The 144,179-nt window shown below is 40.4% G+C and overlaps 3 protein-coding genes across 8 annotated transcripts in view; 2 read left to right on the forward strand and 1 right to left on the reverse strand.

The window, feature by feature from the left end:
* The first annotated feature begins 959 nt into the window (after nucleotides 1-959).
* DCBLD1 (discoidin, CUB and LCCL domain containing 1) lies at nucleotides 960-99,226 on the forward strand. 2 transcript variants are annotated; one of them, XM_038526639.1, is made up of 16 exons: nucleotides 960-1,071; nucleotides 23,221-23,433; nucleotides 39,221-39,355; nucleotides 40,669-40,720; nucleotides 44,750-44,822; nucleotides 51,640-51,773; nucleotides 56,036-56,076; nucleotides 57,065-57,271; nucleotides 57,746-57,870; nucleotides 58,145-58,292; nucleotides 58,392-58,499; nucleotides 60,464-60,548; nucleotides 60,784-60,833; nucleotides 61,713-61,832; nucleotides 91,035-91,100; nucleotides 98,859-99,226. In XM_038526639.1, exons 1-16 carry the CDS (start codon nucleotides 993-995, stop codon nucleotides 98,909-98,911), a joined length of 1,689 nt encoding a protein of 562 aa, XP_038382567.1. In that variant the 5' UTR covers nucleotides 960-992; the 3' UTR covers nucleotides 98,912-99,226. The 2 variants fall into 2 exon arrangements, with proteins under 2 accessions (XP_038382567.1, XP_038382568.1); XM_038526640.1 differs by lacking the exons at nucleotides 91,035-91,100; nucleotides 98,859-99,226 and having other exon boundaries at nucleotides 60,788-60,833; nucleotides 61,713-61,796.
* GOPC (golgi associated PDZ and coiled-coil motif containing) lies at nucleotides 78,174-118,432 on the reverse strand. 3 transcript variants are annotated; one of them, XR_005353818.1, is made up of 10 exons: nucleotides 118,130-118,432; nucleotides 99,024-99,188; nucleotides 97,520-97,543; nucleotides 94,495-94,670; nucleotides 93,158-93,323; nucleotides 90,693-90,788; nucleotides 89,260-89,424; nucleotides 86,593-86,773; nucleotides 82,282-82,527; nucleotides 78,174-78,542 (listed from the first exon to the last, which is right to left on the reverse strand). XR_005353818.1 is itself a non-coding variant. In XM_038526641.1 (9 exons), the coding sequence occupies exons 1-9, from the start codon at nucleotides 118,415-118,417 to the stop codon at nucleotides 82,397-82,399; spliced, it is 1,392 nt and encodes a 463-aa protein (XP_038382569.1). In that variant the 5' UTR covers nucleotides 118,418-118,432; the 3' UTR covers nucleotides 79,502-82,396. The 3 variants fall into 3 exon arrangements, 2 of the variants coding, with proteins under 2 accessions (XP_038382569.1, XP_038382570.1); XM_038526641.1 differs by lacking the exon at nucleotides 78,174-78,542 and having other exon boundaries at nucleotides 79,502-82,527; XM_038526642.1 differs by lacking the exons at nucleotides 78,174-78,542; nucleotides 97,520-97,543 and having other exon boundaries at nucleotides 79,502-82,527.
* A 9,094-nt stretch (nucleotides 118,433-127,526) lies between these two features.
* NEPN (nephrocan) overlaps nucleotides 127,527-144,179 on the forward strand; it is a 21,397-nt gene continuing 4,744 nt past the window's right edge. Inside the window, exons 1-4 of one of the 3 annotated variants that reach the window (XM_038526644.1) lie at nucleotides 127,527-127,703; nucleotides 127,785-127,927; nucleotides 128,623-128,770; nucleotides 137,809-138,710. In XM_038526644.1, coding sequence (XP_038382572.1) covers nucleotides 128,696-128,770; nucleotides 137,809-138,710 — 977 coding nt within the window. In that variant the 5' untranslated portion in view covers nucleotides 127,527-127,703; nucleotides 127,785-127,927; nucleotides 128,623-128,695. Of the gene's footprint in view, nucleotides 127,704-127,784; nucleotides 127,928-128,566; nucleotides 128,771-137,354; nucleotides 137,465-137,808; nucleotides 138,711-144,179 lie in introns of those variants that run through there. The other 2 variants (XM_038526643.1, XM_038526645.1) reach the window with 2 other exon arrangements.

Here is a 144,179-nt window from a genome sequence, read left to right on the forward strand (position 1 = left end):
CCCGTGGCTGCTCGCCGGGCGCAGGATCAGGTTAAACGAGCGCTCTCCGTGGCCTTCCAGGCCCCTCCGCGTGCGCCCCGGTTCCGCGCGCCCCTTCCACCCCTCGCCCTGCGACCCCCTGTGCCGCGCCCTCCCCCCCCCCCCCCCCGCCTTCCCCTCCCCGCGCTCCTCCGCACCCCGCGGCTGCCCTCCCCGCCCCCGCCTTCCGCTCGCCCCTCTCCCGGGCTCCGCGTCGAAGCCACTTTTTCGGGGAGGCCCTTCCGGGCGGATTCCCCCCCCCCCGGGTCTCCCACGCGCCGCTGGTTCTCCTCGGGGCTCCGACCGCAGCCTGCAGTGGAGACGCGCTCGCCGGGTTCCTTATGACGCCTGCAAAGGTCCCAAGGGCTTGGCCCTGCGCCTGGCTCCCACGGGGCTGCATCACTTTTGAATGAATGAACGAATGAATGAATGGGGGACTGGAGTTGGAGTCTAAGGGCGTCCGTCAGCAACCCAACAAGCAGTTTTTCGAATCCCTCGGGGCTGCATACAATCCCCGCCCCGCCGGCCCCCAGGGGGCTGCAAAGCCCTGGAGGGGAGCAGCCCTCGAGCCCCCCCGCCGCGGGGAGGGAGGGGGCACCGGGCGCAGCGGGCTGCGCGGGGCTGCGCGGGGCTCCCGGGGTCCCCAGGCTCCCGCGCACCGGGGCGGCGCGGCGGAAGGAAAGGAGACGCGGGCCCCGGGGCGCCCGGAGCCTGGAGCGACCGCGGGCGGCGTCTGGGGCGCCTCCGGCCTCGAGCCGCGCCGCCGGGGACCTCGCCTTCCTCCTGCGGGGGCCGGCGCGCGGGGCGGGCGGGGCGGGCCGGGGGGGCGGGGCCGGGCTCCCGGCGCCCCAATGGGACGCGGTGCGGGGCGGAGGCTGCGCCCGGGGCGGGCGGGGGAGGCGGCCGGGCCGCGGCTCGAGGGCGCCGCGCGCCGAGGGGAGGCCGAGCGCGCCGAGCTGGCGCCCCGCGGGGCCATGGGGCCCGGCGCCCGCCGCCTCCTGGCCGTGCTGCTCGTGGTCTGCGCCCCGGCCCGGCTGCGGGCGGGCGAGCCGGGTGAGTGGGGCGCGGGGCGGGCGGGCGGGCGGCGGGGCCTGCAGGGAACGGAGCCCCCAAGCCGGGGCGCGCCCCCCCCAGCGCGCGGCACAGCCGCTGGACACCTCGGCGCCGGCCTGCGCTCCCGGTGCCCCAGACTCCCTGACCCGGGCGCGGAGGGCACAGCCCGGGCGCGGGGACGCCGCTCCGCGGGGCGGCTGGGCCTCCGAGGCCCCCGCTCCCCCGCGCGGCTGCAGGATGGGGGGCCCTGCCGCAGCTCACCGCGAGCTGCCTGCACCCCAGGCCGGAGTGGGCGCTGGCGCCAGAGGCGGCCTTCCCGGGGCCCTGCGCCCTGGCCTCGGTGGGACCTCGTAGTCCCCCCACCGACCTCACCTCTGCGTAGCCGCCCGATTAAGGTAGTAGACCCTTTTACCAGCCCTGGATACACCCTTGTTAATTAGAGGTGCGTGGTTTTTTATTTTATTTTATTTTATGGATTTATTCATGAGGGACCCACAGAGAGGCAGAGACCTGGGCAGAGGGAGAAGCCTGATGCGGGACCGATCCCGGGACCCCGGGTCACAACCTGAGCCACGCAGGTGCCCCTGTTAATTAGTTCTTTACTCCTAGGGCCGCTTCCTGCGACTTTTCACTTTTTTTTTTTTTTTTTTTTTTTTGCCCTTCCGTACTTCTGCCCCTGTTCAACTGAGGCCGTTTAATTGGCACTAACTCTCCAGAATATTTTGACAGCTCCCCCCCCCCCCCTCCCCGGCCCGTAATGAAACAGGAATCACAGGGAAACCAAATGCTGGCATTTTCTTCACTGAGCCACGCATCCATTCCCAGTCTGAAAGTTGGGTACTCAGGATGTTAGTACTGGTTCCTAAGTTTGCTTACTTTCTTTCTTTCTTTCTTTCTTTCTTTCTTTCTTTCTTTCTTTCTTTCTTTCTTTCTTCTTTCTTTCTTCTTTCTTTCTTTTCTTTCTTTCTTTCTTTCTTTCTTTCTTTCTTTCTTTCTTTCTTTCTTTCTTTCTTTCTTTCTTTCTTTCTTTCTTTCTTTCTTCTTTCTTTCTTTCTTTCTTTCTTTCTTTCTTTTCTTTCTTTCTTTTCTTTCTTTCTTTTCTTTCTTTCTTTCTTTTCTTTTCTTTTCTTTTCTTTTCTTTTCTTTTCTTTTCTTTTTTTTTCTTTAAGCCGAAGTTTGGACAAAATATATCAGCGCTAGCAGAATGCTATGCATGTCGTAAAATTTTAATGAATAATGTATGCTTTTATTAAATATGTAGGCTTTTGATCATGGGTGTTGTAAGCATTTAAAAAAAAATGTTTCTTGTGTCAGTGTTAGAAGATGCGGCTTCAATGCTGCACGTCTATGAATGGGTCCGGCAGTGTGTCCCTGTCCCAATCTGGCCACAACTGTTAATCCATTTTTCCAAATGAAGTTTCCGATGTTGTACAACCGTCTAGGCTGTTGATTGGGTGCTTTTTCCAGCAGTTCTCTGGCAACAAGTGTGATTGCTTCTATCCTTAAGGAGCTTGGAATGGGAGACTTGACTGGTGGAAGTCAAGCAGTTGACTGATGGAAGAAGATGCCATTTGAGTTTCCACAATGCTTCCTATGTGGTTAGGATGTTAAAAGAACCAAGAAAGACACAAGTATTTACATAAAAAAGCAAAACTTAGATTTGGGACATTTACTGAAAAAGAAAAACATTTTTTTTTTCTAGGAACTCTGATACCTCCGGAGTGAAGTCATAGTGATTTTTTGAATATTTCTCACATCTGTGATTTTCTCAATTAGCCCTTCGTCACTTATTTTGCAAGTTTCCGTACATTTAAACAGACACACCCATTTTAGGCCTTGAGGTAGGCTACTGGCCATATAGTCAGATAGTGGTCATAGGTGATATTAGCGATTTTGATGTCTAGAAGAGGGCAGTTCTGGGATGCCAGTCTGGTTTTAGTGAGAAGATGACGCCATTTTTTACATTTTACCTTCATTATTCTTGGAGTCAGGTTCTTGGGTCCCAACCTGCCTAGTCACCTCTGTCTCCGGAAGCTTTGCAAAGCCCCAGCCCCATGTTATGAATCAGAAGTGCAAATGGGTGGGGCCTGGGAATATGCACCTTAAGAAAAATTCCCCCAGGTAATTCTGATTCTAATCAGCTTTGAGATGGTGGCAACATTTTATAATGTTAGGATTATGATAAAGTGCTGCCATCTGTGTCCTAGACAATTTAATATTACACTTTTAGTCATTGGGTTATATTTCAGGACACAAGTGCAGTAATTTAATCTAAATTTTAATAAGCCTAGTCAGTGAAATTATTCCAGTTTTTTATGTCAGAGTCTGGTGAAGCTATACCGGTTCCTTGGTAGGGGTTCTGTTTGCCTGTCTGGTGCTTTTGCTCAATTCATTTTCTAAAAAATGACCACCTCTTCTAATGTTTATAGCCTGCCTGGCACCAGACATCAGGACTTGATGAGCAGAATTTGGTCAGATTTCTGCTCCTCTGGACCAACTTAACTAAATTTAGATATTTACATAGATTGTTTCACATGGTTTTTAATCCTATGTAACATCACATACAAATTGATCTTTAGTATTAATTAGTATGAATCCATTGGCTTGGATTTGGTCTTCTTACCTTGATTATAAATTTTGAGGACAAAATATCCTAATTCATGTGATGAATTCGTGCTGAAAATCTCTCTCATGTTCTCCTCCTCGAAAATATTCAGAGATGTATATTAAGAATTTCCTCCTTGTGATTTAAGTGTTAGTGAAGAATAAAAATAAGCAGTTGGTCCCTAAGGAAACTTCAGAGTGTAGAACTGGATACTTTAAAGTTGCCTTAAAAATTCTGCCCAACTCTAATCTGTTACTATCAGAAGATCTGTTCTTAAGTCATCACTCCTGCGTATTTGGTTAGACATGGAACAGCTGATGTCTGATGCTTTGGATGAGTGGCTTCTTAAAAAGTAAGCCCAAGTTTATTCTGGTATCTTCTGTATTAGTGTGTGCACTCTAGTTTTTCCATCATCTCCGTGGTCTGGGATGGAGTCCTGCCTTGGGGTTCCTGCTCAGTGGGGAGTCTGCGTCTCCTCCTCCCTCTGCCTCCTCCCCTCTGCTTGTGCTCTACCTCTGTCTCTGTCTCTCTGTCTCTCTGTCTCTCTCTGTCTAATGAATAAATACAATCTGTTTTTGAAAAAAGGATGTAAGGCCCATGAGGAGCTTTGTGCTTTGAACAGTGTCCAGGACGTGATGGGTGCTCAATAGGGGATATGTGCTGGGTGACGATGGGGGAGAAGGCAGTGGAGACACAGTTCCTGCTTTTAAAGACAGAGCTGAGGATCAAAACCATAACAAGACTAATAAAATAATATGTCTAGCATGACTGTTTTATAGACACAAAGTCTGAAAATATGGATTTAAAACAGAGCAATTCATTCTGGTATAATTGAAGTTTATGCAAAAATACTGTCAGACTTTCAGATTGTAGTTTTCCTTAGACTATGGTGTAATTTTGCCTTTTTGCGACTAAAGAGTCATGTTGATGTCATTTTCCAGATGTTCTCTGTTTTGTATATATAAAAAAAATAATTGTTTGCTTTGGGGGGTGGGGGAGTGGGAGAGACTTAATTAATGGGAAAAAACCCCACATGGTGATTTCCAGCCCAAAGTAGAAATAAGTTCTAACTGTGAGCCATAGTGTGCTAAATTCAGATCAAATGCCAAACCTTCAAAAAAAAAAAAAAATGCCAAACCTTCCTCTTGGTGGCACGGAAGAAGAGAGAGTTTTTTGTTTTTGTTCTTGTTTTTGTGTTTTGTGGGGGAAAGGGAGGAAAATGAGGGAGAGTAGAGATGAAATGGAGCCTTTTATAGCCTCCGCCAGCACCTGGTACAGTGCCTGGTAGGGAAAGGGCTTCAGATAACTATTTCCTGTGGCCTCACATGAATGACGGGGGTGAGGCCTGAGACAATGAGGTGAAGGGTAATATCCACTAAATAGTTTTAAGCAGAATTGCATACACGACTATCATGTGACGTAGGAAGCATTCTGTATGCATTCAAGAAAATAGCTAAATTCAACTCTGAAAAGTTTGGGAATGTCTGAGACTCCTTTACAGGCAACACCAGGAAAGCTGCTTTGAGTTAGGTGCTGGCAGTCTGGAGAATATTGGAGCAAGTGGCATACTGATTTGGATCAGAGGAGTCCCCCCAAGATCTCCAGATGCTTAGACGTTGAGGGTGTCAGGGACCTGTTTTATCCTCAAAATCACTGGGGACAGTGTTTAGACATTTGTGACATTAGTATTTTTTGTGTGTGTGACATTAGTATTAAGCCATATTTGTCATCTATGCCTTGACTGTTTACTGCCATTTTGATTTGACCTATAGTTTCTATGAACTATCTCTCTGGGAGCTTTTATGCTGTATGAAATTATACCCAATACTTGCAGAAAGGTCTTGTGTCATATATGTGGTAATTTTAGCTTAGGTGGATTTTTTTTTTTTTTTTTTGGTAGGAAAAGCTGCAAAGAATAATGCTGAAACAAGGTAATAGCTAAGTGATTTTGTTTTACCCCGATTCTCCCTAATTTTCATAAAGCTACACTGGAGCTTTTTAAAAAAACCACACACCCACAACACTAAATTTCTCTTAGGATAGGGCTTTCTTTCCTGACTGTTTCCACAAACATATTTCCTAATGCTTACAAGACAGAACAGTTGTGGAACAAAGCAGGATACTGATAAACAATGTTGCACTGACATATCATAATCCTGCAAGGAAGATGTTACACAGAGAACCATAAGGACAAGCTTTTGGTGCACACACACACACACACACACACACACACATAAATACAAATATGTATTCCCGCAACTAATGTACATATACACAAACGCTCTTATATACCTTCTACTATTTGTTTTTACTAAATATTAGTTAGATAAAATTACATATATAAAATATGTGTAAGGTATAAAGAACAACAATAAAACGCAAATACCTGGATACTCACTCAACTACCTAGTGTCTACATGCTTTTATAGTCTGCTTTTTTTTTTCAACTTTTTATTAAATGCTTTCACCATACTAATTAGGAAAAAATTTTGTTTTTATTTATTTTTAGGATTAGCCTTCAGGCAAACTGAAAACTCACTTTCAAGTCGTTTATTGCCACTGAGGAATATCTAAAGGGAAAATGGAATTTTTGTCTTGGCCAACCAGCTATGGGTCTTGTCAAGATTTTTGTCTTTTGTGTGATTCAAATAACCTTCCTTGCTTTTGGCGTCAGAATTAAGTTGCTTGTCCTTACCTTATTTGAAAAAATTATTACTTTAAATGTACTAAGTATCAGAAAGTTAAGATGTATTTCTTGGCCCTTCTTGGTTGAGAGTCTTAATTCATACTTACAGAGGTCAACCTTGTCAATGATTAGACCACTGGAAGTTTATCTTTATTGATTAACCACATTTGTTTTATCACCATTTCCAACTCAAATTACAACCACTATTGTAGCCTTTTTCCATGTCCAACATACTTATATTTTAGAAGGGTACATACTTTCAGAAGGGTAAAGAACAGTCTCTCTTTCATCACAAAATTAAAATCCTTGGATATTAGTACTAATCTGGCTCTATTTCACGATTAAATGTGTTGTGTGTTTAGTGGATGTGCCTAAAAGTTGTGTATAAATGATTTTTCTTTTCTTTTTTCTTTTTCTTTCCCTTTTTTATTTTTATTTATTTAGTTAGTTTTTAGTGAGGGAGAGAAGAGGGGAGCACAGAGGGAAAGGGAGAGAGAGAGAATCTCAAGCAGGCCTCCTGCCCAGCACAGAGCCTGACCCCGGGGATCAATCTCACAATTGTGAGATCATGACTTAAGCCGAAATCAAGAGTTGGACACTCAAGAGTTGGACTAAGCCACCCAGGCTCCCCTAAATGACTTTTTTTATAGAGCACTCTATTCTTGAAAAAAAGGAAAAAAAAAAACAACCCTAAAACCTTATTTCACTATTGTTTCTGACAAGGAACAAGGCAAATGGATATTAAAAGGTAGTCCAAAAATGAATAAATAAATAAAAGGTAGTCCAGTAAATTTGAGTTACTATAACATAAACCTTCCTGCAGGGAATATAGGTAAATATCTCTGTGGGTCTCACTTAATTTTTAAATGGCAGAGTGGGTTTAATTCAGCCTTTTTTATGGCTTTTTACAAAAGCAAGTTTACCTCATATTAAAATGTGGTTGATGAAAGTCCAAAGGAGGAAACTTTTGAGACTTACTAGTCTGTAAGACCACTGAAACGTGTCTTTTTATTGAATTGCTTCCATTTTGAGGAGTCTAGAACAGAAGCTACTTATGTTGAGAATTACACGAACCATGATTTGCCTTTTTTTTCCCCTCAAAAAGCCCCTGCTTTGACAACAGACTAAAATTGAAGATAGTTTGCAGATAGACAAATGGCCTTGTACCAGCTGTTGCTGCTAGCTCCAAAGGGTCTAGAAATCTTTGAGACCCTCTTGCCTTGTGGGTAGGAATTTTTTTTTTCTGTTTTTCATCTTCTTTTTTCTTTTCTCCTTTTCATCCTTATTGCTAGAGTTGTTGTGCCATATTACTAAGATCTTAACAGAAACACTGTTTTCCCCCTGAGGTATTTGAAATATATTACAGGCTTAGTAGTATTTCTCCCCCAAATATTTGTGTCTCTAACTGTTCTCTTACATTACTACAATGCCATGAGCACACCTAAAAATATTAATAGCGCCGTCTTAATATCATCTAATACTCAAGTCGTATTCATGTTTTCCCAGTTGACCTAAACATGTCTTTTTACTGCTTTGTACAAAGAAAGATCCAAACAGGGTCCGCACTTTACAGTTTGTTATTCTATCTCCTAAGTCACTTGTGTTGTAGCATGAACCTTTGCTCACATGTATTTTATTTTCCTGGGAGGAAATCACAGTCAGTTATAATGTGACACAGCTCACTCTTAGATTCAACCAACTGGCTTCTCGGTGCGCATCCTTTACTTGGTACACCATCCACTGTATTTCTCTATAAACTTGAAATTGGACCTAAAGACTTGATTAGATTCAAGCTCTGTGTTTTTTTGGAAAAGTACTGCAAAGGTGTCATATGCTGCTAATTGTGTCTCAGGATGCTTGTGTTACTGTTTTTATTATTGGCCCACTTTTCACCAGGCTGAAAATGCTCAGTAACTTCAGGAAGGGACAGCTCGATCCCTCTGTTATGAAGTTGCCTTTTCCCCTTATGACCTGCAAATAAGCTATGGGATAGTAGTCTCTTACCCATAAAACTACTCTTCCTTATCAACGTTTCACTCAGTGGTTTAAGCATTCATTGACCATTGGTTGTCCACTTCTGATTTTTTTATGGAAATAAAAATGGAAAACCCTACCTTCATATGTATTTTGATTTAGCAAGTGGGTTTTTTTGCATCTAATTTAATCCCAACAGTTCTGAGAGCTATAAAGAGATCTGCAATTCAGAAAGATTGAATTATTTACCCCAGGCACATTCACTTTGGTTGTCCAAAATGGGATACAGGCGCACGTCCTACAATCATAGATGCCTTGGGATGGTTTCCTGCCCTTCATCTTAGAGGGAGATCTAAGTGTCCAGGGGAGGTCAAGTTAAGGAAAAGAAGCCTTGGAGAAACACAATTTCAGGAGGCTATTTGTGCAATAAATCTTTAAATTAATAGTCTTTGGTTTCTCTTCGAGGTGATCACGTTTGCCACAGAAATATTAAGACTTTTTCAAATCCTAATTAGTAGCTAACCATGTGCTTTTATCTTATTGTGATGAATTCAATGGTGCAGGATATGCAATGTGCAAAGGCAGTGTAATTTTCGGGACTGTGCAATGTGATAGTTTTATAAGGTTTATTTTTTTCTCTATCAATTCTTACATTTCATCCATCAGTAGATGCATAATAAGATGCCCTCTCTTTCCTCACTGAGATTTGCTATTTTCTGGTCACTAAACATTGATTATGTTTTCCTTATATGTGATGCATACATGTATGTTCCCAGAAACTTTCTCATCCTATTTCTCTGTGTATTTTCCACCATATGCTCAAATAATTCTTAAATTGACATTTTTTTCCAAGCGTCAGACATGTTACCCTGGCTTAAATGTAGATCTTGAAATTTATTATTGCCTGTCCCAGACTTATAAATGAAATGTAGAGTGAAAAAAACATGGCAAAGGATTGAGAATACTGACTTGTTCTAGTTTTGGAAGTAGATATTAAAACCATATAAAACCAGTATCTCAAATATTTTTCTTTTTAAAAGAATTTAAAAATTTTTATTTAAAGTCCATTTAGTTAACATATGGTGTATGTTAACTGGGGTAGAGTTTAGTGATTTATCAGTTGTACATAACATCCAAGGCTCATTCCATCATGTGCCCCCCGTTGATGCCCATCGCCCAGTTACCCCATCCCCTCATCCCCTCCCCTCCATTGACCCTCAGTCTGTTTCCTAGAGCTCAGTATCTCTTATAGTTTGCCTCCCTCCCTCCCTCTCTCATCTTACTTTATTTTTTCTTCCTTCCCCTATGTTCATCTATTTTGTTTCTTAAATTCTACATATGAGTGAAATCATATGGTATTTGTCTTTCTCTGACTTATTTTGTTCAGCATAATACCCTCTAGTTCCATAGTTATAAATGGCAAGATTTCATTCCTTTCAATGGCTGAGTAATATTCCAGTGTGTGTGTGTGTGTGTGTGTGTGTGTGTGTGTGTGTGTTTCTCTATCCATTCATCTATTGATGGACATCTGAGGTCTTTGGATATTTTGGCTATTATGGACATTGGTGCTATAAACATTGGGGTGCATGTCCCCCTTCAAATCACTATGTTTGTATCCTTTGGATAAATACCTAGAGTGCAACTGCTGGGTTGTAGAGTAGCTCTATTTTTAACTTTTTGAGGAACCTCAGTATTGTTTTCCAGAGTGGCTGCACCAGTTTGCATTCCCACCAACAGTGTAGGAGGAGGGTTCCCCTTAGTCATTCTGACTAGCGTAAGGTGGTATCTCATTGTGGTTTTGATTTGGATTTTGCTGATGCCAAGCGGCACTGAGCATTTTTTTCATGTGTCTGTTGGCCATTTGTATGTCTTTGGAGAAATGTCTGTTCATCTGCCCATTTCTCAGCTGGGTTTTTTTGTTTTTTGAGTGTTGAGTTGGTTAAGTTCTTTATAGATTTTGGATACTAGCCCTTTATCTGATAAGACATTTGCAGGTATCTTCTCCCATTCTCATTGTCTTTTAGTTTTGTTCACTCTTTCCTTTGCTGTGCAAAGCTTTTATCTCGATGAAGTCCCAATAGTTCATTTTTGCTTTTGTTTCTCTTGCCAAGAATTTTTCATTTTTAAAAAGATTCACTGCAAGATCTCTATTAATCGGGATTAATTAATAGGGGCTGTTTATTTTTTAAAAAAATTTTATTTATTTATTCTTGAGAGAGAGAGAGAGAGAGAGAGAGGCAGAGACACAGGCAGAGGGAGGAGCAGGCTCCACTCAGGGAGCCCGATGTGGGACTCGATCCCAGGTCTCCAGAATCACACCCTGGGCTGAAGGCACATGCTAAACCGCTGAGCCACCCGGGCTGCCCAATAGAGGCTGTTTAAATCTCTTGCTACTCAGAGTATATCTTACAGGGATCAGCAGAATAGTTATTACCAAGAACTTTTTTGGACACGCAGAATTTGCAGGCCCTGCGTATTACTGAGATCCCCAGATGACTGATGTGCCGACAGAAGGTTGATCCATTGAAACCTTCATTTATGGAGCATCTTTTAGGAGCCACATCGGCATTAAGCATAGTGAGTAACCTTTGTTGCAGGTGAAATGGTCACCTCTCAATAGTGTGGTAAAAAGTCCTTGCTTAGATAATTAAGAACAGAGGGTGATGGAATTTCTCATAAGTTTTACAAGACTCCCTGGATGAAACATGGCAATTTTTCTCATGTTAACTTTGAGACAAAAAAGTAGGACTGTAAAAAATTAAATATAATGTGGGTTTTAATACTAGTTGTGCTGCTCAGCACTAGTGTGAGCTTGAGCTATCTGCCTCAGTTTACTCACCTTCTCATTTAGCAGCCGCAGCCTTAAAGCCCAGTGGTTGAGGTCCATGGTCTCTGGAGTTCAGGTGAGGTTCATATGCCAAGTCAGCCACCTGGGCTGAGTTACCAAGCTTCTTGGAGCCTCATCTCTTGACACAGAGAACAGGGGTAATAACAGGAGGATGTGCGATGAAGAAAGGGTGCGGTGGGCTCCAACCGTGCTGTATTGGGAATGGCCTATCTTGTAAGCTATGGTGTATTCTTGGATGTTTGACATACTACTCTTTGTATATGTCCATATGGACGTATGTGTATATGTGCAATATTTCAGAACTTTAAAAGGGAACTAATCTTATCTTATGATCATCATAAGAAGATTAAATAACATAAAGTCCCTTAGAATACTGTCACCTTTTACAATAAATGCTTAGTAAGTGCTAAGTGTTGGTATTTTCACGGTTTTATTATTATTTTTTACTATCCCAAAACATTTTGATTCTCACTGATTTTTGAAAAATCTATCCAGGAAAGTGAAAACATATGTGGGGGGAGAAGGGGAGAGAAACTGCAAGAGGGAGAAACGTTTATACTTTTAACTTCTAAAACTCAGGTCAATTTTAACTGTACTTGGTAATATTGGTTTTTTTTTCACTCCGGAAGGAAAAGTCAATGTCCAGTTACACTTTGAGTATTGGCGATGTGCATATTTAACATAGAATCAAGGTTAGAAAGTATAGCACGTGGTAGAGACAGGAAAGATTTCTCGCGTTTATCTTCACCTCCAGCAATTGCAGCTTGGACATTACATCAACATCCTGACATTATTAGTAAAGGTCAGTGACTGCTTTTCTCTGACTTCCTTATCCTGAGCATCTATTCGACAGAGATAAAATAGTTGTCTTAGACTTGTTTTGCTGCACAAACAAGTTTTTTTCCCCCTTTTATCTGTGAAATTAAGAAACTTCTGTGAAACACTGCACCCAATTTGTTACCAATTCCCCCAAAGCACTTGTAACTTAACAGTGGGAGGAAGGTTTCCTTTTGAAGATCAGATTCACATAGTACAATTTTTTCAGTATTGTTCTTAGAACTCTCAAGGCCAGTAGCCACTTCTCTGCATCCAATAGCCACCTTAATCCCAGAAACCCCATTATGGGATCTCTGTGTGTGTCCTACTTTTGAGAGCCTAGCTGGGGAGCTGGCCCTCCCTGTGTGCCCCACAGAACACTACACCCAGAGATGCCCACTGGGAATATGACCACCTGTGTCTCCTGTGAGAGCCTCACTGTGCACTGCAAGGGCTTTGAGATGTCCTGGGGTGAAGAAAAAGATGAGATTCTGTAAGCTTGTTTATCTTGCAAATCCTTTTTTGGAGATGAGGGCTTGAATTTTCAGTCTCCCAAACACTCACAAGTGCACAGTGCCCACTTTGGGGAATGCTTACCCAGCAGTTAGTGGGTCCTAGGTACAGACTGGGGGCTGGGGGCATTCTAGTTAGAGTTTCTGGCTACTTCCAGCTCTTAACACTGCCTCGTATGTCCTTACCATGCCCGGTTGTGGTTGGGCTTTTTAAAGATGAGGAAAAAGGATACACAGAAAATGGGTAATTTCTTATGATCATAGAGCCAGCGAGTGAGGGAATTTGGACAGAGGCAGCTAACCCAAAGCAATATTCTGGAGACTTTAATATGTATAGTAGTTTTATTTTTTTATTTTATTTATTTTTTTGTATAGTAGTTTTAAATAAAAATATGGCAGTTAAAATATTTTGAATTCTTATTCTATGTTAGTCTCTATGCTCAATACTTTACTAGCATTATCTCAATGCTCATGATAACCCTAGAAATCAGACATTGCCATTGTCTCTATATTACAGATGATGAATTGTAGCTGGGAGAGGTAAAGGAACTCTCCTGAGGCCACACAGCCAGTCCTGGGCAGGAACCCCATGTCACCACTGTGCTGTCACTTCCCGAGTATATGGAAATAATTTATAAAATTAGAAAAGCACTAGGTATGCAAACCCTCTTCCCTCACCCCTATGCCCCTGTCAGTGATCTTTAATTTTCCCTTAGGAGTCACAGGAATGGAGAGTGACCAAGAACCATGGAGTTCTCACTGTTTTTTACTTACAGCACATTAAAGGGTAGCATTAAATTAGGCTTCAAGATTTTTTTTTCCCATTAGGCATAAATGATGCTTCTTGTGTGAACATTATAATTTTTGATGTCTTGGTGCCCTGATGGAAACATTCTCACATTCGGCAAGGAGTCTTGGATGGGACCTCTTGAAATGACTTGTTTCATTTCCACGCATTCAAATGGATTTATTTTAAGTGATTCTTTCAGCTGATAGGAAACACTGTGTTGAGAATTTACATGGAGAGACTTTTGACCATAATAAGTACCTTGTGTTTCCTTTTATTTTACTGCCAAATATCTTTCATCTGCTGAGGCAAAAGTATCCTCTTCATTAGATTGTTAGTCATATCGTTAGCATCTATTTTTATATGTGGTGACAATCAGATTTAAAGAGCTTCTACCACAGTTTTGCAGAACTTGGTCATGTGCTTCATGCTTCGAGTCTATAGTTGTAACTTCTTTCAGCATAATATCCATTTTCTTTTCTAGAAAACTAAAGATTTTGAATAATTGAAGTTTTATCATCATAACTTCTGTCTTACTAGTTTTGTTCTCATGGAACCATGTAGTCCCTGCTGTCCTGGTTCTTTCATTCTTTGTCAGGCAACAGCGTGAAGAAGTTAAGCTCAGGTGGAGAAGAGCAAAGTTTATGGGAGAGTTATGATGGACAGTGAAATTAGTAATACCTTGGGAAATCTGCTCACACTGCCATCAGACAAAGAACTCTAATAATTGCAAGCTCCTCTTTGTGGTTGAGAAGATTGTAGTCATCAAGAGCTCACTTGATCCTAGACATGGGAAGAAATTTTCTCACACCCACATGTGGATGATGATATATGCATTGAGACCTGTTGTAACTTGAATATTAGAAGAGCAGGGATCCAACTGTAATGAAATCATGTTTCTGGAAATGGTTTCACTCTTGTGGTATTTCAGAGCACTCTTTCTCAGGTTACAGGTTGTGACCCATCAGTAAGCAATAAAATCAATTCGGTTGACACAACCAGCATGCTTTCAATTAAAAAAGTGAAACAGAATAGGAAGTATCTCCGTGTGTTACATATGATAGAAAGAATCGTAACATTAAACTTTTCTCTGTTTCTGCATATGTGTATGCATGTGTGCTTAGATTGTAATGCAAAATCTATGTTCTATTGTTTATTTTTTACTTTTTTAAAAGATTTTATTTATTTATTCATGAGAAACAGAGAGGTAGAGTCATAGGCAGAGGGAAAAGCAGGCTCCATGCAGGGAGCTCGACGCGGGACTCGATCCTGGGTCTCCAGGTTCATGCCCTGGGCCGAAAGCAGGGCTAAACCGCTGAGCTATCCAGGCTGCCCCCAAATTTATCTTCTAACCATGGGTCATGGTTTTTAAAAAGGTTTGAAGTCTGTTGTCTTAGTGTATGGATTAGTTAATAATCTTAAAGGAATTTTTGCCCTATTTATTTCATGTCATCCAAACAATTTTCCACAAGTGCAATTCAGTTGAAAGTGTTCTTATGAAGCCTAAATCATACTTTGTAGTATTCCAGAACTTAGTTCATACCAGGTATATCTCAATTTCACTTTTCGGTTAGTGGAACATGATTTCTTATCAAAGGGAAATAGTCTTTTAAGGAAGTTATTGTTTTCCTTTCTTAGTGGGTGGAATTAGAGTAGACTAAATAAACAGTTGATGTGTGGAGACAAGCATCTAGGACTTGTTTTAAGCTTGTTTAGGAAATACCTTGTATATCCATACTTCTGGAACAGCTGACATTAAAAGCACAGAAATGCTTTCAAGGCATTTGGAGAAGAGATATTGAGCCCATACCTCTGTTTTGAACCTGCCACTTTACTCTCAGGAATTACCTGTTAACGTACTCCTCTCCTCTTGCCTGTGAGCTTCTTTAAGTGGGAACTACCTGATACTAAGTTCCCACCTGTTTAATGAGTGAGCTTATTTGTTGTTGTTTTAAGATTTTATCTATTTATTCATGAGAGACACAGAGAGGCAGAGACACAGGCAGAGGGAGAGGCAGGCTCCCTGAGGGGAGCCTGATGTGGGACTCAATCCCAAGACCCCGGGATCACTCCCTGAGCTGAAGGCAGATGCTCAACTACTGAGCCCCCAGGCGCCCCCATTGGGTGAGTTTTTAATGACAGTTAGGGAGTATTGATTTAAAACGACTTCTTCCAGTCTATATACCTTAAGGCTAAGACTTAAGGCTCAAGTAGCCTATGTTACAGATAATATTAGGTAAATTTGGTATTTTTAATTATTTTATTTTTCTGATTTATACGTAATGTTTTCATATTGTAAGAGTTTAGAAAACAAATGTGTAAATACAATGAAAATCACTTGCAATCCTCCATCATAGCACTTCACACGTTTCCTTTATATCTATATGGGCACACCATTTTCTGTGTTTAAATTAAGTAAAACTCTAAAACATGACTTTAACTTTTCCTTGGTATCACATTGCTTAGAGATATCATAGTTTAACCAACCTTTTCTTTTTTTTTTTTTTTTAAATTTTTATTTATTTTATGATAGTCACAGAGAGAGAGAGAGAGGCAGAGACACAGGCAGAGGGAGAAGCAGGCTCCATGCACCGGTAGCCCGACGTGGGATTCGATCCCGGGTCTCCAGGATCGCGCCCTGGGCCAAAGGCAGGCGCTAAACCGCTGCGCCACCCAGGGATCCCTTGACCAACCTTTTCTAATTTAGATTGTTGCCAAATGTTCAGAGTTAAAATACTTAAATTTTGTGTAGAGATCACTCGGGGAGCGATAAAATACTGAGTACTTACAGCTTTTTCCAAAATCCAAACTTCATCCAGTTTTGTTTTTGTAAGATGTTTTGAGAAGGGGTTTGGTCAGTCTCACAAACCAGCTCTGACTCTAAGCAAACCCCAGGCTTCAAGCCCATCATGGAGTGACCACCCTTCACATATTCTGAAAAGGAAAGGAGCTTTCAGCCTAAGGAGAGAGGAAATGATGAATGGTTCAGTGCATGTGCTTTGGCACTTTGGCAATTAAATTATAGTTCAAAGGAAGAAAAAGATAAACATTGCACAGTAGTCACTTTTGAAGAGTAGACAAGTTCCCTGTGGCCAAGCTTCCTCCTTCCCCCTTATTTCCACGCCCCGTCCCCTGACGTTAGAGAGGTGGCAAGTGAATCTAGCTGTCTTGCCCCACACCGTTGCATCACTGTGGCTCACTGCCCATCAGGCCTCCCAACATCATGTGGAGCTTAATCCTCCAAACCAAGGTTGTATTTTTTTCCTTAAAGACTGACCTTCATTTCTTTTTGTTATAGTTTTTGTAAAAAGCTGTACACCCTAATTGTCCAGCTACAGCAACCATCAACCTCTCCCCATCTCTTTTTTCTTATCCTCCATCCTCCCTTTTTTTTATTCTCATATTTTAAGGCAAATCTCAGACCTCATGTCATCATGTCATTTCAACCCAGATATGTCCGGAGGCCTCCATAAAAAAAAGATATTTCTTACATAACCTCAATACCATGATCACACCTAATAAAATGAATAACACCTTCCTGATATACCTGATAAACCATTTAAAGAAGATAATACTCCCCTTATCTTCTTTAAATGGATTTGTAAGGTTGGTTTTTCAAATCAGGATTCAAACAAGATTCATTTGGTTGTCATTTGTTTCCTTTAATCTGAAATACATACTTCCTCTTAGGCTTCTTCATATGCTTCATTGTTGAAGAAACTTGGTCGGTTGCACCTAGAATGTCCCAGCCTAGGTTGGGCTACTGGTGTCCTTGCGGTGTCAAAAAACTTGTGCATTTCCTACAGCCTGGAAGTTAGGCCTAAAGACTTGATGAGAGTTGGCATAGATTATTGATTCATGGTTTGCTTTTTGTCCAGCGTGTTCACAGGTATTGGTGCACAGAGCACATTTTATCCTACCTGGAGACACATAGTATCTGATTACCTTACTTGTGGTCATGCCAGGATCCATTAGTGAGTTTAGAGGGAAATGCCCCAGGCCATTTCAGAGTTCTTCTTCAACCTTCTACCAGTCATTTTCCATCTGCTTATGACCATTGTAGGAGTCAGTTACCTCCCATTAGGGACCTGTTTGTTTGATTAGGAGAATATGCCATGAAATTATCCACAGGAAGGTAGGTCTGAGAGGGCAGCAGTACAGATGTTTTTTTAAGATCAAACACAAGTACTTGTTACAACATCAAATATAGAAGAGAGGCAAAAAATTTGTTTAAATCCTAGAACCATTGCTAAGTTGCCACCATCAGTGAGGTAGTTTTTTTTTTTTTTTTTAATCAGTGAGGTAGTTTTAAGGAAAGTCGATATACATTGTGTTTTCTCATCTGTAAACTGGAGCATGTGTAAGAGGCCCCCTCAGACATAGCACCCCATGCTCCCCTAGGCACATATGAAAAATATGGGTAATGAATTTGGTACAGAGAGATTTTTAGAAATCAAAGTAGCCTCCTTTATTGATTGCCATCCCCTATATATTTTTTCAGTGCAAATTTGTATAATATTTTATTGAAGGATAGTTTCATCAGTTTATACAGAATAACAGAATCCAAGTAGTACAGAAAAGAATAAAACAGAAGATGAAAGCCTCCTCATTTTCACCCCGTCAGCCAAACTTAACCAGATCGACAGATGTTTGTAAACTTTTTCTGAGATAACTATGGATTGTGTACAATTGCAAGAAACCATCTAGAGAAATGTAGTGTACCCTTTACCTGGTTATCTTGCCAATCACAACCAGGAAATTGGCATCGATACGCAAGAAATGGAACAGGAACTGATAGCTTTTTAAATAACTTTTGTCATCATTCTTGTCAGTGATTCCTCACCAGAGTTAGGTGAGGAGAGTAAGCTACCTGAGTGTTAGGATGAGATCATTGCCTCCCTACTGTCTGTCGATCATTAGCACACATCTGCTTTTTTTTGTTTTTTCCACACATCTTTATACATTCCAGATACATGGTGAGTATTTTCTCCTAGTTCTCCATTCTCCCCTGTGGCATAATTGTGGTCCTTTTCCCCCCAGCTTTACTGAGCTACAATTGACATAGGATGTTGTATTAGGTTAAGTCTACAATGTGTAGATCTGATATGCTTACGTATTGCAAAATTATCACCTCTGTAATGTTAGTTAACCTCTCCATCGTCTCACATGATCACCATTTCTTTTCTGTGGTGAGAACATTTAAGATCTACTCTCTTAGCAACTTTCAAGTATCTCTGACAGTATTATTATTATATCCAATTTTTTGAGTTCATCAAGACTGTGGGAGGACAAGAGGGTAGAAATTCCCGACATAGTTAATACCACAGAATAAGTGTATTATATTAGTGCTTGCCACAGAAAAGTCCATGAATAGTCTCCTTCCATAGGCAGGGGTGAAATTACAACCTTCTGATGACAGATGGCATTTTAATAAATCAGGATTCCGCAGTTCCTTTCAGATTTTTTTTTTTTTTTTTGGCAGAACAAAGACTCCTAGAGTATCATTCTGATAGTTAATGCAAAAGAGAAGTTTCTCTAAGGAGGCACAGATCCCCCAGGCAAAGTGATGATGGGAGTGTTGAAGACAAATCTACTCACCGCCTGCCTGAAATTAGTTTCCTCTTGGGCTTTAGAGTAAAAGTGATTGGAAAAAAGTATAATTACAGGGTTGAATAAACGGGACGCCCTGGGATTTTCCTTTGTCATGATCTGTCACTTAAATATAGTCGAGAAAAAATAAATAAATATAGTCGAGAATATGATGATCATATAAAAGTTGATTCACATATAATTACACCTCATTCCATATTTCACTGTGCTTTCCAGGAAGTTCACTTTCTCTTTTCTTATGAAAGCAGAGAATTTCACAGTAACAAGAAAAGAGGTGTTTAAATGTTTGACCAGGTGATATCTTGGTGGCTTAAGGAGGATTGTGTGCATATTTGTGTGCATGATCGTTTGTACACGAGGTACCCTACTGGTGCCCCGTCAGCATGCTTGGGGTCATTGCCTCCCCAGGTGGGGACATGTCCCAGGAGTGAACGGTGAGCATCTGATGGGGAGCCTGAGCATTTTTCTCCTCTAAAGGGGCACCTACTGTGTCACTAGCCGATGAGAATGCCTGCTGGCATCCTTGCTATATCTTCCAGTTTTCAAGAGAAACTGTAAATTGGATTTTTAAATTAAACCCTTTACAAGCAGCAAATAATTCAAATTTTAAATCAAAGCCCTGCGCACTATGTGCTTCTGTACCACATGCTTCACTCCAGTATAATTTTCAATAATTTTGTACTCACTGCCCAAGAGGTCACCAAATATAGCTGTCACCACAACCTTAACTAGACTTATGACCTTTGCCCCCAAACCTGCTCTCTCTTTGGGCTTTTCATCCCGTCTATGTTAGCCTTAGTGCTCCAGTCATTTCTGGACTCAGAATTTCAGTGGGTTTTTTTTCTTATCCTGTCTCCCCCATTAAACCAAAATCCAAGTCTGTTGATTTTTTTTTTTTTTTAGATTTTATTTAAGTACAAGTTAGCTAATATATAGTGTATTATTAGTTTCAAGGGTAGAATTTAGTGACTCATCAGTGGCATATAACACCCAGTGCTCATTACATCAGGTGCCCTCCTTAATGCCCATCCCCCAGGAACCCTATCCCCTTGCTGCCTCCCCTCTAGCAACCCTCACTTTGTTTCCTAGAGGTAAGAGTCTGTTATTATTTGTCCCTTTCTGTTTTTATCTTATTGTATTTCTCCTTCCCTTCCACTGTGTTCATCTGTTTTGTTTCTTAAATTCCACAGATGAGTGAAATTATATGGTACTTGACTTTGTCTGACTGACTTGTTTCACTCAGCATAATACCTTCTGGTTCCATTCATGCTGTTGCAAAATGGCAAGGTTTCAATTTTATGATAACTGAGTCATAGTGCTGTGTGTGTGTGTGTGTGTGTGTGTGTGTGTGTGTGTAGCACATCTTCTTTATCCATTCTTCAGTTGGTGGACATCTGGGCTCCTTCAATATTTTGGCTATTGTAGACATTGCTGCTATAAACAGTGGGGTGCAGGTGCCTTCAAAAAACTATTTGTATTCTTTGGTTAAATACCTAAGTAGTGCAATTGCTGGGTCATGGGGTAGTTCTGTGCTTTGTTTTGTTTTTTAAGATCTATTTATTTCTTTATCCAAGAGAGTGGGGGGAGGGGAGTGCAAGTAGGGGGAGGAGCAGAGGAAGAGAGAGAATCCTAAGCAGGCTCCACACCCAGGGTGGAGCTCAACTCAGGGCTCAATCTCAGGACCCCCAAGATCATGACCTGAGCCAAAATGAAGAGTCAGATGCTTAACTGACTGAGCCACCCAGGTACCCCAGGGTAGTTCTATTTTTAACTTTTTGAGGACCTTCCATACTGTTTTCCAGAGTGGCTGCACCAGTTTGCGTTCCCACCAACAGCGTAAGAGGGCTCCCCTTTCTCTACATCCCCACCAACGGCTGTCGTTTCCTGAGCTGTTGGTTTCTTTTATTGTTGTGAATTTCTCTGTTTTCCTTTCCTTTCCCTTTCCAGCTGCCCCATTCCTCACCCTTGTACTGCTCTTATCTGGATTCTCCCTACATTCTAGGTCCTGTAGCATTGCCCAACTGGGTTGATCATCTTTTTAAAAAATACTTCTTTCATCATCTCCCTTCTCAAAAACTTCTATGGGTCACTATGGTCTAACATATAAATTCCAAAGCTGCTTCTCCCTAGACGTGCAGGTGTCACAGTAGTTTTATCTTAGTGTCCATCTACATTTTTGCTGTATTCTGTAACCCATCACTTGGTAAAGTTAACTCTATCCCCTATCCGTCCACCTGGCCGTAGCTGCTGGGAATCTTGTGGCAGTTTCTGGATTATAGGTGGATTCCTCTCCTTAGACTTGTCTGCTGAGATGGGGTAGCTTCTGGAGTTCTGTGCCCACCCCATCCATCCCTCACAATTTTATTTTATGTATTATTATTTTTTCTTATTTTACCTAGCTTCCATTATCATTTGGGCTGTAAGCCTCAGGGTCAGAAAAGAGTGGGATAAAGGAAAGCCCCAGGCCAATCCTCCTCTAACTCAGGAAGAGGCTGGAGGAGGAAGAAGGCTGCCCTGGGCTTCAGATTCTCGTATGCCCAAGTTGGGGCTTCTCTGGGGGAGACTTTGGGATGCAGAGGCCTTGTTTTATTATTCAGAGAATTCCTTCTTCAACCAATTTCTGCTTTCTCTCCCTCTAGTTGGGGGCAGAAATACTCGCTTTAATGTGAAGCAATACTAGCCACAGGAATTTGGCAACTTGAATGCCAACTTCATTGCCCTGTGTGCTCAATTACCTTGCGGCCCACCCAGCTGTGCATGACATTAAGATATTTGAGTGAGTGACTTAGTCACTTTAATCTATTGGAGCAACGTGTTGGTCAAAAAAATCTTAAGAAAATTTCTTATTTTAGTGAAGTGGTGATAATTCACTGAAATACAGTTTTTCCTGCCTTTCTCAGCACTTTAAGCTCCTATATGGCACACAGCACCCGGTATTATAGTTAGCTGAACATGGGACTGTCTCCTGTTTCGCTCTGAGCTCTGTGAAGACACCATTGCTGCTTTTTTGTGTCTCCAGCAGTACTAGGTCTGGTATGTGCCAAGCACTCGAGGCACTGGATCCTCGACATTCTCTTAATGACACATTCTGGGTCTCTCAGGAACCTTCAGATCCACGACTATCATTCACTGCGATGTGAATGTCGAACAGCTGGAAGCCTGCAGCTGGATGACAGGTTCTCATTCTCCTCTCATTCTCTTGTTTAACAATACAGTGACCCTCTGAAATAAGTACGATTATTTTCTCCACCGTGCAAGATTATTGCACGCCATTGGCTTGCTAAAACCACAAATGGCAAAGCTGTGAATGCCAAGGGCCCACTGTGCATCTCCATGGGTAGAAAAAAGAGATGATTAGAAAAAGTAGTATGATTAAGCAATGTGTTTGCTAAGGGCTTTCCATTTTAATATATGAAACATTTTGATCAAAAATATTCAGATTAAACTGGGAATCAAGGGCCACCTGTGGGTGGCTCAGTCCGCTAAGCGTCTGCCCTCGGCTCAGGTTATGATCTCAGGGTCATGGGTTTGAGCCTCACGTGGGGCTCTCTGTCCAGTTTTTATTATTATTATTAAATAATTTGTTTATTGTACTGAATTTATAAAGAAAACAGACAATGTACCCAGTAGAAAGAATAAAAATGCATTTGGGGTTGTAACTGACAGCAATAGAAATCCTTTAGTGAGATCATGGCGATTTGACAGTATTATGATTAAGTTCAATAAAGGTAAATGGGGTACTTGGAAGATCAAATTCTATATCTGCCTCTTTCTACGGCTTCTAATTCATCTCACTCCTTAAATGATAGGGGGAAAGCCCTTATTTGGTGGGAAAACATTCCCAGAAAGAAGTTATTGGTTCTCTCTTATTAAAATTTCTTCTCACATCAGTTGTTAAAATGGGGCCTTCTGTGGGGAATCTGCTTCTCCCTCTTCCTCTGCTGCTTGCCCTGCTTGTGCTGTCTCTCTCTCTCTCTGTCAAATAAATAAATAAATCTTTAAAAAAATAATAAATATACTGGGGAACAAGATAAAATTACCTGAAATTCAAAAAATTAACCTTCTTTTATTCTTTTTTTCTTTCTTTCTTTCTTTCTTTCTTTCTTTCTTTCTTTCTTTCTTTCTTTCTTTCTTTCTTCTTCTTCTTCTTCTTCTTCTTTCTTCTTTCTTCTTTCTTCTTTTTTCTTTCGTTTTTCCCTCTGCAAAGAAGGAATAAAATACGTGACTTGGAGATTACACTAGACTCTCTCAATCCTCAGTAAGAATTAATTTCATTCCTTTAATTCTCTCTCTCTCTTTTTTTTCAACCAGGTGATGGCTGTGGGCACATAGTGACCTATCAGGACAGTGGCACCATGACGTCTAAGAATTATCCAGGGACTTACCCCAATCACACGGTTTGTGAAAAGACTCTCCGAGTGCCAAAAGGAAAGACACTGATTCTGAGGTTAGGGGATTTGGATATTGAATCCCAGACCTGTGCTTCTGACTACCTTCTCTTCACCAGCAATTCCGATCAGTATGGTAAGAAAGGAGATCTAGGTATCTGTGAGCATGAAATAATTTGAAACTTGGGAGGGAGGGCAGGTTGTGTGTTGATTAGTATGATAGCCTGGGAAGATTAGAAGAGAAGCTTGCTTTTTGTAAACTCTTAGGGTAGCTCTCATGGATACACTTGCTTCATAAGCTGCAACAAAGACATCTAAGGAGATTTAGTGTTAGCCTTGTGTGTGTCCTAGGAGCTTTGTTTGGGTTTGTATCTTGCTGGGCAGAGAATTGGAGATGTATGGCATTTGGCTACAACATCTACAAGTCATTCACTCATGTGACAAATATTTATTGAACAGTGATTGTGTATTCAGGAACTCTGTGGGATGCAACAGTGAAAAAAACAGAGTTATTCCATCTTGGAGCTTGCATCTATAGGGAGGGGAGATGGAAAATCAAATGAATCTATAATATGAGAGGTAGTGAGAAAGAAAAATAAGAAAAATAAGGCATCCTAAGGCTGTACAGAGCCTGGTTTTGAATGGGTTTGTAACTACTTCAAATGGGCTGGTCAGGAAAACTTCCCCAGTACGGGCACATTTGAGGAGAGATCCGAATGACTTGAGGGAATGGACTGTGTATACAGTGTCTGAGGTCAGAGTTTTCTGGGTTAAGGGAGCAGCAAATGCAGAGGACAGTTTCCAAAATAATCTTTTGAAATCAAGCTTTTGTGTGCTTTGGGGTGTACAGTTAGTACACTGGAGTCTGAAGTCACTGTGACAGTGACCCTGCGTTCCCAAGTCCAAGAAGACAGCTTGAGTTTAGACAATTCAAAAATAAAGAAAATCTTATATACAGGTTAGAGGTTTTCTGAAATTCTCTCTGTGTACAATTCCAGATATGATACAGGTTTTGTCTGTCTACTAGCTCTACAGGCAATTTCTCAAACACACACAACTTTCAATGCTGTCTTTACCTTTCCATGCAGATGTGTCTCCTCTCCCCTGGTGCCTCCTCCCAGCGTGGAGGCCCAGACTAGCCAGCAGACCATTCAGGGGTCTGTGCTTATCTAGCCCCTGGGAAGAAAAAAGAAATCTAAGATTTTTGTACCCTGGGAATATTATGTCTATTTTAATGATAGCTGAATTGCTTTGACAGCATATAGTTGATTTCAGATCGTCGTTTGCAGCTCTTGAACTCCAGTTTGATTCAGATGGAAAGAATGAGGGGCACCTGGGTGGCTCAGTTGGTGAAGCATCTGACTTCAGCTCAGGTCATGATCTCGGGGTCTGGGGATCAGCCCCTAGTGGGGCTCTGGGCTCAGCAGGGAGTGTGCTTCTCCCTCTGCCTCTGGCCCTCCCCACTCATGCGTGCTCGCGCTCTCTGTCTCTCAAATAAATAAATAAAATCTTTACTTAAAACAAACAAAAAATGGGAAAGATGGGAATTCAAGGGATGCTTAAGGCCCCTGAGGACGCTTACTGGTGACCACATGTGTGTTAATTTGTGGAAGCACTCTTCAGGGAATCCCTCACCAGCCAGGAAATGTCAGTCACATTCAGAGGAGAGGATTGAGTGTCAGGGCCTGCCTGTAGGACGGGAGGCAAAACACTGCGAGGCCAGAAATGGCTTTCCCACACTGGTGTCTCCTGGGGAACGTCTACTTTCCTGGAAGATGAGCAGTTAATTCCACCTGCCAACAGAGCAGCAGAGTAGTCCTCTCTCTTGCTTTCAGGCTGTCTCAAATCAGAGGCGAGGTGAGAAGAACTAAAAAGGGGAGGAAGTCATCCCAGAGCAGGATTGGAGAATGGGTGTGACTTTCCCACACCGTGAGTTTTCTTTATCATCTCCGATGTATATTCACGCATATACAGAAAAGAGGGAAAGCGTGGGATTAATTACATAGTGGGAGCTAGGTTCTGAGGTGATCCTGGTCGGCTTCAGGGCACTGACCTTTACATTTCTAGATTCCCGAATTGTCAAGACTCAAACCCTTCGCTAGGAACTGAGTCATGAATTACAAGTCACCTGTAGCGGTAAAGCTGAGTAAATTAATTTTTCTCTTTATATTTTTTCTACATACTAGTTAGGCTTATCTTTCAAAAACCAAATGTATGCTCATTGTAGAAATAAATATATTCAGTGTCTGTTTTATGCCAGGCACATGCTTGACCCTTATATAGACTTTCTGGAATCCTCACATCCACCTTGGAGGTATTATTAACTCCTTTCTGCAAATAGGGAAACTAAAGCACAGTGAGTTGAGTTTTTTTGTTTTTGTTTTTGAGTAATATGCCAAAGATCACACAGCTAGTTAAGGGATGGAAGGAGGATTTATATCCATGTCTTTGTGGCTCTAAGACCTCTGTTCCCAGATGTCTGCTGCTCTGCTCCAGTCCCACCACTCAAAGAAAACCCCAACAAATTCTCAGCCCAATATTACATCATACAGCAGTTTTGTTCAAAATGCAGGTACAGTTAATATTTTTGGCTAGGGATATTCTTAAGATAAAATATTTAATGATGCTCAGAATTTTTCTTTTGTGACTACTTTAAAGATTTCCTGATCAGTCATGCTAAGACAAACCCAGCAGGCAAAGGTAAGAGAGATTAGCAATAAAAGAAGTATCTGGTGAGAAAATTAGGATATTTTCATCCTGTAAGAATATTTTTTTAAAAATTAAATGCTTAGCGCTAGATATAGAAAGTGTATACATGCATAGCTCTGTGTGCTATAAAATATATGTTTGTGTCTTTTGTAGTTTTGCATAGCATTGTGAGAGGAACCACTAATTCATACGCATGTACTTATAATATTTAATCCAGTGATTTGAATGTAGTAGATATACTTAGTGAATAAATGGTTTTTTAAAAAAGCGAATCAAGGGCAGCCCCGGTGGCCCAGCGGTTTAGCACCACCTTCAGCTCAGGGCATGATCCTGGAGACCCTGGATGGAGTCCCATGTCGGGCTCCCTGCATGGAGCCTGCTTCTCCCTCTGCCTCTGCTTCTGCCTCTCTCTCTGTGTCTGTCATAAATAAATAAATAAAATATTAAAGAAAAAAAAAGCAAATCAACAGGTTCAATGACCAAGAACCAGTTGACTAAAACATGTTATAGTTACTTAGCATATGAACCACCTATTTGTGTAAAAGACTATTGACATAGAAAGCTGCTTATGATACACAGTGTTAGGTAAAATATGAATATACACTAGTGTTATAACAATAGGAAAAAAAACCTTGAATAAAATAAGACCACATAACTTTTTTTTTTTTAGATTTATTTATTCATGAACGACACAGAGAGAGAGGCAGACACATAGGCAGAGGGAGAAGCAGGCTCACTGTGGGGAGCCTGATGCAGGACTCGATCCCAAGATGCCAGGATCACAACCTGAGCCAAAGGCAGACGCTCAACCACTGAGCCACCCAGGTGCCCCAAGACAACATAACTTTAGCAGAATCTTGAAGTGAGAATTTAGAAGGGTTACCCTACTGGTATTGTTATATCTTCTCTCTACTTTCTATTTTTTCTTTAACAAACATATGTTAATATTTCTTAATAAGGAACGAATAGATTTCCTTTGACCCCCAAAACTGACTAGACCAATATTTTAAATAATAATTAAAATAGTCTCTTGGTCACTTTGAACCTCCCTAAGAAACGCAGGCAGCTGCAAAGGAAGAGGGGGAGGAGGAAGAGGTAGAGGTAGAAGGGCTTTGGCATCCTGGGCTCAGGCTCAGGGTGGGTGTTTCTGTGGGCTGTTGCCCAGTTCCCTGGGAGAGTAGGAGGCATCTTTGCAGCCAGTGTAGCCACAGGACCTGGCATGCCTGTAGGGGGAGAGCCCTAGTGTTGGCACAGGGTCCCAGGATCCACAACACTTGTCTGGGTTGGCGGTGGTTGCGGAAAGTACTCCCTGAAAGGCAGCAGTGAGGAATATATGTTCTGGAATACCTCTTTGAAATTCCCATCTTTGATGGCTCTAACAATTACATGTGTGGCTGAAATAGCTGAATAGCTTTAGCTTATCCAACTCAATTTTTTTCATTAACCAATTAGTTATTAAAACCTATGCCAAGAGATTTTAAGACTCAGCGCTGTCTGAATTTTGAATATGGAGTTAATGTTTTGAAAAAGAATAATGTTTTCTGGCACCAGTGTTTGTAAGCTCTGCCAAGAATGGAAGTACTTGGAATGTGATTGCATTAACAATAGTGAATATGCTGAAGTTGTACACTTTTAATCATTGTGCAGTTCATTTTTAATGGTTCATCCCCATGCCGATTTTGTTTTCAATGTTTGGTTCATATACTTTGGGTGCTTTTATAACCCACACTCATGGTAGTAAAATGCATTGTAAACAAGTGTAAGCCATGCCAGCTTTTACAGTAATCATGCAAAATACACACTTGATCTCATTGCTTTTAAAAGGCCTGATACAGACAAGGTGGGATTATTCTTCTTCTGTTTGTCAGGTATTATAATTATAGTAGATATTTCAGACTCAACATCAGTTGGAAGGATTACATGTGCATTTATTACTGAGTTAAGACACTGGCTCTTCCTTTGAAAATACCCTTGAAAACAGCCAGGAAGCAGCAAAGTTGACAAAGTAAAGTATATCAACCTTACTTTTGAAAATATGTTTTAAGGACAAAATAAAATTTTTTTTAAGGACAAAATGAATTTTTAAGGATATGCTTAAACACAAATCTTACTTTTATACTTACAAAACATTTTGGATCTAAAATATACATATACTGACTTTCAAGATCATGTGTGCCAATATCCTGGCCAAAAAAAAATTTTTTTTTCTTCGAGAAATATCATAGTTTGCTTCGTAGAGATTGTTTTCATTATAATGGAGGGAGTTCTGGGATTTTGTTTGCTTAGGAGACAAAAGAAGCTGAGGCTACCCTCCAAAGAAACATTAATGTCCCTTTTCTGCTCTAAGATTCAAACGAGTGTCACAAGGCATTTTGTTGTCAGGACTCCCGAATCTGCTTTAATCTGGGAGAGTTCCTCAGCCTTATTTTATCTCTTACATAGTTTTGAAGAGTTCCCAGCCATTTATTTTGTAGAATGTCTGCTGGTTTGGGTTGGTTTGATATTGCCTCATGATTAAATTCAGATTATGCATTTTTGGAAAATATAACATTATCCCTTTATAAAGTGATCTTTGAAAGGCTTGTTTGCAAAAATTTCCAGCATTAGAAATTGTGAGGTCATATGTCCCCCGAGGAATGCGAACTAAGTCCGCATTGTTTTCTTTGTTTCTCTTTTCACTGCTTTCTGTCAGGTGGACTCTTTTTGGCATTCAAAACTACATTCATTTAAGTTATTTCAAGTGTCTTCCCCAAACAGTTCTGCATTGTTCAAAGAGGTCAGTGTAATGTGAGGCTCTGAAAAAATGCAAATTTAAGGTGGCACCTTCTTTACAGAGGAAATTCATCTTCTATTTGGGCTCATAGGCCTTAGAGACTTGACTGAGGTAGCCAGCGCTCTCCTAGGATTGAACCAGGTTCACTTTTAAGCCTGAATTCGAAGATTAAAACAAAGAGTCTAGGGGCAGCCCGGTGGCTCAGTGGTTTAGCGCCTGCCTTTGGTCCAGGGTGTGATCCTGGAGACCCGGGATCGAGTCCCACATTGGGCTACCTGCATGGAGCCTGCTTCTCCCTCCGCCTGTGTCTCTGCCTCTCTCTCTCTCTCTTTCTCTCTCTCTCTCTGTGTGTGTCTCTCATGAATAAATAAAATCTTTAAAAAAAAAAGAGTATTAAACAATAGAGTTTAAGATTTAAAATTGTCTAATACAGCTCAGATTGCTGCTTTGGTACTGATTCTCGATTTCTGGCCTTTTAGAGTCATGACGTAAAATAACAACAGGCAAATTACATAAAACATTAAAATAACATTAAAAGGATCTTGAACTTTGGGAAAAAGTAAATCCTAATTCAGACAGTGTCATACCAAAATACCTACATTTGTAATATGAAATATATGACTTTTATTTATGACAGTGAAGAGGGAGGGCTGTGAATTCATACTGAAGGTCATTATTCTCAACTTTAAAACTCTTTATGACTCATCCTGTGATTAAGTTCCATTTCCAGTCCAGCAGAAAGGGCCTGCTCTCAGGGACCCCAGAGGAATTGTCATTTCTGTTTTCCTGATATTTCAAGAAGCTTGACTGGGTCCCAGTTTCCCCTGAAAATCGCCCTTCCCTTGATGTGTCGAGTTTAGGGTGGTTGTTCTGGGAACTCCTGAAGGACTTGCTGGAAGAATTTGGGGGGGAACAAGATACTAGCTTCTCGGATCTCAAAGGACCTTGTTCTAATGGAGTCTCAGACTTCCCCACCTGGGTCGCTGCGGATCAATGAAACCAGGCTGCCCTTCAGCATGGACTGGGATTAACACCGTCATTTCTGCTTAGATTTTTCATTTGTGTTTAAGAGTGTAGACTCTGGAATTAGACAGTCTGCCTTCAGATTGCTGCTGTACTACTCATGTTTTAATTGCTTAACCTTGAGCAGATTATGTGATCTTTCCATTTCTCCATTCCCCCATCTTTAAAATGGGCAAAATAGTACCAGCTATCATATTTGGGTGATTGAGGCACAGATGTATAACTTAAAAGAATGATGCCTTGCACAGAATAAGCACTCAGCAAATGTTAGCCATCATTACCCTCACTCTTCTCCTCCCCCTGCCCCCCCCCCCCCCCCCCCCCCCGCAGTGGCCTTGCACACAGTTTATTCTTTGTCTAAGAGGTCTAAGAGCAGAGAACACATTGGTTCCCTCTCAGTACCCTGCACACTTCCCTTCCACCAAGTAGAGACTGAGCTGCAGCAGCACACTTTACCCTCCTGGTGCATTCCTGGTCACCTGCGTTTGACCCAGTCATTCCAAGCAAGTGGCAGGTTCCCTGCCAGAAATAGCTCCCTGTACAGATTTTCTCCATCCTGCCTCGTGAGATGAGCAGAAAACACATATTCTCCAAGTCCACAGTTTGTTTGGTTCAGTTTGGCTTTTTTATTTCACTGCTAGCCCACATCTTTGTACCTATTTTTTATGGAAAGAGCCTCCCGATGTTTCCGTCTCTCTTTTCACCAGTCTCTGTTCCCTCCAGGCTAGCCAAGGTTATCTTGTTGAATATAATGATAATTTCTTTCTTTCCTGATTTTGAAAATTATTAATTGTACCCTCCTGTCTACAGGAACTTGTCAGTGTGGCATGCAGAGCTTACCCACGCTCTTCCCCATCCCAGTTTGCAGCCTCATCTCGAGTCTCCCCATGTTTGTGCCTTTTCCTGAATACACCGTACAGCTTCATGCAATGCTATATTTATTAATAATACTCCTTCCATGAGTCTCTTTTCCTGCTCCTTCTAACACACACACACACACACACATGCACCATATTCATTGCTACTTACCCCAAAGCCCCAGAGCTTTCTCTGATGTCCAGCAGCTCCAGTCATTCCCTCCCTGGGGCGTATGTTGATTCTCTAGGCCTTAACTAGAACACCAATCTCAATTTGAGATGTTATGTTAGCTTCTCTACCAGATATAGGGCTCCCTGAGCAAGGAATTGCATTTTATTCATTTTTTCAGTATCCCTGGATGCTTAGCATAGTCTTGCAATTACAGATGCTCATTGAATATTTAATGAATCTGATTGCATGTAGCTTGATTTTGGCAAACATATATCCTCAGGTCATGATCTCAGGGTCATGAGATTGAGTCCCGTGTAGGCATCGGCACTGGGCGTGGAGCCTGCTTAAGGTTTTCCTCTCTCCCTCTCTCTGCCCCTACCCCGATCCCCGTTCCCTGCTCACATGCCTGCTCTCTCTTTCTCTCTCTCTTAAAAAAAATTTATATTTTTACAAAAGATAAAATTCTTTTTATCTTTTTTATTTTATTTTTATTTTTTTTATGATAGTCACAGAGAGAGAGAGAGAGAGAGAGAGAGGGGCAGAGACACAGGCAGAGGGAGAAGCAGGCTCCATGCACTGGGAGCCCGACGTGGGATTTGATCCCAGGTCTCCAGGATCGTGCCCTGGGCCAAAGGCAGGTGCCAAACCGCTGCGCCACCCAGGGATCCCCAATTCTTTTTATCTTTTATCTAAAAAGATATTCATACTGTAGGAGGATTTATAAGATTCCCTATCTATACCTATTCCCTCTGCATTTAAAAAAAGACTTTGTTTACATAAAATTTTAAGACTCTGCTTATTATATAGAAAGGACCATAAAGCCCTGTACAAGGCTCTTACACTTGAGCATTCAGCTAAATGCTGTGCACTGGGCTTAGTTCTTTAGACTTACTAACCCATTTAACTGTCATGATAGTCCTGAGGGCAGGGCCTTTTATTAACATCCATACCTAAGGATTCTGAAGCTCACAGAGGTCAAGTAACTTGGTTATCACTTTCCTAGATCTGGGATGCGAGTCTGGGCATTTGATACCAGAGACTCCACTTTTAAACCCTATAAAATATGTCCCAATTCTTTGTGACAGAAACCATCTGATCCAATGGCTTGTGCATAAGAAAACCTGAGCTGTAGTTTTATCTGTCATTTGCTGGAAGAGATGGAAACTTCTCCAGGTCTCCCCACAGGGGTATCCTGAACATAAGATGGGGTCATTGAGAAATCCCTCAAAGGAAGAGTACCAGTGTAAATTTAAGGTTTGAAAGAAATGCTTCTTAACCAAAATCCTTCAGGAGGAATCGTGGTCAGGAATAGGAAGAAACCAGCTGGCCCAGGAACCTAATGGTAAATTGGTTGAATTGGTTGTGGTCTGCTAAGTGATTTGCAGTATAGAAAAACCAGGAAGTTCGAGAATTGTTCTCTTCCATTTCCTGTATTTCCACCTCCACTCCCAATGTTTTTTTAACCATGGTCAGTGATCTAGAAGTACAGCAACGCGAAGCCAACTGTTAATATTTATATTACACCAGGAACAAGAGAAATGGGGAAAGTATGAAATGATGCTAAGGGTTTTGACTCCTAATTTGCAACAAGATTTCTGTGATAATTTTCAGAAAGATCAGAAAGATACATATCTGGCCTACTGCCTTAGGATCTAATCATTATGCCTTGTCTGTTGATTTCTTAAAACTCTGAAACAGAACCCCCCCCCACAAGATTGGTAGTGTCTATTTCATAACTGGTTTATCTTTCCCAGACATATCATGAAGATTGCAAAATTCTTATGACTTAAAAAAATTTTTTTAAGACCTTTAAAGAAATTCCTAGATTGTGCAAAGTTGTTTGGGGATCTCAGAAGTACGATCTCCTCTGATTGGGTCTACTTGGGTGGATGCTCTTGAGAAGGACTGATTTTTGTTTATTTTTCTTTTACTTTGTTTCGTCTTTCATGCCATGATAGAATTCAGATAGCATCTTCAATGTACATGGGCCAGAATCTTCCACACAAGGTATCTCATGGACATAACTATAAGCCTCAAGGAAAAAAAGTTATGGCCCTCTTCCTTTTTCCCAAACCCTTCCCTGGAGATGCTGTGACTTAGTTTCAGTAACTACTATCTTTTGTAGGCAGAGAAGTAATGGCCTAGGTGGGTCGTGAGCTCTAGTGTCAGTGTCTTGACCTGAGTCCCATAGCCCCAAGGAAAGCCACACCTTTGTCTTGGAATCAGCCTGGTTCATTTATCATCTGTCACTGATTTTTGTCTGGGAACCAGAACCAAAACTCTCCAGGGATACTACTTACATTCTTACGTGACTATGGTTTTAATAGCATAGTCCAGGAATATCCTTTTTTATGCTAATTTCCCTCCTTTTCAAAGAAAATGGCCCTGAAAACTCTGTAATTTTGTACGATGACCCTCTTGCAATTGGCAAGCAAGGACAGACTGTGCCATTTGACTGCATTGGAAAAAAAACAAATGGAAAATGGACACAAGTGTAAAGGCGTTTGCAGCTTCAGCATTTCTGGAGATTGCTTTATCAGCACGCCTCTGAGCACAAATCTGGGCCACGCCAGCTACCACTTTCCTGGCAGCTGGTTGTGTGCCATGTGGCTGTGACTCTCCCCGGAAGGTCACTTAGGCTCTTGGGCATGTTCCTCCCGTGCATGAGAAATTAAATATGCGTTTCAGAGAGTGTTGGTAGGTTAATGAAAGTTGCTAGGATGTTGTTTTGTTGTTTAATTTGATTTATGACAGATCTCCCGAGAGTCAGGTGTCTGTTTTTCACCACTTGACAGTACGCTTTTGGATGGGGAGGGATCTCTGGGTTTGTGTCTGGTTTCTTTCTTTCCTTTCTTTTTCTTTCTTTCTTTCTTTCTTTCTTTCTTTCTTTCTTTCTTTCTTTCTTTCTTTCTTTCTTTCTTTTTTCTTTTCTTTTCCTTTCTTTTCCTTTCTTTCTTTTTTTTTCTTTTCTTTTCGTTTCTTTTCTTTTCTTCTTTCTTCTTTCTTCTTAATGGTATGCTCGCCACTCTTTAAACACCTCCCTTTCACAGATGAAACAAGAACTTTGCTTCATCAGTTTCAAGATGAAAAGCATATAATTGCCCCAAATGGCTTGGAGCAGTTATTAACCTATTATTGCCTTGTAATGTGGTGTCTCCGACAGTCCACAGAGAATGTAGTAGTAGCATAAATTGCAGGATGAATGCACTGTCAGATTGCCAGAGAAGCAAGAGGATTCTGGGCTTGGCTCGGGGGCAGTTTATTCTTCCTTGTAGGGCAGTTTTCTTCTATTCACACATGGCAAGATAAAGGGTTTCCTCCTCGGCTGCTCATGGAACAGTAGCTCCAAACAAGGGATGTGTTGAGACGAACTGGCCTACTGTGCTCGCTGAAGGCAGCTCCTACGGTTCCTGGCCTTTTACTCCTTTGTCCAAGGAATCAGTCCATTGTCTGCTAGGTCCTGGTCTCATGTCTGGTGCCAAATGCCACAGTACCATTCCATTTGGTATCACTCATAGCTCTTCCCACAATCCAGGGCTACCAATGATGTTTCACAAAAGGTAGAGGTATTTCTTTTGCCCCGATTTGTCTGCCTGCTTGATGAACTGCCTTTCTGCTGTGCCCCAGCCTGATGGGAATCGGAGATGACAAAGTAAGATGGAAAGTGGGAGTTCGCAAGTCCAAGGGCCGCAAGACACACAGCACTGCTGGTTGTGAAGCAGACACCCATACAGAGCTGGGAGGCCTATGCTTGGGTCTGCTGAAGTTCTTAAGACGCACCCCCACCTCCCTAGAAAGACTGGGGTTCCGTCTGACTGTGAATTGAGAAAGGTTTCCCAGTCCAGGAACACTGCCTGGGAAGTGGCCGTGACCACGATCAGAGTTAGAAGTCACCAAGCTGTCATCTGGGTTTCCTTCGGAATCGTCTTTGTGAATGTAGGAATCTAAGGGTGGAGCCTTGTTTGAAGTCTTGCTGGAGAGTTCTAACAGTGAAGTACATTGTGTGGCCGGGCGTGGGTGGAGAAAGGCTGTTTCATAAGAAGAGCTAAGAATCCTCAACAGAGTTCAGCTGAAAGCTGACAACATTGCCTGGGACAGGCCAGTCGGATCCTTCACTGCTTTCCCATTCATTATTTTTCCCCTCTCACTGCCACTCATGTTTTCCCATTTTCATCTTTTCCCTTTTAACTCTAGGAATGCAGTCATTAACTTCCATTCTGTGAAAAGGGATCCATCCGTCAGGCCTTCAGACAGGAAATAATTAGATGTTTGGCCGTAGGCGATACCACAGCCAACATTGGACTTCTAGCCTAGAAGCTGGCCTACTGCAGCCTCCTGCTATTGTGATGGTTGTTCCATGATGAACCAGTAACTCTTAATGTTGTGTCGATATGTAGAGGGTGTGTCCTATCCCCTCCAGGGTTTAGTTACATTTTTTTGCAGTACTTTGGTAAGAATGGGAGAGAGAGAGAGAAAAAAGAAAAGAATGGGAGAGAGATTGGTGCCTGGGGGGTGGGGGTGGGTGTAAACGGTGATTAAAGGAGTTTGTGTGTTTACATTTTATCTTGGAACTTCTTCCAGGAATATTTACATTCCCATCATGACTTTGGGAGGATACAACCAAATTGGAGTTTTACTATACTTGTGTGTTTTTTTTGATGTAGGAAATTATATCTATTGTATGACAACTTAGTGTGATGACATGCACTCTTATCTCTTTGTGTAAAATATATGTAGTGTTGCAACCTTTCCTTTCAACTGTTCCATAAAAATCCAAAAGGAAAAAACTCCAATTATTCAGCTATGAGGAAAAAAGGACATCCTGCCATTTGCAACAACAGGAATGGACCTTGAGGGCGTTATGCTAAGTGAGATAAGTCTGCCAGAGAAAGACAAGGACAGTGTGACAGCACTTATATGTGGAATCTAAAAAAGCTAAGCTAATAAAAACAGAGAGTAAAAGGGCATAGTTGCCAGGGGATTGGGGTGAGGTGGGGTGCATAGGTTGATGTTATTTAAGAGTACAAGCTTACAATGAGTAGCAGATATGCCCTAATCTAATTCACAGTGTGGTGAATATAGAGTAATGTATATATATATATTTTAGACAACAGTATTGAATTAAAGTTGACCCTTGAGCAATGCAGGTTTGAATTAGGCAGGTCACTTAAACATGAATTATTTTTTACAGTACAGTACCATAAATGTGTTATCTCTACTTTATGATTTTCTTAATACTTTCTTTTCACCAGCTTACTTTATTAAAAGAATACAGTATATAACACACGTAACATACAAAATATGTGCTGTTTTTGTTACTAGTAAGACTTCTGGTCAACAGTAGGCTATTAGTCATGAAGTTTTTGGAGTCCAGGGGGGCAGCCTGGGTTGCTCAATTGGTTGAGCATCTGATTGCTGATTTCAGCTCAGGGCTCAAGTCATGATCTCCAGGTCCTAGGGTCAAGCACTCCCCCCTCCCTTGGGCTCCATACTCAGTGGGGAGTCTGCTTGAGATTCTCTCTCTTCCTATCCCTCTGCTGCCCTCTCTCTCTAAAATAAATAAAATCTTTTAAAAAAAGTTTTTGGGGAATCAGAACTTATCTATGGATTTTCAACTACATGGGCGTAGGCACCTCTAAGGGCCAACTGTATAATCACCAAACTTGCTAAGAAACTAGAACCTAATTACTCCAACCATGAAAAGAAATAATTATGTTACATGATGGAGTTGCTAATTATTCCTTGCAGTGACAATCATATTAAAGCATAAAAATGTATCAAATGAATATGAATGAATGACTTATTCATCAAATGAATAAGCAATTCAAGTATACCTTGAATTTACAGTGTTATATATCAAATATATTTCAACTAAAAAAATCCAAACAAGTTCTCACTGATCATCAATTTAGACTTGCTTACCTCACTGTTTTTATTAGGACTCATTGGAATGCTATGGAAACTTGAGGAGAGATTATCATTATCACCATTTGGAGAGGAATATATATATATACACATTATCATTTCCTCTTGGAAAAGATAAATGTGATTAGAAAAATATCTGATTTGCCAATAGCAACAAGTTACTAGTTATTTCATTTTCATTCTTAGATTTGCAAAGCAAGTATCTTCACTTATCTGGACAGAGAACAAAGGAATTTTCAAACCTATGTAAAACAAACTAAGTTGCAAAAGTCAAGTACGAGTTTTGCAATCATAAAATCTATGATTTTCTAATCTGACTCACTTTAATTTTGGAAAAATGCTTATCATTCTACTTTACTATAAAAATGGATTTAGTATAAAATGTTTCTCTACCATGCTGTGAGCACTATTAAAGTTCCTGAACATCTGTATATTTATTACACTAATGATTTCTTTCCTGTCTTGCTTTTTCACATTCCTCTTCCTGACTTCATGATATTTTAAAATGCCAAGATTAAATGTTTAATACATCTTTATAATCAGGTTTGGCTTTTCAAAAGTGTTTTAAATAGAAGAACATTTAACTTCATCTCAATTCTGACAATATTTGGAAGGCCACCACATGCCAGGTATTGTACAAGCTGCTAGGCATAAAGTGATGGATAGAAAAATTCTTTTTTCTTTGTTTAAATATTTTATTTATTTCAGAGGGAGAATGTGTGCGCAAGCATGAGCAGGGAGACGAGTGGGAGTAGGGGTGGGGGAACCAAACTCCCCACCCAGTAGGAAGCCTCAACATGGGGCTTGATCCCAGGACTCTGGAATCAGGAACTGAGCTGAAGGCAGACACTTAATTGGCTAAGCCACCCAGGTGCCCATGGATAGAAAAATTTCTAACCCTATGGAACACAGTCTAAAAGGAAAACAGACATTATTTATTTGCTTGTTTTAATGTAGTCATTCATTTATTTAACTATTTACTAGTAACTACTAAGCACTTCCACAGCTCTCATTATATGCTGGTTACTATTCTAAACAGTTTGCTAGTATTAACTTATGTAAGTAATTATATATAATGAGTATCTCTAAAGAGGTAAGTCATCTTTTTAAATTTGGATTTCACTATAATTTAAAAATAGGGAACGACAGAGATTTAAAGCATGACGGTAAACACTCTACATTTCTCTTTTATTCGGTTACATCTTCCACATGTGAGACCTGGACAGGACGAAAGAGAAATCTGGTTCTTATAGCAGGAGAGGAATGCTTAGTTGGGTTCATGACCCTCTCCTGGACCTTTTTCTTTCCCTCCTCCTCCTTCCTTAACCTGATTTTGTCACTGTTGACTGCTGCCTGATGTTGCAGATGACTCTTTCCATAGTGTTTTATTGGGGAGAAGTTAATAAAGAATTCTTGTTGTCAAAATTTGCTTGCTAATCTCTATTTTCTTAGAATTATTATGTCTTACATACGTGGTTTTCAAGATGACTATTTACAAACTAGACTTTAACTTGAGTAGTCTTAGGAAGGTCTCTTTTTTTCTTTTTTAGTTCCAAATCTAATTTTGTTCTTTGAAAATTTATGGAGCTTCCTTTAAAAAAATATATATATATGTATATATATATATATATATATATATATATATATATATTTATTTATTTATTCATGAGAGACAGAGAGAGAGCGAGGCAGGCTCCATAAAGGGAGCCCGATGTGGTACTCAATTCCGGGGCTCCAGGATCATGCCCTGGGCCGAAGGCAGCCGCTCAACTGCTGAGCCACCCAAGGATCCCTATGGAGTTTCCTATTGCTTTTTAACTCATTTGTTCTAGAAACAATGTGTTATACTCTTAATTGCATAATTTATACTGTAGTATTTCAGAAGCCTTTAGAAGTTTTTCTATTTTTTTTATAAACTTAATTTTCCAAATCAAAACGAACTATGCAGATTAACCAGAAGGTCCTATAAGAGAGAAATAATAATCTTATTCTCATGTGTAAACTGCATGAGAATAAGATTGTTAGCATGCATTGGACAGTCTTTTAATTCTGAAAACCTCCTCAAAGAAAAGAAAATTTGTGAGTTTCTTCTAGCAAATTTAGGAGGCCCCTAGAATATCACCTTTGTGACATTTTCTTGACTACCAAATGTATTCGACCTTTGTTAGTCTTCTTTACAAAAACTAAAACTTATCCCTTGGGTTGTTCATAATTAACTAGCTCTAGCCTATTGCTTATCTGGAATTAGCCACTTCTCCCCTTGGCTTGTCAGTATAATCAAGTCTACATTTAGGCACTAATTATCAGTTCCCATATTAAGCAAAATTTCAGTTGAGTAACAATTATAATTGTATATATGTGTTGTCTGCTAAATTTGACTTTTAAGGAAAAAAAACCCCACCATATATTAATCCTTTGTGCTGGTCTAAATTTTGAATGTGCTAAAAGTGTGCTTTGTTTTTAGGACCGTATTGTGGAAGTATGGCTGTTCCCAAAGAACTCCTACTGAACACGAATGAAGTCACTGTTCGCTTTGCAAGTGGATCCCACATTTCAGGGCGGGGATTTTTGCTGACCTATGCCAGCAGTGACCATCCAGGTATAGTAGAAGAATCAACACAGATCTGTAAACTTGGGTCTAAGAATTCCTCTTGCTACTTATCACCATCTCTGGACAGAATTGCGACCTCAGATATAGAATATGTGAAGGAAGAGAGGAATGCAAGTCTTTGTAAGCAGTTAGATCAGAATTCAGAATACTTTTATCAAACATGTTAGATTGATTAGCTGACTTTTGTGGGTGAGGGTGGATCTCATTTTTCTAGAAACCTTGTGTCTTTGGGGTGATTTTAAGGTCTGGCTATTTTCTGAAGTCCTCCCCCAACCTTCCTCAGCTTAGAGGGCAAGCCTTTTAACCAGTGCCCCCTCTGCCCTCCACCCCCCACATATGCTCACACCAGTGCACCAACATGGGCTGTCACAGTGTGCTTTAACCATGGAGCTAACACTTGAACAGGAAACTGATGACGGAGGAAAGCATGGCCTCCCATCCAGGCCTCTTGTGTTCCAGAGTGATTACTGTGCAGTGTACTCCATGTCTGCCCAGAGTCCCAGAAGTGCCCAGATTTTCTGCTCTCAGTGTCCCTGGGCAGAAATGCTCTGGAAAGGGGGTGCACCATTAGTTTCCCTCTCAGCCAATCAAGTCTGGCCAATCCCAGCAGGCCCCAGCATGGCCAGTGGTCACCGTCTGTTGCTTCGTAAGAACTACTGAAAATATTAAGGAAAGAAAGAACTACTTGCAGCAAGTGTGAAGTATTTTGGAAACTATCCTAGGTTGATTTAAATGCTTTAAAATCCACAGCATCTTAGCATGCCCATTGCTGAGCATTCATTCAGTTCTGTATTCCAAAGAGCATCCTCTTTTTAAGTCCTTGGTCCTGACTGATTAAAGTGGAAAGGCTGTATTCTCAGTAAATATGTAGTTCCATGCTCACTCAGATGCCACTAGCTAAATTGTTAAACTAAAATATTCCTGAACCTTCTTTATGAACCGTATCAGGCTTTTGAAATTGTTTTCCTCTTGCCAAGGAAGGTTATTATACACATGATCTTTGCAGGCATGTGGGTGGATAGTAATGAACCAGTGTTGGCTTTTCTGTTTGAAGTAGTTTCTGTTATAATTCACTGGACGATTGCTGAAAAACCATGGTTGGGGTGGAAAAGAGAAATGTTAAATCCTGAAGACAGTGTTCCCAGTTTTGATTTATTTTTAAGTGGAAAAATTCAGATAATAACTAGATAGTGAATGCTTTTTAAAAATCCTTTTTTATTTAAAATTATTTTTAAAAATTTTGAGCATGAGTCTTAACTTCCATTCAGTCTTCTAATTGCAATTATCTTTATTTATGACAGATTTAATAACATGCTTGGAACGAGCTAACCATTATTTGAAGACAGAATACAGGTAAATATGGTGCTGCAGGCATATGTTGCTGGACATTTTGTGTTCCTTCACATTAAACCAGATAAAGTACTATTTATATTTAATCTTTTAAAGATCGTTTTTGTTCCAAGCAATGAAGAATATTTGAAGTGATTTCTAATATAGCAGAGTTCAATAAACTTTTTGTCCAGGGCCAGATAGTAAATATTTTAGAGTTTACAGCCAATGCAGTCTCTTTTGCATCTATTCATAGTTTCTGGTGCTGCTGTAATGCAAAAACAGGGCAATATGTAAACAAATATGTGTGGCTGTTTTCCAATAAAATTTTATTTACAAAAATAAACAGCAGCATGGATTTGGCCCATGGGCTGTAATTGCTGACCTCTGAGTTCTACTGTGGTACCAGTGACCCATAGTGCAGTCTAGAGTGTGTCTGTGTATGTGTGTGTGTGTGTTTTAACCTGGCCAGCATTTGGAAGTGACTTTTGTAATTCCTTCACTTTCAGAGGGATTTCAGTTTTTCTTTCTCACAAAGGAAAAACCTACTGAGAATAGGAGGTGAAATTTTTGATTCCCAGCTTTACTTTCGTTGGAAAAATTACTTAATCTCTTGGATGTACATTTCCTTGTCTATAAAGTAAGAGTCATCTAGAGCAGGATTTCTCAACCTTGGCACTGTTGATATTTTGGGTTAGATGATTCTTGGTTGTGAAGAGCTGTTCTGTGCATTGTTAGATATTCACCGGTATCCCTGGCCTCTGGTCTCTATGTGCCAGGTGTGATAACCAAAAATGTTTCCAGATGTTGCTAGATGTCTTTCAGGGCAGGCAAAATCCACTCCCTGTTGAAAACCACTGGCCCAGAGAGGATTGTCAATAACATTAGTAACAACAGCTATAACTCCTTAGAGCACTTTCTTAATGCCAGTCATAGCTCCCTGGACTTTGCATATAAATAACTCATGTGGATGTTGTAATAGGCCTGCAAGGTAGGGTCTGTCATTCCTGAAAAGAGAGGCTCAAAGCAGTTAAGTGGCTTGCCCAGGGCTACACACTTAATGAGTATACCCAGAGTCAGACCCAAGAGTCCATGGTCCTGACCAACTCAGACATTCTAATGAGATTATTTTACATGCAGAATCAATTCTAGCATTAACTAATATTAAGTCTAGTAGAGAAACAAAAATGAAAATGACTAATAACTTAAATAGACAATAAAAATGACCAATAATTATCTTTGCCCTGTATAGTTGCTGTTCTTTCTTTTTTAAAAGATTTATTTATTTATTTATTTATTTATTTATTTATTTATTTATTTATTTATTTATGAGAGACACAGAGACAGGCAGAGACACAGGCAGAAGGAGAAGCAGGCTCCCTGTGGGGAGCCCGATGTGGTTCATGATCCCTGGACTCCAGGATCACGCCCTGAGCCAGAGATAGATGCTCAACCGCTGAGCTACCCAGACGTCCCAGTTGCCATTCTGTCATTATGGACATATGCCAACTTTCTCTGAGATCTTTCCAGCCATACCTCTAGAGTCCCAGTGGTGATAGGATCTCTGGGCATCAGTGGTCATTTCCTGTCTCCCTGCAGAACAGAATATACTCGGGCCTGCAGGGTGATATTATGGTGCCAGGTCATCTAGGCCCTGGTCCAGCCACTCTGTAGTATTTAGATAAGATGAGGTGTGGTGACTAGTACAGGTCCACATTCCCTCATCTATAATTGTGAAATGTAGAAAGCTTTAAAAGTCAACAAGTTTTGGGGCACCTGAGTGGTGCAGTCAGTGAAACATCTGACTCTTAGTTTCAACTCAGGTCATGAGTCGTGAGATCGAGCTCTGCTGCAGCTCTATGCTCAGCGTGGAGTCGACTTGAGATTCTCTCTCCCTCTTCCTCTGCCTGTCCCACTCAGGTTCTCTTTCTCACTGTCAAATAAATAAATAAATCTTAAAAAAAAAGTCAAAAGGTTTTTGTAACTGATTAGTGCAACCCTAAATTCATTTGACAACAAAATGGAACTAAATTAAGGAGTCTATTTAGTCTTTATGTATTAGACTTAACATGACTAGTCATGTGTTTGATACAGAGATATTCATGTTTTTGATTGATGTATGCAGCCCTAAGATGAATAAGGTCTGAGAATCTATGTGTACCATAACTATAGCTGGTAATTCTGTATTGTATAATTGATTTGCTGAGAGTAGAACTTAAATGTTCTTGCCAAAAAGAAATGTATTATATATATATATTTAAATATATATGTCTATATATTAACATATGTGAGTTGATGGATAGGTTAATTTACTAGTTGGGTAATATATACCCAATCATCACAATATACCCTTGAAATATCTTACAATTTTTCAGTTTTACCACAATAAACCTGAAAAAATATATATATACTTTTTTTTCTGATTGCAAAAGTAATTTTTAACTAATGTAGACCATCCCTACCTAATACCAGCTGTGTGTGGCTATCAAGCACTTAAACTGTGGCTAGTCCAAAGTCAGCTGTGGTAGGAGTATAAAATAAACTGCAGATTTTGAAGACTTAGTACAAAAGAAAAAAGGCTGGAAATATCTTGACAATTTCTTTCTGTTAATTATATGTAGAATGGTAAAATTTGATTATATTGTGTTAACTAGAATATATTATTAATGTTAGTTTTGCCTTTTCTTCTTGCCTTTTTAATGTAGCAACTAGAATATTTAAATTTATATATGTGGACTCCATTAAGTTCCTGTTGGATAGTGCTAGGAGGCTGAAGCAAGATATTAGAGTCACATGGCACAGAAAGTGAAAGTCTCTCAAAATACTACTCTTGAAGAGAATGCAGAGATAGTCTTCCTGTCTTCTTTATATTCATAAAAAAATCCAAGTTGTTATTTTATATGTTTTTTTTTTTTTTTAATTTTATTTATTTATGATAGTCACACAGAGAGAGAGAGAGAGGCAGAGGCACAGGCAGAGGGAGAAGCAGGCTCCATGCACCGGGAGCCCGACGTGGGATTCGATCCCGGGTCTCCAGGATCGCGCCCTGGGCCAAAGGCAGGCGCCAAACCGCTGCGCTACCCAGGGATCCCGTTATTTTATATGTTTTAAACATCTTTTTATAAAACAAGATCATGCTACATATAGTGTTTAGAAACTTTCTTTTTCAAAAATATATCTTGGAGGAGTGCCTGGTTTCTCAGTCTGAAGAGCATGCAATTCTTGATCTTGGGGTCATGAGGTTGAGCCCCATGGTGAGTGCAGAGATTACTAAAATAAATAAATAAACTTTAAAAAAGTAAATAAAAATAAAAAAATATTTTGGACACCTTTCAATCAATTTTCATGCGGGGATCCCTGGGTTGCTCAGCAGTTGAGCGCCTGCCCTCAGCTCAGGGCGTGATCCTGGAGTCCCAGGATCGAGTCCCGCATTGAGCTCCCTGCGTGGAGCCTGCTTCTCCCTCTGCCTATGTCTCTGCCTCTCTCTCTCTCTCTCTGTCTCTCATGAACAAATAAATAAAATCTTTTAAAAAAAATCAATTACGATGCATTAGAGAAACTCATTGTGTGATCGAATTTATAATGAATCCTAATAAAGCAAATAATTATTGTGTAAAACTTGCCTTCAAGTTAACATTTTAGACTAATCTGTGTTTTCACAAGTCAGATTTCCGATCTGTCATTAAAACAACATATTCCTGAGGTGCCTGGGATGGTGACTCAGATGGTTCAGTGGCTGACTCTTGATTTCATCTCAGGTCATGATCTTGGGGTGCTGGGGTCAAGCCCACATCAGGCTGTGTGCACAACAGGGAGTCTGTCTGCGTGAGAGTCCCTCTCTCCCTCTCCCTCTGCCCTTCCTCTCTCAGCTCACGTGTGTGTGTACACCCTCTCTCTAAAATAAATCTCTAAAAAAATTTTTTTTAAATAATTAAAAAATAGAACAACATATTCTCTCCTGCATGTTCTATGGAGGAGAGAAAATACACTTAAGTATAATACTTATTAGTTTAAGTATAATTTAATAAAATATAAATTATTTTCTTTTTCCAGCAAATTCTGCCCAGCTGGTTGTAGAGACATAGCAGGAGACATTTCTGGGAATCTGGTGGATGGATACAGAGATGTAAGTAATTAAGGGTAATTTTAGGGCAGGGAGGAAATTAAAAAGTACTTATTGCTTTGCCTAAATTCACCATAAAGTGAAGTCAAATAACATCTAAAACTCTAGTAAATTCAAAATTCTCTCTTTTCTGAGAATAAATGAAATAATAAGTATAAAAACCATGGTTATTCATGCATGCATTCTTATTTTTAGCATTTCCACTTAAGCCCTCTTTAACACCTACGAGTGTAATTCCATTTATTTTTTATTTATTTATTTTATTTTTATTTTTATTTTTTCCATTTATTTTTTATAAAAGGTTATCTTGGCAGCCTGGGTAGCTCCGCAGTTTAGCAACGCCTTCAGCCCAGGGCGTGATCCTGGAGACTCAGGATCATGTCCCATGTCAGGCTCCCTGCAGGGAGCCTGCTTCTCCCTCTGCCTGTGTCTCTGCCTCTCTCTCAATCTGTGTCTCTCATTAAAAAAATAAACAAAATCTTAAAAAAAATTAAAAAATAAAAGGTCATCTGGGTTTTTTTTTTTTTTGTAATTTATTTCTTTATTTTAATGCTCCAATTGGTTCATGTTATATAGCCAAGGACATGAACATTCACATCACAGAATAACAATATTGACTCTGGGACCAATGAAGCCACCTGCCTTGCACGTATAGACTAGTTCTTGCTTCCTTGCACCATACTTTCTTATGCAGAATGAAACTCTGATTGCATACTTTGTCCCCAGAGAAAAATACATTCACAGGAAGTTACTTGTCTAAAGTAGATGTTCTATCTGCAGATACTCAGTCTTTCATTTCTTAATATTTGCAGATCTCTCTTCTGGAAATATGGTATCTGATTTTTGAATATTAACATTGCTATTTAAAGTAGTTGAGTTTATAGCATATGGGAATTGGCATGGGAATGTGAAAATCTGTGTAGTGAGGGAACTTTCTTGAGAGTTATTGACATGTGTCTTTATGCATAGAAAAAAACCACACGTGTTCCAGGAGATTGATAATTTCATCTCCAGCAGGGAGAAAACAAACTTGGCTTTCATTTTTGCTTTTAATACATCCTGATTCTAGAAACAGCACATTTTCCCATTTTGCTCTTTGTTTTCTTTTTCATGTATTGTCTTTATTTGCAAGATTGACATAGGATATTCATTTGGCTTACATTGTTTGACTCTTAAAATGATTTACAAGACCTCAGTTTGATATATACTTGGCACAGGCTATCTCTAAATGACTTCAGGAAATTAGGAGAAATAAACAGTTGAAGTATGGTTTCTACCCCAGTAATAGAAAGTTTCTATTTGTTATTTTTCTATCCCATGCAAGAAACTTAAGAATTATGTGCAATAGGAGAGATAGCATCATTTTTTTCTTACTTTGTTGTCTATCTTGCTTCCTCTTGACAGAGCTCTGTTTTTTAGTATAACAGGTAAACAGTTTCCTACATTGTAGATCTGAGTGCATGATCTGTAGGTGCTAGTAAACAGGTTTCCTATTTGACTCGAGCTGGTTTCCTACCATTTGCTTTCAGAATGACTTCAACTGGAGGGAAAATTTGTATTTTGAAAACTAATCTTTTCAAAGAAATCTTTTTTTTTTTTTTAATTTTTATTTATTTATGATAGACACACAGTGAGAGAGAGAGGCAGAGACACAGGCAGAGGGAGAAGCAGGCTCCATGCACCGGGAGCCTGACGTGGGACTCGATCTCCAGGATCGCGCCCTGGGCCAAAGGCAGGCGCTAAACTGCTGCGCCACCCAGGGATCCCAAGAAATCTCATTAGTACCTTTTCATAGATGTTGATATTGTGGGTGTATGAGGTATCTATTGCTACATAACAATATGACTCCAACCCTTGATTAAAACAACACGTAGTATCTCTCATGTTCTGTGGGTCAAGAGTTTGGGCATAGCTTGGCTGAGTTCCCTGCTGCAGGATCTCACAAGCCTGCATCCAAGTTGTCAGCTTGGGCCTCATTTCATCTGAGGCTCCCCTTTGCTTCTCAGCTCACGTGGTGGTGGCAGCATTCAGTTACTCATGGAAGTAACTGGAAGACCCTAATTTCTTCTTAGATTTTGGCTAGAGGCTGTCCTCAGCTCCTTGCCATTTGAGCCTTGCTGACATCACTGCTTGCTTCTTCAAAACCGAGGCAGAATTTCCTAACAAAGGAGTCCCCTAGTAAGACAGGTTACAGCCTTATGTAATGTCACCATGGGGGGCACCTGGGTGGCTCAGTGGTTGAGGGTCTGTCTTTGGCTCAGGTGGTGATCCGGGGGTCCTGGGATCCAGGCTCCCCCCAGACATCAGGCTCCACGCAAGGCACCTGCTTCTCCCTCTGCCTATGTCTCTGTCTCTCTCTCTGTGCCTCTCATGAATGAATAAATAAAATCTTTAAAAAAAAAGAATGTTGCCATGAGCGTGGCATCCCGTCACGATTGCTGTGTTCTATTAGCAGAAGAAGACCATAGCTCCCATCATCTTAGAGGCCGTCCTCCATGGTGCCTCCATCTTAGGAAATGTGTTCAGTTGTGGCAGGTCCTTTGTGGAATCATCTTTGCAAAACCAAAACATATCCTGTAGATCAAGTTCACAGAATGTGTAGAACAAGTTACTAGAGAAGCTGTTGGAGAAACAGGTGCTCTGACTCAGGAAACAAAGATATTGTCTTAAAGAACAGTTACAGAAAAAGAATTGGTTCATTCTACAGTTGTTCGAAAAGGTAGAACCAGGGTCAGAGGAAGAAAGTATTTGGGAAGCCAGTTTCAGTTGCATATAAGGAATCATTGAGCAGTACAAAATGGGCTAGAATGTCTCAAGAAACCGTGAGCCCTAGTCCCTGGAAGTGTGTAGATGTTACAACAGTTTGTCAGACAGGGCCCGTATGTGTCCGGGAAGGTGCCGTGGGGTGGAGAAAGTGACTGTCGGCCAGGATGTATCTAGAGAGAACTTTAACAGTCTTTTTGAATTCTTAAGGCTCTGTGACTCTGTCTCCTTGACTGATGAATGAAGCCATCAACATTGGTACATGCCTATCATGCCAGATAAGTAGGATGGGCTTCTCTTTGAGATCTGCCTCACCTGGAAACCAGAGATAAAAAGCCCCTAGAACAGTTTCTCTCTTGGCACCTTTTCCCCAGCCTGCTGACTGTACCATCTGTCTTTAAGTGGAAGACATCACTTAAAAACTTGTTTCAGTAAATTCTCCATTCTCCCCAAATATTCAAGAAATACTAGAAAATAAAGGAAGACAGTACAGAGAGAGTGTGCTCCTGGTTTAGGAGGAAAAGAGGAGAAACCAGGCCCAATGTACACCCACAAAAAGCCAGAGGGAAATATGTTATAATAGTGCATGACTGTCTTCAGGTGATGGCAGTATGTGTGACTTTTGTCATATTTTCCAACATTTCTGCAATGAATGCATCTTACTTTTGTAAAGAAAATGTTGCCAATATGGTAATTACAAAGACTGTAGCCACAGAGGAACAATTCATATGATAGAATATGGAATACATTTTTAAAAAAGGTTTTATTTATTTATTCATGAGAGATGGAGAGAGAGAAGAGACACAGGCAGAGGAAGAAGCAGGCTCCCTGCAGGAGCCCGATGTGGGACCCGATCCCTGACCCCAGGATCACGCCCCGAGTCAAAGGCAGATGCTCAACCGCTGAGCCACCCAGGTGTCCCGGAATGCATTTTTATAATTCAGCATTTTACCATCATTTTAAAACATGTGCTTTATTATTATTATTATTATTATTATTATTATTTTAAAGATTTTATTTATTTATTCATGAGAATACACAGAGAGGAGAGAGAGAGGCAGAGGGAGAAGCAGGCTCCATGCAGGGAGCCTGATGTAGGACTCGATCCCAGGTCCCCAGGATCAGGCCCTGGGCTGAAGGCAACGCTAAACCGCTGAGCCATCTGGGCTCCCCAAAACATGTGCTTTATTCATGTTTGATTAAATGCAACCTAATGCATTAGTTTTATTTTATTTTTTTTTAGCATTTAGTTTTATATTAAACTTTAATTACTTTGTCAATACTTTTTACGAGTACAAGTTGACTTTTCCTAAAGGAGGACTTAAGAAAATGCTCTGATTCTGGGATGACTTAATAATTGCTTTGAAAGTTGGTGCAGTCTTACTTCGTGCTGATCTGTTTGGCCATCTTTTGTGGCTTAGTGAACTTCAGAAATGTTTAATACCATCAACTTGAAATTTCATGAGCCATGCACGTGTGATTCTCAGCTGTCTGTTGCATTGCTTTTCCTGAAGAATTACATTTAAATTATTTTGTTTGAGTTGAAGGTAGGTAGTTCACTAAACACGGGCTCATGGTGTGGCTTTCTTATATTTACATTTCAGTGAGGCTTTGACCTTGAAAATAGCTAGAAAAAGTATAAATTATGCTCTCTTCCAAAAGTATAAATTATGCCTTTCTTCAAAAGGAAACTTACAAGTTCAGTGAGAGTAAATTTTAAAAATTGATACCAAAAAGCCCCAATTTAAGTAGACATCAATTTTATTTAAGTTGGTTGGATAAGAGAGGGATTTTTATTTTTATTTTTTAAGAAAACAATCCTGGAAAGGGCTGATATTTTTATCATAATAATGTAATAGCCAGATCTAGTGGTTATTCTCTTGGAGTTGTATCCTACGGCACTCATTTAACATGGAAAAACATGAGCGGCAATTGAATGAATTCCATTAAAAGAGTATATACTACTGGGGTCCCTTCATACTGGTTACTGTGGAAAATGAGAATGTTATGTTGGCCAGTGATGCTAGTATTAGCTCCTATTGCTGGTTGACCTGTGAACCTGTCCTTTTGTAACCAAGGAGGCCTTGGGACATGCCAAGTCCTGGAAGAGCTCTCCACTAGGCTGGGCTCCTGGGATAAAGACCATCCCATCCCTAGAAGAAATTATAAGGAAGATAATGATCCCAGGGAAAGTGGGATTATTTGCTCAGTAGACCACTGGACCAATTTGGTTTTTGTTTGGGGTCTGGGAGAGCTAGGCAAGCATGTGTGGACATCGGGTGCCCATTAGAATCACAAGGTGATACCCATTAGAAAAGATACTAGACATCATGAAGTTCAGCCTTTTCATTGTACAGAGGAATTGGGGAGCCCGATCCAAAGTAGATAAAGTTAGAGGCAAAACTGGGATGATGAGCTAATTGCCAAATTTAAATTCAGGGCTTTTCTGTTACAACTGGCAGATCCATTTTGTACCCTAAGAATCTAAAACAGTGATAACCTATTTAAGAAAAGAACATTCTGGAGAAAAAAAAATTCCACACACTGCCTATTTAAAGATCACTATCTTATTCTCATCTTCTAATTCTTCTCCAGAATCAAGGAGGATAGTATCTGCATCTGTCTTTCAGCATTTTCATATTTCTTCTCTGTCAGTAATTCTTGCCCTCTTTTGACTATGATAGCCGTTATTGCAAAACTGACTCATTTTTCCCAAATCCGATCTAGTTTGGAAAATATACACCCTGTAAATCAAAGATCACAGAAGATCTCGATTTTATTGTAACCGCAACTATTATAAAATATGGTTGGTCTCGGTGGTCCCCCAGGGTTTATGACCTAAATCAAGAGAATTTTTCCACTGCAAGTACGGCAGCAGCATGGCCATGAACCGGAAGAGAAATTCCCAAGTCCAGTTATCAAGATATAATTTCATGAGCTGCTTTTCTCATTTCAGCGTTAGCCACCACGGAGAAGTGAGGCATTGCTGAAATTTATTTAGAAAATGTTTCTCAGGGATCCCTGGGTGGCGCAGCGGTTTGGCGCCTGCCTTTGGCCCAGGGCGCGATCCTGGAGACCCTGGATCGAATCCCACGTCAGGCTCCTGGTGCATGGAGCCTGCTTCTCCCTCTGCCTGTGTCTCTGCCTCTCTCTCTCTCTCTCTGTGACTATCATAAATAAATAAAATTAAAAAAAAAAAAAAAAGAAAATGTTTCTCAGCCCCTCGTCCTGGGCTGACCTGACAGCCTGATCACCCTCCCATGCAGGTCTGTGCCCATGGGGGCCTCGGGGCCCAGGCACCCATGGAAAAGTTTCAGTCCTTTTCCAGCTGCACTTCCAGTGGGCCAATCCCAATCCCAGGGCCACCTGCTAATCAGCCAGTCAGGTGCTCCTGCTCACTTTGTCACTCCAAGGCAGCAGTTATGGAGGACTGAGCGGGTGCCAGCCATCTGCCCCTTTCAGAAGAGACTCCAGAAATGAGATGGAGGCTGTGGGTCCTGGGTTGCTCATCCTCATAGCTCTAAGACCTTTGTGAAGTTTTTTTGTTGTTGTTCCATGTAATGTTCCATGGCTGACATCACTATTTTGCAATTGGTGCCTTGTTCAATCTCTGAATTAATCATAAGATGAAGCTGTGGTATGGAAGGTTCACTTTCTCAAATGGTCCTTAGTAATGAGTATCTGGTAAACCAAATGTAAGACACCGATTAGTTATCTATGTCTGCTGAACAAGCCGCCCCAAAATTTAGTGGCTTAAAATAAGAGCCATGTTATTTGCTGATGAGTTTGTGGGGCAGCAATTTGGGTTGGTCAGTTCTTTTTTTTTTTCTTTTAATTAAAAAAAAAAATTTATTGATTCATGAGAGATACAGTGAGAGAGGCAGAGGGAGAAGCAGGCTCCCTGCGGGAAGCCTGATGCAGGACTCAATCCCAGGACCCCGGGATCGACCTGAGCTGAAGGCAGGCGCTGAACCACTAGGCCACCCAGGTGCCCCCTCCCAGCATATTTTAAATGTGTTCTTGAGTAGCTGTGAATGATGCTGTTGCTGTATTTCAGACCTCTTTATTGTGCAAAGCCGCCATCCACGCAGGAATAATTGCAGACGAGTTGGGTGGTCAGATCAGCGTGCTTCAGCGCAAAGGGATAAGTCGATATGAAGGAATCCTGGCCAACGGCGTGCTCTCAAGAGAGTGAGTACCTTGTCTTTTGTTCTGAGTGGAAGGTCGCCCCGAAGGCATAAATTATAAGCTCACAATTTTGAAGGGACAGTGGGCATCTGATACCAAGGGTTTGTCACCTGGGAAGAATGTGCATGAGGGCCTAGAGCAGCATTTATGGTGACTGTGGGCAAGAGCAGCGCAGCAACAAAGCAGCTCACTGGTTCTGCTGACAAGTACGTTAAGTAGCACACGTTGGAAGCTCTAGGGCAACGCAGTGCTTTTACCCTAGGTGCGTTATGGGGAGAGAATAAAGGCTATCCCTTTTCAGTTCTTCCAGTTTTAGTAAATTATTGGTTCTCTCCAATATTACCAGAGATATTGAAGGAGACCGGGCAGTCAAGTAGGCCTCCATAGAACGACCAAGCTTCCCAGGAGCTCCTGGTGATGGATAATACTTGGGAAGTGGGGGAGGGAAAACGGGGGGCTTTTGTTAACATTCATCCCTCTGATTGCTGTCACCCTCTGCTCTTTTAGCTTCCTGAGAAAAAAAAAAAGTATGTCAATTGTTCACATGTTTTAAACATTTCAACCTGGGCTTTTAATGCATTTAGGTTTCCTCAGCTTCTGGGGTGGAAAACAAGAGCTGTTAGGACTAAATATAAACCTGCCTTGTGGTCCAGGTGTCCGCTCATAGAAACAGGCAGCTTGGCGTGGGCCAGGGGGAGGCTTGCCTGGGTGGGTGCCGTGGGAGAGAAAGATGATCCTGAAGCTGCTGTGTTTATCTCTAGCCCCTTCCCTATCAGCCCCCAAAATGTCTCCCTGCCACCATGGCCCTGTGTTTTTTGGACAGGTTGTCACGTAGTCTTGGTCTCAGGAATACTGCACAAGACAGAGGCGACTGGCATTTCAGGATCCAGAAGTAGGAAAACGTAGCCCAGGGCCTGTACCCCTACCACACCCTAGTCTGTATGCGGGTCACCACCCCCCCTGCGCCCCCACCCCACCGTGGTGCCCTGGTCCCTGCTCCTGTGACACCATCGTGTTTCCCTGCTCTTGATAGGTTGATAGGTTCCCTGGTTAGCATAAATATAGTGACGCTGATGTCACTGTGAGGCAGTTATACAGTAATTTTTTTTCCCTCCCCTTCTACTTTTTTATTTAAATGTATTACGGCTGGTTGAGCGATATTGTGGTTCAAATAGGGATTCTGACTACAAGGTGTAATATTGTTTCTGTGGGAAAATGTATCATAAATTCTCAAGAACCAGTTGATGAGCTCACAAGTAAAGTTAGGGACTAAAGCCCATTTTTGGATTGGGGTGTTGGCCTAAGCTCACAGGATGGGGACTTAGAAGCAGTGGCTGCAGTCGGGGGAGAAACTGGGTAGGACACATTCATGAAGGAGGCCTTGGCCGGGTGGAAGGCGGGGACCAGGCAGGCAGGGGACACGGAGCAGAGTCAGGGCCCGGAGAGGGACACCAGAGGAGTTACAGTAGGCAGCACACCCTGCTCTTGTCCAGGCCCTGGCTGGAGGGTAGCTGAGGAGAAAAGGCAAAGCTCCCACTGGCAATTCTGAGTCGGGGCTGCAGGTAGGGGTACCTGGAGAGGGTGTTTGAGCCCGAGTCTTTCACAGGCCACGCAAGTGATGCTGCATGTGATCTGTGGAAGGCAGTCGCCCACTAAGCACAGGGTGCGGGCTGCACTCTGATGGGAGGCTCACTGCTCTGTGTTCTTGCCTGCTGTGGATGGGGCTTCCCTCTGGATAGGACTTCTCACTTTGAGAGGCCCCACAGTGTTCTTTTCATACTGTGTGAACATTCAAAGACAAATCAGTCCCAAGTTTGTGCCAAGGTTTAAGATCTAAAAGCTTAGTTACAGGGGCGCCCAGGTGGCTCAGTGGTTGAGCGTCTGCCTTTGGCTCAGGTTCTGATCCCGGCTCATGGGATCGGGTCCCCATCGGGCTCCCTGCAGGGAGCCTGCTTCTTCCTCTGCCTATGTCTCTGCCTCTCTCTCTCTGCCTTTCATGAGTAAATAGATAAGATCTTTTTAAAAAGATAAAAATAAAAAATAAAAGCTTAGTAACAGACTACCTTTAGAACTAAATCCTTACTCAAATAAAATTTATGTGTGTGTTATAAATTCACTTTTATATACACACGTATTTTATACATATATGCACGTACATGTATGTACTATGGATAAAAATGTACGCATACATGTACTATATATACATACACGCATATGTACATGTATTTTTTCACTTTTGTGAAAAAAATTTTTCACTTTTTTTCACTCAAACTTTTTGGAACATAAATATTATATCCTGATTTATTTTAAAAGTGATTACTTATGCACAGTAAGCTATAAACATCAGCGTGATCTTGACTTTTGAGGATCTGGTTTTGGTTACATTTTTTATGGTTCAATGTATTGATACTAGGGGACCATTTCAGGAAGATGTCATGCTGGGGCCTAGATTTGTTGAGCGCCGTGTCTCCAAATAGGAACAAAGAATTGACCTCTGGTTTTAAGTCTGTTTTTTTGTTTTTTGTTTTTAAATCTCTTGCCTATGTTTATATACATCTTAGTGCTTCTTTTGTAGAAAAATAGGATTGTAAAAAGTTTAACTTGTACTACTAGGATTTTATTTTACCTTTTGAAAAAAATTATTTAAACTATTAAATAGAAGCAGACGTGTTCTCAGTTACTTCTGGGCTTAACACAGATGAAGTCACCTAACGGAATTTGAAATTAAATGATGATGCAAAGATAGGAATACAGAAATCGAAACCATTAATGAATTAGGAAGAGTTTCGCTCTACATTCCATGCAGTTATTTAAACAAATTTTTGATGTTTGTTTTGGTGGGAATAGAAAGTCCAGAATTATATCAATGTCCCTTCTTCCTTCCAGCTCTGATTTTGCTTTGGCTTTTTGTACTGAGCAGAGAAGAGTGAACCACATGCGGATACATCTCTGCCAGTCATCTCAATTCCCAAATCTTTAGGGGGCAGTTGTTTTTATCTGTGCTGGTTTGCTGTTGGGGAAGCACTGTGCCTGCGGTCATTGAACTTCTGTTCCCACACATGCTTGTTTGGTGTTCAGGAAAAAACACAGAAGGAAGCATTGCCGCTGAGGAAGAAGGAGTCCCTAAAGTAAATATCTAGGGTTCTTCTGGGATTCATCCGGGTCAGGTCACTTCCTTGATTGGAGGAGACCAGAATGGAATCAGGAAGAGAGCCTGACCTCAGACAGAGGGTGAAGCTCAAACCACCAGCCGGGAATGCTTTTCTTTCAGTTTACATCAGCCTATTCTTGATCACTTCTCTAGCCCTCTGGGAAGGCTGGCAGTTCCAGGAATCTGATTGAACTCATTCACCCTGATGTGTGAATGCTTCAGAGCTCCAGCCTCCTGGGGTGTTTCCATTTTTAAAAAAGGAGGCTCAATAAATAAATAAATAAATAGGAGGCTCATTTACCAATAGAATTCTCTAAGTGGTTGTATTTAGTTAGTTTAATAGAGTCAAATGGAAAAAAAAAAAAAAAGTATTCCAGCTGATAATGGAGAAAAGCCAGGCAGAGAGCTTTTAGGTTGCAGAGCCCTCCCAGTGGTGTCTTCCCAGGGTTAACTACAGTTATCCTTCTTTCCATAACCTCTCTTGTTCAGCAACAACAAAATATTTTAGCGTCTCATGGCAGTGGGAACAAGTTTAGGTGCTCCAGGTTGCTGCAGTATCAGGTGGGCTTATTTGGGCAAAATGTCAAGTGTAATAGCAGGAACGTTAGAAAAAAAATGGAAAAATCGTCAAGTAGAGGCTCTAAATAAATTAATAAAACTTTGTGAAACAGCAACTTTCTTTAAAAGTTAGGAGAGCTGCATCTTCACCCCAGCTTGGCCTCGAACTGTGAATTTAGGCAAGTGTCATGACCCCCGAGGGTCTGCATTTTCATGTAGGAAATGATTGGTGCCTGCATTGTATTCAGTGCAGAGGTTATAATGGAACCTTTATGCGGAATGGCAGGGCCGGGAGTCTCTGCTTGGGACTGGACAAAGAAGAAGATAAAGTCCCTTCCAGGAATTGGGACTACCTGGTACTTCTAAACATTGCAACAGCAGCAAAGCTTTAAATGGGAAGGTTCCTATACTCTTGTCCAGACCTTTTCTGGGCTCTTTGTGATTTCACGGTTCAGGACCCTCTGTCCATAGTTGCCATCTCTAATTCAGAGTCAAACATTTAAATTGAGATCCCGGTAAGCAACTCACCTCCTCATGTCTGTGTTTGTTATTGCAGTGGTTCCCTGTCAGACAAGCGATTTCTCTTTACCTCCAATGGTAAGGATCATGCCTTTTTTTTTTTTTTTTAAGAACTTGATATTTTCTAATCCCCAGTGGTAGTTTATTTTCCCGTACCCCTCTGATGATCTAGTTTAAAGGATTGTATTTTTGTTTTTGCCCCCCGCCGATCCCAGAGCACCAAGTACGCTGTAACCTAAAAATACCAAGACACTAACTCAATTGGCATGAAGTAGAAAATCCTTTTTCTTTATCATCTCAGCTGTCTCAAACTTTTGCCAAAAAAGAATGAAAATTCAAAATAGCATTTATTTTAAGATAAATTCCTTTATGTTAAACTTTAACAGGAAAAGCTTTTAAATACGACGGTTTGATTTGTGGTTCTCTTGAATAAAATGATTGAACATGAAATATGTTCTGTGTAAATAGTCTCTCAGCCTAAAGTAAAATATTGCAAGGAGAACAATATGAATGTGTCTTCTTTGTCCAGGGAGAGGAGTGTGGCCTTTATTTGCTAACCTCCACATTGTCTTGGACATGGTAAAATTCAGGTCCTGAGGATGACGTTGAGTACAATTTACTGATCTTCAGTGCCCCTGGATGTCCCTCCTCTTCAAGGATACGGACAATAGAGTCCCCTCTGATCAAGTGAGAAGAACTTTCAGCATTTTAAACCTTTAGGACACATTATACTTTGCTGAAATGAGGGTGAATTTATAAGTTTAGAAAGGAAAACCTATGGTGGGAACAAAGAGATGTCATTCCTAGGGGGGTGTGACTTCAGTGAGGTCCATTAAAGAGAAAAGCAGCAATTGCCAGAGGCTGCAGTACCAGTGAGTCAAAGAAAAAATCTGGGTCACTAAAAAAAAACTAGTACTTAGTTGATTTGCTATCAGAATGGAAATAAATCCACTGGATAATTCTAGATGAAATGGAGTACTTTATTTTTCCCCCCTCTCATTTTGTGTTTACATCAGAGATACTCTCCCGGCCTTTTTGAAATTTTTTAATTTTTCATTTTTTTTAGGTTGCAGCAGATCATTGAGTTTGGAACCTGACACACAAATCAGAGCCTCTTGGCAGTGGGTCAGTGAGATGGGAGAACAAATTCACTGGTCCCCCGACCAAGCCCAACTTCAAGACCAAGACCTGTCGTGGGCAGCAGGAGATGGCAAGAACCGCAAACAGCGAGAGTGGCTGGAGACCGATTTGGGAGAGAAAAAGAAAATCACAGGTACAGCCTCACCAATGCAAGTGACTGGCGGTTGAAATTACGTTTTAGACCTACAGAGGTGCCTCTTTCTGTCCCTCCAAGGACTCTGTGTCTTTTCTAAAAGTAACAAGCCTTCACACTGTCTCCATGGGAAGAACCTGTGCGCAGATTGTAAGTGCGGATGTATGGATTAGAAAGCCCACACCTCAAAGATGGAACCTTCTGCTGGTGTGTTGTCAGTGTGGAAACACTCATCTGTGGTCAGGTTTCTAAATGCAAATAAGAAAAATTGGCCTGGAAAATGATTTAAGATTTCAAGCGAGGAGAAAAAAAAAAAAAAAGAAAGAAAGAAAGAAAGAAAGAAAGAAAGAAAGAAAGAAAGAAAGAAAGAAAGAAAGAAAGAAAGAAAGAAAGAAAGAGAAAAGACACCTGGAATTGTAATACATGATGTATATATTTTTAAAAACTAACCTATCAATAATATTTTCTTACAAGGGATTATGACCACAGGATCCACACAGTCAAATTTCAACTTTTATGTTAAGAGTTTCGTGATGAAGTTCAAAAACAACAACTCCAAGTGGAGGAGCTATAAAGGAATTGCGAATAATAAAGAGAAGGTAAGAGAAACTTTGGAGGAAGGAACTGAGCGGGAGAGTGGTCTCCAGATACTTTTATCCGTGTGATTCCAGAAACCAGAGTTGCAGCACCACCCTAGTGAGGTAACTTAGCCTTTGTTGGCAAAGCCATATATCTTCACTTGCAAGCATCTCTGCAGAACCGCAAGGGACATAGAATTCTGGCTTTGGTGTCATATAAGCAGGGAGGAGGGGGTGGGAAAGACTTAGGAACTCCCTCCGAGCCTCTTCAGGTAAAAGTTATTTGTTTCTACAGGTGTTTCAGGGCAACTCGAATTTTCGGGATCCAGTGAGGAACAATTTCATCCCTCCCATCGTGGCCAGATACATTCGGGTTGTCCCCCAGACGTGGCATCAGAGGATAGCCTTGAATGTGGAGCTCTTTGGTTGCCAGATTACACAAGGTGTGGGACCAGGGGCAGGTCAGCGAGTTGTTTGATTCTGATCATGCCCTTTCACAGATTGTTACTAATGTGGTTTTTCCAACATCTCCTCTGCCTCAGGTAATGATTCATTGGTGTTAAACAAAACAAGTCCAAATACTGTTGGTTCATCTGAAAGAGAAGATGAGACAATCACAAAATCCATCCCCTCTGCAGAAATACCCACAGGTAGAGCAGTTACTGTTTTGTGGTTTCCTAAGGGGCATAACCAGACTCCATCTGATTATTACAGTCACTTCAACGAAACCTTTTTTCTCTGTCATGTGAATGTCTGGAGTCAGATGGCCCAGAGGTAGCTGCATAAGTATAAAATGAGGTATATCCACAGGAGGTAAATCATTGCAATATTGTGAGTAGAAAAAAGTAGTATTTGCCCTTCAAACAATAGGTAAAGATTTTATGGAAAAATAATAGCACCTCCACACAATGGAATACTCTGCAGGTGTGAAAAATAAATGTGCTTAGTAGTAGAGGAAACTCTCTGAGATAACTTTAAAAAATATGCAAAGACCGGACAGTCTATATAGCACTCTACCATTTGTGCAAAAAAGGGAATAAAGATTGAATACACACACATATATATAAATATGTACATATATATATATAAATATATATATATATAAAATCATTGCAATATCTCTGGAAGAAGGTCAGGAAACATAATTTGGCTTCCTGTAGAGGAGGAACAGAGGTAGGAGGGAGACATTTTTATACTTTTTGAAGTTTGAACATGTAAATATATAATCTATTCACATAATAAACATTAAAAGGACATTTGTTTTTTCAGAATATAAAATGATTTGCATATTAATTTATAAAATTCAGAAAGATTAGAGATATAGAAATATGAACATAAAAACAAGCCATAAATTAGTATCCCTAGATAATCACCATATTCCACTGTATGCAATCAAACTATATTTATCTATAACTTTGAGAAAAAAACAGTAGCCTGCCATATATTTGGTCCTGTAGCATATCTTTTTTCACTTAACATGGTACTATGGGCATCTTCCAATGTTATTAAGTAGTTGAAAAACACAGTTTTTTTTTTTTTTTTTTTAATTTATTTATGATAGTCACAGAGAGAGAGAGAGAGAGGCAGAAACACAGGCAGAGGGAGAAGCAGGCTCCATGCACAGGGAGCCCGACATGGGATTCGATCCCGGGTCTCCAGGATCGCGCCCTGGGCCAAAGGCAGGCGCTAAACCACTTTGCCAACCAGGGATCCCCACAGTTGTTAATACCTTTGTGTTTTCATATGGATATACCATCACCTAGTTAACCAGTCCCCTGTTGTTGGATGTTTAAGGTGGATAGATTTTTCCCAAATTTCCACTCTGGTAAATAACACCGCCATCATTTACATAACTTTTGTTCCTTTCAAAGGTTCTTATCCTCCCCTTTCACGAACTACACATTTCCACTCCTGATCATCCCTTTGTTTTCTTCTCAGGGATCACAGATAAAGAAGGGTGGACAAATATTTCTCCTTTAGTGTGCATAGTTTCTACAAGCTTGGGGCCTGCTTTAGTAGCTGTTAAAGCGACTTCTTTTTTTAAAGTAGGAAGATACGGTGTTCCGTGCAGCAGAGTGGAAATGCTGCTTGAGGTCATCAGGCTGCATTTCCTCTCAGTCCACAGCTCCAAAGCCCTGGTAACGGAAGCACAGGGAAGCACAGGGCTCAGCTCCCCTTCCCTGCTCCCCCTCACCCGCCAAGCTCCTGTTATTGTCCAAGCCAGAGCCCTCCCACCATCTAGGAGAACTGGTTCCTTGAGCCAAGCACCTCCTGGCCAGCCGAGTGGGCCGGCTTGAAATCTTCCCCTTGGATCCTGATTTTGGAGTCTTATATTGTCCAAACAACAAGCTCAGAGTAAATGTGAATCTCTGAGGACCATCAAAAATTGCCCTTTTTGGGGAAAAAAAAAACTTATTTTCCAAAAACTTGAGCCAGGATTTTGAATCCTCTCTTTTGCTTTCTGATATCCGGCAATGCCTAGCACATACTCACTTCCCCCAGATATGAATGAAGGCACTCAAGACCTTTCAAACCAGCGTTCAGTCTTAGATCGTGAGGCTTGGCTGCAGTTCATTTCTATTGTAATGTGGTGGCTTTCTTTCCCCCTTCCTAGGAATAAACGTCACAGCTGTTGCCCTTCCACTGGTGCTCTTTGGCCTGCTGGTTGCTGGAATGGGAATCTTTGCAGCCCTTAGAAAGTATGTAACTTGACATTTTACAATTTCTTCTCTGATTATGCAAATAATCACAAACCCAAAATATTTGCTTTTCAGATGTTCTTGTGTAGAAGAGCTGCATTGCTTTGGCCAAGATAAAATGTTAATTTATGCTTTAAAAACAAGTTGGGGAGGGGTGGAAAGTATCAAGCATTCTTCTATAAACAATACTTATCACTTGGAAACCTTTTCAAGTAGGATTCTTTTGTCTCTGTAGGAAGAAGAAGAAAGGAAATCCATATGGATCAGCTAAGGCCCAGAAAACAGGTTGGTTTACAGAAAACTCTACGGTTTTACTCTATGGTTTTATTCTGTCCTAGAGAAGGGACAGGATCCGCTGATTAAAAGCACGATTAGGTCTGTGGCCCACACTCATATGGTTTAAAAAATAAGATCCATGGCCTTTACGTTATTAGCAAGCCTAAAAGGAATGGAATATTGTGTTTTAATCTATTTTAATAGAGAGTTTTCATGGCCAGTTACATTTACTTTTGTTCAGCATTGTCCCATCATTTATCAACATTCTTTTTTTTTTTTTTTTTTTTTTTTTGGCCACTGGAGTTTAGGTCACCACACTGCCTCTCATCCAGGAGAAGTTTTAAAAGCCCCCTTTATTTACAAAGTACATTGTCCAGCATGCTCTGCATCTCCAGGCTTCCTCTGTATTTTCCACTCTGGGGAGCGAAGGAAGCACCAGGCAGGGTTCACGGTCAGGTTTCAGAGAATCCTAAGGACTACAGGATGCCCAAGCAATGAGTCAGCTGTGGTCCAGTGGGAGGGCAGGACCCCTCAGGATCTCAGGGGCGCCTTGGGACACCAGATGTGTTGACTCCTCTGAGGCATGAATGTTGTGTCCGTGCAGATGATGGAAAACCATGCCCACGTGTGTAACAGGGATAATCTGGGACATGACGGGTCCGCAGACACACTTGCAAAGGCAGGTAGAAAGCGTGGTTGGAAGGGTGTTTGCTGTTGTTGTAACGACGTCAGCATGCTGCTCCTGCTACATGCATGTGACGAGCTGCGGCCCTGCATCTACAGCCAGCCGGCAGAACCCCCCAACCCCTGCTCACCGAGGAACACATCATGGGCCATGCGCATTAGGCTTCTGGGGTTTTAGGTTGTTTCGTGTTATCTTTCTTCCAGACTGTTGGAAGCAGATCAAGTATCCCTTTGCCCGACATCAGTCAGCTGAGTTTACCATCAGCTATGATCATGAGAAGGAAATGACACAAAAGTTAGATCTCATCACAAGCGATATGGCAGGTAAGCGTCAAGCCTCTGGGACAGCGCCCTGACATGGGAAGAGCTGCTTAGGGGGCTGGGGAGACCAGGAGGGAAATAAGACAAAACCCTTGTGTTTAGATGGGGCCCAATACATCAGTAAAGTGGACAGTCTTCCTTCTTAACTCTGCAAGGAGTCACTAAGTCCCAAACGGACTCCAAGATATCTCTCAAAAGCCCATTCAGAGGAGGCCATTGCCCATACGGGAGCTATAGCGTGGCTAAAGCAATGGCCCTGAGGCACCACAACAATCTGGAAACCCTTGATTAATCTGTTACTAACAAAGAGAGACTGGAAAGATGAATTAAGCACAGCTCCTGCCCTTGTAGAAGGTGAGACAGGACATGAAGGAAGCCATCCAGTGTCAGAATGGCCTGTGTCCCTCATAAGCCATCACTGAGAGTCAGGCTTCTCAAACTGTCCTTGGGGAAGGATGCTTTTTTTCCTTTTTTTTTTTTTTTTTTTGTCTTTTAAAAAATTATTTCTCATTGTCAAGAACTAATACCTTTGTAAAATACAATACAGTTGATCCCTGAACCAAGGGGTTTAGGGACACCTACCTGCTGTGCAGCCAGAAATCCTTGTGTAACTTCTGACTCCCCCAAAATTTAACCACGAATAGTTTATTGTTGACTAGAACACCCTACTGTTGACTCCATCCTTACAAGCAACATGAACAGTCAGTTAACACATATTTTGTATGTCATATGCGTTATCTATTGTGTTCTTACAATAAAGTAAGTTAGAGAAAATAAAATATTAAGAAAATCATAAAGAGGAAAATACACTTCCAGTACTATACTGTAATGAAAAAAATCTGCCTATAAGTGGACACACGTAGTTGAAACCCCTGTTGCTCAGGGTCAGCTGTATAAATTAGCAGTAATAATGGCATTTTTAAAGACCTACAAAATAGAAAGCTCTAATTCTTTTATTAGACTCAACAGACATAAGGTGACTCTTGCATTGCTGTTGAGTTTCTAAACGCTGTCAATTGGTGTGCTTGGCTTTTTGCAGACCTGTGTCAGTTCTCAGATATGTAGGCGTCTGCAGGCCACACTTGGAGGAGCTCAGCTTAGCTTCTCGCTACCCGAAGTGCATTCTGAGGACTGGCAGCATCAGGGAACTTGCTAGAAATGCAGGCTTTCAGGCCGTGTGCCCGGGACCTACTGACCTGGGGAGGCCGTGCACGTAGATGTCAAAGTCAGGAAGCTCCTGGTGGGAGGGTTGCTTGAGCCGCTTGGGGCAAAGAGAGCATCCCTCCACCCCAAATCCAACTTCTTATTCCTTTCCCCCCAACAGCCCCTGACAATTCTAGCGCTACCTCTTAGGTAAAACGAGGGGAGGGCAGACTTGCTTGTCTGTCCTCTTCCTTTCATTTTGTCAGCTTCTGCCGCAGCCTGTCCTCCTTCCCTACTGTGTGGTCCTTCTCCGGGCCTCACTCCCCCTACTGCTCAGCCACAGTGTCTCTCCTCAGCAGCCTCACCCACCCACTCCAGAGCTCCCAACAGAGAGCCCTTCCTTGCTTTTTGGTCAGTGCAGCGGCTCAGCCCAGACCTCCTCCTTGTCCCCAACAAGTCAGTAAGTCTCACCTGCTGGACACCTCTACCTGTGAGGGTCCCCAGTTCTTCAGCATGTCCAAAACTGAGCGCAGTTCCTAACCCTCCCCCCATGAATACTCCATACATTCCACTTCCCAGTGGCCTCCCCACTGTGCATCCCAGGATTCTGGGCTTAACATCCAGGAAGGGGGCCCTGCTGGCTCCCCTCTTTCTCCATACCCCACAGTGTTGGTAATAAATTTCGCTGATTCACATCTCCAGTGTGTGGCCTTTCCAAGGCTGCTGCCAGACTCCTAGTGTGTGACTTACACTTTTTCTTTTTGTCTCATTTTTGACCTTTCCTTCTTCACATGGCTGCCAGGTTACCTCCAACTGTGCCAGTCTCTTATGTAGACCTCTCAGTAGGTTTCTAGAGAAGTAAACCAAACTTGCTAGCAAAAGCACTCAGTGTCCTCTCTGATGGGCATACACTTGGGGCCTGAGCTGGACTTCTGGCTCCACTGGCTGCGAGCCGTGACCCTGGAGCAGTGACTGCATCTCAGCCCGCTTCTGTTTTCCGTTTGTCAAATGGAGGAAAAGTCCCTACCTACCTCATTGTACTTTTTTTTTTTTTTTTTAAGGATTTCACTAACTGATATCTTCCTAGCTTAGAATACTGCCTGGCACAGAGTCAGGACCCAATGAATGAATGGGGGCTTTGTCATTATCATCACCTTTATCATCGGTCCCCAACCTACTATTTGGGTCTTTCTATTCCATTAAACTACTCCATGCCCATCATACTCTGGCCACATCAATCTTGGACTCTCTCCGTGTTTTGTTTTTTTTTTTTTAATTTTTTTAAAAAGATTTTATGTATTTATTCAGAGAGAGAGAGAGAGGCAGAGACACAGGCAGAGGGAGAAGCAGGCTCCATGCACCGGGAGCCCGACGTGGGACTCGACCCTGGGTCTCCAGGATCACACCCCGGGCTGCAGGCGGTGCTAAACCGCTGCGCCACCGGGGCTGCCCTCTTTTTTTAAACTTAAAAAAGATTTTCTTTACTCGTGAGAGACACACAGAGAGAGAGAGAGGCAGAGTCACAGGCAGAGGGAGAAGCAGGTTCCATGCAGGGAGCCTGATGCTCGATCCCAGGACCCGGGGATCACCACCGAACCACCCATCGCCCCTCTCTATGGTTTTAATAGGTCGTTTGGTCACCGTTCCCCGTTCTGCATAGTATCACCCCCACCTCCAAAATCTGCCATTGCCTGAGCCGCCTGAGAGCTCCAGGAGGTGGCTCCCCCTCACCCCGCCCCCGCCCTCGCCCCAGTTGGGGGAAGCGCAGTCTCCACCCCGGGTCCACAGGCTTCGGAGAGCACGAGCTCGGCTGCTCACCCCTGGGGCTGCTCACCCCTCGGGCTGCTCACCCCTGCGGCTGCTCACCCCTCGGGCTGCTCACCCCTGCGGATGCTCACCCCTGCGGCTGCTCACCCCTGCGGCTGCTCACCCCTACGGCTGCTCACCCCTCGGGCTGCTCACCCCTGCGGCGGCTCACCCCTGAGGCTGCTCACCCCTGCGGCTGCTCACCCCTGCGGCGGCTCACCCCTCGGGCTGCTCACCCCTGCGGCTGCTCACCCCTGCGGCGGCTCACCCCTCGGGCTGCTCACCCCTGCGGCTGCTCACCCCTCGGGCTGCTCACCCCTGCGGCTGCTCACCCCTGCGGCTGCTCACCCCTCGGGCTGCTCACCCCTGCGGCTGCTCACCCCTCGGGCTGCTCACCCCTGCGGCTGCTCACCCCTCGGGCTGCTCACCCCTGCGGCTGCTCACCCCCTCGGGCTGCTCACCCCTGCGGCTGCTCACCCCTCGGGCTGCTCACCCCTGCGGCGGCTCACCCCTGAGGCTGCTCACCCCTGCGGCTTGCTCACCCCTGCGGCGGCTCACCCCTCGGGCTGCTCACCCCTGCGGCTGCTCACCCCTCGGCTGCTCACCCTGCGGCTGCTCACCCCTGCGGCTGCTCACCCCTCGGGCTGCTCACCCCTGCGGCTGCTCACCCCTGCGGCTGCTCACCCCTCGGGCTGCTCACCCCTGCGGCGGCTCACCCCTGAGGCTGCTCACCCCTGCGGCTGCTCACCCCTCGGGCTGCTCACCCCTGCGGCTGCTCACCCCTGCGGCTGCTCACCCCTCGGCTTCCCCGCTGCCTGCCGCCCGGTAGGCGCTCGGCCGAGCTGGTCCCCAGGGCCGGTCCCCAGGGCCCCCCTCCGCCGACGGCCGGCCTGCCCGGGTGGGGGGGTGGGGGATGCGGGGGTGTCCGTGTGGCTCCCCCACGCTGAGCCTCCCGCGCTTGTGATTTCAGATTACCAGCCGCCGCTGCTGATGGGCATGGGCACGGGCACCGCGGCGAGGAAGGGCTCCACCTTCCGCCCGATGGACGCCGAGGCCGCGGGGGCCGAGCCCAGCGCCCCGGCCGGCGGCCACTACGCCCGCCCCCTGCCGGCCGCCCGCCACGAGTACGCCCTGCCCTTGAGCCCCGCCGAGCCCGAGTACGCGACGCCCATCGTGGGGCGGCCCGCGGCGCGGACGCGCACCTTCCCCGCGCGCGGCGGCTACCGCGTGCCCGGGCCCGCGCCCTACCAGACGCCGCCCGCCGCCCGCCGCCCCGGCCCCGGCCCCGGCCCCGGCCCTCAGCAGCCCGCGGCCGGCGGCCCGACGGCGGAGCGCGCCCGCCCCGACTACCAGGAGCCGCGCGCCGAGCCGGCCGCCCGCGCCGCCTACGCCGCCCCCGGGGGCTGCCTGCGGCCCCCGAGCCCCGCGGCCCTGAGCGCCCCGCTGTGAGCGCCCCCTGGAGGCCGCCGCTGCCGTCCGGGGCGGGCTGCCGGCCTGGGAGCCGGCCGCGGGGCCCCGCGCGCGTGTCCGCGGTGCGCCCCCCCGGATCCTGCGGGGACCCCCGGGGACCGCCCCTCCTACTGTTTACAAAGCGGTGCGCCTGGCTCCGCGCGACCCTGGCGCGAGAGCCCGGGGTTGCGTCGCGCTGGGCCAGGACAGCTTTCCGATGGCCTTTCCATTTCTCTAACTGTGAGACCGAGCTGCTTTAGTGTAAACGTGCAATCTGTACAGAGTCGTATTTAACGTGAATTAAAGTAACTTAAGTTCGCCTTGTCGGGTGTGGGTCCTGCCCCGCGGGTAAGGCGGAGAGCGGGCTGCGCGGAACCGTGGAACCGTGCGCGGAGGACGGTCGCCCTGGGAGCGCGTCCTACCGCGCCGCCGCCGCGGTCTGTTGAAACTTCACCTTGTCGCCAGTGGGGGGCGCATTGCCCCTCCTTGGGTAACTAGAGTGAAAAGCGTGGCTGGCGCTGTTCTGGAAGGAATGAGATCCCTTGAAGCCCCGCGGGGTGGCTGTCGCGGGAGGGCTGCAGGGGAAAGCAGAGGCGGCCGCGCCAGCCCCCGGGCCACCAGCCCCCCCCACCCCCGGGATGGGCTGGGCCGCGGCCGGTAGGTCCCTGGGGGCCGCGGGGCCTCCCTTGCCTGGGGGACCCAGCTCCCCAGGGACCCCACTTTGCTCCCTCCTCACCTGGGCCTAGCGGGCCCTGGACGGCTGTCACATGCAAACCCACCTTTTCAGACCGTCTGCCAGGCCACCCAGCAAAGGGAATGAAGGTGGCACCGCCTTGGCAGTCTGAATGACTGTGGCAGATGCTTCGTACCTCACATTAAAAATATTGCTGGGGCCAGACGCCCTCACTTTTGGGGACTTTCTTCAAAAACAACCCATTATAACGATGAAACACAAAGTTATTTGAGGTGTGTTCTTTCTTACAAAAGCGACCGAGGCCAAATCCACATAGAGCTCTTCTCCCGGGATGGTTGGGAACTGAACTGGTTTTGAGTCTTAGAAAATCGGCGTGTCTCTGATTCCAGATTAGCCCAGACCTCAGCTGTACCTCATGCTCAGTGCTTTTAATCTGGGTTTGCTTTGAGTTCACTGTGGGGGATTTAGCCTCTTTTGCCAAAGAGGAAAGTATGTGTTTGTTTTGACAAAAAAAATGTGGACCAAAAAATCATTTACCTAAAAAAAAAAAATGTATTATAATTCTGTTTGTATGACTCTGACTTTCTGTGAAACGATAAATATTAAAATAGGGTGCTGGAAGTTCACAGCAGACTTTTGGGTTAATTTAGAGGATAACCCGTTTATTTTGTGGAGTTTACATGGTTTTATATGCATACTAATTGTAATAATAAACTATCCCAAATCACAGCGCCCCTGCCTCTCACTGGTGTCCTGCTTGCTGGCCAGGCGGTCTAAGGCGTTCGAGGCTCAGCCTTCCAGAAAGGGCAGGTGGTACAGCGGGGAGAGCTGGGCTCGGAGTGAAATAGGTCTTGGTTTCAAATCCCCATCAGCCGCACACCAGCTGAGAGATCTCGAGCCGGTTGTTCTGGAATTAAGACCAAGCAAACAAGCAAAGTCTATTCAAGCTTGTACATAGCAGGACCGTCAGCCACCCCCACTTCCATTTTGGCAGAAAGAGGCAGAAAAACCCCAGAGGAGTGGGTAGCTGGGAAACACGGGAGGGCTGCAGGTGTGCCTTGATCGGAAGCTGTTGGTCTGGGGGAAGCTGTAGGATGGATTACCTCCATGGTTGGTTAGGGACGCACACTGTTGGCTCTCTCGGCTTGGCCCTAAGTTGGAAGTGGGGACAGAAATGAGAGAAACTATCAGTTATGAATGAAGGCTTAGTGATTTGGAGTTGATTATTGCTGCAGACATTATTGCGTGGCTTCTGGATTGTTCCCAGAAGTACTCTGACTTCCTGCAAGTCTGACTTCTAGCAGGCTGGCTTTCCGGGCTCGTTGCTTTCCTGCACTTACGCTGGGGCTTGTAAATCAGAGTTCTGTTTTTACATGTGGCCCGTTATCCATTTGTATATTCAGTCTGTCATATCTAACCCTTTGCCTCAGTTTCTTCGTGTGTAAAAACGGTGTTAACGCGCCTTCCTCCAAGGCTTACAAGAAAGAATTCATAGGGACATTTATCAAAGTTTTTGCTCTGTAATTGGCCGTTTTTCTAATCCAGGCCCTGCATGTAGCTTTCTAACATTAAAATATTAGGCCGTAAAAATAGATTTCTTTACAATGGATGAAAGTTTCTTACATGCATCACATTTCTTCTCCATACTCATGATCTAATCATGACAGAGAGAGGAGAACGGGACTTTGTTTCGGAACAGCACTTCCTCAGGGTGGCCTCACGGGGTAGGCCGGGTGTTTGAGTGGCAACGTCTGATAAGACCCTGCACCCCCAAGCCGAAACTAGAGGATAAAGGCAGAAAAATACCGTGCCTTTCTTGCTTTTCCAGTGTTTTGCAACATTAGCACATGTGATACGGTGAGAATGAGATCATTCTTATTGTCTGGTGTCTTCTATGTTATCAAATCCTGTTGGGAGGCAGAGATTGCCTCCTGTCACTTCTTACGGCTGTGGCTGCAACACATCGTCTCTGACAAGACCACACGGAGCACAGAAGCTGCTGGAACTGTTCTGGGTTTTATTACTATTTAAAATTTCCTTAATATTTCCCATGAGCCTAGAAAACATCTGGAAAGGATATGAGAGTTTGCTTCGTTTATGCCACTTGCTTTCGAATCCTAGCAGAAAATGAAACCCCGATGATACAGACGCGACTTACGGTCACCAGCGTATAGCCTTTTTTTTTTTTTAAGATTTTATTTATTTATTCATGAGAGACACACACGCACACAGAGAGAGAGACAGAGACACAGGCAGAGGGAGGAGCAGGCTCCGTTGCAAGGAGCCTGATGTGGGACTCAATCCCCCGTCTCCAGGATCACACCCTGGGCTGCAGGCGGCACTAAACCGCTGCGCCACCAGGGCTGCCCCCAAGTAGCCTTTCATAAGTGCATCCCTGCAAAGGCCTTTTATACATACGCCAGTTGAGCAGCCCACGTGTAAGTACCGGGTTGGTCTCCCTCTTTGCAAGATGCCTCTCTCGCATTCATTCGTCCGCCAAATAGTCGCGAAGCTTCTGAGAACAGCGTTCACCCGGTACTTACCCCAGCCAGATGCCTAAGCTCGCCGGGGCCTTGGGATGCTTGAGGCCGCTAATGACTGGAAGCTGGGGCCCTGACCCCAAACAGTGCAGCCGCGCCCGAGCCCCCCCACGGCTCTCCCTGCACCCACAGCGCGGTGTGCACCCCGGCCCCGACCTCTCCTCTCCCACTGCAGGTCTCTATCCCAGGAATGAAGTGCCCCTGGAGGCCTCGGGGACGTCTGCTGTGCTCTTGGCGCTCCGCGGTTTTACTACTATGTGTTCGGCTGTGAAGTCTGTGAATTCATTTATGTTCACGTTACTTAGGACACACGCGTCTCGAATCCTGGGATGCGTCATTCTCACCCGTGACAGATTGTCAGCCCTCCTGTTTTGCACGACTGCTTGCCGTTTTCTTTATTTGCTCCTGGACTGAGTTGTGGCTAAACTCCAGAGAGACAACAGGGCCCTGGGGGCTGGGTGCTCAGACCTGAGTTTCCCTGGAGGAGAAGCCGCCACCCCTCTGTGCCCCGTTTCCCTGCTTGTTCTCTGGGGAGAGAACTGTGCCCGGTGTGAAGCTCACCTGAAGCTTCTGGAGCTTTGCCTGGCCCACGTGAAGCACCGAGATTCCATATTCTACTCCACTTTGCTCATTCCCTCCTCTGCTATCTAACCTGCGGCTGAATTTAGCCGCCGAGCTGTCAATTCCAATTTTTAAAACTTTTCTGGGTCTGTGGACTCTTTTTCAAATCTTCTTGGGCTCTGATTTGTATCTTGGTATCTTCTTGGGCTCTGATTCCTTCCTTTAATCATTTGAAACCTAGTTTTATATTCTCTTTCTGATTGTTCTGTTCTCTTCGCCTCCCTTAGAGTAAGAGCCACCGTGCGGTGACTTGAAGGCTTGAAGGCCCCGGCGGCGCCGTTCGGGGGAACTTTTGCGAGGAGAGAGACACTCTGTGTTGCTCAGCATGGTGCTCCTTACTGACCCTGGAAGGGCTGGACTGAGGGACAAGTGCATTTTTAATTTTATTGAACTTTATTTAAAAGTCAGTAGCCGCATGTGGCACACCGCGGGGCACGCCCATGACCCCCACTCCCCCCATCAGGGTGTCACCCCTCAGACCTTCTCTCCTGCCTCTCCTTTGTTCACCCCCCTGCAGCCACCTAGGCCTCTAGCTGTCGCTAGAACATGCCAGGGTCGCACCCCTCCTGAAAACCTTGTGCTTGCTGCTTGCTCTCTCGTCCTGGAAAGTTCTTCCCCCAGATGTCTGCGTGGCTTGTCCTTTCTCTCCCTTCAAGCCTCCACCCGGACACAGTCTCCATGAGGTCTTCCTTCCTCCTCCTGCCTGAAAATTAGAGTTGTTCCCAATACATTTTCTCTCCTTCCCTGCTTCACTTTTCTTCCTAAGATCGTTAACAAAGACGCATGTTCTTATGGTTTCCTGGCTCTCCCACTAGACCCCATCCTGTGAGGGACAGGACTTTTGTGTTTTGTTCCCTGCATATCCCCGGGGCCTAGAACAGTGCCCCACAAATACTGGCTCAGTGGATGCCTGGGCAGAGCTGAGGCTCGGTCCTGTTTGTTGATTCCCCGGACTCTTGTTCATGGTGGTCTGTGTCTTTATAGGGTTTCTGATGACCTATCGGGAGCCCTCCCTCAGTGCGACTTTCTCTTCCTTGTGAAAAGCCTCATGGTCCTGTCCTTTTCTGAGTGGCCTTGCATGTATATCTGTCAGGTTCACCAGGTGGGGTTGCCAGATAAAATATAGGATATCCAGTTAAATTTGAATTTCAGGTAAACAACAAATAATATTTTAGTAGAAGTATGTTCCATGTGATATTTGGGACATATTCATACTAAAAATTACTCATGTCCTGTTTTTATTTGCCGAATCTGGCGGCACTAACACTTAGGAATGTATCAGCCCTGCTCCACTTTTTAGGTTTCCTGGAGGGACTTTTCTATGCTCACCCTTTGACTCTTCTGACTCCCTGTCATGCCTAACCCCAGATCTTGTCTCCTGTCCCCTCAAGAAGATTTAATACCCAGTATTGAGTAAGCGAAACCCTCCCACCACCCCCAGGATGCCCAGAGCTTTCACTCCAGTGCTTGTCACTCTGTTTTAAAGTTTCTTCTTTAATTCTGATACCTGGGTATTTCCCTTTATCTCTTGAGATTAGCTGGGCCTTTTGAAAGGGTTCTGATTTTATTTTACCTAACATCCCTCTGAATGTGGACCGGTTTTCATCTCCTCTTGCTGGGATGATGCTTCTCCAACAGGCATGTGATAGCATATTTGTTACAAATAGCACAGGACTCAGAAGCAGAGAGAACTCAGATTTAACCCGGGAGTTCATCTTCTTAACTATATGATTTCAGGTGCACTATTGGTGCTCAGTTAATTAAATGAGAAGGCCATTGGGCTGGGGTGGCTCCGATGCTGCGGTGGCCTACGGTGGCCTACGTAAGCAAGCCAGAGCCTAAACCTGCGAATGTGTCAAGGTTTCAAAATCAAATGCTAAGAACAACCAAAGATGAGCCAACCGGGATTTGAGCTGTAGCCAATCGAGTAATTTCCTTCCTTTTTTCCCACGTGTTCTCGGACTCTTTCCCCGGCCGCTTCAGTGGAGGCCTCCTAACCACTCCTGGCTTGGCACCACCGGATGAAAATCGATATAAATACCGAAATAAACTTAATATTTAAAAAATGCTGCTATTTCTCCTTTAACATTGATGATCTCAAAACCCACTTCTTAATCCCTAAGACGGAAATGATTCTATGAGGGCTGCTGTGACCTCTGCATGCAGTAGGTGATCAATAAGTACCAGCTGCTCTCTTCCCCCCAGTGTGGCGGCCCAGCTGCCCCTCCAGCCCCCGCAGTCTCCAGCCGGGGTAGATGCACACCTTCCCGCCCACCCCTCCCACCTGCGCTCACTTCCCTGCCCCAGGTGCCCCTGCCCCAGGTGCCCCTGCCCCCTGCGCTGCCGCCCTTCGCCCTTCGGTCTGGGCCCACCTCGAGCCTTCCGAGCCCTGCTCCCGTCCACGGAGGACTTGAGCCTCCCTCGGGGTCGTCGCAGGGCCTTTCCCTGTGGCCACACTGGAGGCCTCGGGTCGGGCCGGCCGCTGCCCCGGCCTGACGCCCCCCCAGGCCCCCTCCTGTCCGCGAGGACCGGCCCGCGGTCTTGTGTCCGCCTTGCCCCGCCGGGTCTTTCCGGGGGCCCCGGCGACAGGCGCCCCGCCCGGGGCCTCGCGTCCCCTCCCCCGGGCCCGTCCCGCGGATCTTGGAGGAGTCCCGATGGCTGCCCCAGAGCCGGCCGGGCCGCCGCACACCGCCCTGTACCTGGGCCCGGCCCCCTCCTGCACCCCCTGGGCGGGAAGAGCCGGCCCTGGAACTGCCCGGGGGGCCGCGGCCACGCCGGTCCTCCCGCACCCCGCCCCCGACCCGGTGACCCAGGCCCCCCCGCCCCCCCCCGTCCCCCGACCCGGTGACCCAGGTCCCCCGCCCCCCATCCCCCGACCCGGTGACCCAGGACCCTGCCCCCCCATCCCCCGACCCGGTGACCCAGGTCCCCCGCCCCCGACCCGGTGACCCAGGACCCTGCCCCCCATCCCCCGACCCAGTGACCCAGGCCCCCCCGCCCCCCCCCCCCCCCCGTCCCAGGTCCCCCGTCCCCCCGACCGGTGACCCAGACCCCTCTGTCCCCCCGCCCCCATCCCCCCGACCCGGTGACCCAGGCCCCCCGCCACCCCCCTTCCCTTCCCCCGGCTCTGTGTCCGCGCCCCAGGCCCTCGCACCCGCCCCGGTGACCCAGGCCCCACGGGCCTCACCCCAGCGGCTGCTCCCAGTATCCCCGCCCCCCTTGGCCTGTGCACTTGCCCAGATGGCCCTGGCGGGTCAGGGATCGCGCCGAGCTCACCTGTCCCCTTCCTTCCTCGGGCCCAGCTCCCTCGTCTGACCTACTCGGGTTACACACCCGGTTATACCCACGACACGTAGTGACCCTCTCCCTTTGTTCAACCTCCTTTTGCAGGGTTAGGGCATTTTATTTATTAATTAAGATTTTATTTATTTATTCATGAGAGACAGAGAGAGGCAGAGACAGGCAGAGGGAGAAGCAGGCTCCACGCAGGGAGCCGGATGCGGGACTCGATCCCAGGACCCCGGGTCCCGCCCTGGGCCCAAGGCGGCGCTAAACCGCTGAGCCACCCGGGGGCCGGTTAGAACATTTTAAAGGGTTCTCCTCTGAGCAGGGCGCAGTTTTTGTCTCAGGGATGCGTAGGTGTTTTGCTGTTGTTGCCATGGTAAATGGTCCACTCCCTCCTTTTGCAGATCAAGTAGAGAAATGGCCTTAGTGGAAACAAGTAGAGGTTCTGGAACTGCACTGCCTGTGTTCAGATTCTGCTCTCGTTGTGTGACCAAGAAAGCGTTACTTCACCCCTCGCTGCCTCCATTTCCTTATTTCTAGGGAGATAGAGATAGGATATACTTCCTGAGGTTGTGGTGGAGATTATAAGGGCTAATACACGTAAGACCCATGGAATGGTGTCTGTCCCGTGGTGGGCACCCGTTGGTATTAGCCATTATGGACAGATTTTTTAAATTAATATTTTTAGATACTGAAATATGGTTTTTCTCTTTTGGTTTCTGCTTCTATTTTACTGCTGCTAAATTTCTTTGTTTCTAGTAGTTCTTAGGTGATTCTCCTAGTTTTTCTGGGAATGTGATCCTGTCTGCCAATAGTGCTGTTGCAGCTTCCTTTACAATATTTACATTTAATTCCATTGGCGATACCTCCCCTACCGTATTATTTTTTTTTTTCAGATTTTATTTATTTATTCATGACAGACACAGAGAGAAGCAGAGACACAGGCAGAGGGAGAAGCAGGCTCCATGCAGGGAGTCCAACGTGGGACTCGATCCTGGGTCTCCAGGATCAGGCCCTGGGCTGCAGGTGGCGCCAAACTGCTGGGCCATGGGGGCTGCCCTCCCCTACTGTATTAAATGCTTCCAGTACCTTCCTGCTCAGCATGGTGCTGGCTCAGGGGTAGCAATAGATTAGGTTGAGGTGTATATTATTAAGAAAGCTCATTCCTTTTTTTTTTTTTCCTCACCAAGAACTAGTGTTGAATTTTTACCAATGACTTCTCAGCATCTATGGAACTAGAAGCAAATGATTTTCAGGGCGCCTGGGTGGCACAAGTAAGTTAAGCGTCCAACTCTTGGTTTCAGCTCAGGTGATGACCTCAGAGTCATGGGATCCAACTCTGAGTGGGGCTCTGAGCTCAGCGGGGAGTCTGCTTAAGTTTCTCCCTTTCCCTCTCCTCCTGTGTGCTCATGTCCTCTCTCAAGTAGATAAATCAATCTTAAAAAAAAAAAAAAAGGCAGCAAGTGATTTTCTTGCCTGGGACCCCTTTCTAGACCAGTCATATGATTAATTTTATCATTGGATATCCTAATACTAAACATTTAGTTATGGTGTATGTTCAACTTCTGCTGAATTCACGTTGATAACATTTTATTTAGGATGTTTGCATTAATGTTCTTTTGTGAGCTAGGTCTTTTCATTTTCTTTGTGTCAGTCTTCTTCGGGTTTTATTAGCTTGACAAAAACAATTTTTCTCCTTTTAGGTTCTTCTCATTAGGCATGGAGATTAACTGCTCTGAAAACGTTTGGTAGCATTGCTTGTGAAACCATGTATTTGTGGTAATTTGGGGTGGAGGCAGCACTGACAGTTTTTTCCATGGAAATCTGTTTAGATTTTTAAGACTTCAGTTTTTCTTTTTTTAAGATTTTGAGAGAGAGCACAAAGCAGGAGGAGCAGGAGCAGCAGAGGGAGAGGGAGAAGCAGGCTCCCCTCTGAGCACAGGGCTCCAGATGGGACTCAATCCCAGGACCCTGGGATCATGACCTGAGCAGAAGGCAAACGTTTAACCAACTGAGCCACCCAGGTGCCCCCAAACTTCATTCAGTTTTGGTAAATTACATTATCTTCAAAAGGTCTCAAATTTATTCATATAGACTTGAACAAAATAGCCTTTTATCGCCAATTCAGTTCCCTCTGTTTTAATGGTTCTTCTATAAGCCAGAGGTCTTTTACAAATACCATCTTACCTTGAACTGTAAAACTTTTAAGTAACTTTTGTTACTTTTGCTGTTCAAATCTTCCTTCCTCCCCAGATTCTTTTGAAAGTTTTGTTGCAACCAATCTCCACTACCATGATGGCTTTTTATAATTTTCTTGTGGTTCTGTTATTTTTTTTTTTTGCTATTATTTTGTACATTTGCCTTTACTCTTTTTTCAGCAGTTAGCCAGCAGTTCATCTATTCTTTTTCCCCTCAAAATTAGTTGATCTTTTTTTAGTTCTATTTTTCTGCCTTCAGAAGCAGATGACCCATTTGTTCGAGCCCTCGCCAGATGTAAAAATGCTCTTACCAAGGAGAACGATATCTTCACAAATGTCACAAATATCCTGCTGCAACTTTGCTCCCTAAAGACCCTGTGGGAACCCTGTGCACTTGAGGAGCAGGGGAGGGAATGGCCTACGCTTTGCCATGCGACGTGGAGTTCCTCAGTCACCCAACTGCAGAAAATCTATTTCTGGTGAAATTCAAATCCAGCTCAGCTGTCATTTTTAAAAAATCAAAACTGAATCAATCATAGGCTCCATATAACCTTGCACCATTTTAAAAAATAGATTACTGGGGAAGATTGAAAAGCTGACCATTTGATCTGTATTTCCCTTTCGCCCTTTGAAAGTGGCCTGTTAAAGTACAATCGAGAGAGGGATTGGAGTCCTGCCTCTGCCACTTACTGGCCGTCTAATCCTGGACCAGGAATATAACTTTCTCATTCTCAGTTTACTCAGCCTCTCTATAAAGAGTATTTTATTTGACAATCTTCATCAAACCTTCCCGCTCTAACAGAGGCGGTAGAATATCACAGTCGGAATCTGCTGCCCCCTGCTGGCAGGTTGACAAGTTGCAAATTTTACCATTCCAAAGCATAAACTGTTTTTACGTTTTGTAGATCTAATTTTCCTTCTTAGCGTTTCATTCATCTACCTTATTTATAAGCCAGAGGCCTTTCACAAATACCATCTTACCTTGAACTGTAAAACTTTTAAGTAACTTTTGTTACTTTTGCTGTTCAAATCTTCCTTCCTCCCCAGATTCTTTTGAAAGTTTTGTTGCAACCAACCTCCACTACTGGGATGGCTTTTTATAATTTTCTTGTGGTTCTGTTATTTTTTTGCTTTATATATTTTGAAGCTATTTTAAATTGGTATATACAAGGTTGGGGTTATTTTAACTTTGTAGTGAGTTGATTCTTTAAGAATTTAAGTAGTTTTCTCTATCCCTGGTAATGCTCCCCACTCCACCCCGCCCCCCACCCTTGAAGCTTAGTTTCTCTGATATGAATAATTACCTCAGCTGGCCTTCGGAGAATATTTTTTTGTTTTTTATAAATTTATTTTTTATTGGTGTTCAATATGCCAACATATAGAGTAACACCCAGTGCTCATCCCGTCAAGTGCCCACGTCAGTGCCCGCCACCCAGTCACCCCCACCCCTCGCCCACCTCCAGTTCCACCACCCCTAGTTCATTTCCCAGAGTTAGGAGTCTTTCATGTTCTGTCTCCCTTTCTGATATTTCCCACTCATTTTTTTTTTCTCCTTTCCCCTTTATTCCCTTTCACTATTTTTTAGCCTTTGGAGAATATATGCCCAGGATATCTTCTTTGCCATTTCACTTCAGAATTTCTGTATCCTTATATTTTAGGTGTGGATTTTTTCCAATTTGAATTCTTTTAACGGGTGCAGGTGTTTAGCCCTTGATCAATCCCTCTCAAAATTCAATCCCAGTAGCACGTCTGTGGCACCTGCCAGTTTATGCTAGCTAATTCTTACACTTTTGATATTTAGTCCCTTTTCTCCCTTACTAGGCCCAACACATCTACAGCCAGGGTGTGCTAGGATTTAAGCCTAGTTATTGGCCTGGCAGCCAAGAGAGTAGATGGGGACAGTTATTGTTTCAGAGGGAGGGGGTGCTAGAGGGACCCACAGGACTAAGCATAGAGCTGCACTCGCAACTATATTACAGAGAAAGAGCACCAAGCAAAATCAGCAAAGGGAAGGGCATATGAACAAAGTCCAGAGGAAACCAGGCACAAGCTCCAAGGAATCTTGTCACATAGGATGAGCTTAATTCCCCCAGCAATGATGTATAATACATAAAATATTATCCATCAAGGAAGCTTGTCTGAGCCTGGGCAAGCCTGGAGTCCAGGGTTTTTATTGGGCTCAGTCACACAGGCACTCTCTACCAAACATGTATCAAAATTCCATATTCCCAGAAGGAAAGCAGGTGTTCAACATAAATCTTATTGTTTGTACAAAGGTTTCAGGCATAGTAAACCACCCATAATCAGGGAATGGGAGAGGGAGGACACTCCTGAGATCTAAATTGCTGGATACTAGCCAAAGGTGAACTCTGCAGGTAAACCTTTGTAAGGATAACAGGTTCAGGCACACTATCTGTGAAATACTGAGCCAATCCCTCTTGTCAACCACTTACTGATCTGGAGATCACCCTCTTCACCCTCTGGTGGGAGATGAGCCAGTCCCTGATCTATTAACCTGTTTCCTTGGATCTCACTCCTGGTCTACTTGTGTTAGGCTGGGTCCTTCAAGAAGCAGGCACCAAGACCACGAAGGGATGTGCTGTTTAATAGATTTATTAGCAATGCTGGTGAGGAAAAAGAGAGAGGAAGCTGGGTTTGGCGGGAAGCTGGAAGCAACCAGACCCCGATGCAGGTCTGAGCTCAGCTAAAGGAAGGAAAGTTGGGTGAAAGCCACTTAGATTATAATGTAATCCTACGAGAGTCTGGTAAGACCATCAGGGAGTCCTCAAGCCCAAGGCAAGAGGTCATAGTATCCCTGTCGTGATCAGTCATCAGCTGGCAGCAGCTGGAGAAGCTGGGATGGGTTTCAGAGTGCAGCAGCTGGGTGAGCCTGGAGCCACTATGGTCCTCCTGCTGGAAATCTGGGAGATGCATTCTCCTGGCTGCCACCACTGCGGCTACAGCTGTCAAAATACACCTGAAAATGATTTATTAGCAAACAGATATTTAGCACCAACAGTGCATGGTAACTTGCAGTACTTTTAATTTAAAAAAAAGTTACAAAACCACCTAAAACAGAACACTGACTACAATGAGAATGTAAATAATCTTTTACATTTCATAAATTGAACAACATCCTACACAGATGAGTTCTGGGGAAAAGATTTTTCCAAACTGCTCAGTGAACTGGGAGCTTAATTAAGCTCACAGACAAACAGCATATTGTATCAGGACTAAATCAAGATTAATCAATGACAACAAATAAGTATTTCTAAATGTTCACAATAAGTAATTTTCTGAACTATTTATATTCATTAATACTAAGAGTAAAATACCATTTGTAAGTTTATCTTGATTGACCTCAAACACCCTTAGCAAAACAAAGGCATTTCTACACATTTTACACCTAGTTCTTAGCTTGACTGTTAAGTGACCATATGTAAAACTTCTAAAGCAAAGAAACAATGTTTACAGATGTTTCTAAAAATTTTACACATAATTTGGAAACTTTTAAACTATATAGGCTCAGATGATAAAATGGAAGAATTTCCTCCTACATGGTCTCTAATAGGATTGGTTTTCTAATTTGTTTCAATGTTATTGACAACATAGACTATCAAAATTTGTAACACAAAACTAATCCAAAGAGCCTAGAGCCTTTGCCATCTGCTAAATTTCAACAAAACACTGGTCCCACAGTTGTTCTGACAGTTCCTTCCAACCATGATCATGTTTTTAACCCAGAATAAACAGTTCTAAGATCAAACCACTAATTCCTTAAAATAAAAAAATTGTTCCACTACCGTAACTAGGTTTCAGCCTTTGCATGGACTTTATGGCCTATTAGTACAAAAGACAGAAGCTACTAGAAATAAACCAAAATATTTAGTGTGAAAGACACTTAAAATATTTTTTTAAAAAATGAGATCCATACCATTTTAATGTAGAAGATGCCATCTTTATTTACAGGCTAATAAAAAAATATTAAACTCAACTTAACTAGATATAATACATTTGTCATAGATCCTATAGATTTGAGGCCGACCCTAAGTGGAAGACTGAATAGGTGGAACAGAATACATAATAAAGATGTCAAATAATGTGTGACTTATACAGGAATCAATGTATTTGGTTTCTCAACATGAAAACAAAGTAAGTCCACGTGTGGGGACTAAAACCAGCACCAAGCACAAGCTGTGTTACCTTCTGACAACTGTTCAGTTATAATTACCAAGACTCATATTTCATTTCTCTTGAATCCGTTTTTAACAAGCCTCAAAACCTAATGTTGTTGCTCCATTATATTCATAACACATACCGCAGAAGAGAATTTTAGAGGCTAAAATGTAAGTACACAACTAACACACCCCCTTCACAATGCTGAACATTTTTTTCTCAGCTCCTCTGTGTGTGCATATTCGTAGATTTTTCTTTTTCCTTCTTAACTATAGTGGCTTTCCGACAGTTCTCTCTTTTCTGTTTGGTTTTGTCCTAGAAACTTGGGTGCTAGGAATTTCTTCCCAATAAACATGAAAATGTAAAAACTGCTTCTCATTTAGTCTATAATTCTTATTTTCATCCCCCAGGGACCATATAGTCTAAAATAACCTTTAACTGGGTACTTTCTAAATACCTGCCAGGAAGCTCACGGTAGCACAGGGTTCTCATGTAGACTTTGCAAACCAAGGTGAAGCAGGAAGGAAAAGGGAACGGACCTGGGCAATCCTAAACTGCCTGAAGATATTTCATTCTGCTCTTCAGCCCTTGAAAGGAGTTTATGTCATAACCATCCCATACAATCCATACTACACAGCATCTTCAGAGAAATGCCAATTCAAGATTCTTAAAAAACTCTTCATGGACTTTTTTAGATTGTTCTTGAAAATCAAAAGGTTTTAGCTAATATCTCCTAAGGATCCCGTCTAGTAAATAAAGGATATTCTCTGAAAAAAATGCCACGGTCACCCCATCCCAGGCTGTGTTTTTAAAAAAAGCAAGAACATGGTTTCAGGTCACAACAAAAATGTTTTCAGATATGGTACAGTGGAAATTTTTTTGGCCAAATGAATATACTGACCCAACTCCAGTCTGCAGATCTCATGTCATGCCTGGCATATGTGTTTGGTGTAGGGGGAATGCATAAGGAAAAAACTCTCTTTTAAGAGGCCTAACTTGTCAGGAGCAAACAATAACATGTAGCTTGTTAATCTGGTTGTACAATTAAACACTAGCTTTTGGTGGGAGGCAACGTTACACTACAAGGTATTTTAGTATCAGTAACAATATACACTATGAAGTGCATTTCTATTACAAACTAACATGGTGATATACAGATGAACAAAACCATCCAAAACAAACCATAAATGAGCAATAGTTAAAACATAAAATTTATAAATAGCAAAACCACCAAATAAAGTATATACATTATATAGATTTACCTATGAACAAATATATAGTGCATCTAGGAAAGACAAAAAAATGTGTTCACGTAACAACAGAATATTAGACATGAAGATACTGGTAATACTCTAAAAGCCCTGTAGGCTTGTCCCCCACTTAATAGTCCCTTAAACATATATCCTTAAAAAAAAAAAAAAAAAAACAGTGATATTGGCAAAATTATCACCTCTTTTAATGCAATGTTTTCACTTTCCCCAGCAGCGTACAATGGCCTACAAAGAGTAAGAGAGCAGGCCTTCCATGCTTAATCCTGGGATAAGAGAACTAACAAATCTGTAGTTTGCATATGAGAGGATTTAAGTCAGGCAAACACTGAGAGATGAAAAGTCAACCAAAATAATTACTGTATCAAAACATCTCTATCTTAACTTGCCCATCAGTGCCTCAGCTTTTTAGATGACTGGCGAATAAGATACTTTGAGACAAAACTGCTGTGTGGACCAAACATATAATTAACTGACAAATAAATTTGAGCTTTTACTGCCAGAAAAGACATATCGTTAAGTGCCAAGACTATCACAACAAGACAAACTTTATGAACAACTCAAAATGTATAAAACTGTATTTTGTGGATCCCAGAAAAAAAAATCAGAGTTTAAACATTAATAATGTAATGCTTCAATACCATGCACATAGATCAACATAATTGAGGACAGATATTTTATACTCATCTGCATTTCTTTTAAAAACCAGGAAAGACAATGTACGATAACTTTTCAGGAAGTATTTCTAGTGCAGCATTGATTGATAAAGGATTGCTTAAAGAAAACTATTTTGTACTGCATTGAATAAAGCTGAAAGGCAAACATTACAATAAATGATCATTGAGAACTGATTTAGATATCAGGATGCACAATAAATTAAAAAAAAACTAAAACCATTCTTTTAGTTAAAAAAAATTAAGTCAAGCCTACATTTCTGTAATTCATTAAGTTCTGTCTCTGAAATACCACACTTAACATTCTGGAATATATAATATGAATTCATTTATTCTCTTGTATTTAAAGGCTATTTCTTATAAAATTCCGGTTAGCACGGTCCTTCTACTAAATGGAAAAGGAGCCAAATAAAACAGTAGTGCTTCATTTGGTACTTAAGAGCCTAGTAATACCCCTTTGGGAAACACATGCTTTGGTGCTTTACATTTTTAAGAAAATCAAAGTCGCTTTACATGCAATAGCTAATTATGGTATATCACAGAAAACAGGGAGTTTTATGCATTTAGAATTGTTCACATGAAGCCCTGAGGTACCCGCCTTTCATTTAGGCTGCAAGCCTCCCTTGATCTTGTATAGTCTTTGTCACCGTTTCCCTAGTGCCCCAAACTCGGAAGAGTCTGATCAACATTCTTGTCCAGAGGTACAGTCTAATTTAGTATGATTTTTTGTGATACAGACTGTGCAGGTCGTCCAGTTTAGAAGCACTGTCTTCTACAGGAGTTTCACTTGAAGTTCCCAGGTCTCCATTTTCATGTCCATCAGTTACTGCCTTCTTATTAAATCCTGAAAGAAAGAGAGAGAGAGAAAAAAAAATATACTTTCTAATCTAAAAAGAGTCTTATAACTTTATTGAGCAAAGACAAAGGAAAGCCCACTATAATTAATAACAGTAATGAGGCAAATAATGGGGCCCTAAATTAATCAAGTAGGTAATTTCTGACAAAGGAATTCTTCCCTCTTCTGGCAGATATCAAACACTGTACAGATTTTTTGATATTCTCTATTGGACCTATCAAAAAATATTATATAATTTCCTACCAGACTTTCCACAAAACTTAGATGACACACAATTATAAAATCTACTTATTAATTCTACTTATACAAATACATATTCAACAGTCAACTATATGTTTCTTTTACATTTTGGTTTCAGATTATTTAACTTCTGAAGCACATGTTAGCTTATTGCTAAATATCTAAGTTTTTAACAAGACAATGTCCAGATAAAGTTTAAAACAAATCTTGGTTAATCTAAAGAATAGACACTAGGCTTGCAAATAAATCAGAGTTGATTAGGTCATCTATTTAGTGAGCTATGAAGTATGGACACGTGCTAAACAATAACCAATAGGTACATTTTTTTTTTGTGATTTGAGTTTGTTAATAGTTAATATGAGCATACATTTTGGTTAGATGAGTCACATTTTAAGTGGTCTGCAATTTACACAGGTGACAGAGAAGTCTTTTAGCCTCAGCTGCCAAAAAAGGAAGGGAAGAAGCCTTCCAAATCGGATAGAAAATAGTAGAAAGGATGAAAGACAATGAAATCATAGGAAAAGCAGCCCAATAGTGTAAAGTTCTAACATACTACCACAATAGTTTTGTTCCAGATGCATGAGGAGGACACAGTTGCTACTGCTGTCTATGTGTAGATAATTCATAAAATCCAGGCTTACCAAAAGAATATCAGTTCATCAGTTTACTATGTATCTCTATGCCAGAAGTTCTCATTTTTTGTTTTCAGGATGCCTTTACACTCTTAAGAAGTATTGTGGACTCCAAAGAGTATTTTTTTCATGTGGTTTATGAATGTTATGTGGGTTACTGATGTGTAACCATATTAGTAATTGAAACTTATGAGAAATCTAAAAAAATTACTTTGTTAAAAATGAAAATAAGCCGAATAAATGTTAGTGTAAATGACATATTTGTCTTGGTGAACATAACTCCCATTTTCCAAAAATTTAGACAGAAGAGGAGCATTATTTTCAATTTTGCAAATATCCTTAAAGTCTGGCTTTCTAGAAGATAACTGGATTTTCTTGATTTTCTTATTTGCCTCTGCTCCATCTATTACAAGTAAATAAAAAAATTCACCCTCACAAAGATATATAATTGGAAAAGGGAAGACTAATTTTAATAGGCTTTTCGGATACTGTCAGTATTCTTCTTTGATATACCTAAATTGGACTTGACACCACAGAATTTGAAACCGTTATCCTTGAACTGTTCACACTATTATATTAAAATCCATTTGTCTATCTTGCAGTTTGAGTGGCTATTTTACCCACGCAGGATTTTATAACATCATACACTGGTCATTTGAAAAATAATAGATCCTGAGTTATGTAGCTATTCCACGAGCTGACATTCCATTTTTACTATTAAAAAAAAAAAAAACTTATTAACATCACTACCAATCTTATTACACAAGTGTTGGAAACCTGTCAAGTTCATGGTGATTGATAAATGTTTTACAAAATTCTAATTGTCACCTGAAAGCTGAAATTTTATCACTGGCAATATATACTTCAGTTGTTTTCCCTGAAGTGATGGGCTCCCTTTGTTCTTTTTAAAGGAAATGGCTGCCAATAATCTGAACAACCAATAATTTGTCAGTCATTCTTCAAGTCAAAATTGTCTTCCATGAAAAAAAATGGCCAGTTCAGCTGGCTTACTTAATCACTTAAATGCTTTTCTTTGAGAGTAGCATCTTAGTTCAGCATGGAGACTCAGTGTTTTATGCAAACTTCCCAGCTCATAAAACACGATATGAAAAACACATGTACTCCAGGGTCAAGATTTAATAAAATGAGGGTGCCTGGGTGGCTCAGTCAGTTGAGTGTCTGCCTCTGGCTCAGGTCATGATCCTGGGGTCCTGGGGTTGAGCCCCGCTTCAGGCTCCCTGCTGAAGTCTGCTTTTCCCTCTCCCTTTACTCCTTTCCCCTGCTCTTGCTCTATCAAATAGATAAATAAAATCTTTTTTTTTTTTTGATAAATAAAATCTTAAACCCCCCCCCCCAGATTTAATAAAATGAACAGTTTTGCTATTTCATAAAACTAGCATTTTCTTCTCTTTCTTTTTTTACCCTGAGTAGACAGATAGCAAGGAAGAAACAATGATTCCTCCAGTTGTGGTACCGCTGCCATTATTCATACTAAGGCAAATGTATTTATCCCCACTGCTTTTGCACCATCATTGTAAATATCAACTCAGAAAACACACACACACACACACACACACACACACACACACACTGTTTTAGCATTAGTATGAACAGGTTTTCTTTTTTTTAGATTTTATTTATTTGAGAGAAAGAGAGAACACAAATGGGGGAGGGAGGAGCAGGAGAAGCAAACTCCCTGCTGAGCAGGGGGCCTGATTTGGGGCTCGATCCCAGGACCCTGAGATCATGGCCTGAGCTGAAGTCAGACACAACAGACTAAGCCACCCAGGCACCCCTAATTTGAGCAGTTCTTATCTCATTAATTCTCTACAAGGGTCTCAGGGACCCCCAATGATTCACATATCACAATTTAAGAACTACTGCTCTAGGTAAAAGGGCTAGAACTTTTCTTTAAAATATGTGTAAATAATAACAAAGGAACTAAACCCAATCAGGGTTAGATGACACACAATTATAAAATCAGGCACAATGATTAAGTATTTATTTACTTTTTTTTTTTAAGATTTTATTTATTCATGAGAGACAGAGAGAGAGAGAGGCGCAGAGACACAGGCAGAGGGAGAAGCAGGCTCCACACAGGGAGCCTGATGTGGGACCCGATCCCAGGTCTCCAGGATCACACCCCAGGCTGAGGGCAGTGCTAAACCGCTGAGGTCACATACCCTGATTCTAATACCTCAAGGTCACAAGGTCACATACCCTGATTCTAATAACAATCACAAGACAATGGTCTAACTTTGATACTAGTCTACAAATCATTGCATCATGAGAGAATTTTTGCATTAACACACAAGATGACAGTAAGATATATCACTCTAAAAGGCATATATATCAGTCTTTACTTCAGAATCTAGAAAACTTGAATTTTATTTTTCAAGGATTACTTGCAGTTCAATAACTGGTAATATACTTGTCTTAAAATACAAAATGAGGGCAGCCCCAGTGGCTCAGTGGTTTAGCACCGCCCTCAGCCTGGGGTGTGATCCTGGAGACCTGGGATCGGGTCCCACATCAGGCTCCCTGTGTGGAGCCTGCTTCTCCCTCTGCCTGTGTCTCTGCCTCTCTCTCTCTCTCTGTCTCTCATGAATAAATAAAATCTTAAAAAAAAAAGTAAATAAATAAAAATACAAAATGAATCTAGAAGAACTATGTAAATAAAATTTTGGCCTTGTGACCAGAATGCAATAAAATTACAAGCAAAGGACAGCTGTTCATTCTGTTAATGATGATTTCCTCATCATTAAAAGTATTACTAAGAAATCTAAAATTCTGTATTTTAAGTTTATTAATAAAAAATACATTAATGACTTTTAAAAAACACATATTCATCTTTTTATTTATGAGTTTTTTTGTGGAACATTTTATGAATGTCAGTTAAGTATATACATGCTGAACTTTACTATGAAACTTTTGTTTGAAGGATCACTGGAAAAGAAAAAAGACTCTTCTTTTTAATCCTGTATTAAAAAAGGATGAGGACTGGTTTAACCATTTTTTTTTTTGGTTTAACCATTTTTATTCCAAGATTTACATACAGAATTTTTTGAGGCTTAGAGAGCCAATTAAAATGGATTTTTCTCCAGTTGTTCATTCTTAATTCTTAATAATTAATAATAACTTATTATTAATAATTAATAATAACTTTTGAAGCAATTTTTACCTTGCAACACTTTGATTTCCCCACTCGTGTCTTTGCAACCAACTCCAGGATTACTACCTCCCTCTAACTCATCAAGGTACAAACGGTAGCGATGTCCACTCTCATCTTCATACTCTACATTTTCATCATCAGAATCCACTTCAGGAGCCACATAAACTACTTCAAATTCAATCTCTCCTCTCTATAATGAGAAAAGAAAATGGGGAAGTCAAGTTATTGTGATTGTACTCAAAAATGGTTTTCCAAATTCCTTGGGATGAGTGACAGGCATGAAAAAATGTAGACCTCAGATGTAGCTCCTTTCAAGACAACAAATAATGAAATTCTAGAATCTCAAGAGGTAGAAAAGCACAGAGAGGTCATTACATCCAGATCAACTCCATGAATCCTAAGTAATTTCCTTTTAACATTACAGTAGTTCTTTCTACTGGTCACAGTATTTTTGCTAACAGATCTAACCTAAAAAGGATGCTTAACTACTCAACTTACACAATTTTAGAACAAATGTTCAGTTTAAAAGTCATTCTGCCATTTTATACTTGACACAGCAATTCAAGAAATCCATCTAAGTAGTCAGATACTAAATTCGCACTTAAGAGCATCACACAAACTTTTCTCTGATTAATTCAAGAAACCTCTACACAATGATTTGTTTCTTACTGAATAGGTCTTGAACCTTTATGTAACTTTCACTGAGTACTACAGTGTTAATAAGTAATTATTTTATTAATTGTGTAAAACTGTATCATTCAATCCTCAAAATTTCTCTATTGCAGTGCAGTATCTTTTACATGAGGCAGAAACCTGAATTATTCTGCAAAGAGCAGATAATTTTCCCAATATGATGAGCATGTAAAATAGAAAAACATTACTCCAAAGCCCTTGGCCTTTCTACTAAACAAAATGTGTAATATTTGGGGGCTGCTGGCTGGCTCAGTCAGAAGAGCAGATGACGATTGATCTCAGGTTGTGAGTTCAAGCCCCATGTTGAGGACAGAGATTACTTAAAAAATAAACTTAAAAAAATATTTAAAATAAATAAATGAATATTTGTACTGCTATTCTTTTTTTTCTTTAAGATTTACTTATTTATTTTAAAGAGAGAGAAAAAATGCAAGCCAGGGGGAGGTGCAGAGGGAGAGGCAGAGAGAGAGACTCTCACGCAGACTCCCTGCTGAGTGTGGAGCCCAACATGGGGCTCGATCTCACAAACCTAAGATCATGACCTAAGCTGAAACCAAGAGTCAGACACTTAACTGACTGAGCCACCAAGACGCCTGCCTCATACTGCTACTCTTTAATAAAACTTATGTTCAAGCAAAAAAGATTATTTTATGTTTAAAAAAACATTCCAAGTCATTTAATGAGACTACAATCACTACACACAAGCCTGGCATTTGCAACTCTGATTTTTTTTACTGCCACTAAGTCAGTCTGTTGGTACTATGCATTCTCGGCAGTTTAAGGTTATGTTTCAGAATTTTAATAGATGCTTAGCATTTCTTTAAAAGCATGTGACTGAAAAACAAAAACAAAACAAAACCAAAACAAAACAAAACAAAAAGCGTGTGACTGCCCCTTTGTATTTCCTTTACCACAGCTGCCATTCATCTCACTCTTATAACGACTGGATGTGGCCAAGTTGGGTTGAGAAAACACTAACTGAAAGAGGTTAGGGTTACATTTTTCAATCTCTCTTAGCAGATAATACTTTAAACATCCCATTTTGGGGAGACAGAGGGATAATGCTGTGGTATTCAGTAAAGTTCTAGATTAAAGAATTAGGTCTGTGGGCAGAAGTCATGGATCCAGCTTTTAGGCTTAATATGAGGAAGACCTTTCTAAAAAAACCGCAATGTACAACTATAGAATGGACTACTTTATCATCAACAAGTCCCCCCTTAACATAAATATTTAATCAGTGATACTGTAGAGATTTACGCAACGTATGTAGTTGAACCAAACGAGCTATAAATTCACTTTCAACTCAGATTCAATTCTACACTGATGATCCAAACACATCTCAATATACTATCAACATTTCTCTTAATTTCTTCAACCTTACTCTTGAAGAAAAAAACAAATCAAAAAGTCCACCTTAAGTAAACAAACAGGAGTTGGGGGTATGAATCCCAACTCTACTAATTTCTCTGCAACCTTGAGTGAATTATTTAATCCCTAAGAACCTCAGGTTACTAATTTTAAGTAAGAGGGTTGGGCTAAATGATTTCTAAGGACTCTTTCATCAGTTCTAACATTTATCACTAAAACCAATCTGCTCCTAGCATTGTTTTTTCTATAATACCATCTACTTGTATAGTGTTTTAGTCATTACTGATGTTTTGCTTTCTGAGTACCAGGTCCTGTTCTGAGCACTTTATATGAATTAACATGCGTAATCCTTGCAGCTCTCAGATAAGGGCACTGTAGCAGAGCAGAGGACTTAAGTAACTTGCTCAAAGTTATAGAGCTGTGGAAAAAGGCAAATAAGACCTTTTTCAGTAAATCTGGACAAATGTCTTCTATAAAAGGCCCAAATCAAAGGGAACTGGTATCTACATATAAACACTTTACTACTTGAGAAGCCTCAAGTTGAAGTATAACATTCAGTAGATTCAAAAAGAATCAACCAATAGATCCAATTTTAATTACATAAAAGGAACTTACCTGCTGGGAAAGAATGGTTACAGCTTCTTTATGCTTTGTGTCCCTTAGGTTAACTCCATTAACAGCCAGAATAGCATCTCCAACATGTAGTCCTCCGCATCGATCAGCAGGTTGCCCTGGGTGGATCTCAGAAATGAGGATTGGAACACCATGTTCTTTCCCACCCTAACAAAAAAAAAAAAAAAAAAAAAAAAGGCAGTCAATTAGTTTACTCTTTGTACAGTCACAGACTATTCTAATAATAAAATATCTTCTTAAAAATACATTTCAGTATCTTCTATGAACACTGAGTAAAATATTATTTGCTATCTAGGTAATGGTAAATACATTCTTATGGGTATCAAAGAGTTATCTCTGAATAAAACAATAACATACATTTCTAAAACACATTCCAAAGCCAAAAAAAAAAAAAAAAAAAAAAAAAAAAACCAACCCCAAAACAAAAAACTACAATTGGTTAAGCTTTAAACAAAAAGTATTTTACATATTACATATTAATAGTCCACAGCACTATTAGATTTTATCAGATCAGAATCACTATAAATAACAAGGCCTACCATTATTTTATGTACTATAAAAATCATTTTAAGAGTATAAGAGGAATCTCAATTTCAGATATTAAAATGTGAAAAAATATGCAACATGGAATTGATGAAATTTGGTAACTTTCACTTTTTAGCTCATGTTATAATTATTTGTGTGTGTGATATATGTGTATTATTTCTCCTAAAATTTATGCTTTTTGAGGGACAGTGCATTCACAAAGGTAGGTAGGTAGGTATTCAATAAATACCTACCAGGTAAACTTATGATAAAAGAAATTTCCATATTAGGCAGTACCAAAATGCTAGTGAACTCACGCAGTATCTAAGTATTACCAAATGAAAGAGTAAAGCCATCTTATTCATTCATCTGGAACAAAAGCACTATAAGGACAACAAAACGACTCCAAATATATGTACTTATAATAGGCTGCTCTCGGAAATGCTGCCCAAGACAACTGTTTGTAAAGGCATCAAATTTAGAAAGGAAGACTATTTGGACTCAAGGGCCACTGAAAACTGACAACAAAGAAATGAGACAAGAGAAAAGAACAATACAATCTGGAGCCATTTAATGTAGAAGAAAACAGTCATATCCATTCTCAAAGGCTCCTAGTGGCAATCATAGGATATTCCACAGAACTACAAACCAAGTCATAATGAAAATGCTAAATTATGCTTAATAAAGTTATAATTTTACTAAAGTAATACTTCATAGTCATCAGGAAGATTTACATACAAAAAGTTTACACAGAAGTGTTGGAGCCCAGGGGAATAAATTTAGTTATGGAGGGGATATATCCAGAATACTTGTTTCCCAAGGATGTCCAAAGGGGAGCATGATTATACTAGTTAACTACAAAAGAGGAGACTGGAAGCACTACTTCTTACTGTAATTGAAATGCCAAGGCCTTCATGATCTTCCTTAAGGAGGAGAACTTTTCTAATTGGACCAACACCCTGGCTTTTCTTTAGAGTGTCTTGATCCTTATTGGAAGAAAAAAAAGAAGAAAAATTAGTATTACTTAAACGATATATCATCAAATGGAGTAAACCCATGCTATATAACTTGCTTTTAGAAATCTTCATTAATTTCCTGGAATGGATATACAGTAAAGTGTTAAGAAAATAATAGATAAAATAGAAAAATAAAAAGTTGTTCTGTTAATATAGTGAAATGGATGGATGACCTTCTTTTTCAGGTTCTTTCATATTTATTCATCTCCTTTTTAGGACATTACAAGGGAAACTATTGCCAGGAATTAACTGATAAGTATACAGCTTCAAGAAATAAAAGTGGTAAGATGTTTATTTTCACTAGAAAATATCATAAAGATCTACATACATTTTAACTAGTTTATAGATTTAAAAAAAAAAGGCAAATTGCCAACTGGATCATTAATTACTTTTCATTCTGTTGGGCTCTGGAGTCTACCTCTTAAATAAAGGACTTTACTCTCCATTAATTATTCTTTCTCTGATACTCTTACTCTTTCCTTCTCTAAGTTCCTTCCCTGTCCAGCATATAAACAAATTCTAAGCCTCTTCCAGCTTTAAATACAGACCATGTGAAAATATAAAACAAAAGAAAAACCCTTCAATTACCTATCTTCTTTAGATACCACCCTCCCTCCACCTTTCCTCAACCTTCACACAAAGTTAATCCTAATGATATCTACTTCCTTGCCTCCCACATTCATTATCCTAGTCACTGTAATTAGGGTTTTGCCCACACTTGCTCTTTAAAACTGTCTCCTCCACTGGCAACCAACACGGCTATATTCAATGCATACTTTTTAGTCACTATCCTATTTAAACCTTGCAGAAAGTTGATACTGTTCACCACGCGCTCCTTTTCTATGTACTTCCTTGGCTTCTTAATCAATTCTGTGGTTTTGATTATAACAGATGATTAACCTAGTGTTTCCTCAACTCAAGACTTTTCCTAAATTCCAGAGTCATATGCCCAACTGGATATATTTTGTTTGTTGCAATGGCACCTCAAACACCACATGTCTAAAACAAACCTCATCACATTTCCTCCCAAATCTTCCTTTTCCTCTATTTGCTTTATCAGTGAATGCCATCAACTCACTCAATTCCCCACATCAAAAATCTACTCTTCCTTCTCATTTACCCACTTAACCAAAAGCAGTTAATCACCAAGTCCTCTTGATTCTTTTTTGTTGTTGTTGTTTTTAAAGTCAGCTCCATGCCCAGTGTGGGGTTTGAATTCACAATTCTAAGATTGAGAGTGGTATGCTCTACTGACTCAACCAGCCAGGTGCCCCCAAATCTCCTTGATTCTAATTCTCTCAAACCTACCCTTTCTCTCAAATATACTTCCCCTATGTTCACCAGTTGTTCCGCAGGTTACTATAGTATCTTTCTAATGTACTCGACTCTAGTTAGGCCCTCTCCTGTTATATTCTCTTCACTTTACCAAAGTAATGTCAAAATAATGTTAAATCTTAAGTCCACCATTTTATTAAAAAATCCCATGATTATCAGGTTAAAGTTCATACTCCTTTATGCAGCATTAAGTAACTCTTGCCATCTGGCCACTTCCTAGAATTTAATGTGCCTCAAAGTCCCAGAGAAAACAATGGCAAAAGGGCTTATTTGCAATCTGCGCTCTTCTCCCATCAATTTCATGTACATATCAATTCTTCTTAAAATAATCTTTGCAGAGATAACAAATACTTGAACTTGTTTAAGACCATAGTTTATCTGGCAATAAGATATGTAAGCCACTGGGAAGGAGTCAGACATGCTTTTATTATGGAAAGGCTTATATTATCAGACAGCTGTAGTAATGAAATTTAATAAAGATTTATCCAGATAGAAAAGCTCTTGTACAATGATGGCTACAGAAGCAGACAATTGGACACGGACCTCAAACTCCATTTTTTTTTTTTTTTTTCAAATTCCATCTTAATTCAAGACCAAACAGGTGGAAACATTAGTTCAGAAACTACAGCTGAATCTAGTTACCAAAAATTCCCTTAAGAACTACCCTCAAAACACTTGCCACTTTATTAACATGACATGTTCTCTGATAAGCTTAAAAAATGAATTTAAACATGCCTAAATATGATCCAGAAAAATTCTGAAATATGAGTCAAAGTACGAGCAATATGTATCTGCTAGCAACAGTTCAGTTTTCAGAAATATCGTTTCAGGGCATTCAGGTAAGTCAACTAAGAACTTCATGTATCTGTTCTAAATAAGTTTAATTCCACTTTAACTTTTAAAATAATGGTTTTAAATACTACTAAATAAAAACCATGAAAAGGACTTCTGACTAAAGGAAGAAGGAAGAGGTTGAGTATGAAACAGTAACAAAACAAACATACGTGGCCTGGAGGGGCTTGCATTGGTCGTTTCAGGTCATTTCGTCCTCTACAGGCTCTGATCACAGTTTTGTGACGATGCAAATGTATTTCAGCTTCCAACTGGTTCCAAAGCTTATCGTGAGCGGGTCCCTTCATATCTCGCCCTAGTAATTGTATTTGTTGGACCCTTTATATTGAGAAAACAGTTAATTCAGTTAGTTTTTCATTATTATAATTTTTATTACAGAGAGAACTCCGAAGAATTACTGGATACCAGTAGCTTTTGCATAAACCTCAACAGAAAACCTATTTCTGTTAGTAATAAAACCTGTTAGTAATTAATACATTTAGGACCTCCTGATGTTTCTCAGATTTGTAACATACCAAAAGTCTGAAAAGAACAGATATCTTCAAGAGAAAACTAGTTTTTTTTTTAAAAAAAAGAATGAATGAAACCTTTTCTAACCATATACTTAATTCAAATACATCTAAAAAATTTTTGAGACTGATGTCAATGAACATGTCTTGCACACAATCAGGATAGGTCAACAAACTCAGGCACTATTGAATATTAGTCTTTACAGGAACCTAACAGTACAAAAACATTTTTTTAAAAGACAGTTTCTTTTTAAAAATTACTGTTTTAAATATGGCAAAAGTTACTAGAAAATGTGCACTTCAACATGATATAAATTATTTTTATTTGCTTCACATCAGTTCTTAATGTGCTGTGAATAAGTAAAAAAATATTTATCAAAAGTAATAAATCACCAAATTTTGTGATTATAAAAAATTAATACAAGGAGAGCACCATATTATTATGATAAAGTCACTGTCATTCCAAAGTGTTTTGGAGAGTCAAGAAAGATTACATTTCAATGATCACAGAAAGAATTCCTTAAGAAAGGCTATACATGTGAACATCATCTTTTATGGTTTCAAGGCAGGAAGTGGCTGAAAGGTGCAGATCTAGAGTTACTAGCATGTCAGAGTAAGTTCCTATCAGTGTGTGTGTTTGTGTATGTGTAAACCAGAAATACTTATGTAGTATGGCTAAATAAATCTACAATATATAATGCTATCAATATTAACAGTAAGACAGAGAGAGAGAGTGAGCCAGAGACACAGGCAGAGGGAGAAGCAAGCTCCATGAAGGAAGGCTGACGCAGGAACTCGATCCTGGGTCTCCAGGATCACGCCTTGGGCTGAAGGCGGTGCTAAACCGCTGAGCCACCCTGGCTGCCCTATAAAATAACTCTTAAGATAAAGATTAATGTTTCATTTACCATAAGAGGTAAGAGTCAACCTCACTAAATATCTAGCTACTTAAGAATACAAGGCACTCATTTTTTACACACCTTCCTGCCAGTTCCTTATCCAAGTACTTGGCAGCCAGTCTTGCCCCATAAACTTCAGCCTGGAGAACAGCTATATGTCTACGAAGGGCTTCATTCTCTTTTCTCAACAACTTCACTTCAGCTTCAAGTTGAGCTTCTTTCATTTTTTCTTTTTTGTTTGCTTCCAGCTCTCTCTCCTATTTAAAACACAAAAACAAAAACAAAAACAAAACCCACGCACAATGTAATGAAAATACTTTTTTAAGGCTTTTTAGCAACATACCATGTTTCTCAAAATACATAAAAGCGCACAGTCTGTTACAATACCAACAATGAAAGCATATGATAAAAGTTACCATTTCTATAAAATGGAGCATACAAAGATTTGGATCCAGTTCTTTTTAACTAGTACCAGAAGGTGTTGGGACCACTTCCACATAAGATAATTTCATGCCTTGGGGTACTCTGACACTGAGGATACTAAAATAATTAGTATTTTCTAAGCTTATGTCATCATACACTAATAGGAGTGGTTGCAATGAATAACTGAATCTTCTCCCTATTTATTTTCTAAAAATGACTCAAGAAACTAGACTAAAATAAAAAAAAAATCACTCTGGTGGCTGTATCCAAACACTTAATTAACTTTAAAGCAATAATTCTATAAACAAGTCAAAATTCTTCACTTACATAGATTCCATGGTTAATTTACCTTAGAGGACTACCAGAAACTTAAACTGCTTAAATTAGAACAGATACTCTAATTTTTTTTTAAAGAATGTTTGATGGTAATGGAAAAATGCTGGTAACAAACGTACTGAAAAATTTATACATTAAAAAATTTCTCTGCATGACCATATCTATGGTACAGATTATCACTGATTTTGGGGATGTGATTCATCTATCCCTATGTCAAAGTGAATGAAGTAAAATAAATGTTTGTGGAGGAAAACAGGGCCCTCCCTACCTGCCTTCTAGGAGGTAGGATGGACATCCATTTTTAATTCTCATAAAAGAATGCTCTACTTGGTAGAGAGTCTATATATGTGAATTACAGGTGTTAGCTAGAGTATAAAACCTCAAGATCTTTGCCATCCAATTTTTATCACAAGCTTACATATGAGAAATAATGTTCAATTTACCTTAAAAGTATAAAGTACAATATGTCTACTCCTACAACTCAGGGGTGACCAATGTAAATGCCTTCAGGGACCCAAGCACAAAACAGACCAATACAAGACAAAGTCGAGTGGAAAATGGAAGGTACAAAATCCCTGCCTAAAGGCAGTCAAACTCAAATACACAAAAGCTCTGTGGCCAAATAAAACTCTTCCAAGAGTTGAATAAGGGCCCTGATAGATATTTTAAGTGTTGTTTTTGGATTAACAAAACACTGTAAACTTCCATTTATTCTGAGTAGAAATGTTTTTACTGCCTTATAGAACTGCTTTTACCGATTTACTGATAAACAGAATCTATAAATCCTGTGTAAATGTGGTTGTATCTGTTGATGAGATGTGGAAGAAACTGTTCACCCTGTCCCCTTTGTGAGACTTAAATAAAGGTCTTGCTCAGCACCAGAAAAAAATGCTTCTCTTGAGCAAACGACAAATGATACTGTTTCTATTTGTATGGGTACTGATTATTGTAATTATTTCCCTTTTTATTCTGGGTAGTAAGCTGAGAAACAAATTCAAACAAACCTCTAACAATTCTGGAATATACTTTGGTACTAATCTAATGTCTGCTTTGGTCTACTGTTTTCTCAATAGTATATCAATAAATGATACACTAAAACATCAATATATGACATATTCAAATATAAGGCAGTGAGTACCACAGTCTTAAACACAAAAAAATAATATACAAGCTAAAATGAGTCATTACCAAATGGTAGATATATTTACTGCCTCTTTGATTACTGTTTTTCAAGAATCTGAAGAATAATCTAGAATCCTCCTTTTACAACTTTAGAATTATTAAAATTGCAATTTATTTCAGAGCATATTTCTTGAAAGGCAAGAATCAGTTCCAAAAAAACTCCACAGTTTAGATAACATGAACAATAAGCTTTCTTATGACATTTACTGAAGTTAATGCTATTTGTTTCAGAAAAAAAGTTCCAGAAGACCAAGTATTCTTTGGTTTATGGGCTAAATAAACTTTACATTGATATTTGTCTATGTACAATTGCCCTGATAACCTATTTATACAGTATTTATGGAATTTACAAAACACATATTAAGTCACCACTTTGCTTTCATGATTCAAACACCTAATGATTCTGACAAACTGTCAGGCCTGAAAATAACATTCGCAAACATGAATAGGACTAAGAAAACTGAAGTTAATCTTTTTAGTTTTTAAAGAAAAAAAATATGAATCTTTAGTTAGCCCATTTATTAGGTAATAAGCAAGAAGCTCATTTTGTATTTAGAGAGCCAAACAGTGTATTTTCAAAAGAAATAAAGCCATCAGACAAACTGGAACCTGATTAGGTTAGCATAGTGAGGAAAATATTAAGAATTTATACATTGTTATTTTCTAAAATAAGTTCTGGCAAAAAGTTTCAAAATTCAGTTGTTTCAAAGGCCACACAATTATTCCAAGACTGCTAAAAAGTTGTGACACATGCAGAAGATGAATACGAAACCAACATGCACATTCTTTCTCTGGGGATAAGTTCAAATAGAAAAAGAGAAAAAAGCTAGGTGTTCTTAATATATCTTCAAAATACTCAAGTGGGAAAACCAATTGCTCTTTTGAAGTAGAGGTTTCAACAAGTTACAAGGCTTAAAAGTTGTCAAAAATGGATGGGCTCTGTAAATAATGGTTATAAATCACAAACAAAAGAAAAATCTTTCACAACGTGTACTGAGAAAAGAGCAATGGGCCACCAACTGAACTTTTCAGGTACTGGAAGATTAAAAAACTATCATCATGAACATCACATCCAAATACAAAGTGACAACATATAATATGCAAATAAGACAATAAGAACACTTCAGCGTAACGTATTAAAGCCAAACAGAAACAACATACTTACCAGCTCCTCCACAGAGGGGACAGACTTAAGATATAAGAAAAAAGTTTGATAATTAGAAAAATATCAAACAAATGAATTTATCTAGTGGTATAATCATTATAAGGAAAACTCCCATACGTTGAATATCATTTGGGTAAAGTTCATTAGAACAAATATATTTGCAAATCCATAACCTACAGTAACTACACAGTGTTAGATTAAAACTTTTTGTTTTACCAAATTAGTCAGCTCACCTGGTTCAGTGCCTTCTACTACAGCACCCTGCTTCAGATCTAACATTAAAACTTCAAGTAAACTCTTTTCTAGTGAAAATGTATACACTGTTTCTCAACGTAAACATCAAATATCCCAAAAAAGCAGTGAGAAATCTGACTCATTTCAGTTAAAGAGAACAAGGTTACTAACTTAGATTCATAGAATTTCTGAATTTAAAAGATTTAAGGAGAATGGAAATATTCATTTAAATAAATTCTAACAAGTAAAATTTAAAAATGTATGACTATCATCATCCTCATTTCATTTCCTGCCTCTCCCAAGCTATATCTATCTTACTGCTGTGTCCCCTATGGTCAACCAAGTGTCTGGCACATACTTGCACACTTAACAAGTACGAGATTAAGCTGAAATGAGACTTAAAAAATTTTTCTACTTATATTAAGAGGGCAAAGGTTACTTATGGAAAATGTATATATAATACATTTATATTATACAAACATTACAAAATGTTCAATGGCAGAAAAAAATGCTCATAAGAGCAATAGGAAAAAATATGCCAGTGGTTGGCACCCAATTCCATTTTCAACTCCAGTTTCACAAGAGGTGGCCACGTGACCAACTAAGAGGCTGAAATGCAAGTTGGGATAGCCAATGAGATGGCTAACTTGACGGGCAAAAATTGTTGAGGAGGATTTCATGAAAAATTCTTTAGAACACTAATGCAGCCTGGAAGCATCCTTTTGCCCTTTTCTTAGATTCTTCCTTCTTTCTGCCTAGAATAAAGAGATCCTAAGGATGGAAACCATGAGCTAAAAATGGCGAACACAACAACAAAAAGCATATTGGATACTTAGTATCTATAGAGCCATCACATAAGCTCTGTGCTGCCTATTTCAGGGCTTGAAAGAAAATAATTTGTACTATTCAAGAATATTCCCAGTGTTCTCTGGACTTGTTATATGCAGATGAACTTAATCCTAACTCACCCAACAGGGCAAAAAACTGTTTACACGTTATAATTACAAATATCTTTTAAATATTTTTACACAGATATTTTCAAATAGGAAAAAAATCCTATTCTAAGTATCAACTGCTTATTGATATTGTCACTTCTCACCTCTAGGTGCTGAGACTGTGGATGATCATGAAGACCTTTACATTTCCTGCGTTTTCTAAATTTCCCACACTTAAGCACATATTACCTTCTATATTCAAAAGCCTCATTAAAAACTGTCCTCTTCATCCTCTAAAATACATGTAAGTATATGTTACCTTCTAAACTACTTACCAGTTTTGCCTTAATGGTACCAGAGTCAACACTCTGACCAGTTTTAGCATGGAGCTGAAGCTGGATAGAGTGCAGCTGTAAAAGCTGATCGTGGACTTCTTTCTCCAACACAACTTTCTCTGCCTGTGTCTCTGTCAGTTCAGATTTCAGATCCACCAACTGTGCCTTATAAAGCAACAATAAAAAACATCAAGTAAGCTTAATTTTCTTTATTTTGACTCTAGTAATTATTCAAAGATGACACAGACTGTGTTTAAAATGAATAGATGAACACCAGCCTGAATAGATGAATTGACAACTCTTAAGACATCCAACTATACAGTCATAAATCCAATAGCACAGGTAAGATACTTGAGTGGCAAGAGAACCAACTCTTCCATAAACCATATCTTTAAAAAAAAAATGTTTATTTATAATCTCTACACCCAATGTGGGGCTCATACTCAAAACCCTAAGACCAAGAGTCGCATGCTTTTCCGACTGAGCCAGCTAAGCACCTCCATAAAACAATATCTTCTAATAACACAGAATGCTACTTCCATTTTACTTTGCTTACTTGAAGAGGGCTTTTCATTGTTTTACCTTTACCTACAAAGTTTAGGAAAATATAAAGATTGGGATGGCTCATCATCCTTAGAGATAACATGTGCTACAGTGGTCCATTAACATTAATGGTACATTAAAGGAGAGGCCAGTAAGTGGCCACCCCAGAGAACACTAACCTCTATCAACCAACCCACTATCTAGTAATTATTTTAGGTGCAAAGGTGGGAGCCACTAAGGTCATAATGGGCCTAAATATCAGAAGTCAACTGTAAGCTACAGTTAACTGTTACAGCACAGAAGAACAACTCCTCAGAACTGCTTACCCATTCAAGTTGAAGTTTTTTTCACATTGGTGTGCTTTACAATTGTGCACAAGATGTGTGTCTCTTGTGAATCTGGTCTTCCTAACTGGCCAGCAGGTTAAAGCTCAAGAAAAGGCCTGAGTTTTCTATTTAATTCAACATAATTGTACTAAGTATCAAGGGGTTCAGAACAATGCAACTCAATGAGAAAAGAATTATGTAAAATATGTTTAAAATTATAGTTAATTACTTAGGTCTTAGAGAAGCTTTCTTATCAACTGAGGTGATATAAATGCAAGCCAACCAAAGAAAAATGTGTCAAGTTACAGAGATACTGAGAATTGGTCATCTTAAGGAATTCAAAGTGAACAACAGTTTAAAAAAGGTTAGGGAGGGAAAGAGAGTTTAGAAGTGCTTTGCAGTTAAATGACAAGGACAAAATATAAATAGTAAAGCAGATATTTATAGTAAAGCAGTCTAGAGATGGAAAGAAGACTAGCAGAGGCAGAGAGAAACCAGATGCAACTTAGGTAAATTCTCTGGGTACAGCAACCAAAGGGCTGAAATACATCTCTACCTCCCAACTGCATCAATCAATGTAGTACATAAAAGATGTTCAATAAATATCTTTTTTTTTTAAGATTTTTTTTGACAGAGAGAGAGCAAGCACAAGCAAGGGGAGTGGCAGGCAGAAGGAGGAGAAGCAAGCCCTCTCGCTGAGCAGAGAGCCCAGTGTGGGCTTGAGTCCAAGATCCTGGGGATCATGACCTGAACGGAAGGCAGATGCTTCACTAACTGAGCCACCCAGGTGCCCCAATAAATATCTTTAAGTTGAAATGAATTCTAATACTAGCCCTGTGTTTACAGTGCTTACAAATCACTCTGTCTTCACTCAAGTTCCCCAATTTTAAGACAGAAAGAATACCCACAGCTTTGACTACTGTCGTAAGATTATTAATCTTCTACATAAAGCACTTCCTAGAGATGAAGATGTATGTTACCAAGGAGATCAGGCTACTTAGAGAAGTTATGGCTGACAAAATTCCCAAGCCTAGACAGGAAAGTAAGGCTGGATGAATGGCTAGCTCTGGATGAAAGACCAAAACTGAGATTTAATCTCATTGGAAATCACTACATGTTCTCAATGACATTTTTGTTTTTAATAATGGCTTTACTGAGATATAATTCCCATACTATAAAATGCCCTTTTTAAAGGTATGAGTGAGTGGTTTTTAGTATTTTCATTGAGTTATGCAACCATCATCACCGTGTAACTGTGAAACATTTTCTTCCAGTGACATTTTAGGGACATGCTATTTGCAGGTAAGACAGCAACACTAGGAACACCCTACTGTGGCTTGCCAAATGCTTTATCATGGGAACTTTGAAAATAGAAAAAAAACATTTCATAATGCTGAAATTGTTGGCAACACTTACAGATTGGATGTCTAGTGGAAAATTAGATTGACAATAACATATTTCAAGCTTAAATACTGAAATTGAAGGAAATTGTAAGATTAGGATGGTAGTTTATTTAGACATGAGGGAGGAAGATGAGTTTAAGTTTTGGACATGCTTGATTTTTGTGTCAGCCATGACATATTCAACAGGAACTATCTCACAGAATGTTGGAAATAAAAAAAAAAAAGTGATAAATTGGGACTAGGGTTGGCACCAGGGGCACAGAGATAGGAATTTATATCCTGAGACTGAACTGGAGGGAAAACAGATGGCCAAGAAGTGGGGCTTGGGTAACAACCAGAGGTAGAGGAAAAAAGGTGGCATGCTATAAATATAAACCAAACCAAAATGCTTCATAATATAAACACCACTTCATTTTGCTTGTGTTATTTCTTAGGGATCGCTCCATATCATAACAAGTTCCTCATTCCTTTTTACAATATTTTTATTCAACTGCAACTTACATCAGAGAAGTACACACATAATAAATTCCAGAAAATAAACGTATCTATTTAACTACCACCCAGATAAAGAAACAGGTCAGTACTAGCACTGGAGGACATCCCTGTGGCTCCTTCCCAATCACTACTTCCCCATTCATCCACAGACATAACCATCAAAGTAATATCCCGAGTTCTAACATCACTGATAGTTCTGCCTGTTTTGTTTGTTCGTTTTAAAAATATTTTATTTATTTGAGAAGGAAAGATAGAGATAGTGGTACAGATAACAAGAGAGAGCAGGAGTGGGGAGGAAAGGAAGAAGCAGGCTCCCCGCTGAGCATGGATCCTGGTGCAGGGCTCTCGCCCAGGCCACTGGGATCATGACGCAAGTTGAAGGCAGACACTTAACTGACTGAGCCACCCAAGCACCCCGAGTTTTGCCTGTTTTTAAACATCATATAGATACAATCATATGGTATGCATTCACTCATGCCTGGCTTTTAAGATTATATTTATGGGATTCATTCATGTTTTGTATAGCTACAGTTCATTCATTTTCATTACTATACAGTATTCACTAAATGAACATACCAAAATTTATCATTTTCATTCTACTTTTGATGGACATTTATGCTATTTTCCAGTTTTTGACTCTTAAATTGATACTGCTATGAATCTGTCTTTTGGTACATATGAAATACAGTTCTGTAGAGTATATATCAAGGAGGGAAACTGCTGGTTTATGGTGTAGGAATACATTAAACTTTGTTAAAATGGTCAGTTTTACAAGTGATTGTGCAACTGACATGCCCACCATGCATGAGAATTTCATGTTCTTGCCTTCACTTGGCATTGTCAGTCTTGCCTATTTTTTTTACAGGATTATCTATTTCTTTCTTATTCTTGCATGCACATGCTCTCCTTCCCCCATCCTCCAAACACAAACTAACACACTTATTATGAGTAGGGGAATGGACCAAAAAGGGGTGAAGGGGAAGGAAAGGTGCAGGCTTTCAGTTATAGGATGAGTAAGTCAAGGATGAAAGGTACAGCATAGGGAATATAGTCAATGGTATTATAATAGCACTGCATGGTGATAGATGGTAGCTACACTTGTCCTGAGCACAGTATATAGAGTTGCTGAATCACTCTATTGTACACCTGAAACTAATGCAACATTGTGTCAGGTATAATTCAATTAAAAAAAAAAGATTTAAATGCTAAATAATTCAATTAAAAAAAAGATTTAAATGCTAAAAGAAATAAATAGGCTAGTAGTTGGCTCTGTTCTTTAAATATAATAAACATACATGAGATTAACATAGAACTTCATGTCTTTTGCCTAAAGACTAAGTTTTTACACATATCTTTTACAAATACTCCTAACTGAAAAACTTAGAAAAAGAAAAAAAAAATTTACATGTATGATAAATATGTCTTATAGATCTTCCACTTAACAAAAAATATGCCTACCAAAAAACTTATAAACATCTAAAATCACCTATTACTAGACAATGTTCAATACATCTTGAAGATTGCTCCTTCAAAGTACAAATAAGTCTTGAGGCTCCTGGGGTGGCTTGGAATGATCTCAGTATCTCCCTCATCCATACTCCTCAGTGTGCAAGAGCACATGTGCACTTTATCTCAAATAAATAAAATCTTTAAAAAGAGTTAAGTCTTGCCTAGAAAGTCGTTTTTAGTAAAAACAAACCCCAAAACAGAAAAACCCAAAACTCAAAATCCATAGGTTTTTATATATAGTCTTTGAAATAAAATAATCACAAAAGGAAAACAAATATTTGAATAATATGCACTTTTTGAGCAATATGAAGCTTATGCTAAAGTGAACCTCTCCCCAGAAATAGTTTAAAATAATCCATTTAATCTATCACACAACCCTTATCTTTTTTAATTACAATGACTTTTTTTAAGATTTTATTTTTATTTATTCATGAGAGACACAGAGAGAGGCAGAGACATAACCAGAGGAAGAAGCAGGCTCTCTTCCGGAAGCCTGATGCAGAACTTGATTCCAGAACCCTGGGATCATGACCTGAGCCAAAGGCAGATGCTCAACCACTGAGCCACCCAGGTGCCCCAACAATGACTTTCATTCTGCATTTGTCTTATTATTTATGAGGTTGTCTAATACATCCTTCTATGTAGATCTGGAATATATTCCTCTATGTAGATCTGTAACTGGAAGTTAGATCTAGAGGTTTAATTAGGGGTGCCTGCCAGAGCAGCACCTGTCAGCAGAGCATATGACTCTTGATCTTGCAGTTGTGTGAGTTTCAGCACCATGCTAGATGCAGAGATAACTTAACATTAAAAAAAAAAAAAATCTTTAAAGGTTTAATTAGATTTACTTAATTAAATCTTTGTGACAAGGGATATACTGTGTGTTTCAAGAGGCATATACTGCCTGGTGATCCCACTATGATTTATCTTTCAAACCAAAAATCTCATGGTTAATAATTGAGCAAAACTCCTGGAGTTAAGAGAGAAGCTAAAGAGGCATATGTGGTATTCATTAATTAATTTGGCAGGCTAATATTTAAGTCGGAAATGATTATATTCTAAAAGGGCAAGGAAAATAGGGTCTAGTGCTTGGGTCTTTTGAATGTGGCCTTTTACAAACAAGGACTCTTCATTAAGTCAAACAATTTCTCAAGAGGTTGCTCAACTTAAAAAATAAGTAAAAATTATTTACAAAGAGAAGATGCAGATACTAAAATTCAAAGCCCAGGCTCTCTGTTCCTCCTTGTTCAACAGACAGTTGCATCTTCTTGTGCAATTCCAGTGGGTCCCTGAGAAATGGTTAAGATCGGAGAAAATGGATTTGGCCATATTGGGCACCCCGTCACCAGGACTGCTTTTAACTCTGGCAAAGTTGATACTGTTGCCTTCAATTACTCCTTCACTAACCTCAACTATAAGGTCTACTTGTTCCAGTATGATTCCACCCATGGCAAATTCAATGGTACAGTTAAGGCTGAGAAGAGAAAACTTGCCCCAAATCATCCCCAACATAATGAGAATTCTCTTGACCTTGACAAGTTTCCATCCCAGATCCTATGAAGAAGGACAGGGACCTAGGAAGCCCTACTTTATCATATACATTGATAAAGTACACTGTATCTACCCAGAAAAATAAGTAAAACAACGTAAAATTAAATTCAAAGCCCAATTTTATTTTTGAAACAAGTATTTTAAGTTTATTCTAAATTGTCATATTTAAGTAACTCTTTTTTTGTCTATAATATAAGCATTTTTAGCTGCTACAAAAACTTAAGTCATTGATAAATTTTATGTCAAGATTAGAAATATCCGTATTTTACTTAATGGCTACCTTCCTAATACCACCAAATGTTAGAATTCAAAGAGATCTTAGCACAAAGACTATGATTATGACAATTACTATTTACATAATGAAACTAAGGCCAATCAAAATTGCTTTTATATCCAGTTACCTAACTGGTCTGCAGGAAAACAGCACTTTGAACCCAATTACTCCCAGGGCAAGACAGTGGAAGTGTTATCAAGCAGCTGGCGAGAAGGAAAAAAATGTGTTTCTATAGCTACAATATATATGTTTAACTTACTAACAATATTCCCAGCTACCACAAAGCATCTATATACCATATGGCAGGCATATACACAACACAGATTATCTGTAATTCTTACCAAACTCTCCAACTTTTTTCTTAATAATTAAAGAAACTGGAAGTCAGACTTTAAATGTTATGCCCAAAATCACATAGCTAGCAAGTAACAGACTCAAAATCAATCTGACCATAAAAAAGCCTGAGAACTTTCATAGGACTACCTTACCTTGGCAACACCATAACTAGTAGAGGGTGAAAGTTTAAAGGAAATAGCTGATTTCAATCTTCAACACTTATTTAAAGTTTCAAGCAGTATCTCAAAAAACGTTTTAAAAAACAAAACCAGAAACAGTTAAAAAAACTATGTTACACAGAGATTTAACTTGGGATACAATCTTTTCACTTTTCTACATTTGATCTTGGAGATTCATTTACAGAAAAAAATAAAACAAAGCTGCCCATCATATTCTTTCCCTAGCCAGTAAGGATAAAATGATGTCATTCTAGGAGGGTCTCTGGGCCTTAAGACCATGGCCTTCAGGACACCCAAGCCACTAAATTACCACTAGTGAGATTTTTCTAAAGTAGTGATTCTTAGCATGTGGTCCAGCTGGAATGGAGTGTGGAGACAGATGAAAATTCAGGACATATTTGGCAAAGTAGGAATGAAGTATTCCCAAAAATGAAAAGGATAGAGAGGCAGTCTATTTAATAACTTTAGAGCATTATCATCACCACTTATTTGTATTGAATGCAGCTGTTACTATTCTATTTCTCATCTCATACTCTTTCAAACATCCAAATTTTTCCAACACGGTAATTCCTTTCTAAAATAATCAGTCACTACTGGATTCCACTCTGTGGCACCAAAATCAAGGGAATTTTTTATTTGGGCTTTCCTATTTTTCTACTTTGTCTAGACCTTAATCCTCCATCCATGTTATCTTCTAAAAATACACAACAGCTGTGTCTTTCTTTCTAAACATAAGCTAGTTTTTATTTAACAGTCTTATGGATAAAAATGCCAATTAGTTTACCTTAAGCACCCCTCAAAAACCTTGAGTTCAGGAGAGGATCAAACTAGTTTCTAAGACAAGAAACAAGCAGACATCATATTATATAGCAAAGAAGTTGGATCTAGATCAGTCATTAGTTCTGGCATGTCATTCACACCAAACATTTTAGTAACACATTTTAGAACGCCCAACCTAAGAACCCAAAACAATCTGGTAAAAATATTTTTATTCTGCACATGAAGAAACTGAGGCCCAAAGAGATTAGGTGAGTTGCCATGCAAATTACAAATTGCATGGAATTAAAACGCAGACTTCCTGACATCCTTGTAATCCTGGCAGTAATGGGAAATGGTGACAAAGCAGCCCATGAGCTGCAAATGAGATCACATCCCCAAATCCCAGACAGGGCTTTAAGCAAGATAACTCATGTAAATGCACAGATAGACACACATGCAGGCACAGACATGCATGCACATAAAAGCACACATTCCCCAAATTGTTTAAGAATCACAGAGAGAAAAAAAAAGAAAAAAAAAGAAAAAGAATCACAGAGAATACAGTTGACTCCAAAGAGCCGTTTAACTGTAATGAACTATAGCACAGAAAGCTGCTGACAAAGAAGGAAGTATAATCTCATATTTACCTACAGATGTTTCTATACCTTCTGTTTTAAAGTATTTGTACAAAAGGTAATCACTAAAAAGAAACAATTATGCTTTTAAATGTATGGATTTTTTTTAATGTTTGAAAATGCAGTTTAGGATGAAAGTACAGATTAGAATTTAAATCTCTAGCAATTATGCCATTTAATGCCAGTATCTAAAATTGATCATCTACACCCACCTACTTCCCAAAAGGCTTTAAAGCTTAGAAGATAAATAAAACAAATGTAAAATATAAAAAATAAAAACATATAGAGATGGCAAGATATCACTATAAAAACAACATCCTAATACTATAAAAATACTACTATAAAAATACCATCCTAACCCATTATTGTGTATTAACTTTAATACTGATTTTCCTATTAATAGGAGAACCTTTATATATTACATAATTATATAATTCTCCTTGTCTCATTAAAAGAAGCAATGCCATTTCACCTGGTGAATGCAATGCCAGTCTCACCTGGTGAGACTCCTTCTTTCCTGGAACTAGACTTTTAAAAGAAAGCATCACAGAAACTGTTGTATAAAGGATCTGGACCAACAGCAGAAGCAGAACAGAGCCATATTCTTCATGTGGCCTTAACCTCTTATGACAAAGGTCAAGGGAATAATGTAACTAACAAAAGCATTTTGAGCCATTCTCTGGTTTTTCTTCTAATCCTTCCACATAGCAGAACAGTCTTAGAGCTAATCTGAGTTAACCCACACCTTTTATAAAGAATCTCCATCTTCACTTTTCCCTTGTGCCTGGAGTGGTCAGTATTGCTCCTACTACCCGATATTATAGAAAGCCAAGAAGTCCTATTCCAAAACAAAGACTGTGAGCAAACAGAAAATATATTCACAGGTCAAATATAAAAACCTCTGCCACCCCCTGATATACAAAATAATATTCAATAGTATTCCTCTTTATTATAAGGCAGCTGCTGAAACAGTCTGCTCGTTTGGCTTACAAAAGTTCTGGGAGAAAATCCCACCTATTCGCTCCAATTTCCTCTCTATCCAAGCAGAAGGACCACTAACTTCATCTGTTGTCATTTCTCCCCAAACTGCTCTGCAGCTAAAACAAGCAAATTTATTTTTATTTTTAAAATATATTCATTCAAAAAGTATTTATCAACCCCCCCACCCCAACCATATGCCAAGCACTTGGCTGGGTTCTGGGGATACAATGGTAGTAGATGAAACATATGTGGGTCCTGCCCTGCAAAGCTTACAGTGGCCTCGTGTGGGAGGCGGCACATAAAGAAAATGAAGGGCATATGTAATGATAGCATTAACTACATGCCAGGCACCATTTTGAACATATTCATATTTTAATTGTATTAATCCTCATAAGAAGCCTCGAGAGATGCAATTTTTTGTGCAGAAAAGGAAACTGGAATGCAAAGGTTAGGTAACTTGTCCGAAGTCATTACAAGCAAGTAATAGAATGATAAAGCACAATCTGTAGGAAAGAAAGAGAAAGAAGCGAATTAGTGGGGTGGGAAAGTATGGTTCTTCTGGGAAGCAGCAGTTCTCACAGGTCTGTGGGACCTTTTCAGTGCAATCACAAGGTCAAAGCTATTTTAATAATAATAAAACATTATTTGACTTTTTCACTATGCTGACATATGTACAAAAAGTGCAGAAGCAAAGATGAATAGGATAGCATTTTAGTACAAGGTAATGCAGTGTGTTCAAGTTAAAAAAAAAAAAAGTTAATTTAAGAATGCTCATGATGAGGCAGTAAAAATAATGAATTTTAAAAAACCTTAACCCTTGAGCATGTTTTTTTTAAAATATTCTATGTGATGAAATGGGAAGTGTGCACAAAGTGTATATGCTGCATATCAAACAAACCATGTTGTCCCAAGAAAAAGCATGTATGCAATCGCTTGAGTTGTAAAACATTTTCTTTCATGGAATATCATTTTTATTTGAAAGAAGAGAAAATACAGGTGTTAAGATTAATATATTTGGTAGACAGGGCAGCCCTGGTGGCTCAGCGGTTTAGCACCGCCTTCAGCCCAGGAGACCTGGGATCGAGTCCCACGTCGGGCTCCCTGAATGGAGCCTGCTACTCCCTCTGCCTGTGTCTCTGCCTCTCTCTCCCTCTCTGTGTGTCTCTCATGAATAAATAAATTAAAAAAAATATATATATATAGACATATTTTTGAGAATAATTAAGTGAATCTGTTACTTCAAGGCAAATAATTGGCAGCATTTACTGCCAATGATAAAAATTTGTGTTTTCAAATGAAAATTAGAATTTTGGAAAAATTGAATCCATCATCATGAGCTTGACAGTTTCCAAATACTTAAAGATTTTTCTAGGGGCATCTGCGTGAGTCATGATCCCAGGGTACTAGGATCCAGTTCTGCATCAGACTCCCCACAGGGAGCCTGCTTCTCCTTCTGCCTATGTCTCTCTCTCTCTCTTTCTCTCGGTGTCTCTCATGAATAAATAAATAAAATATTAAAAAAAAAGATTTTTATAATGAGACTGGTAGTATTAACAAATGTGTTTTTAAGATTATTGTATGAGATGGGTCCACATTTAGAAAATCTGCATAACTCAACAAACCAGTATTCTGAAAATGACCAACCCATAATGTTAACATCATGACTCAGTAAAAGATCCATTCAATGACTACATTTTACAACCCAAACCTCTTTTCACAACTATTTGAATGCAGAAGCAGATGTAAGAATCCAGCTGTATTCTAGTAAGCCAGATATCTAAAAATTATTTTTAAATGTAAAGCAATGCTATTTTTTGAAAAGTTATTTTCTCACTAAAAATGATATTTTTATTAACATCCAATAAGCTTACTGTTCCTATTTTTAACTGATGCAATAAATATTTAAGGTTTTCTCGATTTTAATTTCTAATACAGTAAACGCCAATAGATATAACCCACATTAAAAAAAAAAAAACTCTTAAAAAAAAAAAAAACCTCTTTGGGGACCTCATAATTTGTACAGTGTAAATGGGTTCTGAGACCAAAAAGTTTGAGAACTGCTGTCTTGCAGTCCGAAGGGTGGCCCATGTGGCTGGACCATATAGAATAAGAGAAAAGAATGGTAAGATATGTCACTGAAGACATACCCACAGGTCAGATCATACAGAGCTTGTCAGTTATAACAAGAAGTATGAAAAAAAAAAGAAAAAAAAAAAAACAAGAAGTATGAATTTTATTCACAGTAAAATTGAGGAATTTTAAGCAGAAACACATGATCAAATTTGTTTTTAAAAAGGCAGCTGTGTGTAATACAGGAGACAAAGTGAATGAACTAGGATTCGGATTTGAAACAGTAACAGATAAATCTTGTGATGTGTTTTTGAAATTTAAATTACTTTGATGTTAACCTCAAAATGAAGTCCCAAACAATGCAAAATGTTTCTTGTTTCTATTTTAATGTCAGAGACCCCAGTTGCTCTATGATCAAACTGGAGGTAGGTTGAGGAGAATCAAGCCACCCAATATTTTAGAAATGTCACAAGCACACTAAGTCCATGTACAATACTTTCATATAATGATGTTTAATGTTACTTCTAGTCACAGTTTCAAACTTTTCTAAAATGGAATACCATGAAATATTAACTCACAAGTTATGTCCTTGTGAATTACATACCAGGGGAATCAATGAACCTGCAGATTGAGTCATTCAACAATGTGGCAGACACTGTGTTAGACACTATGGATATAATACGACAGACGCCCTCCCAGCTCTCAAGAAACTTGTATTACAGAACGATTATTTGATAATCTTGGAGGATTCATGGCGGAACATTAAAAGTGTTTCAAATAATTTATTCAAATAAACATTTATTGAGTATATGCAGCATGCCAGGATCTGGAGATAAAAAGATAAGTAAGATTTGGGTTCTGACCTTCAGAATTTCACTGTCTGGTTGAAGAGATAAAATTACATTTCCAACTATGGTGGAGAGGGTCATAAATACTATTATAGGTGCATGTGTGATTTGCCAATTCAAAAAGAAATGGGAAAAAAAAGTTAGTCTGGGTGATACATGCAAAGTGCCAAATCACTATATTGTACACCTGAAACTAATATTACATTGTACACCAACAAACTAGAATATAAATAAAAACTTAAAAAAAAAGTGAAAGGGTCTGAAAGAAGTTCATCTGAACACTGATGGAGATCAACCACTATATGGAGTAAGGAAAGGTGTGAGACATGAAGACCCCCAGCAAGTGAAACAGGGATGTGAATAGGTCAGAAAGGTTGGTATTTAATGTGTGAGTTTCCAATTTCCTACTTCAAAAAGGGGCCAGGGAGACACCAATTCTGTAATCCACATGAGAGTCAACTGGATATCCAGACTCAAAGGAATTACTACTCAATAAGGTTTGAAAGCACTACAGGGTAAAAACCACCAACCAATTCTTAGAAATCAAAATGGGTTCACAAAGAGAAAATGTTCCCACTTAAAGTCAGCTTTCACAAAGCCTTTGATATTGAGATTATTTCACCTTAAACATCCTGACCCTCGAAGAGCTTACCTTCTAGAGGTAAAGAGATGTGGCAACCACTAATGACAGTACAAGGCAACAAACTAAACAGTTCAAGTGAGTTAAAGGTGTTATGACAGCCTCTACCTATAGAGAGCAGAGAGATAAGTGGGGTGAGGACAGCTTTCAGAGATGGTGATGTAAGTGGTATCTTGAAAGATGAGTGGGTGTTTAATGCTGTACACAGAGGGTACAGAGAAGGCCTTATACACAAAAAGCCTATGTAAAAGGTGGTGATGCCATGCGAAAAAGCAAGGCCTATTTAGAGAACTGCAAACAGACCAGTTTTTTTTTTTTTTTTTTTTTAAGATTTTGTTTATTTATTCATGAGAGACGTGGAGAGAGAAGCAGAGACACAGGCAGAGGGAGAAGGGGGCTCCATGCAGGGAGCCCGACATGAGACTCGACCCGGGTCTCCAGGATCACACCCTGAGCCAACGGGCGGTGCTAAACCGCTGAGCCACCTCGGCTGCCCAAGACCAGTGTTATTGAGAGGCAAAAGGAGCTAAGAAGGGGTGACAAAGGATAAGGACACACACACTGGGTGGGCACTGACCACCATGCTAGAGTTTGAATTTCAGCCAACAAGTAAAAGGGAAGTATAAAAAGAATGACCAATCAGAGTTGCCCTTTTTTGACAGGAACCATTAAAATGAAACATTTTAGAATGATTTTGACAATGAAAGGACAGTTTGGAGCAGGTAAGAAGCACTAGGAGACTATGTTAGGAAAATGCAAGAAAGGATAAGGCTTAGCTATGCACAATCTCCTAAACTCAACTCTGTTATCTTTCCTGCCAGACCTGTTCCTTCTCCTGGATTCCTTATTGCAGTAAATGGTGTAAGTCTCCAAGGGCTATCATAACAAATAATCACAAAGTTGGTGGCTTAAAAGAACAAAAATTTATTCTCTCGCAATTCAGGAGGCCAGGAGCTTTAAATCAAAGGTTGCTTCCTTCTGGATACCCTGAAGGAGAAACTGTTCCATGCCTGTCTCCCAGGTTTTGGTGGCTGACAGCAATCCTTGGCATTTCTCAGCTTGCAGACATGTCACCTCAATCTCCGATTCTTTCTTCACATAGCCTTCTACTCAGTGTGGCCTGAGTGTCTCTTATCAGGACAATCTCATTGGGTTTAAGGTCCAGTCTATTCTGCTATGATCTTACCTCAATTCTTACATTAATCATATCTGCAACGACTCTATTTCCAAAGAAAGTCACATTCTGAGATTCTGGGTGGACATGAATTTTAGGGGAGACTATTAAACTCAAACAGCTATCAACTAAGCCATTTCTCAAACAGAAATGTGGTGGCATCTTAACCTCTCCTCCTCCACACCCTCTGCACATACATAATTATCAAATCCTGTTTCTGCTTCTTTAATTGAAGGTTATCTCCGTCTCTTCATCCTCATGACCATTTTCATTTCAATAACACTCCTGTCTGCATAGCAAACTTCTTGCTACAGCACTGGATTATTACTGTCGTCACTGTGTCTGTTACTAACCAAGTAAGAGAAAGACCGGAGAAAGTCACACAACAGGGCAGACTGGTTGTACCATGAATTTATGATAACTAGCTCCAAGCAAGTCTTCAACGTTGCCTGGCAGTCCTATTTCTCCAGCCAGCTGGCTCTCCCACTCTTACCTAACTATTTCAAATCTTTTTATTTTCTCCCAGCTCTTATTACTCTCACCCACTTTCAGCAGCTGTCCTAGGCTTCAGTTTTACAGAATATAAAGAAATCATCAGACTAAAACTCTTAACTTCCCACCTTCTGCTCTCAGTCTCCCTCTCCCTCAAAGTACAACAGCTGTCCTTTCAACTTAAGCTGTCCATTATCTTTACATGTATCTTGGATCTCCTCTTCATTCAGAAGCCTTATTAATTATCCCTCTCTTTCACTAGCATTTTCAGCTTTCCTCTCAACTAGATACTTTTCATTGGCTTATAAATGTGTTTTTTATAACAATACCTCCCTGGAACCCCACACTCCTCCTTCCAGCTATCTATCCAGCCACATTCACTCTTTCTGCCTGCTTTTCTCTCCACCTCCTCCCTCCTCCAACCAGGCATAAATGTGTGTGTTTTGGAGAAACTGGTTTCTCTAGTTCTGAAGCCCTGGGCCCCTTCCTTAATTCTGAGTAAAAGATGAAAATAATAATAATAATATTAAACCTATCACACAGGACTGCTGTGAGAATTAGACAAATCAATATATGCAAAACCCTGAGAACAGTCTGGCCATTAGTAATTGATCAGTAAGGTTAGAAATATAGTTATTGTTAATAATTCACATCCATCTACCTATCCAGCCAACTGACATCTTGCAGACATCCTAAATTCCCTCATCCTTCCATTCCAATCCATTTCTAGACTGCTTATTTTTACTTCTCAAGCCTCTCCTGTTCTTCTCACTTCCCTCCATCTCACTATCTTAGCCTGCACTATCATCCTCTCATATGGATCAGAAGAAGAGCCTCCTAAATGATTTACTGCGTTTATTCTGTTCATTATCCCAAACTCTCTCCTTACCCTAGCCTGAGTGAGCTATTTTAATCTCATACCTGAGGTTACCATCTAGTTTACAACATTTCCCAATGCTACGATAGAGTCCCCAGATCTACTGCAAGGCCAATAAAATCACGTAGATATTGTCCTTACCTATCTGTTCAAACTTATCTAGCATATCACTTCTTCAGCCAATTGACAATTACAATTGACAATTACAATTGACAATGCTCTTATGTAACATATACCAGATCTCTTTTTAGTTCTTCAAGTGCATTATGCACTTGCCTGTCACGTACATTCCACTTTCTGTTCTCTCTACTGGAAGACTGAATGATATTCCTATTTCTTGTGGCCTAATTAATTCCTACTTATTCTTTAGGTCTTAACTCAATGGTCCCTTCCAAAAGGAAGCCTTCCTGATCCCCCAGAACAGGCTCTCATCATTTTATGTACCTTTCATAACACTCATCAAAGTTGTAATTTCACACTTATGTGATAGTTACCCCAATTAACTATCGAATAGTTAGTTATCCAAGCTTTGTAACAGCAATGACTGTATCCATTTTTGCTCTCCACTGCATCCCAAATATCCAATATAGCATCTGGCACATAATTAGTGCTCAATAAACACATACTGAATCAATATTAACCTTCAAGCTGCACACTACATACAACATGGCATCACTGCTTGTTTAAAAACAGGGCAGCTGGGCAGCCCGGGTGGCTCAGCAGTTTGCCCCGCCTTCAGCCCAGGGCCTGATCCTGGAGACCCGGGATTGAGTCCCACGTCCGGCTCCCTGCGTGGAGCCTGCTTCTCCCTCTGCCTGTGTCTCTGCCTCTCTTTCTGTATCTTTCATGAATAAATAAATAAATAAAATCTAAAAATAAAAATAAAAATAAAATAAAAACAGGGCAGCTTTAAAGCAGTAAAAGAACAGTACCTCATTAGTTCATTATAAACATGTCTCTAGATCAGTTAAAAGTTTCTCCACTGATGGTTGTGAACAGTAAATCGCTTTGAAAAGATATACCGATTCAGCAATTGTTGATGGAAAGGAGGATATGACAGATGTAATGTTTTGCTGTTATTTTAAAGAAGGGGTAAAAAGGCAGAAAATTGTATTTCCAGGTAGAGAGGTAGGTTTTTCTAAAGTATTGGTTCTCAATCTTTGTTCTACTCCAACGCACTAATACTATATTACTACTACTCCTCTTACTACTATCCCTTTCAGTACCCGTGACTCCAGAATAGCTGTCACCAAGTGGCTTACCATTGCCGAAATTCTCAAGCAGGTGGGAAGTGTAAGTAAGAGACGTGAGTAATTTGAAATGGCACTATCTTAATATATTTTGATATTCTTTGCCCTCCCCTTCCCCTTATTAATAACCCTCTCCCCAAATATAACTTATGGCAAGCAGCAGTCACATAGATTTCATTTGTATTTTATTTTAAAATGTAACCTGTAATTTTTTTGAAGCTGAAATTGTTTCCTTCACTACTATATTAATATTTAACGTGGTATTACCTAAAGACACAGTAACTGGGCAGAAGAAGGAACAATCTACAAAGATACTCAATAAGTTACCCATACTGGAGGTACTTGTGTTTTGATAAAAATATTTTATTATGGTTATATGGTTTAAGGCATTAATCTCTAAAACCACTGAAATTCAATGCACACCCGTTATATCAAACCATACATGGCCTCAAATGTTGTATCTTAATGTTCATATCCTTAAAACAATAGAACTAATTCAATCCACTTATTAAGAAATAAGACAGAACTAGAAAGTATGGAAATCTCTTCTAAGATTTCAAGATCTCAGATGATTGGTAACTGTATGAGGCAACCCCTGAAATTCTGCAGAGAATCCAACAGCAGATCTACCTTGAAAGGCACTACTGACAATGGCCCTCTCTCCTTAGCAGTACACAAGCGATTCCACAAAAACTGTAAAACCTGCTAAATGTAGAAAGATTAGCTGCACAGATAAGCCAAATGTAGCTGAAGAAACACACAAACAAAATGTCTCCTCACCATTTTCTAAGATCTTTTAAGTCAAGGGTCTTCAAGTATGTTGAAGAAATACGCTCACATCATGACAGGCTAGCATTTCTTATTTTGAGAAATAACGCCACCTTCTAAGCCAGGATGTGGAGTCAGAATATGTAATTACAATTTCTGAGAAAAAGAACATACATAATTTATTATAGCTCTGAATACCCATCTAAAATATTTAAAGATGAGAAAGACTGAGCACCATCTCCTACTCATAGAATAATCTTTTCTCCACATTAGATTTTATATCTGACAGCAAAATATCACTATTGAGAGTGTCCTTTGGCCATTCAAAAAAAAATCAGTTAGATATTGTTTCATTTTTAAAAAGCTGTTTATCGGGATCCCTGGGTGGCGCAGCGGTTTGGCGCCTGCCTTTGGCCCAGGGCGCGATCCTGGAGACCCGGGATCGAATCCCACGTCGGGCTCCCGGTGCATGGAGCCTGCTTCTCCCTCTGCCTGTGTCTCTGCCTCTCTCTCTCTCTCTGTGACTATCATAGATAAATAAAAATTAAAAAAAAAAAAAAAAAAGCTGTTTATCCTCCGTAGATACCTGCAGTTGTAAATGATATGAAAGTTCTCATGTGGCAAAAGCGACTCTTGCTCTGTTATTTAAAGCTAAAGTGCTCTCTCTAAAAACCGCTAAATGCATTTTCACTGCCTCAAAAATAAACCGTCTTCTAGAAATAACCTCTAATCAAGAAACATTTCATACACCTAGAACAAGAAGTGATTAGCTTTGTATCAGCACTTGAATTCCAACCTTTTCAAAAGGGATGGAAGAAATGGAACCGTTCTTTCAGCAGAATCTCTGATTTGCATCTATGCTAATCGCAGATGAATTAGATCACCTTTTTCATGGCTCACTGACAGGGAAGAGAAAGAATGCTAACCACACTGGTCCTAGAGAGGATATATATCTGGTACTCATATTGACTGGAATCCAATGGGTACTCTCAATCATTATAACTAATAGCAACGATGATTTCTTAGGAAACCCAAATGTTCAAAGAGCTTTCTTTGCACATCACTGATTACCCTATTTTTATCTACTTTAAAATGCAAGCTCCATTCTCTTAAATTAACCAGTTAGAGAATGCTCTTTATGTAATAGCGTTTAACTCCCATGTTTCTAAATATCATAGTAATGCATTAATTTAACTTTCTGCACAATGTGGCAGGGTTTGGGGGGATTATTATTTTTTTTTTTAGGAACCACCACCACTCCACCCACAACCCACACCCACACCCAAGATTAGAGACTAAAGCAAATGACCATTCTTCACACACTCTCATAAATAAAACCAGATTCTGGAAAACACAGTGAAGGACAGACAAAACCTCAACGTTATAAGTCATTTGAAAAATTGCAGGGTACTCTGGCGGTACCTGCCTGTAATTTAAAGACTAGCTGCAAACAGAGGAGGACAGCGGTACTACCCTGTTTATCCCACTAAATCTTCCTAAGAGCTTGGAGGGAATCCCCTTACATTGCTCATGCATGCAGGGAATGGCATGTGTTGCAATAGAGGTTGACCTGAAACAGTTAAAAAAAGCAATCAACACCGTCTCAGTCTGGTGATGCACAAACCTAGTTTGTCGACGTGCAAAATCCGTAAGAGAACTCGATGGGACAGAGACTCTTTGGAGCTCAAGTCTTTGGTTTGTTAAATGCTGCAGGTACAGGAGGCTGGTGTCACTAGTTCCCGCGTCCTCCTCCTCCGTAGAGAGAGAGGGGAGGGTGGCTGGGGGGGGAGGGGGCAGGACCCCGGGCCACCCACGCGTCTGCACCCCTCCTTCTACTCCCACCTCACCTCGCTCCCTTTCCCTTACACACACATACACACGCGCTCCCCCGTCCACCTCCGAAGCCCAGGCAGCCCCAGTGGGGTAGTTTTCTCGGGTCGCTTCACCGGTGCGTTAAATGCGTTGAATGCCGCCTCCTCCGGGGCCCACGGCTCACCTCCAGCTTGTGGTTGATCTGGGACACCGTCTGGGCTTTATGGCAGAGCTGCGCAAAGCAGGAACTCAGGCTGGTCATCTTCTGTCTCCCCTCGTAAGTGATGTCCGCCTGGTCAGGGTCGATCTCACCCAGGAGCAGATCCACATCCACGAAGGCCTTGTCGAACTCCTTCTCCAGCACCTCCAGCCACCGGAACATGGACACCCCGCCGGGGGAGACCCCCACGGCGCAGGCGGCGCCCCCGGGGCCCCCTCCGGCTCCGGCCGGGCACGGGCCGCCCGCCGACATGGCGCCGTCCAGGGCCTCCCCCGACTGCCCACCCCGCGCGAGAGGAACTGCTGGGACTGCGGGGACCCCCGCGCGCGCACGCTCCGCCGCTCCCCCCTTCTCCTCGCGCGGCTAACGCCGCCAATGCAGCCCCGGAGCGGCAGCAGCAGCCAAGCGAACGCGGCAGCGGCGGCGGCGGTGGCGGCGGCACACGGAAGAACCGGGCCGGCCCACCTCCCGGCCCGCCCCCGCTGCGCATGCGTAGCGAAGCCCTCGGCGGACGCATCCCGGAGGGACGACGTGGGCGGGGCTAGGATGCGACCTCGGCCTATGAAAAGCCTCTGCCGGGCACCGGCCCGTCGGCGGCCATATTGACAACTGGCAAGATCCCGCTAGATTCCCGGAGAAACGGGAAGGCATCGTGTTGGCTTCCGAGCTGCAGAGGCCGGAGGAAGAGAAGGGTGTCCACGTCGCAGAGAGGAACGGCTTCCGCCCACTTGACTTCAGAGTGGGCGGGAGCCGTTCTAAAGTCTTCCAGGACAGCTGCTGCGGGGACGTCCCGAGGCAGGGAAGGGACTGTGAGGAAGGGCGGTGTGGGCATGCGCAGTGGCCACGTCTCACCTTTCCAGGAGCGCCCCGTGGAGGGGTGAGGCGGGTGAGCAGACGAGCTCTTCTTGCAGAGCCAGGCCCCACGCTGCGGGTGCAGGGGTGCCTGCTGCTAGCTGCGCGTGCAAGGGCCACGGCCGACCGGGTTCTGCCCAATTCCCCACCAGACGTTTTGTGATGCAGAGCCGGGCCGACCTGTGTTCAAGTGTCCCACCCGGCCACGTGTTAGCTGGCCCGTTTCCTTGTGTCCTTTGACCTCGAAGCCTTACTTCCTAAAATCTACTTCCCGCAGTAGTAAGGTAAAAATGAATGCTTCGCTTAAGTTGCTCGGCATTTGGTATTCCTTATTATTACACCACAGGTCATGCATTTCCAAGGAAACTGTTTTTAAAATTGTTCCCACAGTGGCGTTTCATAAAAACAAAACTATGAAGATTCATGTATTGATAAATATATATATATATTTTAGATATATATTTTTGAGTTTGAGTCTTTGAGTTTGGGTTAAAAATACTGAGTTTCCAATATTTTTATTGGAGTTCGATTTGCCAACATATAGCGTATCACCCAGTGCTCATCCCATCAAGTGCCCCCCTCAGTGCCCATCGCCCAGTCACCCCGTCTCCCCCCCCCCCACCCCCCGCCCACCTCCCTTTCCACCACCCCTTGTTGGTTTCCCAGAGTTAGGAGTCTCTCATGGTTTGTCTCCCTCTCTGATATTTCCCACTCATTTTCCCTCCTTTCCCCTATAATCCCTTGCACTATTTCTTATATTCCCCCAATGAGTGAAACCATATAATGTTTGTCCTTCTCCAATTGACTTCACTCAGCGTCATACCTTCCAGGTCCATCCATGTTAAAGCAAATGGTGGGTATTTGTCGTTTCTAATGGCTGAGTAATACTCCGTTGTGTACATAGATCACATCTTTTTTATCCATTCATTGTCGATAGACACTGAGGCTCCATCCACAGTTTGGATATTGTGAACATTGCTGCTATAAACGTTGGGGTGCAGGTGTCCCGGCGTTTCACTGCATCTGTATCTTTGGAGTAAATACCCAGCAGTGCAATATACCCAATATCATAGGGTATATTGAATGCAGAGCCCTGTTGAGGCACTGGGGACACACAGGTGAGATGTGAGTCTCACTCAAGCAGAGCTCCTAGGCTAGTGGGTCTAACCCACATAGTTACAACTTTTATTTGAATTTCATGGTACCCTGAGAGTGTTCACAAACTGCTCTTCACCATTAGCCCTCTTCACTGTCAACCCCCTTCCACTTCTAGAGTAGTCCAGTCTTAGAAAGGGAAGGAGAAATCAGACATTAGAGTAGGGTGGTGAGAACTGTCTCTCTTGCATTGCCTAAGGGGATATTTTATTAGCCAGTTATAGACTCCTGTGATCTGGAACAGACTCTTCCAGTTGATCACCACCAAAGCCTGCATTGTGTACCCCTCGCCAACGCAAGGCCACTGAGGAATAAGAAATCATAGCTCTAGTTTGCTTTCTGGGTACTGCAGAGCACACTAGTTAGCATAGGTCAATAGAAGTCCTTTGGCTTCAGCAAACTCAGCTAAGCAAAACTAACTGTGAGACCTTTCCCTTGAGCTTAAATAGGCACCTTGACATAGGTTTTAATACACAAGAAATAGTATAAAACTAAAATATGCATCTTCCCTCATTCCATTCCAGGTTAACTTTATTTTCATCTGCAATGTTTGCAAGAACATCATTATTGCAGCTACCAAGTTCTCAGCCACTTTCTCTGTACATATTATAGTTAACAATGCATTTTCAGGAATTTGAAGTAAATAATTTAAAATTAGAGGGGAACACATACATGGAATCACATTAAAACAGCTTTCAGTCGTTGAAAACATACTATGTGTAAAGTATTACGCTATTTGCTTTAATTCTTTGACCCTCACAAAATCATATGAGGGAGCTTATTATCACTTTTTAATAGATGATTCAGAGAGCCTAAGTATCTTGGTAGAGTCATAAAGCTAAAAATCAAGTGAGGTGAGATTTCAATCTAGGTGCCTTTTTTCCTCCAAAGTCTTAGCTATTGACCCTGGAATATAGAGGGATAAGGGAAACCATTTCTTTTTATATAAGTTACCGGCATGATAAATTGGCAAATCAGTCCAAAAGGTTTTGCTTTGCTTCCTTCCTTCTTTTCTTTTCTTTTCTTTTCTTTCTTTCTTTCTTTCTTTCTTTCTTTCTTTCTTTCTTTCTTTCTTTCTTTCTTCTTTCTTTCTTTCTTTCTTTCTTTCTCTTCTTTCTTTCTGTCTTCTTTCTTTCTTTCTTTCTTTCTTCTTTCTTCTTTCTTTCTTCTTCTTCTTCTTTCCTTCCTTCTTTCCTTCCTTCCTTCCTTCCTTCCTTCCTTCCTTCCTTCCTTCCCTCCCTCCCTCCCTCCCTCCCTCCTTCTTTTTCTTTCTTTTTTGAGAGACAGGAAGGGCAGAGGGAGAGAGAGAATCCTAAGCAGGCTCCACTCCACCACAGACCTAATGGAGCCGGATTTCAGGACCCTGAGATCATGACCAAGAAAAAATCAAGAGTTCGTGCCTAACTGACTGAACCACCTGTCCAAAAGTTTTTCTAAAAAAAAAAAAAGATAATAATTTATTACCAGTTATAAGACATATACAAATCTATGAATATGTAAGGAATATTACCAAAAAAGTAATTATAATAATATATATATGATACTCATTTTCTGTTATCACTCTCTTTAGTTTATATGGGCTAGAAAATAAATTCAATTTCTTTAAAAAGAAGTATCATTCAACTTCCTACCATACTGTGTGGGTACAGCTGAAATGCATTTTAAGTGTTTATGCTTCCAGTTCTCTGATCCTCGGTGAATACCCCATTTTCAGGATTGTAGAACCCAGTGCCATTTCTGTTTGCAACCTTTACAACTTCCACAAATCACACTCCCTGTATCTCAGAATACTTTTTATCTCATGTTGTCCCTTCTCATTATCCCACTATGCAGCAGCTGCCACGTCTCTGTGTGCTTGTTATCTTGGTATTATGTGACTCTTTCAAATGTTCGTGACCCTTTATGTAGACATTATCTTTGGCCCACCTCTACCAGGGATTTGCATTTCTGCAAGTCACAACCTAATATGGAAGGGAAAAGTAGGGTTTGACATTCTAGTGCTGCCATCTGTTGTCCATATGCGTTGTCTACATTTATTGCCTTTCTTCCCCCATTGACTAAATTTATTTATTTATTTATTTATTTATTTATTTATTTATTTATTTATCTATCTATTTATTTATTTTTAATTACCTTCTCTTGACCTACTCTAGAATTTGGAATTGTATGTAATCTCAATTCCTGTGGCATTTATTTTCATAGAGATAATAAAATGTTGATACTTCTATTTGCAATTGCATTGGCAGAGACTTCCAGTTGTTGTTTCATGAACCATGTTTATGTGATTAAAAATTTCTAATACAACTTAAATGAGACAGCTTTGTTTTAGGAACTTATCCCCCCAGAGTTTTGCCACAAGGTATTCTAAGAATAAATAGGGTGGGGACTGAGAAAACTGGGAAAAAGAGAAGGTGTTAAGGATTTCTTGGGTGAGCACTGGCACTTAAGCTGTGAAGTTACTGTAGAATTCAAACACTTAGAGAGCATCTTCAGTTGCAAAGGCTCTGTAATTGAATGGCCATAGAAGATCCACTCTGGACTGGAGAGGGAGACTGCCATTCTTGAAATCTACTGTGTGCCAGACCCTGTACTAAGCTTTGCAGATTTCATTTACTCTCTAGTAACCCCACTGAGAAAACAGAAAAAGTAAAGTAGTAATATTGGGTGCTAAAAACAGTTGTTATGATGAAAAAACCAAGCAAAATCCACTACCATTTTACTTGAACAATGTGGATAAAGTTTTGGAATATCAAGTTCATACATGTTCATACATATTATTTAAGTTATATTTATTCACATTTACTAACTGTGAAATTTCAAGATAGGCATATTGAAGAAGTAGATCCAGGCATCCCAAAGTGATTTCTGAGGTTTATTCTCCTTCTGATCATTTATTATAATATATATATTTATAAGTATAAATATATATATATATATATTTATATATAACTGTTTGCCCTCTTCTTAAAACTTGAGAATTTTGGTGCAGTGATTTAGGATTGGCTCAGACTCCTCTTTCAGGAAACCTTCCTTTTTTCTTCTGAAGTGGAGCTATAGATACCATCAGCCATTTAGTTTCCTGCAAATATCTGCTACAGCACAGCATTCATCATATTTTTTTGGAGCCCCTTAGACTGTGAGCTCCTTGTAGTGATATCTGTATCTTACTTATTTTTGAATTCCAGTTCCTAAAACAGAACATAGAATATGGTAGGAATGATGTAAGTATTTGTGGAATCAGTTTAATAATTAAGATGTAGCACAGTGTACTTAGGAAAAAAAAGTTGTCACTTTTCAAGACATACCTTTGATGCCTGCCAGAGAGCCATAAACTATTTTTATATTGGCTCAGGAGTTAGGAATATCTAGAAAATACATGTTTGCCTTTAAAATCCAAGAAATATTTTTTTGTCAACCTAAATAAAAGATTTATTTAACAATGATCTGGTTGATTTGACTAATAATGCACCCAGTATAACTTAAGCTTTGAGAATTCTTTTACCTATTCCATAGTTAAAATGTATTGGCTACTACATTTTTGTGTGGTGTGCCCAAACCTAAAGACAAAACATAACAAAAAACAATTTTCAAAATCTCTATTACTACTTTCTTTGTTACATTCTCAAAGACCAACTACAACTGCCTTTCCACCTGTTATTTGATTTACATTCTTTATTTACCCTTTCCCACAGCTCCAGATTTGATTCAGCATTATCTAAAACCACCATTTATCAACAATGGTATCAGAGTTTACTAATCATTGATTCTTCTCTTTCATCCACTGTCAAGTCACTGTTTATTTTTTAGATTGTCAGACTTTACAGATCAAACATAGACTCCCGCTCATGAGCCCCTATCATTTATGTTTCTTACATATTGATTCTGCAAGGGGCCCCAAAGAAGTGCATTCTGAACACTGTTTAAGATAACATTAGTTATCTTTTTTTTTGCACTTAGATTAAAAGGTATAAGAATACCCTAAATTATCTCCTTTAGAATTCTTATAGTCTTCCAAATAAACCAATCAGAAGAGTATAGAGAAACAATTATACAAAAGCCATGTCACAAGAGTTGTTGGAAGTGGAATTCGTTTGGCCCCATTTGATTGTAACTCACTTAAAACTCCTTTGGCTCTTGTGGCCATGGTAAGCAGGGGGAGTGAGGATGAAAAGACTTGTATAGTAGATATTTGTCACTAAAAGTGGAGGACTGCCCGTATTTGAGTTCCATTCCTCTGTTTAGGGAATTCCCTACCCTTTGTAACTTGAATATGGCAAACAGAGTCTTCTTCCCATAATGAACTGAAATTGTCAGGAAAGCACAGTCTCCCAGCTCTGTGACACAGCTGGAGCATGCTCTGGGGTCAGCTAACCAAAATAATCCACCTGGAATTTTTACTTTGGTGACAGTAAGGTGAGGATTGGGACAATTCTTGGCAGGGAGGAGAGATGGGACTGGGAGTAGCAACATCCCTTTTTTAGTAGCAGTGAGGGCCAGCAGTGATACACAATTTCTGATTAATCGGTGGAGGCCAGGGCAGCCAAGTTCTTTGGTGATACTAGACTGAAGTGTGATTTTTGCCTGTGATTCTGGCTATATAGGCTTCCTTTTATTTTTGCCATTTCCAAATCTGGTTCTCTAGGTTTTCACAATTGTGTGTGTTACCCAATATTCAGTCATTTCTTTTTCTTTTTCTTTTTTTAATATTTTATTTATTTTCATGAGAGACAGAGAGAGAGAGAGAGAGAGAGAGAGAGAATGAGTCAGAGACTGAGGCAAGAGGGAGAAGCAGGCTCCATGCAGGGAGCCTGACGTGGGACTCAGTCCCGGGTCTCCAGGGTCACACCCTGGGCTGAAGGCGGCGCTAAACTGCTGAGCCACCCAGGCTGCCCCCCCCCCCCTTTTTCTTTAAAGATTTTATTTATTTATTCATGAAAGATACACACAAAGAGGCAGAGACACAGGCAGAGAGAGAAGCAGGCTCCCTGTGGGAACCGGATACAGGACTTGATCTGAGGATACCGGGATCATGACCTGAGCCAAAGGCAGACACTTAACCCACTGAGCCACCCAGGGACCCCATAATTTTTTATTCTTTAAAATCTCTTTTCTTTTACCTAAAAGGAGGTTTTCATAAATTAAAGCTTTCTATTTAGCTCTTGGTTGATCAGTTTTATAATAGAAATCATAAGCCAATGCTTACAGACTCACTTCAGGGAAAACTTGGGTTAGTCAGTTTATTCTCTAGAATTCAGTTTTCTGTCTATAATGGGAACTAGCCCTTTCCTTTTTATAAATCAAAGAAGGCATATTTCTACTACATTGAAACTCACATTTGTATTTATTGTGGGGTTTCTTAATGGTACTGTTGACATTTTGGACTTCATAGCTCTTTGTTGTGGGGCTATCTTGTACATTTTATGTAGAGTGTTTAGTAGCATCCTTGGCCATTACTCTCTAGATGCCCTTGTTACTGCCTATCCTCTCCCCATCACAATTACCTTTTATTGTCATAAAAAATGTCTCCAGAATTTGCCAAATTGCCCCTGGTTGAGGACCCCTGGGTTATAGAAAGGAACAAGCAAAGGGAGGTAAGGAGGGGGGTGGGGTTACAGATAAAGAACATATGAAAGCAAGATAGGGAGGATCTTGGCTTGAGAATCAAAACAAAAGGGATAAATCTAATTTAATCCAAATTCAAATGTCAAAACATATTCTTTGAGATTGCAATCTTTCTTGCCCTGAAAGATGAAACCTAGATTCTGGGCTCTATTCTGAACAGTTGTGGATGAATCATTTGAGTTTCTATTCTTGAGAAAGATACCCATGTTTCTGTACTAGGTTTCTCCTTGCCCAAAGAAGCCACGTAATAATGGTCAGATACGTGTTGTTAAATCTTTTCAGAGAAAAGAACAGTATGTCCACACTTAGCCTTAGGGATCCATAAACTTGAAACCTAAAAACACAAGCCAAAGGTAGGGAATTTTAAACCCATGGCTCTTCATCAACATGCAAAAAATCCAAAAGTCTACAGATAGCATTCCAGAAGCTGAGCAGTCATGGCAATTTTTGTGGCTGCTTCTTAGCACAACATAAATATAGAGGGACCTGTTGCCCCCAGAGCAGGTACAGCAAAACATGTGTGTCCCTCAAGCATCTAGGCTGTACCTTTGTTCTATACTTTCTCTGCAATTTATGGTATCAATAAGACTGTGTTCTACTGGAAAAAAAATTAAAGACTTTTTAGCCCACTCTAAATGAGTAGGCGTGGTCTGCAGAACACATAGAGCTCTCATTCTCCAAAACATTTTCAAACTTTTTATGATCCAATTATTTATATTTGTAATGTTCAAATCAGGAAACACTTAGTAGTAAATCCAACACTTAGTAGTTAATCAAATTGGGACAATAATCTTTTTTTTAAGGTTTTATTTATTTATTCAGAGAGACACAGAGAGAGAGAGAGAGAGAGGCAGAGACACAGGCAGAGGGAGAAGCAGGCTCCATGCAGGGAGCCCGATGTGGAACTCCATCCCAGGTCCCCAGGATCACGCCCTGGGCCGAAGGCAGAGCTAAACCACTGAGCCACCAGGGCTGCCCGGGACAATAGTCTTGATGGACTATTAGACATTTAAATTTATATTCATGGAAAATATAAAATAGCATGAAAAATATAGTAGTAAAAGGTGCAGAATATAAAGTTGTATATGAGTATGTTTACAACCTGATAAAGTAAAACTGTTCACAGTATAAAATAGTAACAAAGATAATGCCAAAATTGCAGGCAAGGTATAGAAATGCCATGGAAGAAAAAAAATATTAAACAGTGTAATGTCAGGGCTCAAAGAAAAGGATATCCTGTGGTGAGCAACAGAGGATAGGAAATGGAAATCCTCTCTATGCTGTGGAACATTAAAACTAGCTGTCAATGATGGCAGACAACAACATAGGATTTGGTAGGCATTTCCTTTTAGGTAACCATGAATTCACTCTTTTAGTGACACAGAAGGAAAAAAGTGTTCCATGAGTATTTCTCTTTGTTTTTTCAAAGCCTAGGTGGAGGAAAGAAATGGGAAAAATGTTTGATTGTGGAACAAGACTAACATTGATTATTTTCCCCCACCTTGCTCTTTTTTCCCAAATTTTCTTTTATTGAGCATTACTTTGCTATTTGAAGATTCTAAAACTTTTTTAAAAAAACAATTCTATTATGAGGCAAGAGAAATAAATGATAAAGTTTGTAGAAAACCAAGATACTGATAAAAAAAGAAATTTGTTATCATTCTTTATCTCAGTAAAAGAAAACAGAGGTTAAAAACAAAATCAGAAAAGAGAAGCAGAGAAGTCTTTTGAGAAAAGCACATGGAAATCCTTACTCTGGAAATAGAACGAACTGATTATCAGAGCAAAGAAACTTTGGGCTTCAAAATGAAAACTGCAGCAAAGAAGTTGGTTGAAGAGGACATCAGACAAGCTTTTCAATATTAGAAAGGGTTTCTTTGGAGCAATCCGCTCAGGCCAACCAGTGTGGGTAAATTCAGGTCTTCCACCAGGGAGGGGAAACCTTTTCTATATAATCTTTTGCTTGAAATGCTTTTAAATTCCTCAGCAGGGATGAACGCAGCACGTAAAAGAGCTTCAACAAAGGCACGCCTGAGACAAATGAAGCCTTCTCTCTGCAGTCCAGTTTCAGAACATACAAGTCCCTCTGAAGAAACTAGAGGTCTTTTCTTCCATTATGACAAATAGATGAAGGTAATAGACCCATTTTGATGTCTCATTCTCATCTGAGTCAACAGTATTTTCGAATGGCAAAAATATTGTCCAAATATGATAGCTGGGTGGATCAAGTGATAGATGAACTGAACAAGTTATCTGAGGCTCTAAACCTCTCCTTGGTAGCGCATTGTTTCATCTAGCAATAAAATGGTACTGGGACAACAATAATGAAGAGAAAGCCTGCCCATTTTCCCATACTGGTTAATGGGAGAAGAAAACACCTGCCTGTTGCAGGCCTACAAAAATGGTTTTAATACAGGGTCACAGAAAATTCAAAGGTTTATAGCCCACTATAAAACAGCTCTTTGTCTTTTCCCACTAATTCTCTGGTGTCACATTTAACAAAACAAGGAAACTACAGATAGTAGAGGTGTTTGCAGATTAGCCTTCCAAGCCATAAATAACAGAGGGTTTTGCTCACCTACAAATATTAAGGCAGCTTATCAATGTTTAAGCCCTTTGTAATGGTTGCTAACATTTTAACCCAGGCAAATTGAGAATTTTTTCTTTCCTGTCTTCTTACATTGACAGAGTACACATTCATAAGATTCTATTATCAGATTTCATGGTATAAAGAGCAAGACATCACCTAAAGACTTGCCTGCTGCCTGGGAGGCCCCATTTTGAAAGATGCATCTGCTTTATGCTTTCTTTGTTTTGTTTTCTCTTAGTTATGGTTTCCATCCTACCTGTCCTGGCAGATGTAGCTGTGATTCCGTTCAGTCAGTGCAATGCTACAGGCTAATGGAGGTGCCATCAAGTCTTCCTCCCACCACCAAGAAGCTCTACATTAGCCACAGCAAAATTCAACACCTTCAGGTAACCATTCTACGGTCAAGTCACCACAATTTTATTCTTTAAGGCAGGGTGAAGAGCAAGTATGGGGTTGTGAAATTTGATTTAATCGATTAAAACTTAAAAGTGGTGGCTTTCAAGTTTGGACAGTTGCACTAACTGTCTGCTTGCCCTTTACTGCTGAGATGGGTATATGCCTCTGGATATTTCTTTTTAGAGAAACAGTCAAAAAACATCAGAATCTATCATTAATGATAATTTATTTCAGTTTTTATTTTTTTTAATTATGTTGTTGCAAAGTGAAAGTAAAGAAGTGGCTCTTTCATAACAAAGAGAGTTTGAGAGCAAATGCTATTTTCCGTTTCCAGGATTAAGAATGAGTGCTTTCAGGGGATAAAATTAGTTTTGTTTGTGTCATAAAAGCAGATGATCCTTAGGGCATTATAAGACTATCAAGATGAATCCAAGCACATAAAATTATTTATAACAGACCCTACATACCTGCCAGATAACAGGGGCTTTGTGGAAACAACTACAGAGGAAATACATGTTTCTGTTTTGGCAGGTTATTGCAGTACTTGTTCTACAAACTTTTAATTCTGACTTGTATATTTATGCCTACCTATTCAGCATGCTGCAAAGAGTTCTATAGATTTGTCTGACTTTTGTAATATGAAGGAACTCTTGTTTTTGGCCTTTGATATTTTGTTTTTTTTTTTTGTTTGTTTGTTTGTTTTTTTTTTTTTTTTTTTTTTTTTTTTTTTGCCTTTGATATTTTGAAAGGTATGGAGAGACAAGGGTTCTTATCCTAGTTTTCTCCCTACCTAGAGATACAATCATCTTAAACAAGCAGTTAAAAAAGATCTCTGGGCTTCACTTTTTAACCTTTGTGAAGTAAGAAGGTTGGGTTAGATTGGTGATCCCAGGCTCCTTTTACGTGGAAAATTCTATGGCTCTCTGATTTTGTCTTTACTAGTCACTGCTCTTCCCTCCTAGATCCAAATCCCAAGATAAGGAAGTACATCTCTGTGATGGAAGTGTGGAGATTCAGCAGGTGGATGTACTTTCCCTTCAAATACAGACACTATCCCCTTTAATTTGGTTAAGAAATGTTCATGTAGGTGTGCCTACACCTGGAGAGTTTAAAGTATGTGGCGTGGTATTTATTTCAAGGCTCAATAAGCAAAATCCCCCAGTCGACATGTTTACTCTCCTCTTGTGGTCTAGTAGCTCCTAATGCCAGAGAGCAAGTCTGACCCTGTCAGGTCTCAGCACTCAAGCAGGACAGCTGGTTAAAGGGCAAGATGCTTAAATATTTGTTCCGAGCGCCTGAGATGCCAAGACCTGAAGTGTCAACTAAGTCTGGTAATGATCCTACAGAGCCAATAAGATGAAATTATACCTTTCATCAAATTCAGTTGTTGAGTGAGTGCATTTGTCATTGGTTTACGCTCACTGAATGGCAATATTTCCACTTCCCTGACTTTAACCCAGTTAATTGTCTCTTGGAAGGACAGATTCTGGTTGAGATATTGATAAAAGACAGGATTGTTTTCTGAAGGAGATAAAAAGCTCTAAGCAGTAATACATCTCTTTTAAAAACCCTTAGGTTTTAAATGACCATTTTTTAGCTGTATTTGGTGAATACGATGTATATTCTGTCCATTTGGTTTGAACTACGGTGCCTATATTTCAAGGAAAAAAATACCTTAGAAACACCTTCAGATTAATAGCAATAGAAATTTTCTATATATGTATATACACATATGTATGTATGTATATATGTTTATATATGCACACACCATATACAAATGCATGTATACACATATTCATATATACATACATATATATTACAACAAAAATGTTTTGGGTTTTTTAAAAATTTATTTATTTATTCATGAGAGAGAGAGAGAGATTGGCAGAGACATAGGCAGAGGGAGAAGCAGGCTCCATGCAGGGAGCCCAATGTGGGACGCTATCCTGGGACCCCAGGATCATGCCCTGAGCTGAAGGCAGATGTTCAACCACTGAGCCACCAAGGCATCCCTAAAAATGTTTATTACTTATTAATATAATTTATGTTTGGGACTGTGAATGCTGTGTTTAAGACTAGGGATAAAGGTTGAAAAATTCACCGTTCCTGCCCTCAACAGATGAGTGTCTTTATTTATCCACTCATCTGTAAAACTTCCTGTTTGAGATGCATGCCATTGGGCTGTAACATTCCTTGCTTCTTCTTTTGTCTCATACTGTGCTTCAGCTCCTTCCCTCCCAGCTCCTGTCTTGCTCTCCATCCTGAATCCTGCATCTTGGTGCCATCAGGGTCCAATGCCCTAGCCTCACTATTCCTTGAGCTCATAAGAAAGTATTCATCTGTGTTTCCACTTCACCACAGCCGCCTACTTGGTGATATCATAATCATTACACCTGAAACTCCTCCACTCAGAAACCTTGAAATCCTCCACTCTCTGGTCATTATTTTCTTTGCTTTCAGCTGCCATACTCTGTACTTCTCTTGCCAACTCATGGAAATTTCTAACCCTACATCTACCCATGTTTTCTTCAGATAATTAGTTTATTTCTTATCCATCTTCTTTCCCATCTCTTCCTTTTTTGAATCCTAAAATTAATTTTAACACCTATGCAGCAAAGTCTCAGTTTAGGGGATCATTTTCTCATGTTTTTCTTGTACCTGGATAGCCGGGTGCTGCTGGAGACGATCATACTAAGGTCTTTGACTTCATCTGGGTCTTCATTGTCACTCATCTGTCCTTTCAATTCTTCTTGGCCAGGTTTTCCTATATTCCCTCAATGTCTTCCAAAACTTCAGTACAGTTTGGGTTGTCTTCTCAATCTCTGCCATCCTCATTCTCACCCATGGTTGGCCTCCCATTTTCTTGACTAATCTGACAAAACTGAGGCCATTAGTCTTGATCTCCCTCAACTCCTACTCACTGTGTACTAGCTTATCTCCATTCAATTCTGCAAACTCTTTCCTCCAGACAGAGAGGATGAGATCTCCCTCTTTCTGCTCAAGGCAGCCTCCTACTCAGGCTCTGGAGTCCACTTTCTACACCTCTCCCTCGAGCTTGCTGCTTCATTCTCCTTACACCCATATCTTCAGTTGCTCTTTCTTTACTAGTGCCCTGTCCTAGCCTATACATAGGCTCCTTTCATTGCAATAAAAATAAAATTATTTGGGGGCACTTGGGGGCTTAGTCGGTTGAGCATCTGATTCTTGATTTCAGCTCAGGTCATGATCTCAGGGTCATGGGACTGAGCCTTGCCTCGGGGCCTGCACTCAGCGGGGAGTGTCTGCTTGAAATTCTCTCTCCCTCTATCTCCATCCCCCATACTGGTATTCTTTCTGTCTGTCTGTCTCTAAAGTAAATAAATAAATCTTTAAAATAAAATAATTTTAACTCTGTGTCTCTTCTTGCTACTATCTCTATTTGCAAAACGCTGTAAAAGGGTAATCTATATTTACTGTTTCTACTTCTTTACCTCCTATTTATTCTTTAATTTACCACTGTCTGGCTTCTATCTACTCCATACACTTAAAAAACTTCTCTCGGGGCACCTGGGTGGCTCAGTGTTTGAGCATCTGTCTTTGGCTCAGGGCATGATCCTGGGGTCCTGGGATCGAGTACCGCATCGGGCTCCCTAGGAGGAGTCTGCTTCTCCCACTGCCTGTGTCTCTGCCTCTCTCTGTGTGTCTCTCATGAATAAATAAATAAAATATTTAAAAAAACAAAACAAAACACAACTTCTCTCTAGGACACTGGTTCACTCCTATTTCTTGAAATTCTTCTTTTGCCTTCCATGACACCATACTTTTATGTCCTTATTATTCTTTTCTGGTAGTTCTTTTCTGCCATTTTGGTAGGTTTCTTTTCCTCTACTGCCCGTTATTTTTTTGGCTTCTCCAGGAAGACTCAGTCTTTAGCCATTCCATTTTTTACTATGTACACTCTCCTTAGGTGACTTCACTTTATATGAGTAATGATGGCTCCCATAACTGAGTTTCTAATTCATGCCTTTCCCCCATGTTTCAGACTTATCCAGCTGCATACTGGAACTCTTCACATATGTATATGATCTCAAAATACCATGCCCTAACCTGAAGTCAATCTTTTCCCCTAAACCTGTGATCTCTTGTCACTGGCTTCTTTCACTTAAAATAATGCCCTCACGTTTCATCCATGTTGTAGCATAGGTCCAAATTTCCTTCCTTTTAAAGACTAAATAATATTCCATTGTATGTATATACTACATTTTCTTTATCCATTCATCAGTTGATGAACACTTGGGTTTTTTCCTCTTTTTGGCTATTATGCTCCAAAGAACATTCATGTACAAGTTTCTGTGTGGACATATATTTTCATCTGTTTTGGGTATATACCTAAGAGTGGGATCTCTGGGTAATAGGGTAACTATGTTTAATATTTTGAGGAACTGCCAGACTGTTTTCCAAAATGGCTCCATTGTTTTCCATCCCTAGAATAATATATGACACTTCCAGTTTCTCCATATGCTTGCAAACATTTCTTATCCTTTTTTTGGATCATAACCATCCTAGTGTCTGTTAGTATCTCACTATGGTTTGACTTTCATATTCCTAGCGGTTAATAATGTTGAGCTCTTTTTCATGTGCTAACTGACCATTGGTGTATCTTCTTTGGGGGGAAATGTATGAATGCTTTGCCCATTTTTTTTATAGTACTAAATATTTATTTATTTATTTTTAAAATAAATTTATTTTTTATTGGTGTTCAATTTGCCAACATACAGAATCACACCCAGTGCTCATCCCGTCAAGTGCCCCCCTCAGTACCTGTCACCCATTCACCCCCACCCCCCGCCCTCCTCCCCTTCCACCACCCCTAGTTCATTTCCCAGAGTTAGGAGTCTTTATGTTCTGTCTCCCTTTCTGATATTACCTACCCATTTCTTCTCCCTTCCCTACTATTCCCTTTCACTATTATTTATATTCCCCAAATAAATGAGAACATATAATGTTTGTCCTTCTCCGACTGACTTACTTCACTCAGCATAATACTCTCCAGTTCCATCCACGTTGAAGCAAATGGTGGGTATTTGTCATTTCTAATGGCTGAGTAATATTCCATTGTATACATAAACCACATCTTCTTTATCCATTCATCTTTCGATGGACACCGAGGCTCCTTCCACAGTTTGGCTATTGTGGACATTGCTTTTGCCCATTTTTAAAATTGGGTTGTATATATATACAAATCTCCTATCAGATATATTATTTGGGAGAATTTTCTCCCTTTCTATGGTTGATTGTTGTTGTTCATTTTCTTAATGGTGTCCTTTGAAGTGCAGAAGTTTTTAATTTTGAGTAAGTCCCATTTACTCTTCTTTGTGTCATTTTTGCTTTTGGTGTCATATCTAAGATAACTTTTACCAAACCCAAGGCTGCAAAAATTTATGTCTGTATTTTCTTCTAAGAGTTTTACAGTTTGGGCTCTTACATTTAGAGGGCAAATAGGAGTGTCTTTATGACAGCAGTCAATTAAAATGATTGTGCTTTACAACTTTTGGGGGAGAGAAACTACTTCAAGATTAAACAGAATTGATCACCAAGTGGAGGGATTATGGATTATTTTTATATGCTCTCCATACTTGTCAGAATTTTAAAATTGTTTACAGAGAATAAGTATCGATGATCAGAAAAAAAAGTTCCAACGTTGTTTTACAGACTCCTTACTGGCTTGGTGCACACAAGCCTGAGGCTGTAACTCTGAGGGTATTTTAGTTTCCTGTATACATTGGACTTATAAGGAGCCCAAGAAAGGTCTGTGGCCCTCTATTGCTTGCATCAGGGCCTACCCAAAAGAAATTAGAAACAAAGCCTTTCATGACTTGCTTCAGCAGGCCTTGCTTCTCTGCTCTACCTCATTTATTTGCCCTGCTTTTTTTTTTCATTTTTCATATTTTGCTGTAACTTTTATCTACATATATATTAGGTTCACTAAACTCTAAAAATGTATGGCTGGAATTATATTTGGCTAAACTTTCTAACCTAATCATTAACAGCAAGCCATACTTGCCTTGCTTTTTGAGCAACATTGAAAAAACTCACAGCAGCCTTAAGGTTAGCTGGAGGGCAAGAGCATCTCTTTCTACATCTCTTGAGCACAGCTCAGCTTAGTCCAGGGAAATGGAAAAACTGGTCCAGCAGAGTTATTTTCCTTTGTCAGCTCCATAAATTCAACTGTAAAGTTGGAAATCAGTGAGTATCCTCCCCACTGTTTGTGGTGCCAGAATTCTATATTCTTCTGCTAAATGCATGTCATTGCAATAAGGTTAGGATAAAAATATGTGTTTTGGGTTAAGATCAATCTGGGCTGGAAGCTCAGCTTCTCCATTTGCTAGTAAGATATACTTGGCCCAATTATTTTACCTTCTCAAGCCTTAGCCTCCCTTTCTGAGAAGGGAATAATTATGTTTACACACAGGACTTTATAAAGATAAACATGGTGAATACTTAGAAAATGGTAGCCATGTTTTTAAGATTTTATTTTTAAGTTATCACTGCACCCAATATGGGGCGCGAAGTTTGATAATAGTAAACTTGCAGGCTTATTAGAAAAATTAGTGAGCACCTGGGTGGCTCAGTGGCTGAGCATCTGCCTTTGGCTCAGGTCATGATCCCGGGGTCCTGGGATTCAGTCCCACATTGGGGTCCCCACAGGGAGCCTGCTTCTCCCTCTGACTATGTCTCTGCCTCTCTCTGTGTGTCTCTCATGAAGAAATAAATACATTCTTAAAACAAAACAAAACAAAACAAAACAAAAAAAGCCCTGCCCTTCCTTTCTTCCCCAAAGGAACTTGGCTTGTAATGATCTCAGGATCGCCCTCTGTCCATACCCCCATTGTGCAAGAGCATGCACGCGCTTTATCTCAAATAAATAAAAATCTTTAAAAAGAGATAAGTCTTGCCTAGAAAGTCCTTCTTAGTAAAAACAAAACAAAACAAAAACATAAAGCTCAAAACCCATAGGCTTTTATAGTCTTTGAAACAAAATAATCACGAAAGGAAAACAAATATTTGAATAATATGTACTCTTTTTGAGCAATATGAAGCTTATGCTAAAGTGAACCTATCCCCACAAATAGTTTAAAATAATCCATTTAATCTATGACAACCCTTACCTCTTTTTAAATTACAATGATTTTTTTAAAAGATTTTATTTTTATTTATTCATGAGAGACAGAGGTAGAGACATAGGCAGAGGGAGAAGCAGGCTCCCTTGTGGGGCTCCATCCCAGGACCCTGGGATCATGACCTGTGCCAAAGGCAGATGCTCAACCACTGAGCTACCCAGGCATCCCAGGCAGGGTTTTAATCATGATGATTATATCACTAATGCTGATCAGAAATTTTCAGATTGACTTTTTTTTTTTTTCCAGATTGACTTCTAAGAGGTTAAAACTGTAATTAAGTCTTAGTTTGCTATCATGAGTGGGGGCAAATGACTTCATTTGGGGCTTGTGCTTTTCTTTTTTAACAATATAAAAAAAGCACTTGGGACTTGTAGATATTCAAGAAGTGCAAGAAAAATTGCTATTTTGGAACTAGGATTAGTTAATATATCTGATTAATTATTAAGAAAATATCACATGTTAGCAGCAGTACACAAACCAAGGCAGCTGCCAAAACTGTTATGAATAAAAACATTTGTTTATGGAAATTGTAACATGAGATTCTTCTAACAGTATCATAACAAAAAAGCTTTAAAATATACTGTAATTCACATCCTATGTCCTCCTAGGATAGAAATGCCTATAAGAAGTATGTGATGCCAAATTAACCCACTTTGAGTGGGTTGGTATTACAAAAGGGCTCAACATGCATAATTAAATCAAACATTTAAACACTGTAGATAGTAAGACATAAAATTGTGCATTGAAAATTTTATCTCAATTGAGTTCTAAAGCAGGTTGAAAATGTTGTGAATCTTTATCAAGCTAAAGGAAACCTGGGGCAATTTCTCTTTCTGCCCAGAGATGATCTTACTCTAGGAGCCAAATACTAAGGATTACATCATCCTAGAGAACATGTATATGGTGAGGTAGGAGGTTCACAGATATGTGGAAAGATAGGGGTGCTTGAACTTGCAACCCGTGGAGAAAGAATATCAGATTTGATCATTTCTAAAATCTAGGAAAGGAGTAGCATTAGGTCTGGGATATATGCATGAATGGAATTTTTGCTCTACAGAGATGGAGACACATGTGTCCTATTACTTCGTGGATCTTTTTCACCAGTGAGGCACAAATTGAGGGATAGGAAATAGGGAGCCTAGGCTAGTTTTTCAAACCATAATATAGTTGAAAATGTTTATCTGATAGGCCCATCCTAGTGATAGCAGTGTCTGGTTTTGACTTTTTGACTTTTAATGCTTACAGTTTTTAAAAATGTAGTTTATAACTTAAGAAATCTAAACAATACAAAATGAAGACAGTGAAGATCTCTTGTAGTTTACACTGTAGAATTAGCAACTGCTAATAGTTTGGTGAAAGATTTCCAGGTTGTTCCCATTCTGGGCTATTATAAGATGATGTCACAAAGGACATCCTATTGCATAAATCATTGTGCAACTTGTAAGTGCTTCCGTCTGGAAATAAACTTGCTGGGAGAGAGAATATGCAGCAAAAGTTGGCTATTATTATAGCCACCAATAATAGGTAAAAGTGCTTAACATATTCTTGATATCTTACACTGTGAGCAGTCATAAATTAAAAATAGGACCTGGAGTACCAGGTTGGCTCGGTCAGTGGAGCATGTGACTCTTGATCCCGGGATCTTGAGTCCCATGTTGGGTGTAGAGATTACTTACAAATAAAATCTTAAAAAAAGAAAAAAATAGTCAGGACCTGAGTCTCCATCCTTTTCCAAGAGATAATTTTAAATAGATAATGAAGAGAAATCTGAAGTATCATTAGTATTGAACAATAACATGTATTTTTTTCACAATAACCTTAATTTACTGCTTTTCTCCCCTTATGACCCATCCCTTCCTTTTTTGTAGATGTCTAGCTTCACCAGAATGTTGGCTTTAGAAGATTTTATTCTGCTGGCCAGTGGAACGGAGTCAGTAGAAAATGACACTTTCAAAATGCTGAGTACCTTAAAGACCTTGGAACTCTGGAAAAATAAGTTAAGATGCGTCCCCAGTATTCTCCCAGCCAGTCTTGAAGTGTTAAAACTAAATGATAATTCAATAGATGTCCTGCATGGATCTGATTTTGAAGGACTGAAGAAATTAAAAATCCTTGAACTTAAAAACAATCTGATCTCTTCTCTCTCTCCCAGCTCACTCTCCTCTCTTGTGAGTTTGCAAAGTTTGGTGTTAGATGGCAACAATATTGAATCCGTAGCTGGACCACTGGCACTCCCTCACCTGAGAAGTATGAGCATGGAGAATAATAAACTGCATCTTATACCAGCTGGCTTCTTTACTTCCCTCCAGTCTCTGCAATTTCTCAGTTTCAGTGGTAACTTCCTGACTAAGATTCCCATCGATCTGCCCAAGTCTCTGCTCTCTTTAAAAATGGAGAGAAACCAGCTCAAAGTGGTAAGGTTTCGAGATATGAAACACTTGGAGAATCTTTCCCACCTTTATCTGTCAGAAAACTCACTCTCCTCCATCGATGGGGTACAGATACTTGCCAATTTAACTACTCTCGAGTTGTCTCAAAACCAGGTTCCAGTGTTGCCCTTCAGACTACCAGCAAGGCTACAAAAACTAGATATTAGCAATAATCTGATTCAGAGAGTTACAGTCCAAGACTTTCAGGACCTCCGAGACTTGAAACACTTATTTCTGGACAATAACGTTGTTAGCTTGTTCGAAGCTGGAGCCTTGCAGATGTGTTCCCAGCTCTCCAACCTGGCCCTGGAGCAGAACCTGCTGTTGTCTATACCTTTAAGGTGAGTGGGGAGTTGTCATTTATGGTGATTGCTTTAAATATTTTCTGAAGATTGGGCCAATTAAGCACATTATACAAACAAGAAAAATAGAGCAAATGTAAATGATCTGATTAAGGCGGTCCTAGGGTCCTAGGGCTAAGGGTAGAGGTTTTAGGCAGGGTTTTGGAATCTCCAGCCCTCTAACTAAATCATGCACTAACTTAATTTATCTTGCCTAGCAGATAAGACACCAACTGGTGAGATCTGTATTTGAAAATATGCAATGCTGCTTTGGTGAAGTCTGCTCAGAAATGTAACATGGGGATATTTCTTGTAAAAGTGTTTTGGTTTTTAAGTATGTGGCCTGGGACCCACAACAGACAGACTACATACGTGCTTAGCCTCTAGCCTAGCTAGGATATGAAAAAGAAATGAAGGGGAAATGTGGTAAGGTATTTATATTTTTAAAAGCATTGAAAAAGTAGTTAGGAAAAAATTACAAGTGCATAGTCTAATCGAATTTATTTTGAATTATGTATTTGGGAACCTTGTATGCTTCTCATGTTGTGATTTTTAAAGGATTTAAATCTATCTCTGCTTATTTCTCTATATGTCTGCCTGTGGGTATGTGAGTCCATTTGGGTTGGTCTTGCTTTGTGTTTTGGTTGCCTCTCTCATGAATACATGTGCATGCACACGCACACACGTGGACACAAACACACACCCTCATATGCTGACAATTTCTCTTTCCAAATATCCCTCTCTCTGTGCCAGACCTCCTGTCCTGTTCCCTCACCCAGTCATAGTCTATAGCTAATGTTCATATTGACATTAATCAATCCTTTTTTGTAAACCTTATTCCACGTTCTACATTTATGAAATAGAGAAATTAAAGCATGGCAGAAGAATAAAGCCCTGTTATTCTCTTAGAGAGTGTTGTTAATTTTACATGCCTATCAGTGGATTCATTTTCATTTTGGTGCTTTTTATAGAAAAAAGGCACCTTGCTCTGTTGATTATCATCAAATTGCTCATGATTAATATACCAATTTCTGGCTTCTGTAGAATCATATGGCACTGGATTTACTTATTTTCATTTTGTTATCAATGAGAAAGGGAAAAATTATCTTTGATATGTACAGATGTTCATTGTTGAAGAAAAAAGATGTTTCATTATACAGTGTGGTAACCCCACCCAATGCAAAACATGAAAAAGTGATTTTAATAATGGAAATCAGTATTTTAAAATATATGTTGATTGTTATTTGAAATTAACCAATTTCTTCTAATGCATGTGCATATAATTAATGTACATATAATGTGCATGTGCATATAATTAATGTACTTTACCAGGCACTTGGGATACCCCATGCAATAAAAAATAAAACTTCTTGTTCTATGCAGTTTAAATTCCAGCAGGGAAGTAGTAATAATAAACATGATGTGTGTAAGTATATAACATTTAGATGGTGTTAGGTGTTATAATTAGCAACAACAAAAAAGGGCAGGATTACCAGGTTCAGGAGAGTGGGGGTGGCTGGTTGTAATTTGAAATAGGGTAAGCATGGAGAACTCTCATGTTAGTGTAAGCTTTGAGCAAAAACTGGAAGGAGGTAAGGGATTTTGCTGTGAAGCTGTTTCGGGGGGAAAGTGTTTTAGACAGAACAGCCAATACAAAGGCTGTAAGGCAAAAACATGCCTGCAGTGTTCCAAGACTCTAATACTTGCTATTTCAGTAATTTCTCTACTATGTTTCAAGCCTTCTTTTATATCACTATACACCCCTACTCCAAGAAAAAAAAAACATGTATAGAATAAAAATTCATAAAACAGGTTGGGGAGTGACTGTTATCATCAAGGATTCTCAGGGAGCTGTGACAGAGGTGGTAAAATTGTGAATGTGGTGGACTTCTCTATTCAGGTGGCTTTTAGAAAGCATTTGGTTGAGTAATCCTGCTAAGTTTAATGAGTAAAACGTAGCTTAATTATTTACTCCTGCCAGAGCATTTGCGTGTCTTAATAAGTGACTACAGAAAGCACAATGCTTTTGCCCAATGGAGTGTATAATAGAATTGCAAGCCTGAGCCAGCCATAATTCTCAAATCTGACTCCACATTACAATTATCTGGAGACCTTTAAAAGAGCATACTTATGCCCAGACTTCACTTCAAACCAATTAAAGCAGACACTCCAGGATTTGTGCCCAGGCATCAGTATTTTTAAAAAGCTCCCCAGATGAATTTCATGTGCAGCCAGGGTCAAGAAGTAATGGGCCAGAACGATGGGATAAGGGACATGAGATGAGAGTGGGTTTTTCCTATGAGGCTTCAATTAAGCAGCACAAGTGTCTTTTTTGTCAAAGAACTTGGCCAGCTCTGAGAGCAATGTGTTCCTTGTAGAAAGTGATTTTTAAATTCCCCATCAGTCCCCCTCCCACTCCCTGGCTTTTCTTTGAATTGGAAAGTAGGAATGGCCCACTTTCCAGGAGAGTTTTTCTGTGATTTTCTTCCCATAAGCATTAAAACACAATACTTTAAAATTTTTTTTTGACTCTTAACACTTTTATTTATGAGTTTAAAACAGTACACTTTTATTTGCATGAGTCTTATTCATACACAAAATTGTACTTTAAAATTCAGTTTCATATTAATAAACTAGAAACACAGGCAACCTGTTGCTGCTGGCTAATGTAACCTAACTTGTTGCTAGTTCCTAGCTGTGTATCCTACCACAAATCACAAATCCCTTCTTTTGCCTACCATCTTCCATTCTACATTTCACCAAGGAAATAATAGTAGATGGCTTTAGGTATACATATGTTCAAATATCTACTGCATTTTGCCTCAATATGCTAATTGAGATCTGTTATTCCCCATTACTTCTTACAACAATCCTGTGAATGTAGGCACATTTTCTTAACAATTACTTTATGGATTAGAACATTCAGATTAGGAGGTATCAAGACATTTCTCAAAATCACATCATCAGTAAGTGGAAGAGTCAGGATTAAACATGGTAGTCTAACTCCAGAGCCAGGGAATTTTAGCCACCACGCAATCACTTGCCCCTGAGATTTACTCTGCCATGAACAATGCGCCATACTACTTCAAAATTTAGAACCCCCAAGACCTTGGTTTCACTTATGCTGTTTCATTCTTATTTTTCCAATCTCTAGCTCAGTGAACAAAGTTACATTGTTTTTTTCTTTATCCACAATTTGGATAATTCAAATCCAGGATAGTTTTTTTTTTTTTTAAGATTTTATTTATTTATTTATTCATAGAGACAGAGAGAGAGAGAGGCAGAGAGAGAAGCAGGCTCCATGCAGAGAGCCCGACATGGGACTCCATCCAGGGTCTCCAGGATCACGCCCTGGGCTGCAGGCGGTGCTAAACCACTGCGCCACCGGGGCTGCCCCAGAATAGTTTTCTGCAACCCAACAGAGGCGTAGCATTTATCTTACTTATACTCAGGTGCCATCTACTGGTAAAATGGAGTGTACCCCATTTTACTCTAAAAAGCAACAGACCCGAAGAACAAATAGCATTTTTAGAAGCATGTTTGTCTTAAAATCAGGGATACTTTTTAAATGTAAAACAGACTTATAAAGACAAATTATATCAAAGCCACAAATCAGGACATTGGTGATTTCTCTTGCAATGTCATTTTGATTATAATGCCCACAGATATATGAAAGGGAAAAAAAAAGGAAGGACGAACGGTAAAAATTTTGGCTCTGCAGCCTAGAACTGATCATTATATTTGTTTAAAAGAAAACTTGGCTTTTCATTTTCATTAGTTAACCTTTATTATGTGATTTCTGTGTACTGGGCACTTTCATCTAGAGTGGAAAATCAGAAGCTTTAAACTAAATAACTTAACGGAAATCATGTACTGGTATGTTGGTATGTGCACAAAATTGCATTATCTTGCGGACTGACTTCATATTGAATTTAACTATCAGTCTTAAAATGTATGAAGTGATTTTTCCCTCAGAAATTAATCTACTTTTTAAGGTCAATTTTGTTCCACCAAAGGAGATGTCACTTTAAATGAACAAGACTTTAAAATACTCAAAGCACAAATACTTATAAATGTATGTGCACTTGTAGAGGTTAGTATACAAATATAAAGTATACAATCATCATATGACTGGGATCACAACAATAAATTTCACTGAATACTAAAAGTCATGAATGTACATTCAGTGCATTCACACGCTATGAAAATAGGATCTGGATGGTATTACAAGGGCTTCCTTTTTTTTTTCTATAAAAATTTCCCACTTCTTATGCTTCACAAACAGAATAGCACTTAATATGGAGCAGTTGAGTAACAGAAAAAATTTCAGTTTCACAATTGTGATTTTTTTACTTTTTATCAATAGGCCTTAATATGACATTTTTCAAATTGGTATCCACAGTTTAAAAAAGGTTTTTCCTGATTATAAAGCAATACTCATTCAAGGTTGAAAACTCTGTGTGCTGAAAAATGAAAAATCATTCATAATTGCTCAACCAGAGCCTACGTCTAGACATAATTTGTTTTTATGTATTTGCGATCATTCCATTTTGTTTTCTATTTTTTCTATTTAATATTACAGAGCATTTTTCTTTCCCTTTTCCACTTTTTCCAAGTGTTACAATGGACCCACGGGATCTTAATTTATTCAGTGTGTTGTAATCATTTAAAGTTGCTTGTCTTTTTTGATTTTCAAATTGTTCCAAATTTGCCTAGTGGGAACCCCTCCAAGCTGGTCCCTGTGTTCACCAGACAGGATTCCATTAGTTCTCTTTTTAAAAAATTGTGGTAAAAGACACATAAAATTTACTTAACCATTTTTAGCTGTACAATGTAGTATTGTTAAGTATCTTCATATTGTTGTGCAATTGGTTTCTCCGAAACTTTTTCATTTTGCAAAACTGAAACTCCACGCTCATTAAACAACTCCCCATTTCCCCCTCCCCCAGTCTCTGACAACCACTATTATACTTTCTGTTTCTAAGAATTTGACTGCTCTAGATATATCATATAAGTGGAATTATAGCAGTTGTCTTTTTTGTGATTTTAACTTAGCATAATGTCTTCAAGGTTTATCCATGTCTGAGCCAGAATTTCCTTCCTTTTTAAGGCTAATTATTTCATTGTATGTACATATTGTATTTTGCTTATCCATTTATCCATCAACGTACATTCAGATTGCTTTCACATTTTAGCTATTGTAAATTCAATATAGGTGAACAATGTATATAATAATTTATAAATGTGTATGTATATAATGTATAGTGTATAACGTTATTTAATATGTAAATACCTCTTTGAGACCAATCATGCTTTCAGTTCTTCGGTATATATATATATACCCAGAAGTGGAATTGCTGGATTATGTGGTGATTCTATTTTTAAGTTTTGGGGGAAGAATCCTCATTCTGTTTTTCATAGCGACTGTACCGTTTTACATCCCCCCCCGCCCCCCAACAGCACACAAGG

The sequence above is a fragment of the Canis lupus genome, chromosome 1 (genome assembly GCF_011100685.1).
Source record: "Canis lupus familiaris isolate Mischka breed German Shepherd chromosome 1, alternate assembly UU_Cfam_GSD_1.0, whole genome shotgun sequence".
Taxonomy (NCBI): Eukaryota; Metazoa; Chordata; class Mammalia; order Carnivora; family Canidae; genus Canis; species Canis lupus.

What these genes read in the sequence shown, in the direction of transcription:
- DCBLD1 (XM_038526639.1), top strand. Translation starts at nt 993, where the DNA reads ATGGGGCCCGGCGCCCGCCGCCTCCTGGCCGTGCTGCTCGTGGTCTGC. An exon ending in AGAGAAAAAGAAAATCACAG is followed by an intron (nt 57,272 to 57,745) that starts GTACAGCCTCAC and finishes TTTTCTTACAAG; the next exon opens with GGATTATGACCACAGGATCC. An exon ending in TGGTTGCCAGATTACACAAG is followed by an intron (nt 58,293 to 58,391) that starts GTGTGGGACCAG and finishes CCTCTGCCTCAG; the next exon opens with GTAATGATTCATTGGTGTTA.
- GOPC (XM_038526641.1), bottom strand. Translation starts at nt 118,417, where the DNA reads ATGTCGGCGGGCGGCCCGTGCCCGGCCGGAGCCGGAGGGGGCCCCGGG. An exon ending in GATAAGGAACTGGCAGGAAG is followed by an intron (nt 93,324 to 94,494) that starts GTGTGTAAAAAA and finishes CTCAATATAAAG; the next exon opens with GGTCCAACAAATACAATTAC. An exon ending in GCCTTGGCATTTCAATTACA is followed by an intron (nt 89,425 to 90,692) that starts GTAAGAAGTAGT and finishes TTTTTTTGTTAG; the next exon opens with GGTGGGAAAGAACATGGTGT.